This window comes from Delphinapterus leucas, chromosome 10 (genome assembly GCF_059928025.1).
Source record: "Delphinapterus leucas isolate spDelLeu-1000000601 "Yukka" chromosome 10, BTC_Dleu_Yukka2, whole genome shotgun sequence".
NCBI lineage: Eukaryota > Metazoa > Chordata > Mammalia > Artiodactyla > Monodontidae > Delphinapterus > Delphinapterus leucas.
Genome location: NC_143138.1, coordinates 86,964,450 through 87,098,912, shown reverse-complemented (window position 1 = coordinate 87,098,912; position 134,463 = coordinate 86,964,450). Strand labels below are relative to the sequence as shown.

General features: G+C 41.8%; 1 protein-coding gene, 1 non-coding gene and 1 pseudogene across 2 annotated transcripts; all 3 read left to right on the top strand.

The window, feature by feature from the left end:
- Window positions 1-19,700: 19,700 nt before the first annotated feature.
- Window positions 19,701-109,916, top strand: SHQ1 (SHQ1, H/ACA ribonucleoprotein assembly factor). The gene is given in 12 exon segments (XM_022572550.3): window positions 19,701-19,994; window positions 24,848-24,912; window positions 26,597-26,719; window positions 27,717-27,877; window positions 33,847-33,959; window positions 40,394-40,521; window positions 50,652-50,806; window positions 53,061-53,114; window positions 55,514-55,637; window positions 72,709-72,829; window positions 107,680-108,183; window positions 108,185-109,916. Coding segments are annotated over 12 exon segments (1,731 nt in total). The 5' UTR covers window positions 19,701-19,851; the 3' UTR covers window positions 108,225-109,916.
- LOC115803149 (U6 spliceosomal RNA) lies at window positions 106,030-106,136 on the top strand. The gene has a single exon (XR_004023820.1). It is a non-coding gene; the product is annotated as a U6 spliceosomal RNA (small nuclear RNA).
- Window positions 109,917-114,201: 4,285 nt separating the features above from the next.
- On the top strand, window positions 114,202-115,051 carry LOC111174132 (large ribosomal subunit protein uL11 pseudogene; annotated as a pseudogene).
- Window positions 115,052-134,463: the final 19,412 nt, after the last annotated feature.

The window sequence follows — 134,463 nt, the reverse complement described above, 5'->3', positions numbered from 1 at the left end:
CAAATGACATATGTTCTATGCTCCTGCATGGCAAATATGTTTTGATAACAGCCTTGAAGTCCAGGAGGAACTTTTTGATTTCTACATGTATGCCTGGGGGTGATAGAGAGCAAGTACTCAGCCCCAGCATTGAGCTCCCCCTCTCCTCCCTCCACCCTGGCCCATGCGTGGGCACCCCTGTCCATATGTCTAAGCTTTGTCCACGCCCCTGCAAACAGCTGCCCTTTGGCCACGCTCAGGTCCAAGGGCGTGTACACTAGGGGCAGTTTGCCGTCAGAAGGACCACTCAGGAAAGAGGCCTGCACCAACCCTGGAGATGGGCTCAGGAGCATTTAGATAAGGAATCACAGAGTCTTGGCTATCCAGAGTGTGTTCTAGAAGGAGGAGGGTCCAGGGCTCTCGATGGGCACTGCCTGACAAGGGCCAGAGTGGGTGTCAATAAAACATGGGGCCCAGCAGGAGCCACTCTACCTGTGGTTTGAGGACAATAAAGGTCCTTGCGCGGATGAGGCGATTTCTCAGCAGAAAATGGAACGGACTGTACAGCTATGACGTAGGACTTCGGATGTCTCCGTAGATGGTAGTATGGAGAGACGACCGTGACTGAGGATCACACAGGACTGGACATTCCTGCACGTGTCTGTGTAACAGAAATGACTCCAAGCATCAGATGCCCTCTCAGACCCACCGCACTCTACTCAGTTCCATGATTTTTGGAAAACTTCCTAGACATAAAATGACACCTTGGGGTGAATTAGGGAGGAAGAGAAAAACTTAACCCCTTGAGTTTACCTCAGAGAGATTAAAGAAAAGCTCTGAAGTGACTGAGTTTACCATAAATTGACAGGCAAACTGCTGCTAGAGAGAGAAATTAAATTCAGATATGGAAAAATCAAAGTTACATTTTTTGGTACCTGAGTTGAAAGTTCATACCTAACACGGATTGTATTGGTGCTATGTAGGTACACTAGGGTTTTAAGATCCATCTACTTTTGAGAACAACCTGACTCACAGTTCATGGCCATCTCATCACAGGGACAGGAGAAGGAGTGCAGAACTCCCATCTGAATAGAACGTGGTGGTCATGTGGGGGAGTAGAAGATGATAGACAAAGAGGGACAAGAGGGGACTATTGATATATGGATTCCAAATAAGTAACCCCAAGGTCTCTTCAACCAGGAGTTCTCTTGGTGAACTCAGAAAACAATTTTGCTATTAAAATGTGTGAATTTTATCTAAATTTCCAGGATACACATATTAGCTAAAATTAGACTTCTGAGGATTTTTTGTTGGGGAACTGCACAAAAAGAAACCAGACAACATTGAAGGAAGACTAATGCTCCTATGTATTATCATGCTCTAGTCAGCTCTGATTATAGCAGGATGTTACTGGCACTTAAGTCACTTGATGAAATAGAGTAGAAACCTAAGAAATGATTCTGGACAATATCCATCTGTGCTGTGCATTAAAGAATGCTTTTTAAGTCAGTGTGGAAGGATGACTTTGGGGTAAACAAATGCCAAAATACCATCAGGAAGAAATAAAAAGTTGAATATAAACAATAAACCATAAAAGAGCTGAAAGAACGCAGAAGTAAATAGTTTTATGAATTTAGTTTGGAGACAGCTTTAGTGAGCATAGCCAAAGTCATTGTTGTTTATAACGGCCAGCAAATTGGATGTAACTGTATTACCTAATCATTGAGATCAGATAAATTGTGGTACCTCAATTCAATACAACGTAATTCACATAGAAAGGTTATTCATGACAACCATTAAGTTAAAAATAAGCTATCAAGGGACTTCCCTGGCTGTCCAGTGGTTAGGACTTCACCTTCTAATGCAGGTTCTATCCCTGGTTGGGGAGCTAAGATCCCACATGCCTTGAGACCAAAAAACCAAAACATAAAGCAATGTTGTAACAAATTCAATAAAAGATTTTAAAAATGGTCCACATCAAAAAAAAAAAATCTTAAAAAAAAATAAGCTATCAAAAAAGTAAGTACAGTTTAGTCTTATTATAAGAAAAGTCTATATATTTAGCAAAAAAGTGTAGAACATTGTCTGGTTGTCTCTGAATGGTTAATTTGTATTCTTCTTTATGTTTTTCTGTATTTTTTAATTTAAATAAACAATCTCCACGAAACTCCCAAAACTCCTGTGACACTTCTCTATACTAAGCAATCCTTACTACTTGTAAAAATTAGCGGAAGCAGCTTTATTCATGATAGCCAAAAAGTGGAGCAAGCCAAATGTCCACTAACGGGTTAACGGATGAACAAATACGGCACATCCGTACAATGGAATACTGTTCAGCAGCAGAAGGGAATGAACTACTGATTCATGTTACAGTGTGGACGGACCTCAAAACCATTATGCTATATGAAGGAAGCCAGGCACAAAGGACCACCTACTGTATGGTCCAATTTACCTGAAATGTCCAGAAAGGCAAATCTATAGAGAAAAAATGTAAGTTATTTGTGACCTGCAACTCAAGGCAGGAAGAAAGATTAATTGTAAATGCAGAGAGATTTTGTTGGGGGGGTGGGAATATTCTGGAACTAGATTAAGGTGATGATTGCACAGCTCAGTAGAAAAAATCGCTGACCAGTACACTTAAAAGAGAGTGAATTTTATGAAATGTAATTTATGCCTCAATAAAGTTTTTTTAAAAACTTAATGGAGAATTTGGTGAAAATTCAGAGCCTAAAAGGTTTAGAGGTTTTGTTTTGGTTTGGTTTTAACATGGAAAGAGAGGATGAGGAAAGAATGATTAGAGACTTTACAACTACAAAGGAAAGAATCTGGCATTAAACACTACAGGATCTGTCCAGATATTTACCAGATGTTTAGGATGGAGATACCATGGTGTTTTTATTTATTTATTTATTTATTTATTTATTTATTTATGTATGTCTGCGTTGGGTCTTAGTTGCTGTGTGCGGGCTTTCTCTAGTCACGGTGAGCAGGAGCTACTCTTTGTTGTGGTGCACGGGCTCTAGGCGCGTGGGCTTCAGTAGTTGTGGCACACGGGCTTAGTTGCTCCGCGGCATGTGGGATCTTCCCAGTCCAGGGCTCGAACCCATATCCCCTGCACTGGCAGGTGGATTCTTAACCACTGCACCATCATGGAAATCCACTGTGGTATTTTTTGATGCCAGGAGAGAAAGCTTATCTAGATTAGGCACAGAATGATTCTATTTCCTAAGCCAACTGTGGGGTCCTGGAGAAAAGAAACTAAGTCTTAGCCTTGAGTATTAACTTTTGCTACCAACTTGCTATGTGACCTTCCCGCAATCACGTCATTTCTCTGAGTTTCAATTTCTTTATCTTAAAAAAAAAAGTGGATTGTACTAGATGGTTTTTTTTTGTTTTTTTTTTGCGGTACGCGGGCCTCTCACTGTTGTGGTCTCTCCCGTTGCGGAGCACAGGCTCCGGACGCGCAGCCTCAGCGGCCATGGCTCACGGGCCCAGCCGCTCCGCGGCATGTGGGATCTTCCCGGACCAGGGCACGAACCCGTGTCCCCTGCATCAGCAGGCAGACTCTCAACCACTGCGCCACCAGGGAAGCCCTAGATGGTTTTCATAGTCCTGTTCAGCTGCAGACTTACCTTCCTTGGCGTTCACCACCCTTACCAATTTGCCCCAACCTCTTTTACAATCCTAATGCTTGTTGCTTCAGTTTTTGTATCCTCCACATCAGATAAGGTGACCTGGTTCCACCCCATTTATCTGTGATTTTTCTCCCGGGAGCCTTTGTTCAGGCCCCACACTTATCAGAAATGAGAGTTTTCTAATTGTTCCAACCCCCATGCATTTCTCTATCTCTGGATCTCTCTGACTGAATTTCTACACTGTATTGTCTTTCATTGCTATTCCATGTATCCATTGCTGCATTGCAAACCTCCCCCAGACCTACCAATGTGAAACAACAATCATTTTCTTAGGCTGACAATTTTGCGAGTTAGAAAGTAGGGCAAGCACAGCGGGGATGGCTTGTCTCTCTTCTGATGTAACTGGGGCCTCAGCTGGAGTGGCTCAGATCCTAGAGGTGGGTGGGATGGAGTCATAAGCCTAAAGCTGTGTTTCTGGCTGACAGTGAGATTCCTCTGTTCTTCTTCATGTGACATCTGCTGAGGCTTGAATGGCCAAGGTGACTTCTTCACTCTTGGGAATGGTGCCTGGGCTGGGATGGCGGAGGCAGCTAGGGCCCCACACAACCTCTCCACGTGGCAGGTTGGGCTTCCCCACAGCCTGGTGGTCTCAGGAGTAGCTGGATTTCTTGCACTGTGGCTGGCTTCCTTCAGAGCATGCATTTCAATAGTGCAATTGGAAGTGGCAAGGTTTTTTTATGACCTGGCTCTCAGAAGTCATGCAGTGTCACCTCTGCTGCATTCTGTTGGCTCCACAGGGCCAACCCAGATTCACTGTGCAAAGGGACCACACAAGGGTATGATTACCGGGAGGAGTGGCTCATTGTGGGAAGACAGAGTTTTGGAAATTGGCTACCACAACTGCTAATCCTTCTGTGTTTTATTTTCATAGCTAAAGTCTAAATTATTTGAAGTTAGCGATGATTTCTTTCATCTTGTATTATCTCCTCTCTCTCCTCTTCCCAGATCATAAAGAACAGAAACATGAGTTTTATAGATGGTGGACTAGAGGTGGGATAAGCTCAGGGGTCCCAATCCTGGCTGTGCTACTTATAAACCATGAGACCTGGGCAGTCATTCAACCTTGTTAAGTCCAAGTTTCCTCATCTATAAAATGAGGGTGCTGGTGATATAACGGCTGTTTCCTCCTAGAGCTGAAATAATGACATTGTTTGCAAATCACTTGGAAAAATGGCTCCTGTGTAATAAGTGACCAATAAATACCAGCTATTATTGTTGATTAAAGTTATACCATAAATTTATGATAACTTGGGGGCAGTATTGCCCAGAGGAAAAGGAAAGAACCCAAGTATTATTTTCCAGGGTGAAAAAAAATTCCATAAACTATGATAATGAAGGCAGCAGGCTCTGTCCCATTGGCTGGAGACGTCTGATGCCGTGAAGACGTAAGTTTAAATTTTCTTATTTCTTCATGTCTCATATAAAGAAAGAAGACATCTAATTGGCTACAAATTATGACCTAAAAAATCACAATAAAAAGATTGTTAAATGCTGAAATGACCAAGAAAAACAAGTGTAAATAAACAAAACCCATAAGGAAAAAATATTGATTTGAAATGAAGAAAATGTCAAGGTAGGAGAAGAAGTGTAAATAAATTGAGGGATGAATGAACACTTAGAAACTATGCAAAAACCAGAGTGCAGAATGGAGCAAAGCCAAGGGAGAAGATTGGGAGAGGATTCAAGCCTAGGTCTTCATTATGTACTACTGACAATGACATAATTACTATCTGCATTTCAAATACTATGGCCTCTAGTTGAAAGGATTTATTCTTATTTAGGAAAAAAGTGACTAATGTGAACTCTTCTGGGAGAATAACGTAAAATCCTCCAGTTACGATGTTTCACTTTTACAGAGAAGCACTTACAGTGAGTTTACAATACACATAACCAACAGAAATTGTTTCAGATTGCAGGGGGACCTATTTTTCTCCTCCTTAGAGCTCATAGTTTTGCTTAGTATTTTCTCCAAAATACTGGTTTTCTTCTGCGTGGCTGCAATAATCAAAAGGCATTCAGGAAGAAAGAGAGTCCTGGCAACAGTTTTTTTTAAATATAGGCAAAATCATGGCTTCAAGACCCCTTGGTGAAGAAATGCCAGGAAATGACACTGCAGAAAGACCAAGAAGTAGGCTGTTGAGTTAATTTTAGGAATTTCGATATTGAAAGCAAGGTGGGCATTCCACTCTATTTGGAAGAGTAGACCTGTAGCACAGATGGCATCTTAGATTGGAGCTCCTGGAAACAGACTCTGAGGAGGACCATTGAGTGAAGGTGGTTTTAGGAGGGATGCCTTGGGAGATATACCTGTAAAGAGAAAGTGACACTGGACAGAGGCCCACAGTGCCATTGCAACCAAGGCCTCTGCCAATCCTGCAGGGAGCTTTGGAGCCGGGATGGCTTTCAGAGTTGTCCCGTCTGAGGCAGCGAGCCAGACCTTTGAATCCTGCATTAGCCTTTTGGAGGTGGGTAACTTCGGACAAGGCAGGTTTCTGCAGTCAAGGGCAATGCCCTGTGAGGGACACGGCTGTGAGCCATCAGCAGCCTATATTCCCAGCATCCAGGGGTGAGTCAGCTCTTCTTATTGTTTTGTAGTCATGCACAGAATTTCTTTTATTATATATTGATTAATTACATACAGTAAGGTGTCCAACCTTAAATATGTATGTGGCTCTATGAATTTTACATAGTATATATCCACAAAATTCCCACCCAAATCAAGATATAGAGTAAATATTTCGCACCCAGCAGGCTTCCTCATGCCCTCTCCCGGTCAATAACCATCCCCACAAAAGTAATCATTATTCTCACATCTACAACCATAGATTGTTTTGCCTGTTTCTGAACTTCGTGTAAATGGAAACGTCTAGTATGAACTCTTTTGAATCTGGTCTTTTTTTTCCTGACATATAAACGTTCTTTAATAACTCTCTTATCTGAGTGATTTTATTACTTAGAAAGGCAGAGGGTATCTGTTTTTCAGATTTAAAATTTTTTTTACACTATTTTTAAAAAATTGAAGTATTGTTGATTTACAATGTTGTGTTAGTTTCAGGTGTATAGCAAAGTGATTCAAATATATACATATATTTGAACATATAGATATATTTATATATATATGCTTTTTTCAGATTCTTTTCTATTATAGGTTATTGCAAGATACTGAATATACTTCCCTGTGCTATACAGTAGTTCCTTGTTTTTTATCTATTTTATACATAATAGTGTGTATCTGTTAATTCCAAACTCCTAATTTATCCCCCCCCCCACTTTCCTCTTTGGTAACCCTAAGTTTGTTTTCTATATGAGTCTATTTCTGTTTTGTCAATAAGTTCATTTGTATCAGTTTTTTACATTCCATGTATAAGTGATGTCTTGTATGTGTCTTTGTCTGACTTGCTTCACCTAGTATGATAATCTCTAGGTCCATTCATGTTGCTGCAAATGGCATTATTTCATTCTTTTTTATGGCTGAGTCATATTCCATTGTATATATACCACATTGTCTTTTGGATCTGGTCTTTTTGACTTAACTTGCCTATGCGATTCATGCATGTTGTATATAGCTTTAGTCCATTCTTTCTTACTTCCGTTTAGCAATATTGAGTGAATATACCACAATTTGTCTATTCTACTCTTGATGGGCATTTGAATTGTATCCAGTTTGGGCTGTTATGAATAATGCATCTATGAGCATTCCTATACATGTCTCTTAATGGATGATTACCACTCATTTCTGTTATGTATCAAAAAGAGGCATTGTAGGATGCTAGGGCATACATACATTTAGCTTTAGTAGATACTGGCAAATAATTTTATAAGGTGGTTGTACCGATTTACAATCCCACCACAATCTTTTCTTTTTTTTTTTTTTTTTTTTGGTGGTACGCAGGCCTCTCACTGTTGTGGCCTCTCCCGCTGCGGAGCACGGGCTCCGGACGCACAGGCTCAGCGGCCATGGCTCACAGGCCCAGGCACTCCAGCATGTGGGATCTTCCCAGACCGGGGCACAAACCCGTGTCCCCTGCATCGGCAGGCGGACTCTCAACCACTGTGCCACCAGGGAAGGCCCCACCACAATCTTTGGTGCCAAAAGAGCTAGGTAGAAATCATTTGTGCGTGATGGACTAAAATCATGTTCACTATGAATTAAGGAAAAGATTAGTTATGCTGAGGATAACAGGATTATAAGAGCTTTTAAAAAAGTAACATAAAAATTTGTGTCATGTATTCTCCATAGATATTGTAGATACTTTTCTCCAGTAGTTTTGAGGGACTGTAAGGAATGTTAAGGTGTTCCTCAGATGTGCACATAGGTCAGGTACCTTCAACCTATTCCCTAGAAGCAGAACCTGAGACAAAGATTCGGATGCATGGGATTTATTGTGGGGTGTTACCCAGGGGAAACCCGTAAGGGAGGAAGTGAAGGACAGGGAAAGGGGAAGTGCTGAGCAAAGATACTGGCAGGGAAAATCTACCCTTGGCCCGATCCTGTAAGGAACTCTGGAGCGTAAGCCACACCGGACTCATTTGCCCTTTAAGGCAGTCTTCTGTACCCCGTACCAGTCCTCACGGTTGTGGTGGTAATTACTTCCGGGAGCCTTCCATCAATCTAGGGCAGTCATTCTCAATTGTGGACAATTTTGCCTCCTAAGAGACGTTTGGCAAAGTCTGGAGGTATTTGTGGTTCTCACCATAGCAGAGCTGCTATTGGCATTGAGAAGTAAGAGGCCAGGGATGCTGCTGAACATTTCACAATGCACAGGTGGGCCCCCCACAGCAAAGAATTATCTGGCTCCAGATACCTGAGGTGGAGAAACGCTGGACTAGAGAAAGTCTTTGGAGAAGAGGTCATCCCCAATATTTGCAGCCAGTGACAGATGGGCTCCCCAGTTCCATAAAGAACATCTGGGCAGGGCATCAAAATGGTACCTTCTGTAGATGTCTTTTAGATATACAACATTAAACAATGAAGGAAGTTCATGGGACTTCCCGGGAGGTCCAGTGGTTGGGACTCCAGCCTCCCACTTCAGATGGTGCGGGTTCGATCACTGGTGGGGGAAGAAAAATCCCACAACGCTGCACAGGGCGGCCAAAAAAAAAAAACAAAACAATGAAGGAAGTTCAAAATGCAGTTTGGTTAGCATTCCCCTGTGATCTGCATTTCATCTAATGGGATGACTAGCATCTTGAAATATATGTTGCTAAGCCCTTAGCTACACACTGCACAAAAATGTCCGAAACAAAACAAAACAAAAGTACCCTGGGATCAGCTGTAACTGTTTTAGATTTTCTTCAGAACTTTACTGAGTTTGTATGTATACAATTGGAATCAGGCTAAATCCTACCAGAAATACCCATGACTGTGCTATATTATTGCCAACACTGTGCTCTTTTAACAACTGTAATTTGAATGGGCTGACGGATTGGTGCAAGGATCAAAAATAGTTGTGCTTATAAAGGGGTTTAAAAAACTTTGGAGACATCACCAGTGTTAGATACATGGTCTGTATCCTGTTGGGACCATCCCTTAATCCTCTTTTACAATCCAGTATTTATCTGTAAATTATCTATGAATTCATCCAAGCCCTCTTAGAATCAGTTTATAACTCAGAATTGCAAAACTTAGGATATCTAGTCCCATTGTATATAAAAGGATAATTGTTTTTCAAACTTCAAAATGTGTTATCTAGTTTGTATTCCAACTTTTGTATTTTTATTCTAGTTTTGTGATCTATGCTTATGATTTTACTACTGGTTTCATTTTTTTCCTCTCTCAAAATGAATCATCACCTTGTTAACTTCTTAAGAATTAACAATATTAACATTGATAAATAAGAAGGGTATAATTATGCTATAATATTCTTGACAAAAAAGTAGTCAAATTGAAATATTATAATGCTAAGTTAGGTGGAAAAAGTGAAAATAAGAGTATGATACCATTTTTGTTTAAAATTGTTCTGTACTTTTTATGAATAGAAGATACATTTTATGAATTTTATGAATAGACTGAGTCTGAAAAGATGTATTCTAAAATAATAACAGGAGGAGGAAAACAAGATGGCAGAGTAGAAGGACGTGCTCTCGCTCCCTCTTGTGAGAACACCAGAATCACAGCAAGCTGCTGGACAATCATCAACAGGAAGACACTGGGACTCAGCAAAAAGGACACCCCACATCCAAAGACAAAGGAGAAGCCACAATGAGATGGTAGGAGGGGGTGCAATCACAGCAAAATCAAATCCCATAACTGGTGAGTGGGTGACTCACAGACTGGCGAACACTTATATCACAGAAGTCCACCCACTGGAGTGAAGGTTCTGAGCCCCACGTCAGGCTTCCCAACCTGAGGGTCCGGCAACAGGAGGAGGAATTCCTAGAGAATCAGACTTTGAAGCCTAGTGGGAATTGATTGACAGGACTGGGGGAAACAGAGACTCCACTCTTGGAGGGCACACACAAAGTAGCATGCGAATCGGGACCCAGGGGAAGGAGCAGTGACCCCAGGGGAGACTGAACCAGACCTACCTGCTAGTGTTGGAGGGTCTCCTGCAGAGGCGGGGGGTGGCTCTGTTTCACCGTGGGGAAAAGGACACTGGCAGCAGAAGTTCTGGGAAGTACTTCTTGGTGTAAGCCCTCCCAGAGTCTGTCATTAGGCCCACCAAAGAGCCCAGGTAGGCACCAGTGTTGGGTTGCCTCAGGCCAAACAACCAACAGGGAGGGAACCCAGCCCTACCCATCAACAGTCAAGTGGATTAAAGTTTTACTGAGCTCGGCCCACCAGAGCAACAGTCAGCTCTACCCACCACCAGTCCCTCCCATCAAGCCTCTTAGATAGCCTCATCCACCAGAGGGCAGACAGCAGAAGCAAGAAGAAATACAATCGTGCAGCCTGTGGAACAAAAACCACATTCACAGAAAGACAGACAAGATGAAAAGGCAGAGGGCTAGGTACCAGATGAAGGAACAATATAAAACCACAGAAAAACAACTAAGTGAAGTGGAGACAGCCAACCTTCCAGAAAAAGACTGCAGAATAGTGATAGTGAAGATGATCCAGGACTTCGGACAAAGAATGGAGGCAAAGATCAAGAAGATGCAAGAACTGTTTAACAAAGACCTAGAAGAATTAAACAACAACAAACAGAGATGAACAATACAATAACTGAAATGAAAACTACACTAGAAGGAATCAATAACAGAATAACTGAGGCAGAAGAACGGATAAGTGACCTGCAAGTCAGAATGCTGGAATTCACTGCTGCAGAACAGAATAAAGAAAAAAGAATAAAAAGAAATGAAGACAGCCTAAGAGATCTCTGGGACAACATTAAACACAACAACATTCTCATTACAGGGGTCCCAGAAGGAGAAAAGAGACAGAAAGGACCTGACAAAATATTTGAAGAGATTATAGTCGAAAACTTCCCTAACATGGGAAAGGAAAGAGCCACCCAAGTCCAGGAAGCGCAGAGAGTCCCATACATGATAAACCCAAGGAGAAACATGCCGAGACACATAGTAATCAACTTGGCAAAAATTAAAGACAAAGAAAAATTATTGAAAGCAGCAAGGGAAAAACAACAAATAACATACAAGGGAACTCCCATAAGGTTAACAGCAGATTTCTCAGCAGAAACTTTACAAGACAGTAGGGAGTTGCATGATATACTTAAAGTGATGAAAGGAAAGAAGCTACAACCAAGATTACTCTACCCGGCAAGGATCTCACTGAGATCCAATGGAGAAATCAAAAGCTTTACAGACAAGCAAAAGATAAGAGAATTCAGCACCACCAAACCAGCTCTACAACAACTGCTAAAGGAACTTCTCTAAGTGGGAAACACAAGAGAAGAAAAGGAGCTACAGAAACACACCCAAAACAATTAAGAAAATGGTCATAGGAACATACATATCGATAACTACCTTAAACGTGAATGGATGAAATGCTCCAACCAAAAGACACAGACTTGCTGAATGGATACAAAAACAAGACCCATATATATGCTGTCTACAAGAGACCCACTTCAGACCTAGGGACAGACTGAGAGTGAGGGGATGAAAAAAGATATCCCATGCAAATGGAAATCAAAAGAAAGCTGGAGTAGCTATACTCATATCAGATAAAATAGACTTTAAAATAAAGAATGTTACAAGAGACAAGGGATCAATCCAAGAAGAAGATAAAACAATTATAAATATATATGCCCCCAACATAGGAGCACCTCAATACATAAGGCAACTGCTAAGAGCTATAAAAGAGGAAATTGACAGTAACACAGTAATAGTGGGGGACTTTAACACCTCACTTACACCAATGGACAGATCATCCAGACAGAAAATTAATAAGGAAACAGAAGCTTTAAATGACACAATAGACCAGATAGATTTCATTGACATTTAAAGGACATTCCATCCAAAAACAGCAGATTACACTTTCTTCTCAAGTGCACACAGAACATTCTCCAGGAGAGATCACATATTGGTCACAAATCAAGCCTCAGTAAATTTAAGAATACTGAAATCATATCAAGCATCTTTTCTGACCACAACACTATGAGATTAGAAATGAATTACACAGAAAAAAACGTAAAAAACACAAACACATGGAGGCTAAACAATACATCACTAAATAACCAAGAGATCCCTGAAGAAATCAAAGAGGAAATCAAAAAATACCTAGAGATAAATGACAATGAAAACACGATGATCCAAAACCTATGGGATGCAGCAAAAGTAGTGTTAAGAGGACGTTTATAGCTATACAAACCTACCTCAAGAAACAAGAAAAATCTCAAGTAAACCATCTAACCTTACACCTAAAGGAACTAGAGAAAGAAGAACAAACAAAACCCAAAGTTAGCAGAAGGAAAGAAAACATAAAAATCAGAGCAGAAAGAAATGAAAGAGAAACAAAGAAAACAATAGCAAAGATCAATAAAACTAAAATCTGGTTCTTTGAGAAGATAAACAAAATTGATAAACCTTTAGCCAGACTCATCAAGAAAAAGAGGGAGAGGACTCAAATCAATAGAATTAGAAATGAAAAAGGAGAAGTTACAACAGACACCACAGAAGTATAAAGCATCCTAAGAGACTACTACAAGCAACTCTACGCCAATAAAATGGACAACCTGGAAGAAATGGACAAATTCTTAGAAAGGTATAACCTTCCAAGACTGAACCAGGGAGAAACAGAAAATATGAACAGACCAATCACAAGTAATGAAATTGAAACTGGGATTAAAAATCTTCCAACAAACACAGGTCCAGGACCAGATGGCTTCACAGGTGAATTCTATCAAATATTTAGAGAAGACCTAACACCCATCCTTCTCAAACTCTTCCAAAAAATTGCAGAGGAAGGAACACTCCCAAACTCATTCTATGAGGCCACCATCACCCTGATACCAAAACCAGACAAAAATACTACAAAAAAAAGAAAATTACAGACCAATATCACTGATGAATATAGATGCAAAAATCCTCAACAAAATACTAGCAAACAGAATCCAACAACACATTAAAAGGATCATACACCATGATCAAGTGGGATTTATCCCAGGGATGCAAGGATTCTTCAATATACATAAATCGATCAATGTGATACACCATATTAACAAATTGAAGAATAAAAACCATAAGATCATCTCAATAGATGCAGAAAAAGCTTTTGACAAAATTCAACACCCATTTATGATAAAAACTCTCCAGAAAGTGGGCATAGAGGGAACCTACCTCAACATAATAAAGGCCATATACAACAAACGCACAGCAAACATCATTCTCAATGGTGACAAACTGAAAGCATTTCCTCTAAGATCAGGAACGAGACAAGGATGTCCACTCTCACCACTATTATTCAGCATAGTTTTGGAAGTCCTAGCCACGGCAATCAGAGAAGAAAAAGAAATAAAAGGAATACAAATCGGAAAAGAAGAAGTAAAACTGTCACTGTTTGCAGATGACATGATACTATACATAGAATGTATAAAACTAAAAATGCCACCAGAAAACTACTAGAGCTAATCAATGAATTTGGTAAAATTGCAGGATACAAAATTAATACACAGAAATCTCTTGCATTCCTATATACTAATGATTAAAAATCTGAAACAGAAGTTATGGAAACACTCCCATTCACCACTGCAACAACAAGAATAAAATACCTAGGAATAAACCTACCTAGGGAGACAAAAGACCTGTATGCAGAAAAGTATAAGACACTGATGAAAGAAATTAAAGATGATACCAACAGATGGAGAGAAATACCATGTTCTTGGATTGGAAGAATCAATATTGTGAAAATGACTATACTACCCAAAGCAATCTACAGATTAAATGCAATCCCTATCAAATTACCAATGGCATTTTTTACGGAACTAGAACAAATCATGTTAAAATTTGTATGGAGACACAACAGACCCCGAATAGCCAAAGCAGTCGTAAGGGAAAAAAACAAAGCTGGAGGAATCAGACTCCCTGACTTCAGACTATACTACAAAGCTACAGTAATCAAGAGAATATGGTACTGGCACAAAAACAGAAATATAGATCAATGGAACAGGATAGAAAGCCCAGAGATAAACCCATGCACCTATGGTCCACTAATCTATGACAAAGGAGGCAGAGATATACAATGGAGAAAAGACAGTCTCTTCAATGAGTGGTGCTGGGAAAACTGGACAGCTACATGTAAAAGAATGAAATTAGTACACTCCCTAACACCATACACAAAAACTCAAAATGGATTAGACACCTAAATGTAAGACTGGACACTATAAAACTCTTAGAGGAAAACATAGGAAGAACACTCTTTTTTTTTTTTTTTTTTTGGTGGTACGTGGGCCTTTCATTGTTGTGGCCTCTCCCATTGCAGAGCACAGGCTCTGGACGCGCAGGCTCAGCGGCCATGGCTCATGGGACCAGCTGCTCCACGGCATGTGGGATCTTCCTGGACCGGGGCACAAACCTGTGTCCCCTGCATCGGCAGGCGGACTCTCAACCACTGCACCACCAGGGAAGCCCGGAAGAACACTCTTTGACATAAATCACAGCAAGATCTTTTTTGATCCACTTCCTAGAGTAATGGAAATAAAAACAAAAATAAACAAATGGGACCTTATGAAACTTCAAAGCTTTTGCACAGCCAAGGAAACCATAAATAAGACGAAAAGACAGCCCTCAGAATGGGAGAAACTATTTGCAAACGAATCAATGGACAAAGGATTAATCTCCAAAATATATAAACAGCTCATGCAGCTCAATATTAAAGAAACAAACAACCCAATCCAAAAATGGGCAGAAGACCTAAGTAGACATTTCTGCAAAGAAGACATATAGATGGCCAAGAAGCACATGAAAAGCTGCTCAACGTCATTTATTATTAGAGAAATGCAAATCAAAACTACAATGAGGTATCACCTCACACCAGTTAGAATGGGCATCATCAGAAAATCTACAAACAACAAATGCTGGAGAGTGTGTGGAGAAAAGGGAACCCTCTCGCACTGTTGGTGGGAATGTAAATTGATACAGCCACTATGGAGAACAGTATGGAGGTTCCTTAAAAAACTAAAAATAGAATTACCATATGACCCAGCAATCCCACTACTGGGCATATACCCAGAGAAAACCATAATTCAAAAAGACACATGCACCCCAATGTTCATTGCAGCACTATTTACAATAGCCAGGTCATGGAAGCAACCTGAATGCCCATCGACTGACGAATGGATAAAGAAGTGGTGGTACATATATACGATGGAATATTACTCAGCCATGAAAAGGAACGAAATTGAGTCATTTGTTGAGACGTGGATGGATCTAGAGACTGTCATACAGAGTGAAGTAAGTCAGAAAGAGAAAAACAAATGTTGTATATTAACGCATGTATGTGGAACCTAGAAAAATGGTACAGATGAACCGGTTTGCAGGGCAGAATTTGAGATACAGTTGTAGAGAGGAAACGTATGGACACCAAGGGGGGAAAACCATGGTGGTGTGGGGATGGTGGTATGCTGAATTGGGCGATTGGGTTTGACATGTATACACTGATGTGTATAAAATTGATGACTAATAAGAACCTGCAGTATAAAAAAGCATACAAACAAACCAAAAAAACAACTAATACTAAATTTTTTTGGTTATTTGTATGGAAATATGTTAATATAAATTTTTCAGACATTACATGAAATTTCTAAAAATCTTATATGATCTGGTATAATGTTAGAAGTCATAATTCTAGTTATTACTTTAAAATGTATATCTCAGAAATAACTAAATTTCCTTGTCTATTGCATTATTATGAACTTTCATCGAATCTTTAACCGCGGTCATTTTTAAGTCTTTTGTCATTTACAGACAGTTCTGGGTGTACTCTGTTGCCTTTGCAAAGATGTTCCTATAAAAGGGTTTCATCTTCAAGGAATTCATGGAAAAGACTCTGACAAGTACAGGTTTCTGGTAACTGACTATACTGCTGAACTGAATGAATAAGCATTTTCAGAACCCTAATGGAAAACTGATGAATTCATAAAAGTGCTAACAAAAGATCAAGACGAAAAAAAAATTAATTCGATGGGACTGAGTGAACTGATGAGGCTGACTATAATTTTGGTGACTTTCTGTTTGAATAAAAAGAAAAATCTCACAAGGACTCAGAGGCAAAAAATATACAAATCAATTTTCACTGCAAAGTAAAGGAGCTGTTACAGTGGAGGATTCCTGCACTGAATGTCACTATTATGACATCGTATGAGTGTGTTTCGTGTTTGGTAATTGCAATCATTGTTGCTTTTGTTGTGGTCATCCATTTACAATGCTTGCTGTCAGTTTATTTATCTCTTGTGAAAATAAAATACAGTGTGTGTGTGTGAAACAAATAAAAAATAATAAAAATGGGGAAAAAAAGAAGGGAGGAATGATTTAGAAAATATTAGAACATAAGAAGTTTATAGAAATTTTTGTATCTGAAATGTACTGTCACCTTATTATCATAATCATTGATTAAAGGAATAAAGAGGAAAAATGTGAATTAAAGAATAAATAAACAAAATAAAATAATAACAGTGGTTAAGGTATAGTTTGCAGATTCTATGTAAGATCCCACCAGCTCCCCAAAATGGCTCAGAGAATGAACTAGAGTTATAAACAGCTTATTCAGGAAGCTATTTCCAACATAGGTTAAAAGTACGTTCTTTAAGATAACGTTGTCTTACTTGCCTAAATGCCTGCCACCTTCTGGAAGCTAGGAGCACTTCATTAAAAGACTCCTAATAGTAGCACTTTGTAATAGGGTTGAAACTGGAATTGTTTATGGAAAAAAAATTTTTTAATTTGACATTTAATCTTGAGCCTTGTGAATCACAGTTAAGTTTGTTAGACCAGAAGAGGGGCTAATTTAATATAATTGGAGATGGCAGGTTATATGCTTGTCCTCAATAAATTGGCCACAGAAAAAACTATTTTTAAAGTAGTGAAAGGCCATCCAAAAGTAGGTCTTAAGAAAATGGAAAAAACAAACAAAAATAAATAAATACAGCAACTTCAAATGCTCAAAAATGATGAAAATTTTCATTCTTGTTTGCTTTCCCTCTAAAGCAGAGTTAAAATGAAACGTTGAAATGATGTGTTTATTTTCAAGCAACGTCTATATCTAGAAACAGGAACTCAACTGGATCTTTGAATCGATATTGATATGCCTAAAAAAGTACCCAAGAAAAATAATAAAATAATGTTGCAGACTTACATTTATAGTGTGATAATGTACCCATGCACATACACATAAAGTAACAGGGTGCCTAGAAATATGTACATAGAAATATAAAAAGCTCTGCAAGAGTCGCTAGATGGATTACTCTTGGGGAAGCAGAAGAAAAGACCGAAGTTGGACAGCAATCAAGGGAACTTTATCTGTAGTCTGTTTTTTAAAAAAGAGAATGAGCTTCTAACTGGTGTAATTTATCACTAATTAGAAATCCAAGTAAACAAATCCCTGTTATATATATCAGTATTTTATGATATAGCAAATGCAATATATATTTCATCGAAATAAATAACAGCAGCAATGTACCATATACTCTTTCTGTGTTGCAATCTTGTGTGTGTGTGTGTGTGTGTGTGTTGCCAAACAAAGAGTAAAACATCCAGGAAATGCACAGCTCTACTTTGTAAAGTGCTTTCAAACAGACTTTCCTCATGCATAGCTTTTAATAATTTAAAAATATTAATGCTTGTGACCTCCAGGAATGAGGTCCCATGGTAAGTGTAAAGATTCTTTTTAGAGAAGCTAATTTGGAATGATCCAGCCAAAGGTCTATCTCAAGGGACCTTTTGAGAGCTTTACTATTTCCAAGTTTGTATCAATTTATTTTCATTATTGAGTGCCTAATATTTATAAGGCCCAATATGTTCTAAAGCAGCGAGCCTTGTGCTTACAATGGGAAAAAAGTTGGGTATGTGGTAATATTAAAGGGAGTCAGCTCTATAGTATTTTAGAGCTTGGGCTCAGTAATCAGACTCACTTGGGTTTCAATTTCCATTGCACCACCCACTAGCTGTGTAATCCTGTGCAAACCATGGGGATATATAAAGCCTAGTTCACGGAGCTGTCAGAATGGGGAAATGAGATCATTACAGAGGATACTGTGCAGTGCTGGCACACAGTGAGTATTCAGTCAATTCAATTAGTTCCTCTGCCACCCAAGGAATGGATGAATGTGTAAAGAGTGCTCTTTAAAGTGTTTTACACATAACCTCTTTCTCTTTATCAAAACTCCTAGATTTAAGCTGAATGATTTTTATTTTGAATTTTTTATTTTATTTATTTTATTTTATTTATTTATTAATATGCTTTAATGAGTCTTAATTAATTTTCAAGACTCATAAAAAATTGGAGGTTGAAAAGGCTTTTGAGGTTATATGGTCCACTGTCCCCAGAGATGACTTTCACCCATCTTCCACTGATATTTAAACCCAGGAAATAAAAACATTTCCTGGACTATTCTAGTTACTGGTGGAATAACAGGAAATAAAATGAGAGGGAAGGAAGGCCAAGGGAATATGCACGGGAGGAGGGAGACTAGTGAGAGATGCATTGGGAGAGTATGACCAGCATAGAGTAAAAAGGGGAAGTACAAGGAAGAGAAGGAAAAAAGACAGAAAAGAGGACCTCGATTAAGTGTAAGGAGAAAAGTGAGAAAATGAAAGAGGGGAAAGTACAGAGGCATTGCAATTCGTCAATTGCAGGCACTAACAGTGTTTAAGAGTCAGACATTCTGGGGTTTGGTACTTGTGAAATGCATGATCATAAGACATATTGCTTAATCTCTGTGAGTCGTGTTCTTCGGAGTTCGTGGTGTAGATTAAACGAGCTAAGTGGGATGGATGCTCTCTAAACAAGAAAATTCTGTTTAAATAGGAACTAGGAAGAGGAGAGAAAGTGGCAGAAAAAGATACAGAGAGAGGGACGTGTAGGGGGAGAAGGAGGAGATAGAAATCTGTAGAGAGAGACGGAGAGGGAGAGGGAGAAAGGGGAATTGTTGAGAAAGCAGGTGAGAACTAAGGAAAACCACAGTAACGATGCTTCTGTGGCTACTGCGGTGACGGCTCCAACACACCGAACACCGACAACTTGCCAGGTATGTTGTTAGAGCTTTACATGCATAATTCCATGCTGTACTCACATCATCTCTACGAGTCTATGTTCTAGCCTCATTTTATAGAAGAGATATCTGAAGTACAGAGAGGTTTTGTAACTTCCCCAAGGTCTTACAGCTGCGAATTGGAGAGAAGGGATTCAAACGCGGATCTCTATGCCTGCAAAGCCAGTGTTCAAATTATCTCTAAGAACCTCCAAAGAGGCTTGGTAGGTCTAAGGCGGACTCTAGCCCAGGTTCTTCCAAGTTATGGGTTCAATTCCCTGGGTTCAATTTCTGCGCCCAAAGGCTCATTCACCACGTTCCTTCTCCACCTCCCCCCTAACAGCGTCCCGTCTCCACGGAGATCGCCGTGGGGCGGGACTTCCTTTCTCACGCACGACACTTCCGCCTCGAGCCGGAAGTGCCGTGTCTAACAGAAGGGGCACCGGAGCGTGGGGACTTCTTCGAGAGTTTGAGCGGCAGGACTGCGACTGCTGCGAGAGTGACCGACTTGGGCACCAGAGTCCGGCCTGGTGATGCTGACCCCGGCGTTCGACCTTAGCCAGGACCCCGACTTCCTGACTGTCGCCATCCGCGTGCCCTACGCCCGGGTCTCCGAGTTCGACGTCTACTTCGAGGGGGTCGACTTCAGGTTCTACGCCAAGCCGTACTTTCTCAGGCGAGTTCCGGGTGCCTGGCTCCGGGAAAAGCGTGTTTTGGGGATTCATTTATACATTTATTCACTCATTAAATAACTGCTTATCGAGGGAGGATGAAAGAACAAGAGAGCACTTCTCAGCATCACGACTACGTTTTCCCGAGGTCCCTGCAGCACGTGCTGAGGAAGCGAACTCTTCCAGGCGTGCGCTCTGGATGTTGCAGAAGCTCATCCTTTTTTTTTTTTTTTTACATCTTTATTGGAGTATAATTGCTTTACAATGCTGTGTTAGTTTCTGCTTTATAACAAAGTGAATCAGTTATACATATACATATGTTCCCATATCTCTTCTCTCTTGCGTCTCCCTCCCTCCCTCCCACCCTCCCTATCCCACCCCTCTAGGTGGTCACAAAGCACCGAGCAGATCTCCCTGTGCTATGCGGCTGCTTCCCACTAGCTACCTATTTTACATTTGGTAGTGTATATATGTTCATGCCACTCTCTCGCTTTGTCAGAGCTTACCCTTCTCCCTCCCCATATCCTCAGGTCCATTCTCTAGTAGGTCTGTGTCTTTATTCCTGTTTTACCCCTAGGTTCTTCATGCCATTTTTTTCCTTAAATTCCATATATATGTGTTAGCATACGGTATTTGTCTTTCTCTTTCTGACTTACTTCACTCTGTATGACAGACTCTAGGTCTATCCACCTCATTACAAATAGCTCAATTTCGTTTCTTTTTATGGCTGAGTAATATTCCATTGTATATGTGCCACATCTTCTTTATCCATTCATCCGATGATGGACACTTAGGTTGTTTCCATCTCCAGGCTATTGTAAATAGAGCTGCAATGAACATTTTGGTACATGACTCTTGTTGAATTATGGTTTTCTCAGGGTATATGCCCAGTAGTGGGATTGCTGGGACATATGGTAGTTCTATTTGTAGTTTTTTAAGGAACCTCCATACTGTTCTCCATAGTGGCTGTACCAATTCACATTCCCACCAGCAGTGCAAGAGTGTTCCCTTTTCACCACACCCTCTCCAGCATTTATTCTTTCTAGATTTTTTGATGATGGCCATTCTGACCAGTGTGAGATGATATCTCATTGTAGTTTTGATTTGCATTTCTCTAATGATTAATGATATTAAGCATTCTTTCATGTGTTTGTTGGCAGTCTGTATATCTTCTTTGGAGAAATGTCTGTTTAGGTCTTCTGCCCATTTTTGGATTGGGTTGTTTGTTTTTTTGTTATTGAGCTGCATGAGCTGCTTATAAATTTTGGAGATTAATCCTTTGTCAGTTGTTTCATTTGCAAATATTTTCTCCCATTCTGAGGTCATCCTTTCTTAAGCCTTCTTACATCCCCGCCTGGAAGAGATTCCAGAGCCACTGTAAAACGTGGAGTTTGGGACCATATCGCCTTTCCATTTTCTGTCCTGTTGCCCTAGTTCTTGTCCCTTTTTCTGTTTTCGTTCTGCGTTAGTCGTCCTTGCCCTGGGACAGCGTGCGCTGACTTCCCAGCTGACCCGTCCATTTGACTTTTCTCAGTCCACGTTCTGTTCCCCAACCTCTTGGCTGACCGCTCCCTATTCCCTGAAATTTTCGCCTTCTTTGGCCCCGCCGAGGCCAAAGTCCTCTCGTTCTCCTACCTCCTCGTTGTCTGCTTCTCTGTTTGGTTTTTGCCCCCTCATTGTGGTTGTCGCCCCCCAAGCCTCAGGGAGGGACCTTCAGCACTTGTCTGTTTGCATTTTTCTCCTTGAAGAACCGTAACAGCAGTGGTAACAGCTAACCCCTTCTCCTCCCCTTTCGTGTGGCGGGCAAGCAGTGCGTGTAAGTGGCGGGTTAAGTACTTGTGTGCATTGTCTCATTTTATCTGGACAGCGATCCTTAGAGATAGGCGTTATTATTAGCCCCATTTTAGAGAGGACACAGCCAGATTATTCTTACTTAACATTGTCAATACCTTGTTCGCTCCTTTCCGCCAAGGGAAAATCCATTCTCCTCATCTTTCTCATTCCAGCCTACCTTTCCTGCCCAACTAAGTACTTTCCCAGCATAGACATTGCTCTTGAGTTGAGCTGGTTCCTTCACTGGGCCTGAACCAGTTTTGCTCAGGTATCTATTAGGCCTTAACTTAATCCATCTATCTGAATATATTGCATTTCCCTACTTCTTCACTCTTTCGTTCTTTCGCTTGATTTATTGAGCTCATGGTATATTCCAGACTCTGTTTTTGGTATTGGGGATGTGGTGGTGTCTTACGTAGTTTTCATTCTAGTGGGGAGAGAAAAACAATAAACAAGTAAACATATAACTACAAATTGTGGTAATTTCTCTGAAGGAAAGTAAAGTGCACTGATAGAGAATAAAAAGGAGCCTGGGTTTATACAAAGTGGCCAGGGAAAGCCTTTCTGAAGAGGTGACGTTTAAGCCAGAACATGAAGAATGGGTAGAAGACGATGATGGTGTTAAGAAACATTTATTGACTTTTTACTTCAGGTTACTGCTTTATGTAAATTATCTCACTTGATTTTAGGACAGTCCTATAAAGTAGGTTCTGTTATTTACCCATGTTACAGATGAGAGCGCAGAGGCTCAGAGGAAAGATATTAAATGAGATAGGATTGTAAAATAAATACAGTACAATAAAAATTTCAAAATAAAAGCCACTTGCTTAAGTTTGGGAGTTTTGATGAAGACAAAGTAAGAGGACGTGTGAAGCAATTTAAAGAGTTGTTTTAATACAAATTCATCCATTCCTTGGGTAGCAGAGGCTCGGGAGTTGTGGGTCTGAGCACACTTAAAGTTCTGTGACTTTGAGCAAGTTATTTAGTCTCAGTTTCCTAATCTGTAAAATGGAACTAATATTAGTGGTCTTAAAGAGTTGATGTGAGGATTGAGATAATACATGCATGATCCTTATTACTGTGCCTGGTAATTATGTGTTCAATAAATGGTGGGTATTATTATTTATTAAGAGCATCTTACTGTTGCAGTTATCTGCTGCTAAATAACCAGTCAAACCTAATGGTGTAAAACAACAATCATTTAACTCCCTCTCCTGGTTTTTGTGCCTTAGGAATTTGGTAAGGGCTTGGCTGAGCTGTTCTGGCTTGAGGTCTTTAATTTAGTTGTAGTCACATGGTGGCTAGACCTGGGACAGGAAGGGCTGAAGCAACTGGGGACTGATAGGGTGGGTGGAGGAGGGAATCTCTTCTCGAGTGGTCTCAGGACCTCCCTGTGTGTTCTGTTTTCATGGTCTAGTTTGTGATTCCTTCAGGGAGTTGGACCACTTCCATGATACCTGAAGGTTTTAAGGGCAGATATTCCAGGGAGCAAGGCAGAATCCATGTCATCTTTTATAACCTAACCTCAGAAATCACAGTGTCACTTCTATATTATATGGGTTAAAACAGTTCCAGAAGCCCACTCACTTTTAAGGGGAGGGGACATAGATTGCACTGTTGGGAGGAGTGATGTGAGATGGACCATCTTTGGAAATACAGTTTGCTACAGTATACCAGAGATGGATAAAACCTCACCCCTGTCCTTGAGGAATTGAGAGTCTAGTGGGGAAGGCAGATCTGTGAGCAAATATGATTTCACCATCATGCATTATGAATTTAACTCTATAGTTACAAAGGGTTTAGGAAAAGGGAGATGATAATAATAGTTTACATTTTCTGAATGCTTGCCTACTGTACTAGCCACTAAGCTTTTTGCATTATCCTTTCTTCCTCAGAGTAACCCTAGGATAGATTCTGTTATTTTTCCCTTTTTATAAATGATGAATATGAGCCTTGAAGTTAATGAACTTGTACCAAGAAAGTTACAGAGCTAGTAAATGGCACAACTTGGACTTAAGTCCACAAATGGACTTAATTTAGATTCTGAGAGTAAAGTTGGTGTTTGTATGCATGATAACAAACTAATTTATTCGTAACTGAATCTTTAGGCTGAGTTTAGAAGAGATTTTTGTTTGGAAAATGTGTTGTAGCTTCAGGAAACATTGGGATCAAAGGTAGGCAGGTTGGAAAGCCCCGGACCTTTGGGGTCTGCCAAGTTTGATGATGGTGATGGTGATGATGGTGATGATGTTAGAATAGGTAGCATGGAGGAGGGGGGTGTGGGAGGAGGGGGGTGTGGGAGGAAAGGAGGTTCATATTTTAAGTTTGGAGTGGAATGGAGCTGGCCTCATGTAGTACTGGTGAGTTTAAATTATCTAGTCAGTATCAAGGCAGCGATAGAAGCTTTTTTAATAGAAAGGTGACAATCAAATTTCTGTTTTAGAAGAATTCTTTTGGGGCCTCAGTGGAAGACTGACTGACCCAGAGTAAAACTGCAAACAGGGAAATCAGTTCATGTCCTTTAGTAGGAAAGAGGGGGAAATCCCCATATAGTATTAATGAGATATGAGAAAACCCTTTTTGCTTTCTGCCTTTTTTTGTACTACTTAAAAGTAGTAATTTGCCCAATATAAACAGTTGGTTTTGTTGGTTCTTTATTCTTTCTCATTTCTTGATTCTTTTTTTTTTTTGGAAGCTAATTAGTACGCTTTTATTGAGCCCATGCTGTATCAGGCACCAGGTATATAAATAACTCCCACTAGGAAGGGAAAAAACTGTAACAGTAATGATATCTAATATTTATTGTGGCTTTTCTTTTTAAGTGTTTTATCAGTGACAGCGCCTATTCAAACAGAAAGATGAGTCATCTCTGGTTTCTTCTTAGCTAGAGAAGAAATGTAAGTTATTTAGTTTGTAAAATTTAAATGCTAGGATTATCCTTTTAAAATTGTTGATGTTTACTATCACGGATGGTCCCTTATGATGCTTTTTAAGGACTTCATGAGACCTTTTATTAAATCTGCAGATTAACCCTTCCTGGAAGAATTGTAGAAAATGGAAGCGAGCAGGGATCCTATGCTGCAGATAAAGGTATTGCCTTTGGAACTTTTGTTAGTTTTTTTTCTTTGGATTCTTCCTGTTGGAGTAGTTAAATAATAATCTCATGTACTATGGGGACCTTTAGGTGTATGGCAAGTGCAATCTGCCCCTGTCACTCTTTATCGTTTCTTAATGTCCAGTGCCTGTTATTCATGGATTTTTAACAATTACATTTCCTCAGTCCTTTAAAGTACTTCACAATATTCTTTAAAGTAAAGTTCAATTAGTCATATGCTCTGGCTTTGCTTTCTAGAAGTCTTATTTCCTACTTCTCCCTCCATTTAGTGAGTTAGATTGCTGGAGGTGACTGATTAGAAAAGATGTGGATGATTTTTGTAAGTTGTGAGTCGAATGTTTCTTTTTCTTTTTAAAATTTTTAAAAATTTTTTAATTAAAAAATTACAGTTTTCTTTTTAAAAATTTATTTTTTTATTGAAGTATAATTGATTTACAATATTGTGTTAGTTTCAGGTGTACAGCAAAGTGATTCAGTATATATATATATATTCATATTTATATATATATATATGTATTTGTATATATATTCTTTTTTCTTGTGCAATTTTCAGTCTTAAAATTTAATTACATGTAGGTGAGAGAGAAACTGTCCGTAGGGGGCATTTAAAGGCTGATTGAATTTTCTACTCCTAATTGATAAGCCCTTCATTTCAACTCATCTTGAAACCATTTATTTTCCTTCTGTAGAAACCACTGGATTTTCCTTTGTCACTGGATCTGGAGTAAGAGTAAACTTGTGTACTGTTGTGTGATTTATTCAGTGACGATTTATTGACCTCAGTGAACTAGGGTAAGGGAGGAAAGATGGGATGAAAGAGTTAAAGGACAAAGTTCTAACCCATAGCACAATATAACTAATGTGGTAATAAAGTATAATGAAACTGCCTTTCTAGGTAGTAAATCTGCTTTTAATTGCAGTAAGTTGCATACAGGAGTAAAGTTATTAAATCTTGAAAGTATATGGGGGTTTAAGAAGGTTGTATATGTGGAAATATTTGGGTTTAGTTGTAGCTGATACATTAGAATATGGGTTAAGTGCACTGAAAGAGGTAAACTGTTTTAAAATGTAAGAGTAGTGGATAATGTAATCCATTCATAGGCAAGCCTAGATGAAGCTGATAAACCCAGTCAAGGAAAGAAAAGGAGTACACAGATGGAATCTGGGTCTGCGTTAGACAGACTTTAGGGATATATTTCTTGAGATATCAAGAACTTTATCAAGCCGTCATTGCCTTATTTAAGATTTCATGTATATTTGAAACTGCTGCTGTTCTTCATTGGATTAAATATCCTGATTTTCCCCCCCAGTCCAGAAATAAATCTTATGAGTAGCTACGGGTAACCCTAAGCTATTGCCGTCTCAGGCCATTGCATTTTTGACTTGAACCTTTAATATTATAAATAGGTGAAGGTGATATTGGGTAGGATTTAAGCATTCTGTGGCTTTAACAGATTAATTTCTCATAGAGGTGACAGCTGAAACAGTGGTTCTGAAAAATCTTGTTTGAGCCTTTTTCACTAACTATATAATAAGGGCGTAATTTTGGAGCTCTATGTAATAGAATTACAGTTTACCAAGATACCTGTTTCTTAACTGTATTTGTGAAGTCTTTGAATTTTTAAATCTAGCTAAGCATAAAACAAATTTATCTTTAAGGAATTTTTACCATTCGATTGCCCAAAGAAACTCCTGGCCAGCATTTTGAAGGGCTGAACATGTTAACTGCTCTACTGGCACCAAGAAAATCCAGGACTGCAAAACCACTTGTGGAAGAAATAGGTATGTTTATTGCCTTTGGGAGGAAATACAGGTAAACGAATATTTGGAATGCTGTGTGTTTCTAGGGGAAAAGGGATATAGCAAATAGGAAATTGGAGAAAATACTTCAGGTGACAAGATAAGGAAGTCATGTGACACCATGTGAAAATAGTTCATTTGCTGACACATAAGTTAAAGACAGAAACAACTCTGTTGAACCTGTAGGTCAGTCATGTTTTGGGACAAATTGAAATAGCATCTCTGTGTTTGGCAAAATATTGGCCTCTTGAGCTAAAATCAGAAGGTTACAATTCAGTGTAGTAAATATAAAGTGGACACTGCCTAGGTCAAGAAATGGAACGTTTCCCACATCCTGGAATCCTACCCTGGTTATTTCACCCTCCTTACTCTCCAAGGTAACCACTACCCTCAGTGTAGCCTGGTTTTGAATTGTATATATAATTCATACGGTAGGCGTTGTTTGCTATCTGGCTTCTTTCACATAACATTTTTGTGAGATTTATCCACATATAGCTGAGATAGGTTTTGCTTTCATTGCATTTATTATTTATGCATCCTGCTACTGATGGAACTTTGGGTTGGCTCTATTTTTTTTTTTTTTTCGCTAATAAGATTAGTGAGACTAGGGCTGGGCGAAATAGGTAGAGGGGATTAAGATGTACAAACCGCCAGTGACATAATAAGCAAGCCACAGTGATGTAATATACAGTGTAAGGAATATGGTCAATAGTAGTGTAATAACTTTGTAAGGAGACAGATGGTGATCATTTCATAATGTTTGCCAATGTCAAATCATTATGTAGTACACCTGTAATGAGCCTAGTATGGGACATTAACTGTATTTCAATTAAAGAAAAAAAAGAATAGCGGGGCTATTCATATCCTTATACATGTCTTTTGGGGTACATGGGCAGGCATTTTTTTCCTATACTTTTTCTTCCCCAGGTTGTACCTAGGAAATCCAACGCTTTAACAAATTAGTATTTCGCACATTTAGGTGCTTCTGAGGTTTCTGAGGAAGGAGTAGAAGATGACGATGAAGAGTTTGATTGGGAAATTGAACAGTCCCCCTATGAAGAGGTACCAGAAAGTACTTTGAATCCGGAGTGCCGCTATGGGTTTGGAAACTTACGCTCAGGAGTGTTTCAGCGGTTACAGGTATGTTTTTCTAAAAGACTTTGGTATATACCAAGGGTTTTACTATTTGCGTATTTTAATTTCAGTTCTGCTTATACCTGGAGGTTTTTTATGAAGATTGTAGGAGGTGACGTATTTAGAGCACAAACCACAGCTCCTTGTACGTAGTCGTTACACGGACGTTCACTCCCTTCCATTGCACTGGCTGTGCTGCCCAGTCTCACTGCGCTTACACATGGAAGGTGCCCTGGTCTCCTTTTTTTTCCACTTCATTTGCTATTGTAGACATGAAGTTTCCAAAATACAGAACAGAACCCCTCTCTCATCATACTTCCTGAAAAGCTTTATGTTTTATACCTCTAAAAAATGAAAATCGTATACTTGTGGCTTGATGTCTCTTCTGTTTTGTATGTAAATGAGACAGAATATTCCTGGTGAGAATGGGTTTGTGGCTTTTGATGAAATTGTTTAGTTCTTGATATACAGTAGGCACTTTTGTTTATTTACTCTTGATGGGGGTTGAATGTAATCTCTTGTTAAAATCTGATCGTTTGTCAGTTAGGCTAAAAAGGAATGACATTACTCTTCCTGTTCCTCAAACATTGTAGTAAATTCTACTTCATGAATGAAATGGAGTTTCTGGATTATTTTCTATTTGTACTACAGAAAACAACATAATGGGGTCTTAATTTTTTTTAAATGAAAGAAATGGTGGCAAACTGTTTTTTATTTTAACGTCATCCCTCTCTGGGTAGAGGATGTTAAACCTGCTTAGCATGTGGTTTATTATAGTAAGACATATTTGAGTCTGCTAAGGAAAGTTAAAGGACCTATGTTTTAGTCCCACTCGTACCTCTGTTTAGATTTCGGATGCCGGCCAGTTATTTGACCACAAATCAGTTTTGTCTGCTCTTTGTAAAATAGGGATAAATTTGCTCACCTACTTTATAAGGCCATTTAGAAAATTTAAGGAGATGCTACATTGTGAAAACTCTTTGACAAAAAGAATAGGATGCTAGAAAGACCTCTGCCCTTGAGAAATATAAAATGCTCTCAAGACTCCTTAAAGGGAACAGAATTGGGAGTTACTTAAGAGCAAATATTGCTGATGAGATACTTCGTTCAGAACCTTATGTTTTTCTGCTGAGTTATCATTTCTCTGTATTCTCTCTCCCTAATCACATTCCCAGGTCATCTCTGAGGTAGTAAGAGTAGAGTCAGTTTTTTCTACAGCAGGAACTACAGCAAATGGATCTTAATTGTTTGGCTGAGAGTAGTATTAGTCAGTCTATTTTGGGATTACCCGTCTAAAGCTATAAAAGAATGAGAGAGAGAAAAAATATATATATATATATATTCTTTTTCAGATTCTTTTCCCTTATAGGTTATTACAAAATATTGAGTATAGTTCCCTGTGCTATACAGTAGGTCCTTGCTGGTTATCTATTATATATAGTAGTGTATATATGTTAATCCCAAACTCCTAGTTTATTCCCCCACCTAAGACCTTTCTCTGCTAGTAAACCAGCTAGAGGAAACTGAGACCACTATCGCATAAATAAGAGCTTTGAGAACATCTATTTTAAAATGATGTGTTTAAGAAACCACTGTTTTCTCAACTAGTGAGAAAATGTTTTCTCCCAAGTTGATAGTTTCTCTGGTGCTGCCTTTGGATGAGAAAATATCCATAGAGTTTTGCTGACTGCTCATACTTTACTAGTATTTTTAGTCTCTTTCCACCATCAGCCCTTTAAATGAAATATAGCTTCATTTTTCTCTGACGATAAAAGTGATACGTATTCATTTTGAAAGTACAGTATAACAAAGAAAGTAAAACATCATCCATAATTCCAATACCCAGGTATCTTCTCTGAAGTGAATAATTTAACCCTTTATTGGGGGAGAGGGTATAGTCCTTCATATTTTTTTTCCCACCAGCCATTTACACAGGGTTGGCTTGTGAGCATCTGTATTTTATACTGATACTGAGATGGAAATAAAAATATGTGTGCTGAAACAAATTCTCTGTCACCCCCCTCCCCATACAGATGCGTGCGCGTGCGTGCGCTCGCCCTCTCTCTCTCTCTCTCTCTCACTCTCTCTCTCTCTCTCTCTCTCTCTCTCTCTCTCTCTCTGTCTGTCTCCTTTCTGAAGTTGCTGCCAGCCACAGGGCGCCTTTGGAAAGCTGCTCTGGCTGCTCCAAGTCAGGGCTTCACAGCAGGCTCCTGGTGACAGTGGCTGCCAGCAGCAACAATCCTAGAGTCTCTGGTCTTTAAATAGCTCTCCTAGCAGTGACCTTAGCAATGCTTTCAAAACAAAGAGAATCACTTTCACCCTGCTGTAGTGTGTCATTTCTCATCCTCTTTTATTCCTTCCCTTTGGTTGACAGATGCCTTAGGCTGATTTCACTACCCCATGCTAACTTCACTTTTTAGTTCCAGTTTCTCTTGAGGGTCCAGTGAGCACAGGGCCGCTGCGGATGACCGTGCGAAGGACAGGCCTGGGCGGGGCTTGCACTGCTGTGGACGTTCACGTTCTGCGGGACACGAGCTGCGCAGCTGTGTGGACGCCCTGAGTCTGGAGGCTGGGGGAGGAGGGGGAGAATCCTCTTCTGGCTGTTGAATTCTCACTCCCTCGGGAGCAGGGGCCTTGCCTGTATGTTTATTTCCAGGTCTCCAGCACCCAGAGCAGCGTCTAGCCCAGAGCAGACCCTCACACGCTGTTTGCTGAATGAGCAATTTGAAAGTGAACACCAGGCAGGGTGCTGGGGGTACAGTAAGCAAAAAGACAGACCAGATCTCTGCCCTCATGGAAGATTCTAGTGGAGAGACAGATAGTAATCGTCTAAAGGGCAAATCCACAAGATAATTTCAGATACAAGTGAAGGGGAAGGGGGTGATGTGAGAGGCGGGGCGGGGTGGTGCTGTTTTGGCCAGGAGGCCCCGAGAAGGCCTCTTGGAGGAGGTGACATTTGCTGAGTCCTGAATGACAAGAAGGGTGCTGTAAGCGCAGAGACTCAGTGCTCCAGAGATGGCAAGAAGTCTGGTGTGTGGCTCCTGTGTATTTGAGCCAGAAGGGGAAGGTAGGAGATGAGGTTGAAGTACAAGACAGCAGCTAGATTCTGCAGCGCTTTGAGCCATGGTAAGAGTCTGGGTTTATTCTTGGTGCAGTTAAGGTTTTGAAATGCCTGGGGTTACTTCGGTCCAGTTATCCTCTGAAATGTGAGTCTGAAAGATTATACCCCGTTGTTGACCTTGTATCTGGTCCAGATGAAATAATGAAGCAGGACATTATAATCCTCCCTGGCTCCCCAATTTTTTTTTTTTTCTTACTACTTGCAAGTGAGGCAGCTGAAGAGGAGGGAGGGTATGTGCTCTCAATAGGAAGTCAGCGCCTGAGCCACAGGGAACAGCAGTGGAGCCAGGAGTCAGAGAGAAAGAAACTGACGTTCTTGAATGATCACACCCTGTACTTAGGCCTTGCTCATATTAGTTCATTTAACCCTTCTAACAGCCTATGGGAGACAGAATGCTGTCCCTCACCCCGCCCCTGATGTCCACGTACTGACCCCATGTACTAAGTACATGGCGAAAGGGACTGCGCACATGTGAGGAGGCTGAGGATCTTGCGATGGGACGATTATCCTGGCTTATCCAGGTGGGCCCTGTCTAAGCACAGGGTCTTTACGAGAGGGAGGTCAGAGAGTCAAAGTGAAAACAGAGAAGCAAGCGCCTGATGACGGAAGCCGAGGGAGAAGGAGCCTTGTGATGAGGGGCTCCTAGGCCAGGAGTGAGGACAGCCAGCCTCTAAGGTGGAAAGGGCAGAAAAGCACACGGTCCCGCAGACCGTCCGAAAGGGAACCAACCCTGCCTTCGCCTTCGTTTTAGCCCAGTGAGACTGACCTTGGACTTGTGACCTCTAGACCTGTACGTTCGTGTTGTGTTAAGCCACATTTGTGGCATTTCGTTACAGCAGCAAGAGGAAAGTAGCCCCAGCCTTGTGCCGGAGGCGTGTCTAGTTTGTTCACTGTGAGGGTGCTGAGGCTCAGAGAGGTTGCACAGTTAGACTGGACCTGCCTTTTAAATTCAGAGTTTGTCTAACTCCAGAGTCACAGTTCTTCTACCCCATCAGGCTGTTTTCAGAAATGTGTGTGTGTCGTGGTGGGCAGGAGGCAGGGAACTCCTTGGGGCTCGAAGGAGGAAACAAATCCGGGGACTGGAGGCTGCTGGGGAGAGGGACTTGGGGTCCCCGGGCAGGAAGCGGCTCTGAGTATTCATCCAGCGGAGGGGAGTCCTGCGGACACAGCACCGTCCTTGTCTCCCGCAGGGCCCGCTTCACCGCCCCTCCTGGCTCTGTGGTTGAGGAGCTGATGCCAGGCAGGTAAGGAGGCAGAGAAGCGAGGAAGAGTCCAGGCTGTCCTGCTCAGGGGAGAGGTGCTTCTGATGGGTGAAACTAGAGCTCTGAAAGCGTTTTCCCATGGAAGCATTGCTGCACACTTGTGAACTTTGTATTGTGAGTGCTCTATTTACAGTTTATTTTGACTTGAATAAACTTGCGGGCTGCCCCGAGAATCTCTGTTATTTATCATAGTATGTCTATAGGAAAATACATTCTGAGTCTTCCAAAAGTAAATTGTAAAAGAACTTTTGGAATGCAAATTTTCCTAAGCTTGGGGACAGCCAGTGATCTGATTTTTGCCCAGAATGTTTGTACTTAAAAGTATTAAGATGTTCTGGATGTGACTTCCAGAAAGTTCCCTGGGCTCCTTCATGGTACTAGAATGTGCTTATATTAAATGTTGTTGATGTTACTTGAGCTCAGTGGATTGTGATAGGGATGAGAGATTATTTTTTTTTAAGTGCAGAAATTATGATTGTGTGGGGAGTTCTGTATCCTAGTCTTTCCCTGGCCGATTCTGTGTAGCTGGTTTCATTGTAGTGATTTTGCTGTGCTATAGCTGCCGACTTTAAGCCTGGGTATTAGGCACTAACCTACCATTCAATTTACAAGTCTGTTCTAATGGTTTGCGTCCACAACTGTCTACCAACTTATTTCCCTTGACTTCTTTTCAGCTAATAGTCTTCAAGCTGCTTCCGGTTTGCCTACTATCCCTTGCGGTTGGTAGTAGGAAAGGGCAGACTGAAGAAAGAAAAAAAAAGAGCTTTAGGAGTATTTTGCATTGTACAAAGTTTCTTTCCTTCATAATTCTGATCAAAAGAAAAAAGACCATGTGGTATTGTAGGTGGTTTTACTAATACACCTGTTTTCTGTAGGGTTGGGCTTAGGAAACAAGCCATACAGCAGTGTGTATTCATCCAGGTGAAGATGGTTATAGTAAGGTTGAATATTACTTGGGACTGGATTTGTAAATTTTCAAGTGGAAAGTCATATCTATCAAAATTGCCCTTAACAATTCTCGTTAGGGGTGAGAAGGGACAAGGAAATAAGGACAGAGCCCAGAGTTAGCTTGGCCTTGGGGCGGGGGGGGGGGTCGACTGGATAGCCTGCATTTCTGTTCAAGACGAGTATTTACAGGGACACGGAAGTTACCAAGTTTTGGTTTGCTGACGTGGCACCCCTGGCAGCAGCAGCTCTGTCTTGGGTCTAGAAATTTATTTCAACTTGCCTTTCCTAACTTTCAAATCTCCGGGAGTAAATGGGGGAATGAATGCAGAATTAAATGTTCCTGTTTGCTTCCAGAGGATTACTCTGTTTTTCATGTTAAACTTTTATAGCCTTAATCTATGTTAATCAGTTTGTTTGTTTTAAGGATTAGATGACATAATTGATGTGAAAGCTTCTAACAGGGCCTGGCAGGTAGTTAGGTGTCTAACAAACGTTTGCTGGATTTGAATCTAAATGTCACACGTGGTATCACGGCTTACCGATCAATTAGATTCTTCCTGTGTTTGGGCATTTTGTACAAAATGAGATTTTTCATGGCTGAAATAGGAGATAGCAATTATTCTTTCTTTCCTGGGTGTTCTTAGGATGAATTGAGTGATGTTATCGATCTTAAGGATCCAGATTCCACCCCTGCAGCCGAACGAAGGCAGAAACGCCTGGCTGCTGAGCTGGCCAAGTTTGATCCTGATCATTACCTGTGAGTATTGAGGGTTTTTTTTTTTTGAGGATTGAATAATTTACTTGACGTTGAGTATTTAAAAAATTTTTGAATATCTTTTTAACTGTTAGGTATGTGCTTTTTTGGACTCTAGAATTTAGTGATGGCTCACAACCTTAGTTGACATTTGAATTAACCTACAACTGTTATACCTCTGTGATCTTTGTAAGATACTGTTTTTCATTACCCCATTACAGCACCAGAGAAGTCTTTTAACGTACTTTGAGTTTTTTCCTCACCAAACTTAAAAATAGAACATTGCATTCATGAGAATAGTAGGTACCATTCTTTTCAGGAGACTCTTTGTTGTGATTAATGGTATATATAATTGAAAACATGTTTCAATTTCTTTTAAGAATTTGAATCTACATGTCCCACGTTTCTTGGCTGATCCAGGGTTTTCCCAACACTTTCATCCACTGGCACCTGTAATCAAGGATCTGTTTCAAATTAACAAATAACTGTTCATTGGGGTAGAGTATAAACAAAATCTACTTTTAAGTTTTGCTGTATTTCCCCCCTGCATTAATTGTGTCTTGAGCCATCATGTGTCTCTATCAGGCTTATATTTGTCTAAGGAACAGATCTAATTAATGGGTAGGTAAATAATCACTTGCCTCGGAAAGATTGTGATGTCTCTCATTGGACTCGATAGCAGCACTTCTTTCAAAGAAGTGGTTGTCCCTGGGCCTCTGTGGGTACTCAGTGGCTTTCCTAGGATGTGAGTCATGTTTTGATGTAGACCTCAATTATTATTCTTCCCAAGTTCTGGGCCCACGATTTTTAAAACTGTTATATATATGCAGCTATCATCATATTCCCTTATACTTGTGTAGTGCTCTCAGCTTGTCACGTGCTCTCATGTGATTATTTAATTCAGTTTTCACAACAGCTGAGGAAAGGAAGTTAAGGGACTCATCCAAGGTCACACCACTACTAAGTGGCTCGGCCAGGACTTGAAAAGAGTCTTTCCATTTGTCATTTTGTGTTTCCTTTTCATGTACACTCTCAGTTTAACTGCCGTTGCTCTTGTGATTAACACTCTATCTCCTGTGACACAGTGGGAGACTAATTGGAGTGGCAGAAATATATCCTGTGATGTGCAGATGGGCTGAGTGATGTGTAGTGATGAATGGGGGAACTCTTGGACATCCTGAGGGAAGCTGAGTAAGAGCAGGGCGGGTTATATTTTGGAGGACGTCTGGGAGATTCAGCTCCATTTACATTGCCATTTCTAATTACCTTTATCTCTCCAATTGTGATTTTAAAGGTCCACTGAAGAATAATTTGAAGAAACGCATTTAAAATCATGCTGAATATTTAAAGCAGAAAGATTTCATTGTCACCAAATTTCCCGGGCAAGCATGAGAACAGATTGAGCCTTACAAGACAGAAATTTCGCGTGGGAGGGAGCTTAATTAGCAGAACTGCCTATCTCTTCTCTTCTAAAACCCCAAGTAGAGCGATATGGTCTGAGAAAATCAAGAAACTGGAATTTATACTTAGCAGTGCGATATTAGAAGCAGCCCTTATTTTTCTCCATCTTCTGGTTCTTTATCCAGAAAACCACATTTTCTTTAACAGTATGCATGAAATGTTCCTCGCATTTCTCCAGGAAGAGTTTTTTTTACACGAGTGGCTTAAGTTTAGTCACAGGCAAGTTGGAGAGTGGGTGTCAGGAGATAAAGGTTCTTTGTGACTTTTCTGGTAGGAATAAGGCTTCAGCAAATTGTCATTTTTGCATTACTCATTATTTATATTAGCTGACTGACTCACCCAAATATATTATATTAAATGAAGTGCAAGCAAAATTCTTTAAATTTTCAGTAAATTTTTTTAGCTCAGTGCTTTTTTTGTTGTTCTTAATGGTTAGTACAGTGGAAGAAAAAGTCTATTGTAAATTCTTATCTACCGTGCAGACAGTACATTGCATGCATTGTATTAGACGCTTACATCAATATACGCGAATGGGTAATACGTAATACATATATATGCCAGTGTAATACGTAAGATAAAATATGTTACATTAGCATAATATATGACATTTTCAAGTTGTTTGACTTGTCCTCACAAGTCATGATGTCTCTTCATGTTGTCGGAGTTTTTAGGAGCTCAAGGAAAACTAATTTTAATTTCATCCTAAAGCGGAAAGGTAAATTGACTATATACAAAAATGTACACGTTTCAAAGGCATATATAAATGACTTCAGATTATTATTGTTTTTAAAATCCTCTCTTGTAAAGTATGGGTACCAGTGTGTGATTTTTTTTTTTTTTGCCCCCTATGTTTTGCAGCCCAGCAGAATGCTGGGCATATAGATGATCCATAAACAATTATTTTTTTTTTACTATCCATTTCTTGCCATTTATAATTCCTTTTGAGTAGTATTTTTGCAGTAAAGTATGTTGAAGGCATCTTGAAACATTCCTTCATAGTCCTTTCCCTTTTGCTTATTATAGCTAAGTTTTCATATTTCTCTTGCTGAGAGTGGTGTTTTCTTTTCCTTCCCAGGCAAAGTGTTTTTTAATTGTTGGCATATTTTTTACTTCAACCAGTTCATAAAATCTCATTTATTTCCTTCTTTGGGAGAAAGTAAAAGAATTTAGTCAACATTCAAAATATCTATGAGATAAGAAAAGGGACAAAAATGATCGTATAGCATTTGGGGTGCCTTTTTTTTGGAACAAGAGAAGGCCCTCTTTATTGTTTGTTTATTTTTTATTGAGATATATTTGATTTACAATATTATATTTGTTTCAGGTGTACAACATAGTGATTCAAAATTGTTACAGATTATACTCCATTTAAAGTTATTAAAAATATTGGTTATATTCCCTGTGCTGTACAGTATATCTTTGTAACCTGTTTATTTTATACATAGTAGTTTGTACCTCCTAATCCAGGGTGTTAAGTAAAATTGTAATGTACGGTGCTACACATTTGTTAAAGAAGATGACAGGCTGATCAGGGTTCTGGATTTACTGAGGAAATCTCAAAATGACAAGTAGTAATTAGAAGGCTGAGAAGAGGATCATCTGCCTGCAAGGTGGCTCTTCATTCAAAACAGCAACCTTAGGAAAAAGCACTGGGATAAACACGTCACTTATTCATCCTTTCACGTACGCGCTTATTTGTTCAACACATATTTGTTTGAATGACTTCCGTGCCAGGCAGTGTTGTAGACAGCAGGGAGAGTGTGGTGAATACAAGGTAGCTGCCCTCACGCGGCTTACACTCTAGTGGGGAAGTGGATAGTATTTGGACTGTGATAAGTGCTATGAAGAAAAGCCAGGTTAAGGGTTTAGAGAGCGACTGGGCATCTCACTGACTCCTTTGTTTCAACATATTCAAAATCGAACTCATCATGTTACCTGTAAAGTCTTCCTGAATTTTCTGCGTGGTGGAATGCCCTTTTTTCCATCCCAGTCACCCGGGTTAGATACCTGGGGTTCATCTTTGACTTCATTCTTATCCCACCCTTTCAATCAATCCTGAAATTGTACCGTTTATCTCCTTGCTCTGTCCTTCACTCCATCTATTCCTGGCCCTCGTCTGTGGTCTGTGTCTGGCTTGTTGCAGCTGTCCCCTAACACCCAGTTGGCATCTCTCATTCCAGCCTGCACTTCTGCAGATCCATCAACCATAAGACTACTGGCAAGGTGTCTTAGGCACTGAGAGTGAAAATCTGGTTAAACCCTTACTGGGTTCTCCTTTGCCTACAGCATAAGCTTCTAACTCCTTAGCATGTATAGAAAGTTCTCTGTGATCTGGACGCCACCTGCCTCTGTAGCATCTCTTTTGCCACGCCCTGCCCACATTTCATACTATGGCGGTGACGAATGTTTGCATCTCCCCGCCTGTACTACACCACTTCTCACACAGTTTTTACTCCTGGTTTCCCTTTGCTGACTATTTCCCCACCCCATCCCGCTTTCCCTGAAAAACTTTGACTTACCCTTTAAGGCTGGGCTCAGTTGTTACCCCCTGGCACCCTCCCTTCCAAGTTGGCATAGGAGCTGCTTGTGTGTTATAGCTCATCTTGTTTTTACCGCATGGTTTTGTAACATTCTGGGTTTGTGTCTGTGGTTCCCGTTAAACTGTGGTGCCCTGAAGGGCAGGGGCTGAGTCTTACTAATCTTCATCGGCCCGACCCCGCATGTAGAGGGTCCTCAGTGAATGCTCGTTGAATTAATGGCATTTAAAAAGTTGAAAATAATTTATTTGGGAAAGTAGAACATCAGTTGACCTCAGATCTTGGGCATCATAAAGAATAAACCATCCCAATTTAGATGAGGGACTGTATTAGTGAGATTTTACTCAAAACACTTTGAAATTCTTTCGTGGGGTAGGGCATGAAGGTGGCAGAGATACTGTTCTACAGAAGCAATTTTCCCCAGTATTTTTCTCCTGGGGAGAAAACAACGTCTTTTCAGATGGGCTCTTCTTCTACCCTTGACTTAAATGTCCTTGGTACCCCAGCTTTCGACACCCTTTCCTCTCACTGTGCCACTTCTTTCTCCCTGGGCATTCTGTCCTCTTCTTTGGCCTCAGTAACTGTCTGAATGCTCAGGACTCCTAGGTGTCTCTCTTGAGCATCAGATTTGCATGTCTGACTGCCTGTTGGACAGGTCTTTGTTTGTATGTCCTGCAAGGACACCTCAAGCAGCCCATCCCAAAGCAGAAGCCATTCCCTCTCCAGTCGTGTCTGCTAACATCCCAAGTTAGCAAAGGGCACTGTGGTCCACCGAATTGTCGAGGCCAGTGTCCTGGGCAGCAGCCTGATGCTGACAGGAATTGATATTGAGAATTACTATTTCAAGATAATTGCTGTTCAATTTTGTCCAATAGGTGCCTCATGTCCTCAGTCATAAAAATTGGAATGTTTGTATTGGTTAATAGCTTGGGTTTCAGACTGAGACTTCAGTGGATCCAAATTGTGGCCACACTTCTTACTGGTTCTTTGACCTTAACCATGATATACAATTTTTCCAACCCTCAGTTTCCACTCATGTAAAAGGGGAGTATTAATAGCACCCCTTGCCTGTGGGGGTGGTGTGAGGATTCAAGGAAATAATTGATGAAGAGTACTTAGTGCAGTGCTTGGCACATCCAAAGAACTCAGTGAGTTATCTGTGATCTTTTTAATTTTAAAAATATTTCAGGGACTTCCCTAGTGGCACAGGGGTTAAGAATCCACCTGCCAATGCAGGGGACATGGGTTCGAGCCCTGGTCCGGGAAGATCCCACATGCTGCGGAGCAGCTAAGCCCGTGCCCCACAACTGCTGAGCCTGCGCTCTAGAGCTCACGAGCCACAACTGCTGAGCCCGTGTGCCACAACTAGTGAAGCCCGCGTGCCTAAAGCCTGTGCTCCACAGCAAGAGAAACCACTGCAATGAGAAGCCCACGCACTGCAACAGAGTAGCCCCTGCTCGCCACAGCTAGAGAAAGCCTGTGCGCAGCAACGAAGACCCAATGCAGCCAAAAATAAATAAATGAAAAAAATTTTTCAGTATCTCAGTTGAAAGAAAAAATATTTAAGGTCACAAAACTGTGAGCTAGGAAATCCAGTTTACAAAAACAGCCAGTGTCTTGAGGTTCTAATTACCTGAAATATAAATGAATTTTCCACCATGAGTTATATACTTTTTGTCATTCTTTTCCCAAGAATATCAGTTTCCAACTTTGAGTGCAAGACCGTATAGTTTCTGAATAAGTGACCTCCAAGAGTATATTTTGAATGTAGCAGTTATTTTCCTAGTTAAAACTGAGAAAGTAAAGTGCGGGAAAATTAATTTTCTGTTCTCTACAAAGGTTGCTTTTATCTTTTGCAATAGTTTTAAATAAAGGAACTATTAAGATTAGCACAGCTAAATAAAATAGATTGCATCATGGAAGGAAACATGTGTGCACATGCTAAAAAATAAGGTTGTGTGTGTGTGTGTGTGTGTGTGACATCTGTGGATATGTAGTATCCTAAATCTTCTCATGTGTTTATTTATTTTTTGTTGGTGGAGTTAAAAGATGCTTTCCTTTAACTATATAACCTTACAAAAATCTGTGATATTTGCAAACCTCGCACAAGCCCTAGGCTTCAGTCCATTGTGTGTTCAGATTCACTTCATCCCACATGGCTGTGGTACAGGGCATGGGACTTCAGAAGGGCACTGGTCTTCTCTGTACTTTCTGTCTAAAGAGATCACAGATGTCAAATATCCCTTTAGTCCAGTGCTTACTTTTTATTTATGACTATTAGTAACCACAACGAAAGTAATAGCAGTACTCAGTCTTTCCTTGAAATGTACTTTTAGTCTGTATTTCTAGTGCAGATGTGATGAGTTAAGGTAAGATTTTAAAAAGTGAAAACCAGCCTAACTCTGTGTAACAAGCCGCTTCATATTTTTTTTTCCCCAGAGCTGACTTTTTTGAAGATGAGGCAGTTAAACAGGTTTTGGAATATAATCCATGGTGGATTGATGTGTATTCAAAAATGATGGCTTCTTTGGGAAAGAGTCAGGAAGAAGAAAATCTTGCTGCGTTAGGTAAGAAACTCAAAATTAGGTCATTTGTTTACTGCCTTTCCTAAGCACACAATTATAATTGCCTCATATAGTGAAGACGTTATTTTGATTTGTTAATTTTGGAAATGGGTCTTCATCCCAGACTGGGAAATGCCACTCAATAATTACACTTATTTGTCTTGGAAAATTCTTTTGGAATATGTTTTACTTTTGAATCATTGGGGTCTTTTAAATTTTTTTTAAATTTTTTATATTTTTATCAAATTTAGGGACACTAACAGAATATTTGTAGTTGTTGAATAATCTGCTTGAGAGATCTGACTATTCCTCTGTGGCAAGGGCATTTGAGTATTAGAAATGGTGAGAAGAGACCCAGTTTTCAATCCCTTTGTCTGTTGAATGAATTTGTTAAGTTCTTCCTAGTTTTTTCACATGTGGTTTCATGTGGAAGCAGAACTAATTATCTTCCTTTCTGTACCTTACAGAGAGCAGGTGAGCCAGTTTTTACCAGCGAAGGCTGAGCTGGGGGTTTTATGAGCCACAAGAGACTGCTGTGCCATATTTAATATTAAGCTAACTGTTATACAGAGTCATTTCTTAGATGGGCATTGTATTAACACCTCTAAGTGGGAGGTTGGTGTGTTAAGTCTGTAAATTAGAATTAAAACAGTTTCTAGTAGGTCAGTGTTTTCTGTTACACTGATTTAGTTACACTGTTACACTGATTAAAAATACTACACCTAGACTTGTGGTGTGGTAGTATATACAAATGCTGAATTTGTATATACAAATCAGTATTTGTATATACAAATCACTTTGTAGTATATACAAATGCTGAATTTTAACACTGTATACTTGAAAATTACATAATAAAAAGTATATGTATTAAAATTTTAAAAGTCTATTCTATGCAGTATTTGAGAATGAACAACTTTACTACCCCCCCCCAAAATTTAGTGTTTAAATGAAAGGAATGCACACACAAACACACACACACACACACACACACACACACGCAAATACGTTAAATGGAGTATAGAATTTCCCCACTCCAAATTCCTCTTCTTGAAAGTAATCACCACAAACAATTTGGGTTTTTTGGGTTTTTTTTTGCGGTACGCAGGCCTCTCCCGTTGCGGAGCACAGGCTCTGGATGAGCAGGCTCAGCGGCCATGGCTCACGGGCCCAGCCGCTCTGCGGCATGTGGGATCCTCCCGGACCGGGGCACGAACCCGCATCCCCTGCATCGGCAGGCGGATGCTTAACCACTGCGCCACCAGGGAAGCCCAATTTGGGGTATTTTTAATGCATATCCTGACATCTAAATATTTGCTTTAAGAAATGTATACACATAGATTCATATACACTCTCTTCTCACTGCTTTCTCCAGTTTGTAGTGTATGTTGTACCTCTTTCATCAGCACTTACAGTCCTACCTGAGGCTTTTAAAGCCTGCCTAGTGTTCTGTTGTATATTTGTGTCATGATTAGTGGCCACGTGGTCTGTTTACCACTGGTGGGCATTCGGGTTGTTTACAGGGTTCTGCAATGGTCTTTTTTGACCACTCATTCTGAAGTAGCTGTTGCAGCACGATATTTTGATCCTCTGCATAGCAATGCAATATCCTGCTATTTGCTCTCTTTCTAGAGCCTAGAAAGAACCTGTTATGTGATAGGTACTCAATAAATATTTGTAGAATAAATAAATATTGCAGTAAATATTTTTGTAGTTAGGTTTCATTAGAGTTTAGGTGATCTCTACCAGGTTGAAAAATTGCCACTGTAATTTTTTGGAATGGACTCTATATTGCACAACGGAAACTCTTTTATAAATAATGACTCTTGTTTACATTGTTTTCAACAAATCCTTGGTTTTATATTTGATTTGAGTTTAAGAATCTTTCAGAGACCTCCCATATCATGTAGGCGAATTTTCAGGTACGAGATTGCTAACACAATTTAGATAGTTAACTGTATATGCCATGTGGATCTGCTCAGAAAGTTTGCTCAAACTTAAATCATCAGTGCTCTCTAGTGAATCATTTTCCCCAGTTTGGGTTCAGTATTTTACTGACGTGGTCTGGGGAGGAATTGGTGGTTGTGTAGTTAAGTTTTCTGTCCACAAGGGTGCGCTAGTTGCCCTAAAAATCAAGAGACGGCATTACCTTTGATTTGAATTTTAACTTGCTCTGCTTTGATCAATTGCAGCTTGTTCTAGGTCCTGTTTTCTGTGTCAGCCGTGCTTTGAGTTAGTTCTCTATGTGTAATTTTAACAGAAGGTTAAGCCAGTCGGTGCCTTTAACCATTGGCCTTCCTGACCCTTTATCTTTATCTGACCTGTGGCATATATCCAGACTAGTGCTTCAGGCACACTCATATTCTGCTAGCTATTACGGTGGTTCATTCTAAGAATCACCTTTAAAAACAGCAAGGGCATGTGATAAAGGTAGAACAACTTGAATTCTGTGTTGTACAGAAAGTACCTCTTGTAAATGTGCCAAGTATCAGGTTATGCATAGAAGGTAAATGTGGGTTTCTGGGTTTAATGCCTTGCTCCTCCACAGGCTGACTGTGTGACTTTGCAACTTCTCTGGGTTGCTGTGGAAATCCTGTACCTACCTCATAGACTTGTCATGAGGATTGAACTAGACAATGTACTTAAAACCCTTAGCATACTGTAAGTGTTGGAAATTGTCATCACAGAGTAAATCAGTGGCAGGAGAGCCAGGAATTACCTGGCTTCCTTTTGAAATCATAATTTTTATACATTTACACAGCTTTAAGGGGAACTTCTTTAACATGATTCCTCTTTCAGTTTCTTTTTCTTGTTCAAATATTTGAGACACCCAGAATTGGAGGCGTGAATTGAAGTGTGTCGAGCCAGGCTCAAATAGGAGAAAAAAGAAATAAACCAAAAAATAAACCTTAAAGTTCTCAGCTCACTCAAGCAGCGTGATGCTGCTGTAGTTTTTCCCTCCCTCCTCTTCCTCTTTTTTCTTCTTTGCCTCCCAGGCCTTCCTCTCTGTCCCTGCAGTGGCACGTTGCCAGAAATATATAATGGTGCAGGCGAGGGGTGCACCTTTGATTCCTCCTCATAAACTATTGAGCTGGTTTGTCTCGATTTGCAGATAAGCCTTAGGTGGTGAACTTTGCCCCCCGCCTTTGCCTTGCCAAAGACGAGGTTATGACTCTTGTCATTTTCATCGTCGCCCTGAGTTACAACACGGAGACTTTCATTGCCATCTTCAGTTTTGTAATGATCCGGATCTTCCTCCACAAAGGCTTGTAAATGGAAGTGTTAAATGATGTACTCGCACTGAGCTCTGGTTTCACGAGGATGGACTTCCCGCATTTCCCATGTTGTCTCTCAGTGGTTAATCTCAGCCCAGGAACCTTGGCACACGATTGCTTGTTATGACACCACATAACATTTATAGTCAATGAACTTCCTACCAGGGACATCCTGTTTGGCACCAGTGTTTGCAGAGCTGTCAGCATCAGCTCTGAAAGCTGCAGCATTGTGGAGCTGCCCGTGTGGGCCAAGGGTTTGAATGAGCACATTTTCTTCTGATTCCCTTGATCTGTTTCCAGAAAGTGGACAATGTGATGCATTTGCATTCCTCTGAGAGGAGCCAGATCGTGGTTGATTTAATTGTTGACCCATGGAAGACAGGGATGTTTGGGAGGGGAATTAGGCAGAAGAGAAGATTTAAAAGTAACAAAACGAGGTGATGTTCGAAGTGAAGTGACAAGGTCACTTTCCACTTTGATGGGAGCCCCCGGGTAGTCCTCAAATGTTTTGATGGGGTTTTTCATGTTGGGAGTTGGTCCTGGGCCCTTTGCTTCAGTGTTAGGGCGCCAGTTTCTCCCCCAAATGAACTGAGCTTTAAGCTGGCTTTTGTTTGACTGTAGATTATGTATAGAAGTATAATTAACCGAAATGCTGTGAACTGTCAATATATAGCAAAGTTGCTTTGTCGTGTAGCTAAGTCATACGAATGCTTGACAAATGTTACTTGTGGTGGCAATCATCCAAGTATTGCTGGCACCGTGTCTGTACTTATTTCTAGCATTGCTGCTTGGTTAGACCTGATTGTGTGCAAACCTCCCCAAGATCCCCTTTGGGTGATATTATTTACAGCTCTAATAAAAAAGGCCTGGGGGAGCTCAGACTTTTGGTTTCTCTAGTGATTTCCCAGGCTGTTGTTATTGTTATTTATGATCTCTGGTTTCTTTGAATTTCAGAATTTAAATACTTCTGTGTGTTATTAATGAAGTACTTAGGCCAAAATGGAACTCAAAACCACTCAGAAAAAGGTGGTGGTGTTTCATTTTTAAAAATTTAAAATTTTTATTTTATTTTATTTATATATATATTATTTATTTATTTTTTTTGGCTGCGTTGAGTCTTCGTTGCTGCACGCGGGCTTTCTCTAGTTGCGGCGAGCGGGGGCTACTCTTCGTTGTGGTGCGCGGGCTTCTCATTGCGGTGGCTTCTTTTGTTGTGGAGCCCAGGCTCTAGGCATGTGGGCTTAGTTGCTCCACGGCATGTGGGACCCTCCCGGACCAGGGATCGAACCCATGTCCCCTATGTTGGCAGGCGGATTCTTAACCACTGAATCACCAGGGAAGTCCCAGTGGTGGTGTTTTAAAGGAAAGTTAGGGGCGCCCAGCATTCAGGAATTCAGAAGAGTACATTCAAGTTGGCCTTCCTTGTGTGTACGGTTGTGGGAAGTGACCCGTGATATGTGGAAGCACTTACTTGTGGGTCACGTAACATCAGAACACGCAGTTCCCAGGTCACCGTTTACAGATCACTGAACACATACAGGTGTGATGACCAAAGAGTAAGGAGTAAACATGTGGATGAGTTGATGTGTCGTTCAGCGGTTCTGGGCACGCTTACCTTGTGATTCAGACTTCCATGGAAGCAGAAGTCTTTATTAACCAACTAGGATCTAAAGGCTTTCCCTCTAGTGAGATACTGTGGTCACGGACACCTGGCACTTTGCTATTAGCTAAACTAATGAACGTCTCCAAAACTGTACCTAAGGGAAGGAATACTGTCTCAGCCCTTCTAGGGGTCTTCAAATACTTTGTGAGATAATACGTTCTTCATGTAGTGAAGAAATGTTCCTCCTTACAGGTTCCTTACATCAGACCACTTAAAGTGAACCGAGAGCTTCTCTTTAAATTGAGAAATCTTCATACGAGCCCTGTAATGGAACACTCAACACCCAGTTGATCTGTCACATGAATTTCTTTTTTGAATGTCAGTCTTTAAAGAATGCTTCATTTGACACTCACCTGCATTAAGTTTAAAAATATACACATTTCTTTATATTGCTGGCCATCAAATTAAATAAATACATTCGCATAGTTATTTGTTGTTTATGTAAGCAATGCTTGTACAAATACATTTAAAACTTTTTTTTAAACATAGGGTTTTTAACATGGTTGGAAAAAATACATATTTTATGTCAAAACCTTGTTGTTGTTGTTGTTGTTGTTTTTTGGCACTAAATATATTTTAGTGAGTAAAGGAATATTGCTTCTCGTAATATCAAGTAAGTGTATTTAAGATTTTTTCCCCCAGAGGACAGGCTGCTAAAAAGTGCTGGAAGGAAGCCTTACAGCAAAAAGAAACCATGTTAAACTTAAGGCTCCTAAGAGAGTACAGAAGTGAGTTTGGAAAACGATAGGTGAAAAGGGACCATTATGTGGGAGTAATCAGTCATATTCTTTTCCTTCTGGCTTTTGCCCAGTTGTGATGAACAGAAGGGCAGTCTTTTGTTGAGCAGAGACAGAAAGAGACTAGGTATAAAGAGACTAGCAGAGACAGCAGAGACTAGGTATAAAGAGAGTGCTTTGGGAATATTAAAAAAGGCAGTTTAATAATTTTTGGTCTCTGAGAAGGTGTCAGAGACATGTGTCTTTTATTAACCCTTCTAAAAAGAGGCTTCTTGAGTTAGAGCTGGGCTCGTGCCCACTTGGCTAGCGGCCGAGTTTCTTTCCTTCCTTGCCCCTGGGTGTGGTCATGAGACTAAGTCTTCGATGATGGGAAGTGAGTGGCAGTGCTGTGTGCACTTTCTGGATCAAGTCTTTAGAAAGGAGGTGTTTGTCCTCCTCTTCTGCTTTCCCATTGGTTGGAAAATTTTACCACCTGGAACAGCATCTTGGACCATAAATGGAAGTCATGTGGTGGAGCCTCTGATGCCCACCCATCCTGGATCGTTCACTCCGATTAGCAGCATGAGAGAAAAACTTCTGTCTTACTGAAACCACCGTATTTTGGGTCTGTCTGATACAGCAGTTTAGCCTGTCCTGACCTGCGTATAATGGACAGTTCTAAAACCTGGAGAAAAAGGCTTCCGAGTTATTTTAGCATTACTTTGATATGCACTGGCACTAGAAGCTGAATGCCCCCCTTGACTGGGTTGGACAGCTTTTAACGTGGATTTGAAAGTGGTTGTCTGACAGGACATGGAAGGAAACTTAAGGATTACTTGGCAAGGGAAGAGATCGATAACGCTCTGGTTTAGAGGTAGCAGTATATCTAGATGCTTAAGTTTCTTTTAAAATTGTTCTAAGGAACTAGTAGGCTGTGTTTTACTCATACTAACTAGGAGCTCAGCACATCTATGTGATTAGCTGTTACTCTCTCTGTGAATCTTGCTCTAAGACAAGACGTATTTTACGTTCTATGTATAGCAATGAGGAACTGATAATGCTCGTGTTTTCTTAACTTGAGAAGATATATATTTTATGATAGCTTGCCTAAATTGTAGACATTAAAGGCAACTTGGAAGGAACTGCAGTCTTAGACTTGCTTGCCTTCCCAATGTAGACATAAAGGTGTTTTTTTAAATCATTAGCTTTTATTAAATATCTTAGTTTTTTGGTCTGGGTAGCCAACATTTGGTAAGGTGACTGATACATAAAAAGAAATAGCTTCTCATTCTTCTGTCAGTAATTTATTGGGAATGGGGAAAAATATTATATTTGCAGGTGACAAAACCCAAAAGTGCTTGGAAGTAGTTTTTAGCAAGAAAAGCAGCAGATTTATTTGATAAAATTGGTGGTTCAGTACAGTGGAAAAGATGGATTACTGAACAGACTGTGCTGGCACAATTATCTCTTCATCTGGAATTAACGAAAATCTTAAAACTTGAAAAAATAACTTTCAGATGGATTAAAGACTTAAATTTTTTTTATTTTATTGAGGTATTTTTTAATAGATCTTTATTGGAGTATAATTGCTTCACAATACTCTGTTAGTTTCTGCTGTACACCAAAGTGAATCAGCCCTATGCATATTCATGTCCCGATATCCCCTCCCTCTTGAGCCTCCCTCCCACCCTCCCTATCCCACCCCTCTAGGTGGTCACAAAGCACCGAGCTGATCTCCCTGGGCTATGCTGCTGCTTCCCACCAGCTATTTTACATTCGGTAGTGTATATATGTCGATGTATATATGTCGATGCTACTCTCACTTCGCCCAGCTTCGCCCTCCCACCCTTTGTCCTCAAGTCCATTCTGTATGTCTACGTTTTTATTCCGGCCCTGCAACTAGGTTCATCAGTACCATTTTGTTTTGTAGATTCCATATATATGCGTTAGCATACGGTATTTGTTTTTCTCTTTCTGACTTACTTCAGTCTGTATGACAGACTCTAGGTCCATCCACCTCCCTACAAATAACTCAATTTCGTTTTAAAGACTTAAATTTAAAAGAGGAAACAAGTAAATCTTAAAGAAAAGCTGAGAGACTCCATGTACAATTTCAGGGATTGGGGAAACCTTATCAAAGGCTATAAATTCATAGTCTGGTGAAGAAAAAAAGATAGATATACTGGACTACACACAAACATAAATAATCCAATGGCACAAGATCCCCTAAGCAAAGTCAGTAGAGATGCCGTAGATTTGGAGAGATGACTGGGGTTGATGTCCGTAATAGCCGAGTTCTTAAATATTTGACAAGCCATCCAGAAAAAACTGGGCAAGACATATTCTCATGGGTAATTTACAAGAGAGCAAATCCAAATTGCCAACAAACCTATGAAATAATGTTCAAAGTTTAGCAGTTAGAGAAATACTAACTGAAGTAACAATGTTATGTCACTGTATTAGTTTCCTCTTGCTGCATGACACGTTACCACAAAACAGAAACACAGTTCTAATTTGACTCAGTTTCCACGTGTCAGGAGTCAGGCATGGCTTAGCTGGGTCCTCTGCTCAGGGTCTTGGAGGGATATAAACAACTGTGGCCATCTTTTCTTTTTCTTTTTTTTAAAAATAGGTGTTGGCAACCATGATCCTTTCTGGAGTTCAGGGTCCTTTTCCAGGCTCACATGATGGTGGGCAGAATTTGATTCCTGCGGCTGTAGAGCTGAGGCCCTCCGTGTTCTTGCTGGCTTTCAGCCGGGGTCACTCTCAGATCTTAGAGGAACCCACAGCTCCCTGCCACGTGGCCCTCTCACAACATGGCATCTTAGTCCTTTAAAATCAGCAGGCGAGCCTCTGGCTCCAGTCTGCCAATAATGGAACATAATCATAATAATTATAACACCGTTGGCATATTTTTTTAAATAGAAGCAAGTTGCAGGTCCTGCCCACACTCAAATGATGTGACTCGTTGGGGGTCATTTTGGAATTTTTCTTACCACAATCACTTCGCATCCATTAAACTGGAAATGATTTTGATTTTTTAAATTTCTTTTGATTTTTATTTATTTGGCTGTGTCAGGTCTTAGTTGCAGCATGCAGGATCTTCATTGAGGCATGTGGGATCTTTTGTTGCGGCGTGTGGTCTCTTCGTCGCAGCACGTGGGCTTCTCTCTAGCTGTGGCGCGCGGGCTCCAGAGCACATGGGCTCGGTAGTTTGCAGCACGCAGGCTCTCTGGTTGAGGCGCGCGAGCTCAGTAGTTGTGGCCCACGAGCTTAGTTGCCACGCGGCATGTGGGATCTTAGTTCCCCGACCAGGGATCGAACCCGCGTCCCCTGCATTGGAAGGTGGATTCTTAACCACCGGACCACCAGGGAAGCCCCCTGGAAATGATTTTTAAAAAAGCATTTATTGCTGGGAGTGGGCAAGATATATGTGTAGGAAAGGGAACCATGACCATTAGAAAGGAGAGTTGTAGCCCTTAAATAAAGTATCTCTTAAAAACAGATAAACTTTTTGACCCAGTAAATCTAAAGCCTCCAGTATCCAGTGACATATGATATAACATTTATTGCAGCATTATTAGCAGTGACATAAAGCTGGAAGCAGAGTGAATGCCCATCAGTAGGGGGAGTGGTTGGATAGAGCATGCTACACCATGGAGTATTCTACTCCTTTACAAAATTAGCTAAGTACCAAGTGACTTGGGGGGATTTCCTAGAGGTATTGTTGAGTGAGATAGGCTAGATGGAAAAAAAAAAATCGAATTCTCTGGGTGTGGGGGACAGTATCAACTCGCTTGTATACACATTTTTGTGTCTGGTTGTAAAGAAAAATACGAAGTGATATATACTAGATCTTTTTAACATGGGGGAGGTAGTTGATAAGGATGGAAACAGGGTGCCAAGCAAAAGGAGAAAAGGGAACTTCCTCTCCCCACAAGTCTGATATGTGTGGTATGGTCACATTTGCAGATTTATGTAAAACTTTGTTTCTCTGTGTAAATAATATTTAAAAAATACGATGCCCTTAAAATTGACTAATACATGGGAATATTTCCGTTTCTTTGTATAGAACGTTCACAGTAGATAATGAATATTTACAGAGTGTTTCATTTAGCTTTTATATGTTTTCCGTTGTCAAAATGTAATTATCTTAGAGTCAATAACTCTGTCATTTAGCTGCCTTGAGTACAGAACAGTGTAGCGGGAAAAGATCAGGGGCTGGGGGGGGGGGTCTGGAAATAAGGAATAGATATTGTTTAGACATTTTTTTTCTTCTTTTTTTTAGCTCTACTAGGATTTAAGCAAATACATAGCTCTTAATAAAACTGTGACGTCTAGTTAAAAAGTTGTTTCTATGTCCAGAGTTAAATAACTTTTTATTTCAGCTTCTGTAATCCAAGTTATAATTTTGACGGATCTTCTGCAGTGAGGGTTTTACAGCACGTAGTGGAACTAATTTTTAAATGCATTTTATTCTAGTGTCTTTTTCTGAAGAAGAGAAATATCAGCTGCGGAAATTTGTCAATAAATCTTACCTGCTGGACAGGAGAGCCTGTCGTCAAGTGTACTACAGCTTGATTGATATCCTTCTGGCATATTGCTATGAGACTCGTGTCACCGAAGGAGAGAAGAATGTAAGTGCGTGTGTGTGTGCAGGTTGGCATAGACTGTGGTATGGAGTAAACTGTATTAATGTCACGAGTGAGACCAGTCGTGATCAGTTACTTAGTGACGCTCTGGGTGGAGGTGCACAGGTGTGTTGGTGATGGGTACCAATAATGTTTTTATTTGGTCTTTTTTTCTTCTCTCTTGGCTTTAGTCTCTGCCAAATAGCAGAGTATGGAAGTAAAGCTGAGGGTAGAGAAAAAGGATATCCTGAGCTCTCATCTCTTTTAGGAGATGAACTGACCAAATGAGAGGGCTGTTGCTACATGACACTTGACATTGGCAAGGGGTAAACTTTACTATAACCATTTCTGGTCTTTCTCCGACCTGTCCGTTAACAGACGTAAGGTATAGTATTTTATAAAGAAAGGAACGTGACGCGTTTATCTGCAGGTGTTCCTCAATTTTTTTTCTTTTTTGCGGTACGTGGGCCTCTCACAATTGTGGCCTCTCCCGTTGCGGAGCACAGGCTCCGGACACACAGGCTCAGCGGCCATGGCTCACGGGCCCAGCCGCTCCGCGGCATGTGGGATCTTCCCAGACCGGGGCACGAACCCGCGTCCCTTGCATCGGCAGGCGGACTCTCAACTACTGCGCCACCAGGGAAGCCCTCAATTTAAATAGTGTGTGTACTTCTGAAAAATTATATATAGATCAGATTTTAAAAACCTGGATTGTATCTTTTTGGTATTCGGTGAAATCCTATTGTAAAAGTAAATCCTTTTGTAAAGTATGTTGTTTCTTAAATGATCTTTTTTAAAAAGTATAGACTATACTGTATTTCTTCTTAAACCACACTTGATTTTGTAAATGAAGAGTTAACTTCTTTCTCACGTATGTCACTGATTGCATACATTTAAAACAAGGCTGGAAAACAAAACAAAACAAAACAAAAAAACTTTCCAGTTAATGTGTCCCTGCATCTGTATATAGTAGTCTTTGCTCAAGGGATTATTTTTGAGCTGTGCATATGCTTCCCTGTTTTTCATTTATTTATTTTATTAAAAAATTTTTTCAATTGGAGTAAAGTTGATTTACAGTGTTTCAGGTTTACAACATAGTGATTCAGTATTTTTATACATTTTATTCCATTTAAAGTTATAAAATATTGGCCATATTTCCCTGTGCTGTACACTATCTTTCTGTATTTATTTTATACATAGTAGTTTGTACCTGTTAATCTCCTGCCCCATCATGCCCCTCCCCCTCTCTCTTTTTAAATTACACAAATAATTCATATCATTGTAAAGAAAAATACACATAGGAAGAAAATAATTAAGATTTCCTGTCATCTCAGCCATCGGAGGTAGCCACACTTACAAGGTGATGTTTCTCTCCTAGGCTTCTTTTGTTGTGTATGTGTATTTACATTGGGTTATAATGTATTTACTATTATTTAACCTGCTTTTCTCACTCACCATCATAGCATGAGCATAGTGTTAGGATAAGGATTTGATATGGGCCAAACGTTTTGCTGCTGGGATTCTGAAAATTTCAAAGGTGACTTTTGAGATTTGGATTTGTCTCCAAAATGAATATTAATGAGTGTAACAAGGGCATACTATAACTGAAAATGGATTTTGTTTCCGCTCATCTTTGTAGAATACCATAATCAGCGAAAATGTTTTCGTTGACAAAAAAGTGCTTCATACTGCTTGAGAAGATGAGTGAGAGTATTTAGTTACGCTCGATATAACTTCGCATTTTTGATTTGATTCTTGGATTCACATATTTGAAATCATGAAGTCTTGCAACTTCAGAATCTTCTCTAGAATGCACTTATTCTCACAGGCATTCTCTGAAAGGCCAAATTCTTGAGCAGCTATCTAAGTGCCAGAAAGAGCACTTCAACATTATCCTTGAGTCTTTTGGTAGATTATTTATAGCGTATTTGGGAGGCAGGTAACCTAGTTGAGAAGGACAGAAAGTGAGCACGCATTGCTTTGCTTTAGTTTCAAAGTCCTTGCTTATGTGTTCTTGTGTTCTGGTACTCTTATCAGTGCAACAGCTTTACTTTATAAATTTCCAAAGTAGACCGAAACTTGCCTTTGATCTCCCTGACATCAGTAAAGCCATTATTTTCCTGCAGTCACAGATGCTTCTTAGGTTTTTACATATGTCAATACTATTTATATACTAGTTGAATAAGTGGATATATTTGCTTTAGTTTTGAATGACTTTACCTCTAATGTGACACTATTCTTTTCTTCAAAACAAATAAAGGTTGAGTCCGCGTGGAATATCAGAAAACTGAGTCCAACGCTCTGCTGGCTTGAGGTATGATTGTCAGTTGCAGTTGTTTAGATTTTGTTTGTTCAGAGTTATTTTTTTGTTGTTATTAGCTCATTTGGGGTAATTCAAGCAATTCCTTAACTTTTTAAAAGTGATAGCTTTATTGTACAAAGTTTTTTTCCATCTTTTTAATAAAACCGATTTTATTTGTTACTTTTACTTTAATCATGGTACACTAATAAGGCCAGCTGTAGGGTATCTTGGAAGTTCGGAGAAGGAACGGGTATACTGTCCGTTGCAGGAAGATGTTGGGTTGAGTTTGAGGCATGTATGTAAGTCGGCATATATTGGGGCTCAGAGCTCAAAGATGGGCAGAAAACCTAGGTGATACTACTATTAAGTGTCACTTACCACCAGAAGCTGTGCTAATAAAGCTTTTGTGTATATTACTTCACCTATTCCTTTCTATTGAAGTGTGTGAGATAGAATTATTGGTATTTTACAGATGAGGAGACATAGATCATATAGCTTAAATAACTTATCCTAGGTCCTACAGCTAGTATGTTTAGATCTGGTAACTCTTATAATAGAGTAATAATTGCTTTTATATCTATTTTGTAAAAAATAGTTGTGTAGGGCTCACCAAATATAGCAAAGAATGTTATCTTTAAATTTACTAGTTTGGGGACTTCCCTGGTGGTCCAGTGGGTAAGACTCCGCGCTCCCAATGCAGGGGGCCTGGGTTCAATCCCTGGTCGGGGAACTAGATCCTGCATGCATGCCACAACCGAGAGTTCGTATGCCGCAACTACGAAGTCCGCGTGCCACAGCTAAGAGTCTGCATGCTGCAACTAAGACCCGGTGCAGCCAAAATAAATAAATAAATATTTTAAAAAATAAAATAAATAAATTTACTAGTTTTGAACACACTGTTGTCCATCAAAGCAGAAGCTTTAAAACAGTGTTTATTTAAACAGTTGATCATTGCATCATCTATTAAGGCAACTAGTTTTGTTTCTTTTTTTTTTCCAGTTTGAATCCTAGACAGTGTACATTTTAAGTTGGAAAATCAAAGTTGTTTCATGGCATCACTTTATTCAAATAATAGATAACATGTAAACAGGAACTGAAGCACTTAATTTTAGCAAAGAATCTTGCTATTCGTGAATGTCCATGAACCAACAGCTTGACCAGTGTCCTCTTCTGGGAGCTTGATGGAGAGTCAGAATCCCATTCCAGACCCTCTGAGTTAGAATCTTTAGCAAGATCTCCAGAAGTTCATATGCATATTTAAGATGGAGAAGTGCTGTTCTCCAGACTTCCCTTGAGTTCTACATATTTCCATAATCAGCATATAATGGAGAAGCTGGCTTTCGTAATAATTGCATTGATTATTCCAATATTGAAAACAAAGTAGTTGGGGACTAGATAATTTCATAGTTTAGTTATAAAAGTCTGCATGAAGAGATCCACCTATTTATGATTTTATTTTGACATTTTTATTGCTTTTGAGATAACTTAGAATTGCCAGACATGTAACTAGCTCTGTCAAACTTCTATAAATGTTTAGTTTTTTGCCAGAATTTTTTAGAAATTCATCATTCCTTTTTAGATATAAAGTATCCTCTGTTGGGTACTCAGTATTCATAATCAGATCACTCATTTGTTAAGGATGAAAATACATGGAAGTGATATATACTCCCTTACTTTTAATTTTATATTTTAATTTTTATATGTGGGTTACATTTTTAATGCATTTTTAATCAAAACCGAATTAAAAAACAATTTTGTAGAAAATTGCCTTTGTTTAGTGTTTTTGGTAAGTTTTGCATTGTTAATGGTATCATTACCATTAACCATTACCATTCAGGATAAAGCCTTTTTTCCAGAAATGAGTAGTTTTCTCTTTGAAAAGTGAAAGCAAATTACTGAAGTAAATACCATGTATTACTCATGCCTAAAGCAAAAAAACCCCAAAAAAACAAAAAATCAAAAGAGGGGGAAGGGGGAACTGAGAACACACTTCACTAAAGAGTTCTATATTTTTCATCTGCATTATCTCGAATGGTCCTAAAAGACAAAAACATGAAACATATATCATTTAGAAATGTCTTTTATGTGCATCTGTATTTTGTTAGTGCCATGTGTTTTACATTCATATTGGTAATTCTTAAAAGACTTTTTAAAACTTTCCTGCTATGTATGTGATTTCTAAGGAGCATTTGTGATACGTTGATAAAGTATGAGAAATTACAAAGACTGAGATAAAAATTTTATTGTAAGGTTTACAGAAAGAGTCTCACTTCATGGCTTTGTATTTGTCTTCCACTTGGCTTCATGTTGATCCAAACTTAGTTTTTAATTGAGAATAGTTTTACATTTCATTGTGTGCTTTTGTTTTGTGTAATATGGAAACGATTACTCATTTAAATGATACTTCACAGACTTGGACTAATGTTCATGAAATCCTGGTGTCTTTTGGAAGAAGAGTTTTGTGCTATCCACTTTACCGCCATTTCAAGCTGGTGATGCAAGCCTACAGAGACACTATAAAGATGTTGCAACTAGGTAAGATGTTATTATGCTTGCAAATTTGAGAGTGAAAAGTTAAACACTTTTAGTCTGTGAGGATATAATCATGATTTTTGCTTTTTTTTTTTCCCATACAAAAAGAAGTAATGAAAGTCATCCCATCCAACCCCTTTTCCTCCCAGGTATTGTATAAAGTAATAGTCCCTCCATATAGGTGTATAATCACACAGAGAAGTATGGTACTCTTTTCAGAGAGGAGTGGGGAGGGTAAATAGAGACAGTTTTCCAAACCATCTTGTGTTATAGTAGATTGTAACGTGCAGTATTTCTGTGTCATTCAGGTGCCTATAATTTTCTAGGCATTATTCTAGGATTGTGAGTATAATAATAAATAAGTTCCCTGCTCCTATGAAGTTTATGGTTTTGCCAGGGTGACGGATGGTAAGTAAGTAAGCAATTCCAACATTGAGTGAAAAGTTCTCTGCTGGGGGAAGGAGAGTGATCATAGGAGGGGGCATGGAACCTGGACTTGGGAGATCAGGAAAGGCTTCGCAAAGAAAGCACAGCTACTCCGAGGACTTTTGACTATTGCTATATCAAACCTGAAATGACAGATACTTGCTATTTTTAAGGATGTGGCAAATTCTAAGCTCTGAAACAAATTCCGAAGTGCCTCTAACAGCATCATTGGATTAAGTATATAGTTTCCAAGGTAATGACTTTGAAGAGGCAACATCCATTTGCATGTCTTAATTCTGGCACATTTATTCAAAAGTCACTTGCTGTACTTTATGGTCGTTTCTTGTATTTTTCCTCCGAGAGTCTTATTTCTTTGTCCTTAGATAAAAATGCTTCTGGGGGTTTAGTTTTCAGACTTGAGGATAAGAAGGAGAAAGAAAGGAAGAAGTTCTTTCCTTTATATCTAGGTGACTTCATTGGCTTAATGGGAAGAATCACATCTCTAATGTTTTGTCCCTCCTAGAGGTTTATCTCGGTTTTTCTTTGACTTCTGTGTAACCTATAGTCTTCTTGCTCTGGGGGAAAAAGTCATGTTTGAAGTAGATTCTTTCAAAGTAGATAATAATTGTAAAAGTGAATCATGGTTAAATGGAAGATACTTTTTTATTAATCCTGTTGGTTCAGCCTGGCCATATTTTATTTTAAAGGATTGTTGATTATAGGATAGCAGAGCTACTGCCTTTGAGGAATCTGTCTTCTTTAACAGTGGGAAACAAACTGCTTTGATTTTTTTTGTTTTTGTTTTTGCATGTTCTTTCTTCTTGCCTTCTGTCCAGGATATTTTTTGAACTGCAAAAATTACCTTGAAAAATTAATCTACTGTAAATGACTGATTGTTGAACTTGAGTTACATCACAGTTAATTTCTTGTTTAAGTCATGCTAGATTATCTGCGCATCATTCATAGACTTAAACAGTGAGAATGCAGTTGGTGATTATCTTGTTATATCGTGGCTTCGAGATGGAAAACTGGCAAAACCCCCATGTGCATGTGTTTGCACACACACGCGTGCACACACACCCTCTTACTTGTTACTTTTCATTCTGGGAAATAATGTAGTTCTCTGCATTTTTATTTGAAAAGTAAGCAGTGCTGTGATTCATAACCAAAAATAAATTTGATTGCCTTGACTTACACTGTAGTCAATTACTCAGAGTTTTAGTAGGTTGAAATTGAAAATTTAGACTTAACTTCCCATCATTATCTATCTGACAAAAAATAGGCTTATCAGCTGTGTTGTAATAGCAACAGAAAACCTGAGGTAGCACGCTGAAAATGAATACCAACCCTCTATAAATCATGCACAGTATGTTCTGTGGCTAATTTAGGGTGTGGCTCGTTAGTGCTGAAACAGAAAGCTGGATTGTCTAGAGTTCACACCATAAGCTAAGGGGATGGCAAGTTCTGGATGAGGATTGAAACCTTTGTTCATACAGGTGGGTGACACTAGGATGCCTTTAATGCCATGGAAGAGTCTCAGTTGTTTAGACACCTTATAATTTAAGTGCAGGTAGCTCTGGTTTAGCATTTAATGTTTTCCAAGAATGAATTCGTGCCTACTTATAATTCAAAAGAGTGATCACACTTTTATTATAAAGGTCAGTATAGTGCTTCCATAGTTGAAAGTAATAAATAAGTCTTGCCCCAGAAGAAATACCAACCTCAAGTGAAACACGCTTCCAGAACCAATGAAGGAAGGCTGGTGTCAGAATCCACAGAAGATTGACTGAGAGCTAAGTTTTTAAACAGCCATGAATTTGCTTTACGTGACTTCACAGAGGCCTTTACAAAGATTCTTTACTGGGCCTTTGGCTATTTTCAATTTTACATTCTCTCTGCTGTACCTTCCCCACCCCGGAAGACTGCGCGTTCATCTCTCACTGTTACCGTATGTCTCGCTCAAATTCCTGCAAGGCCAGAAAACCTACTTTGTCCCTGTAAGTGTTATTTTAGTGCTTAACATAGGGCCTTGCATGTGGAATTGCTCTCCCTGAATTGATATTCTTGGGACACATGATCATCCCCATTTTTTCTATCTGTTCCTGTCTCTTTAGCAATTTTCACTTCCTCCTCCTTGTTCCATTCTTTGGGGAAGAGTGGGAAGAATCCTTCACGGAAGCATCACTTAGGTGCTGTTACTCACTGAAAAATCAATGAACAAAAGGAATCAAAAGAGAGCAGCTTTTCTAATATGTTTTAAGAAATTTTATTCTCTTTAGAAGCGACATAGTTTAGTATTTGATTATACGTTGTTTATACAACTTACCGTTTGTACTCCTGTCTACGTTTCATTCAGCTTTCTAAAGGGATTCTTTACTCTTCTTTTATACTCTTGTGCCGCTGTTGAACATATAATGTAACTGTTAGATTGAAAGGGCTAAACTTCAAGGGGTAAAAGGGGAAAAACTTAATTTTTTCTCCCCGTTCCCCCCGTTGAGCTCATTCTGTGGAGTCTTTCTTTGATTGTTTCTGGATGGAATATGTACCCTATAAATATCACATCACACACGTATATCCTATAATATATGATATTCTGTAACTTTTTCTATTGCTTTAGATTATAAGAGGAGTCTGATTTCAGTACTCAAAGTGTTTCCTTTGAACTTGATTAAAAAAATAAATCTTGCCTTCCCCAGCTCAGGCCTGCGTCAGGTTGGGAAGCCAGCAGTGGCGAGGGGCCCGTTGCCCTGCTGCAGAGCACTGCTTGCTTCCAGAGCTGCCCTCCACTCGGCCGCGGGCTGTTCCTTCCTGCTTCTCCCTGGGGGCCTGTGATCAGGTTTGGGTCAGACACCAGGCTTTATATCCCCACAGGTTCCGGGCCAGGTAGGTTACGTTCTTCAGGGTTCCCCCACAAAACCCCCTTTCTCTTGGGGGTTTAAGGTGGTAGGAAAGTACCTTCTCCTCTCCCTCCTGAGTGGTGGTAGAAACCCCATAGCGCTCCAGCCACCTTATCCGAAGAGACTTTCTGGACCTCTTTACACTTAAATTCCCAGAGGTGAATATTGTTCTAAGGGGTCATAAATCAGTTTTTGGTTAGTGTCTCTACAAGCTTAGCACAGAGGGTTTTAGCATGTCTTGTTACTATATGGGAACACTCGATATCTCTTTTGTCCTTTGTGAGCCTTATTGGAAGTGAGTCAGAGAGAGTCCTGCCTTAACGTGCTAGCACAGTAGGCATTCTAGCTGCAGCGCCCTGTTGACTCCTTTCTGTGTGCCAGCGCTAGGCTCAGTTCCTCATTTCATCCACACTGTCTTCCTGAGAAGTCGGGATTTCTGTCTCCATTTTGCAGATAGAAGACAAGCTCAAGGAAGTTCACTCTACTTGCCCAGGGTTACCCAGCTAGGAGTTGGCGGAGCCTGGACTGGACGCCTGGTCTGTCTGACTCAAAGTCTGTGCCCTTTGAAGTGTTGAAATAGTTATAGTAAAGGAAATTATATGAAGCCAGGATTCACTTCACAATAATCCACAGTGGGTCGGGGGAAAGTGGGCAGGGTGTGGAGGAAACAAGGCTGGCCACGAGTTGGTACTTGCTGAAGCTGGGTGATGAGTACTTGGGGGTTCACCGTCCTGTGGTCTCTCTTTGTACATGTTGTGATCTTTGTTTATTTATTTAAGTCTGGACTCTTAACCCCTATACATCTGTGTTTTAAATTTATTCACCATTTTGTAGAAAATATTATACTTTTTGTTCAGACAGTTGTATAAATTTTTTTGGCTAATGAAAACACACATTTGAAGGTAGTATTATTATTATTTCTGGTTCTGTTTTGTTTTTAGGGCTAACCAGAAACCTGCCTTTCCATGAACATTTGGGGTCTGATGCCTAGTGGCTGCATGGCAGACCATAACCTAAGAAACAGGCTTCTGGAGATTAGTTATTGTTACCAAGTAAAAATTGGCATTACTTCATACAATTAATAACCCTTACATATTAGTCTCACTGGGCTCAATAATCAATTTTTCAGAAATGACTGCTTTACTAACCTCCTCTGTAGATAGTTGTAATAACACAATCAATGTGAAAGAAAAGAACCACAGCACAGGACTTGGGGGCTGATCTTTTCCTTTAAGGAAAATGATAGTTCAAGAAACTGAGCTATGGCCAGTATGTTGTGTGAGCTCTGAGTCCTCACGCAACCTGGAAGATGAATTTGTTTTTAGTGTTTGAATTCTATTTAGTCAAAAGTCCAAATGCTGCTTTTTAATTGAATTGTAAGGATTACTCTAACTTGAAAACTAGAAGATGAAATCACTAGGAGTTTTCGGTGTTGACATTCATCTGTATTTCATTTTTGTGGCTTCTCTATTAGGGACATTTTAAGGAACCATTAGACCTTTTAGTTTTTCCTCAAGTGCATTATGTAAAATGATTTTGAGGGTTATTCAACAAGTGTTGGTTGAGCACTTGCTATGTGAAGGTGCTGAGCTGGGTCTGAAGATCCAGGAGCGAGCAGGAAGGATGCGACTCGCACTCAGAGAACTTAAAATTCTAATGGGGGCCCTGGAATAACACAGCTACCAGGTTTAAAAAAAAAAAATTACATTCGTAATGAGTAGCTCAAAGCAGAAATACAGTGGGCGAAAACATAAAGCCAGGAAAATTGGCTGAGCTTTAAGTCACGTAAGACATTGAACCTCCTACAGAGGGGAGCTTCTGCCTTATTTGTCTTCAGATTATCGGCTCCTCAATTTCCTGTTGCTCTGAAGTACTTGTACATTGGTTGATGCGTCCATCTGTTTATTCATTCAGTAGGTATTTTGTCAGTACGTACTAAAAAGCTATTTATTACGTACAAAGCACCCTGTACGTACGAAGAGCAGCAGAAAGCTGAATTAGATTCCTGTACTGTGTTTGGGAGCACCTGCGTGAGTAGGGGAGCTAAGATGTCCATCACAAATGTAAAATACAGGGTAGGCAGTGGTGAGCACCTTACACGAAATGCCAGCTAAGTAGTTCAAAACAGGGAGAGGTGACATGTCATTGGGGATCAGAGGAAGCTTCATTTGGGACATGAGATTTGAATTGGCACTTGAAGGGTGGGTAGTATTGGACATAGGAGTAGGAGAAGTGTTCTAAATATTGTGAGTGCGGGGCATGAGGCAGTTCATAGAGGAGCATGATTTCATCAGTGAAACTTGCGAGTTACAGGCTCTCTGACCCTGAGATTTGCTCTGCAGCCTCTAAAACTAGTTGACAGTTCCCTTCCTACCTGAGTCAGCTGGTCTCCAGAATTGATTTCTCTGCTTCCCTCATATGATCACTTAATTCCCTGCTCCCCAGCCAGCAGATGATAATTCTTTCTGTTTTCTTCTTCATTCTAAATTGTGCTCGAACTTTTCATTTCCTAGTCAATTCCCCATCACAAAATGTCTCAAAGAATGGAACAACTGTAGTGCTTTCAGGAAATTTCAGTAGCATGGAATTCAGATCAAATATTGAAGTACTTTTGGTACCTGCTTTTGCTGACTGCTTACTTGCATACCAGCTAACCTAAGAAAGGAGGGGCTTCTGAGCCCTGGTGCGTGGGAGCTGCAGCTGGAACGTGTGTGGGAAAGAGTAGGACTCTGCTGGGAGGTCCCCATGTGCCAGTCTTTGGCCTCACTCTCCTGGGTTTCTTCCACCAGGCAAAGCAGATTTCTTTTACTCACACCTCTTCATCAGAGCCTAAATCTGGTTTCCCAGTCTTAAATTGGCACCTTCTTGGTATCTATCTGTATTATTTACCCTCAGAGCATTTGCGGGTTTATACATACACTTTTGTATGGAAGGATGCTGTGTATGTGCATAAACATTAAAGGGAGCAAAATCAAATTCCGATCAACTCCATAGACACTTGTTTCCTCTAAGGATCCTGTTAATCATTAAATATTGTTAATCTCTGAAATTTTTTTAGATTGCTCACGTCATAATCGCTGGGTTATTACATTTGTATAAAACATTCTTTGTTCCCTTAAAATACTCTCTAGGGGGCAGCATTTCCTGTATGGTTTACAAATGCCTTTTAATTGCCGCAAATGATTAAGGTCTTATGGTTATTCTGCTCCAAAAAAATCACTTAAAGTATCTTACGGGTGGGTGATGGCTCAAAATCCACCGCTGATCTCTTAAATATTTACATATATGTGTGTGTGTGTATATATATAGATAGATAGATGGATAGATATAGATATATACACACATATATATACATATATCCAATTTAAATCTACATTGTATTTCCTGTACTATTTATATAAGATTTTTTGTTAATTTCTGCAGTTTCTGAGCTGAGTCGTGTAAAAGAACCCCCAGGAGGTTAGTTACATGGTTTGATATTATGGCTTTTAAAAAAACTTCTCTGGTTAGTGCCTCTTTTAATAAATCTAAAGTCAGTTTAGAGATTTTTTTTATGGATCTATTTTTTTTAAGGAAGTAACTGTAAGTTTACGTTCTTTAAGTAAGCGGATAAAGGCAGGAAAATGTATATATTTAAGACAAATTTGGGAGAACAAAGAGAAAATATTTTGTTTACCCTAATGAGTGAAAGTCCTGTTGCATGGTGATACTGAGACCTAGATGAAGTAAGTTGAATAATACTTTATATGTTAAATGGAAGTCATGGGAGAATCCTATTTTTGCAAGTTAGGGTTTCTTTCAATAGGAATTAATACTGAAAAGTAACAAGCAGGCAGGTGTTTATGCAACAGACACAAATCAAATCCCTTCTCAGTGCAAAGGCGTTAAAGGAGAATCGTCAGAGTTATGAGACTATATATGCCTTGACCTTGGCTCTTGAGTTTATTGTGTAACAGGAATGATAAGACGAAAGATAGTATACAAAATATAAGGATTTGTAATATACAAAGGAGAAAAATCCCTTAAGAAAATACCTTACCTACCACCCACAGGCCAAATCCGTGCTGTATGACTTGTGAGTTAAAAATGCTTTTTACGTCTTCAAATGTTGAAAAGAAATCAAAAGGAAAATAGTATTTCATGACACATTTAAATTATGTGAACTTCAAATTTTGGTGCCCAGAAATAAAGCTGTATTGGAACACAGCCATCCTCCTCCACTTGGGTATTGTTTATGGCTGCTCTTGTGATACAGTGGCAGACTTGAGTAAACTAGCAACAGATTATGTGGCCTGCAAAGGCAAAATATTTACTCTCTGGCTCTTCAGAGAAAAAATGTGCCTCCCCTTGCTATAGGTATACCTGACGTTGGCCCTCGAACAACGTGGGTTTGATCATGGGCAGGTCCACTCCTAGGTGGATTTTTTTCCGTAGGAAATACTGTAGTGCTACAGTGTCTGTGGTTGGTTGAATCTGTGGATGGGGTGGAACTGCAGATACAGAGGCTGCCTATAAGTTACATGTGGATTAATCCCTTCGTTGTTCAAGGGTCAGCTGTGTACGGGATTGGAGGGGAACCCTCTGCAAGTGAGCCAAAGTCTTTGGCTGCCTTCCGTTCCAGGTAGTAGCCAGTATTGAAGGGGATCCTGTCAGCTGTTTCTGTCCTCCCCACAGGATGAGACAGACCTGAACTAGTTCGTTCCTGTTAGAGTAGGTCCTTCAACATTAGGAGAAACAGAGATGCCTGCTTGGCCAAGCAGGCGAATGAATGAGGGTGGCAGAGTTGAAGAAACATGGGAGCAATGAGGCCTGTGTGAACTGGAGACATACATGCTCCATCGGTAGCCTGTTGTTGCCATGTGGATATGTGGGGTTGCCACCTTTAGGGACTTAAAAAGAAGTGGAAAGTCATGATCTTTAATATAAAATTGCTCAAAAGTTCGAATGTGAACAATGATGTGAAGATTTAATGTGATACTATAAGAGCCATGGCATGTCTGGGCACCCAGGTCAGCCTATGTGGGCCATCAGTTTATGATTTCGACTCTAGAGCAAGCTAAGTGCCAGCCTGATTTCTCACACCCTCTTGGTCCTGCCCGTTTCCAGCTGCAGTGAGGCCTTGTACCGGGTCTCTGCTCCTTCCGTCGCAGCTTGAGACCCGGTCTCCCCCTGGTGTGGGCTCCAAGATGAGGTGGGGAAGGAGGTAGAGGTCCTGCATTCTCTTAAGTGACTATGACCAGGAACCTTAAAAGAGCAGAACAGAACAAAACCCAGATCCCTTACCTCTCTTTCTACTTGCTTTTGTATTGCTACCCTCCTCAGCTTAGCCTGATCCGGGTGGAGGGGATGAGTCCCCGGATTCCAGTACCATGCCTCCTCACTCAGACTCCAAAGGGTGCTTTTGATACGGGGGAGGGGAGGGGCTAGACAGGGCAGAAGCAAACAGCCTGATGCGTGAGGTGCATGGCCCTTATTACTTCAAGAATGTGTAGGATTTAGAAAAGAAGTGGAGGAAGGTATTTCCTGAGAAAGCAGAAAGTAAAGAAAATCAGGGAGAGGAAAAGAAAAGAGTTACACGTTAAGAAATGACACATATTCTGCTTTGTCTGGAGGCCTGGGCTGTGAGGGGAGTTGAAGGAAGAGGCGGGAGTGGTGTGTTGGGGAGCACGGTGGAGAGCCTGCAGTGCTTCCTAAGGAGACTGGCTCTGATTTTTTTTTTTAATAATTTTTAAAGGTTACGTTCCATTTACAGTTATTACAAAATATTGGCCATATTCCCCGTGTTGTACAATATATCCTTGTAGCTTATTTGATACCTAATAGTTTGTACTCCTTGCTCCCCTACCCCTATCTTGCCCCTCCCCCTTCCCTCTCCCCACTGGTAACCACTAGTTTGTTCTCTCTGTCTGTGAGTGTGTGTCTTTTGTTTGTTGTATTGTTTAGATGTCACATATAACTGATACCATACAGGATTTGTCTTCCTCTGAGGAGACTAGGTCTTATTCAGTGAGGGACCACTGCAGAGTCTGGCGTTGGGGTCTGTGACAGGCCCATGGAGTCACATTGATCTGGCAGAAACACCAAGTCATTGCAGGGGGTGAGATTCGAGGTGTGGAGAATAGAGGAGACTGCCATTCTCACCTGAAGCCGAGTAGTTTGGGGACAGGTACTGGGTCTGGACTGGGGTGCCAGCAGTGGTGCGGAGGAGGAAGGAGTACGTGGGCACGTGCTTTGCAGGTAGAAGGGTAGGAGCTAGTCAGGGGAGTCCCGGGACCCTTGATCCCATATGACCTGATGTCCTCCTTCCCTTGTCATCTGTAAAGTGCTTACATGTCCTTGTCTCGCTCAATTCCCACAGCAATTCTGAAGAATTTCCCCTCTCCATCTATAGACCTGGAAACAGATTCAGATTAAGTACCAAACAGCTAAGAAATGACACCAAGGCAAGCAGATTCTGGGCTGTACAGCTGTTCCACAGTGCAAGAGTTACCATTGTTATTTTTACTTTGTAAAGAAATGAGCTAAGAACTGCACAAGATTATTTATGTGTAGCTTTTTAATGATCTTTCCTTAGCCTTTTAGAATTTTGAGACTAGAATTCTAAGACCTTAATTTCATAAAGTTTTTATGTAACTTTTTAATATAAATTAAACTTACATGTAGATAGAGATACGTAATCATCTTTACTAGATTCTGTTTCCAGTACACTGATTAAAATGTAAAGAAGCGTAACTCAGTTCTCCCAGTATGCAAACCATTCAGCCATCACAGACATTCTCAACTGTGATACAGTGAGGGTGTCGAAAGGCTTTGGTTTTTTTCCTTTTACCTTGACCTGGTCAGTATTTCCCATCACCAAAAGGGACTCACTCGTAAGTCTGGTCGGACTGGGTTTGTTTTTCCCCTTTGTGAGCCATTTAAGGAATCCAGTTGTCTTTCTTCCTATATGTTTCTTCTTTCTGACTGCATGTACAGTCTTAGTTTTCCCAACTGGAAACTAAGCTAATTCCAAAAAAAAAAAAGTCAGAACTTTCCATATTAAGTAATAGCTCCTGGGAAAATGAAGTATAATAGTCTTAATTAAAGGAGCAATGCAAAGAATTTATTTTAAATTGAGCTACCAGGCATTGAGATACATGCTGTATTCATAAGGTGGAATAGTTGAAATAAAATTTTATCCACAGAATTAAGAAGTTTTAGGTGCTTATGGATTTTTTTGTTTTTAATTCAGGTCTACATTGCAACTGTTCCAAGAGCTTTTTTCCGTGCATGTTCAACTTCTTAACCTTTCTACTTTTATACTTACTGTATAGATGGGATTTTCTTTTTTAATGTTCTACCTTGAACTTGGATGCCTCACTCTTAACTGTCTGAAGAAAAATTAGTCATGCTGCCATTATGTAATTTTGATGACATCCGGCCATGTATTTCTAAACTGACACAACTACTGCTTTGACAGGTGACTTAAGGAGGAGGATAGAGTGAATGTCCAAGCTGTCCTTTCAAACCAGCAAATCTGGCAGGGACTGTTAGAGCAGAAAAGGCAAAAAGCAGCCTTGGGTTAAATTCATTACTTGAACTTCTGATGGTGTGGTGATAGAAGAAAGTTGGCACAGCTACATCCTTTTCTTGTCAGGGAATAGAAATAAAAAGGGGAGGCAAACCCATTGTATAGCCCACATCTGTCATGACATCATGGCTTAAGTGTACAGATCACAAAGGTGTTACAACTAGTACGTGTTAACTGAGCAATTTGACCAGGTGCTTTTAAACTTAGGTTCTGTGTGAGCCAGGCTACATTAACAGCCAGCCTTTACTGAACAGGATCCTACAGTTTGCCAGACATTGTTCTAGACCCGGGAAGACAGATGAGAAGCCGTGTTCTTTCCTGTCAAGGAGGTTGCCACACAATGTGATAAATAGTGACGCTATATATTACGCAGTGGCTGGGAGGCAGATGTACCTGTTTTCATCCTGACTGTTGCTTCCCAGCTGTGATCTTGGCCAACTCTTTCATTACATTGAGTCTCAGTTTCCTCATGTATGAAATGAGCAAGAGGTCACCAACTTTAGTAGGGTTAAATGATGCAGCGTATGGAGAGTACTTGGTGCAGCAGAAGTGGGTAGCTATTAACTACCGTAAGGGACAGTGTGGCAGGCGTTATGGAACAACTCAAACCGGCTTGGGTCGGGGTAGGGGTTGGGTGAGTGGGAAGTCAGTTCCTAAGGAAGTATATGCTCATTTTGAGACTGGATGGTAAGTTAGGTTTGGGTTGAGGTTTGTGCATTGCAGGCAGAGGGAACACTTACAGAGTGTATGTTTGCTTTGTGTTGATTTTGTTTGTGGCTATACAGACAGTATATGTAATTTTAATAACAAAAAAGAATCTAAAAATTTATTTAGGGCTGTGAGTTTGTGCTCAAAATAACAACTATCATGGCTTCCAGTATTTGTTTCTTATTACAGCCCCAAAATGTAAGAGCTTAAATGGCATCTGAGAAAGTTGAGGATAAAAATACTAAACAGACTGAGAAGCTTTCATAAAGTTAAATTTAACGCATGTTTGTGTTAATTGTTAGGGACTGGACTTTATGCTACTTCCTAACAGGGCCCGATATTGAAGCAAATTACCACACTTCGATTCTCTTAACTTGGATTAATTTGACACAGTTCTTCTCTGTCATCTCTTTTTATGGTCAGATGATCTCTGAAAATTAATGTTAAGAATAATTCATGAATTATCCCTCCTGATAATGTGGTCTCATCAGAAATCCCAGAATTCTAGCCAGATATCTACTAAGTTATGCATTTTAGCATGATAGCCCTGTTGGCTTTCATTTTGAGATGATTTTACAAATGAAGACCAAGCAGTGCTTTCCTCCAGGTGTTTTGAATAACCACTCTTTTTCCTTTACTCTTTTTGGCTTCTTGTCTTGTATGGCTCAGACTTTCAAGGACAGAAATAGCTACCCTGAAAACCACAGCCATATCATTGCTATAATGTACCAAGAGTTGAAAAGAAATTCAGCTCTTGCTATATAGAGTTAGCAGTTTTTATTATTTTTTTTCTATGCTGGCTTTTAGCCAGTGGAAACATCCACTATCCTTTTAATCTCCTAGAGATGGGAGCCATTTCTTAAGAGCCTTCAACCATGAGCTTGGTCTGTCAGTGAGCAATTATGGCCAAACCTCATCGGCTAATAGGAAGATTTCCAATAGCCAGTGGATTCTAATTTAGAACAGCTCAATCTCGTCTCTGGTTTAAGATATATTAACCTGAGATGCCGCATCTGTCCAGAACAGGAAAGCGCATTGTTCTTAGTTTACGTTCCCTTTAAAGAAAAGCTGGAGAATGCGTAGCCAGAGACTGTGTTAAATACTGTTTACTGTCTACCTGCTTGTTACTATCATCCTTTTTTTTTTTTAATGCTGTTACCATGTTTCTCTGTTGTCATTAGACAGTCATTTTCCCTGAGGTAAAACGTTCATGGCACTTGTCATTTATATGCCAGGTCACTAGTTTTAAACTGCCTTCACTGGTTTTAGACTGTCTTGGAGAGATCTTGGTGTCAGAAGTCTTTGCTCCATGGATAGGGTTGGCTTCAGTGAGGACGAGGTTGAGCATAGAGAATCCCTAACTCTTTGGACAGGCCTGTTATTGCATCTCTGTGGTGAAAATAGTTACCATGGTTACTGTGCAAGGTACCTGCTTTTTCCTGCTCTGGACCAGGCAGTGAGCTGGCAAAAAACGGTCACTTTCCCGCAGTGCCTTTGAGCAGAAATGAATCTCTCAGATTTAGGCCTGAGCAGTTTTTCAGGCGCATGGGATGTGTGATGAGCCCATGACTGGATACAGCCCCACAGGAGGCAGGTACACTGAGTCCCCTTCTAACCACTGGCTGTGTGACAGCCTGGAGGAGGGCCAGCTCTTTCCTTTGCTGATAGCTGTTGGGCAAGTAGTTGGCAACCTGAGAGAAGGAGCAGTCAGTGCAAGAGAGATGTTGTAAAAAAAAAAAAAAAAAGCTGCATGCTTCCTGAGCCTCCTGGCTGTAATGTAATAATCTATTGATGCTGTAGTCACCTATGGTGATTTAGTGGGGACACACGAGGTCAAGTATGGCCTTGGGGTGACAGTACACAATGTTGGGGGCAGGATGGTTTTAATGTACTTTTTGTTCTGGAGTGTCAGCTGCCGGGAGCCTACTTTTCTTTTACCTTACTTGTCACACAGCACACTGGAAATAGTTTGAGGATGAAAACACAAGCTTTTGAAGGACGCGTAACTTTCTCTTTCAAAAGTGCCTCGCGTGTGATTTTCTAGAATCACCTGATCTAAATGTTGCTTCTCAGTTGTGCAAAAATACAAGGTAAAGAAAATTGAAATAGGAATTTAAAAATTTTAACATTCTTTGTCAGTATTTCAAGGGTTAGCTATGTAGTCAGGAATGTCTGACTTTTTGTTAAATAGATAAATGTTTATTGTGCAGAATTTTGAAAATAGGGGAAAGTTTAAAGAAGAATAACTGTAATCCCACGTGTGAAACAATGCCTGGCACACACCAGGTCCTCACACATTTGTTCAGTGACTACAGAGACGAATACTATTAATATCATTTGGGGGTGTTTATGTTTAAGAGTTTTTTCCATGTGTATTTGTCTTTTTTTTTTTTTTTTAAGAAAACAGGGATCAAAACATGTAAGTACAATGCAGCTTCACTTTACATTTGATTACTTTGGGTGTTGCTATTATTATTATTGTTGTTATTTTCTGATAACTGGAAGATTTCAACTTACCTGTGGCCCTTAGCAAGGGACAACCTCACTTTAGGCATGTCTGCAAAACGAAACTAGGAATTTTTTCTTTTAATTTGAAGATTTAATTGGCTTTATTCAGTGATTCATGAATCGGGCAGCATCCCATCTAGCAAGTATCAATAGAAGAGAGCTCCTCTAATTTCATTAGGTAACGGTTGCAATGGGTTCTCATTAAATATGTGACCTTAATTCCACACTCCTTTTCAGAAAACTCTCTGGTGTGTAGGGTCTTCTGTCGCCGCCGTGCACACCTGCCTTTAGGTGTTGTCCCCACAGTCCTGCCTGACTGCGTTCATCTCCTGCTCTCTGTCACAGCCTGGCTTCTCCCAGGCTCGCCCGTGTACTCCCTTTGTTCTTCTCCTGGAACCATCTGCTCCACCTAAATGGTCTTTTTCTGTTGTGCCCCAAACCTACCCTGTTTTAAGTCCCACTCTGCTCCTTTTCACACCGCCCTCCAAGCTGGCATACCTACCCCTTTTCTTCACTTACTGAATTATTTGCTGTGAGGCCCAGCTCCAAGTCCTGGATTTTCTATTAACCCACATCTGTTAGTAAGGCATGTCCTCGAGAGGCAGTATTCAGGGGCATCACGCTATAGAGGAGCTTATACAAGCTTCAAGTGAATGGTTTATTTTTTGGGTAAAGACCTATGGCTGACTTTTAAAACTTGAAGTTAGTAGTTGTCATAAACCCCCCTGTCCCCCTCCCCACAAACAAGCGAGAGAGAGAGAGAGGGAGAGAGAGAGAGAGAGAGAGTAAGAAATTGGCATACCCTTGCCCTGACATTTTTTCTCTGTTGCAATTTAAACTGTTCCAAAAATTCTCACAGTTTAGTTAGCTCACCCTTGATTTTTTTCTGTTTGGATAACACGGCTAACTTGGTTTCATCGGTTTTGTGAGTTTTGATTGTATTCTCTCCTCCTGTCATCAGACTCTGCCTTCTAGGCCTGGGGCGTGGGGGGATCCCCACTCTTCCTTACGCGTAGTTGCCCTGGGCCGCTTTGATAAGACGCAGAGACCTTGACTTAACCAAGTGTAGTTTTAGGCCTTCTAAGTATTTCTTTTAACCCGTTGAGCAGTGGAGCGTTTATTGACATTCCTCCCCTCTGCGTATGAGGAAGCCACCTAGTGAAAATTTTTGAAAAAAACATGGCCCCTGTTTTGAACTTACTACCTGCTTAACTCAAATAATAAAAACGTGATGTAGACCGAATGGCCCAAGAACACATGCGTAGCATAGCGGGTAGCTTCGGGAGTCAGTAAATTAAGAATTTGGATCCTGGGCCCTCCACTCAATGGCAGTGTATCTTAACGGTCCTTGAGCCTCAGTTTCTCCTTCTGTGAAGTGAGCAAAGGAGGTTATGAGGAGAATCAGCCGAGTTTCCTTTCCATTTCTCTCCTTTGCAGGGTTTAGTAAGAGCTCTGACGATTAGGGAAGTCAGTCCGGGCTTCCTGCAGGATGAAGGCTTGAGCTGGGCTGTGAAGGCAGGCTAGGATCCCTCCAGGTGGAACAGAGAGGAAAAGGCCTTCCAGGTGTGGGGAAGCAGTTGAGCAATGGGCCACGGACAAGTCCACAGAGTCTTGAAAGCAAGCGCAGGGAGGGCCCTGATGAAAGCAGCGCATCAAAATGCAATGTCAGAGGGCTCAGCGGGAGAGAGTCCGAGGGATGTGGAAGAATTTATAATCTCCGCACGAGTGAGGATGGGTGGTCGGGGAGTGGTGGGGAAAGGGCAGCTACAAGAGGCATTTCCAGAGAAAAGTCGTCAGGGCTTGGTGTGTGAGGCTAGGGGATGGAAGACATTGTGAGGCTTTAAGCAGGTGATTACCGTGTCATTCATTCATCCTTAAAATACTTCAATTGAAAATGTACTGCTACAAGGTTCTGTTCTAGGTATTGGGGATTAATGAATAAATAAAACAAGTCCCTGCTCTTATGAAGCTCACTTTCTAGTGTTAATTGTGTTAAAAATTTAGTGGCAGCGATTTTGGCATCTTGTGAGGTCATTAGGTAGCTCACGGTCCTTTTATCATATCTAAAAGTCAAGTGGGAAATGTCGATGAAAGCACATCCAGTGTCTTCACGAAGTCAATGTACAGCATTTTCACGTTTTAGGACTATAAAGATAAGAATGAAACAGTGAAACTGAAAATGCCGTATTTCACAGATCTAAGGAAGTGGTACTACTGTAGATATAGTAATTTGCCTGATGGTTAATAAATTTCAGGGACCGTCTTGAAGTTTGGAACACCTAGGGAATTGTTGTCGAGTTGTGCGATTCCTTTTGTAGGCTTGGGTTTGGATTAAAATTAGGTTCATTTAACAACCAGGAGAAAGTAATTAGGTTGAACAAGACTTCAGTATTTGATGGCTTTTTTTCCAAGTGATTTTGTCAGCTTGTTTTTGAAGTAGGGCTATGATATTTTGGTTTTCAGTCTGAGTTTTCTTCAGTTCTTCAAGGTGAAAACATTTAAGTTTGTACTAGATAATTCCTTGACAAAAAATGTTGATGTAAGGAATAGAGACATTTGAAAACTAAAATATAATTTTCCATGGTATTTTGAAAGCTTGAAATAGAAGAACATTGTCTAAAGTTATGATGCATTTAAATACTCATTTACTTAGGAAGCTTCTCTCCCTGTCATTTAATGTACCTACTCATGTTTTATGTTATTTTTAAGGTAACCACAATTAATCAGCTATAACAATAGAATATAAAGATTTTTTCATAATTCTTAAGGAAAGAAATAAAGAGGTTTGGACTTAATAGTACTGATACGATTTCTTGCAATAAAAGAATGTGAAAAATATTCAAAAAATGATTAAAACTCTGAGCTGCCATAAATATATTACCCCTCAGTGTGTGAATTTCTCAGTTAAAAAAAAATCAGATGTTTTTCCTTGAGGATGATTTTATATTTTTTCAATTTCCTTCAGGTAAAAGTGCAGTTTTAAAGTGTCTACTGGACATTCACAAAATTTTTCAGGAAAATGACCCAGCTTACATTCTAAACGATCTCTACATCTCAGACTACTGTGTGTGGATTCAGAAAGTCAAGTAAGTTTTCAGTTACGAATTTTACATGCTCCCATTTCCAGAGCACCTACTTACCTGGGAGGAAGAAAATGAAATAACCTGGAGGATACGTTTTAATCAGGGACAAACCCGTACAGGTACCAAACATTTGAGAAGTCCTGTATCAGCACAAGGAACTTGGTGAAGTTGCTTAGGGAGGAGGTGCAGATGACAAAAAGGTTAATTTTCCTAGAAAAAAATTGGTACCGCCTGGAAAATATGTGTTAAAACTGACAGTTGTGACTCTCCACTGTTACGCTATTGACTGTCCTCAGTGAAATCTCAAGACTGGTCTATCTGAACCTGTGTCTGTGGTTTAATTACAGTGGGGTGTGAATGTGAGTGTGTGTGCAGGCATATGTGTAAACCTCACAGGATACAAACCTAATCAAATGTAATCACAACGAGAGCTGTGCCCTCTTTGGTTAATCACTGGCTTACAGAATCCTTTATTCAGAGTAGAAGAACGAAAGTCTTCAGGGCCTAATAAAATGTATCTAAGGGTCTGAACATTTACAAATGGCCTCCTTGAACTTGGTATGTAAAAAAATTTTTAATTGTTTGCCATTGCCTCACTCAAGGAAGCATATCAAGTTTAAAAATGCAGTGAATTTTCATTTTGTAAAGGGTGTTCTATAGACCTGATTCTTATCAGACGTGCCCAAAATATCCATTTTAGTAGCAAGAGACTGTTACTGGAGAACATACAAAGAGAGCCTTTGATTGGAATAATTCTTAGGTGCTAGAGAAAAAGATGGCACAACATCATTTGTGACTTAGAAGAGAAATGATCATGATATTTTTACTATTAGTGTGATTGGTAAATGAATGCTTTAGGATGGCGTTTAATGCCTGTTTTGAGTGAATCATTATATAGAATTTATTTTTGATTTCTGTTCATGGGGAAGCAATTCTATTGCAGAGTGAAATAAGAAAAAAACTTGAGGCTCTACCTGTTGTAAGCAAAATGCTTAGGGACTGCTCAAGATATCGCCGATAACATACAGCAGGTGGCGTCAGCATTCGAGTTGGAAATCTAGATTTCGCCAGATGGAAAATTGCATCTTTAACCCCTGAGGTCATGATGGCCTGTCACCACTTCATTTGATCCTCCTGCTAATTGAGCTTATCGAATACCCTGCTGCCATTTCCTGTTGTTTTCAAAATAAAATTAAATTGAAATAGCCTATTTGTGAGGGTTTAGGCTTTTCTTTTTTTTCTTTCAGGGTGAGGATTTTATAAGCATGTAATGAGCATCGACGTTTGTGCTAGGATCCCATTTCTGTGAATGCCTCCTTCCTCTATTTGTGGCATTCTTTATTGACTAGAGAGAAGATCGTATTTCATTGAACTAGAAGGGTGTGCACCCTCAAGTTGATGTGGGGATTAATAGGACTTTTTTTCACTTAAAAAAATTTTTTTCCCTGGGTTTCAAGTTGCAGGAAATGAAACGACATTCTTAGGTTTCTAGTCATTGTTATGATAATAGTAATTTTTAAAAAGATGTTAATGTATTGCGAGCAAGGTAGAAGAGAGAAACCAGCAGGAACTCTTCAAATTACTTTGGAAAAAAAATTTTCACCTTTACCAGTTTGACTGTAACTTTCCTATCCCTAAATAAGCTGTGTGTTTTCACTTGGTGTGTTACGTTTTAACTCTAGTCTAGCCCAACTGTTTTCCCCTCCCACTTGAAGTAAGAGAACCTAATTTTAATCAAATTTTCTAATTTTATTCTTAATATTTCAAGCACAGCATAATTGAACTTTCCAGTATCATCTTTACTGGGAACTTTCTTGGCTCTGAATTAATAATACTGTGGTGAATGTCCATCATTTCCATAATTAATTTCTTCCTTACTTTTCACCTCCTATTTTATTTCTTTCCCATACAGTTTATTAGTGAAATCTAGCACCTTATTTTTATGTATTAAAATAGTTCTGCATTTTTCTTAGTCTCTATTTGATGTTTTTGATTATAATAATAATGACTGTGTGAAATTTTATTTGAAATACCAGGCAAGTGCTAAATTCTGACTAGCATTCCATTTTTACAGTCAGACATTTACTTTGGCAAAAACTTACTAGAATATGGGTAGCAAAGTCATTCTTATACTGAACTAATGAAGTTAGGGCAACAACTGTGGTAAGTTTTGCTTTAGTGCTTCGTAGTTAGTTTTCCTTGTGATACATGTCTTGTAGAGCACATTTGCAGAGCTTAAAAACTGAAGCTGCTGCATTTTTGAGTTATAGACTCTGCACATAATTTTTCTGAAAAGGAACACTTCCTGCCATCCTTTGCTGTAAGCTTCATTGGAAGTTTCGAGTGTGGTGGCCCCTGCAGCAAACACACCCTGGGTGGCAGCATGCAGAGTGGTTTGCTTGAGGTCATATAGCTTATAAGAGATAGGTCTGTGATAGTCTCAGGTCTTCTGGCTCCAGATTTCATGTTTTTCCAGATATACCACCTAGACAAGCCGTTGTCTTTGCCCATGGTATGGGGGGCGGGGGGAGGTGGTGTGCAGGGAGCCCTCCCTGTAGAGCGCTTTTCCTATAGGAAGAGGGATTAAGGATTTATCTGTCTTCCTCCGGGATATTAGGCACATGTCCTGTCTGCCTCACATTGGGCATACCTCTTTCTCCCCCTAAAATTTTAAAGTCCATGTGAATGAGCACCTATCTGGGCCCATTACAGTCCCTTGTGAGCACAGTAAATTTTAGTTTAGTTGAATGGTATCTAGTAGAGCCAGTTGAAGGAGCATTTCATTTTTTTCTTTTTAAACCAAACTGTAAATTAGCTCTAACTTATTTTTATTGACATTTTTAGCTACATTCAATAAAAGACTTCGCCCTTCCCCTCATTTCTTTTCCAGTGGGCTGCACTCACCAGTAGCACTGGTAGTTCTGACCTACTGAAAGTTTAGCATTTTACACCCTTTGGTTTAAGCTGGGGTGGAAAAGCTTGTCCTGTAAAATATGTTCCAGCCCTGCCTCTCATGGACCATAAGACCGTAGCAAGTCACTCCATCACTTCATCTAATGCACCAGTGTTAGTATTTTAGTATTTTCTCTATTTTCCAGTGCATTTTTAAACCAGTGGAAGTAATACTGCACATATCATTTTGTAATGTGTTTAATACTTATAATAGTACCCTATAAATCATTTTCTTTTATAGCATAATATCCATAGCATAGTATTTTTAAAATAAACTAATTGGTTCCTCATTATACAAGAAGTGCACACCCACTGAAGAAAACTTGATACTTTATGGTTTTAATGCATGGTGTAATTTGAAATGACATGGGATAGAATATGGTGTTATTTTGTTTTTCTGCGTGGAAAATTTTTGATTGTCTATTTTTGTTTAAAAGAAATTAAGATCTAAAATCCCAGCTAACTTTAGTACAAGTCTGAGCTTGTCATGAAGGTTCTGTATCTTTGTGTTCTCTAGTGTAGTTTTTTAAGGTAGGTACTTAAGGGGGAAAAAGAAAATGTATGTCTTTGAAACACTGAACCTTTTTACATTGAACTGATAGATGGTTTACTGTGATTAATACTCTCCATGCATTTGTTTTTTCACTGCTTTTTCGCATTCTTCCCCCCACCCCCCAAAATGAAATCTTACTTTGCAACCCTTTGGACACTAATGTGCAAAGTTTGTAGAGGGAAACAACTCCATCACCTAATAGTGTTGTTTTATTTGATAAATCCTGGACCTCAGCTTCCTCAATTGTGAATAAACCCAAGGCATTTCTGCACTGAAATCTTAAAACTTCAGAAAACTTAGGACCATATCATTGCTTCATACTGCTTTGCTTCCTCTGTGTATGTGATTTGGTAGGGGATAGGGTTATATTCCTGAGAACAGTGTAGCTCTCTTCCTTTTGGCTTTCTCTTGTTCCTGGTTTATCTGCCAAAAGCCGTGGGAGCGGGGGTCACTCATATGCAGAGGTAAAACATCGGCACTGAATGGAGAAACGGAATTATTTATTTTTTTCAACCACTAATTATTGAGCCCTACTCTATGCCAGGTACTGAGGTAGGTGGTGGGGATACTCCGGTGAACAAGGGACACAACACCTTGAAGCTGATCTTCTAGTGGGGAACATAGACAGAAGGAAAATGTTATGCCGTAGCCTGATAGCAGCAGCTACAGTGGGGAAGTATGGGTGCTATAGGAGCACCTAGGAGGCCACATGCTTAGTCTTGGGGTATAGGAAACCACTTCCGGAAGGAAGAGTTGAAGCTGAGAGCCGAAAGGTCAGGAAGGGGTGGTCAGATGCAGATGGGGAAGCAGGGGTGGAGGGCATTTCAGACAACAGGGACGGAGGAATGTGGCCCTTTTAAAGAGCTCAGAACGGTTGGATCTTGGTACAGGAATGAGAGAAAGGAAGTGAGTCTGGAGAGTTCTTGTAGATCATTGGCCCCATGAAGATGTTTGAGGTTTGTCCTGGGAGAGTGTGGAGCAGCTGAAGAGTTTAAGCGATGGAGTGTCTGTGTGAGCGACACGGTAAGATTTAGATTCTGGGAAGATCCATCAGGTTACATTGTGGGGAATGAACTGGGGTGAGGGCAGAGCTCAGACTCAAGGCTGAAAGGCTAGTTAGGAGGTGAGTGATCCAGGCAAAAGGCAGCTGTAGCCTGAGCCAGGGCAGTGAGAGTGGGGAAGGAGACTAGTGGTCAGGTTTAAGGGGTAGATGAGACAGGACTGAATAAGGGTTGGATCTCAGGGGAGAGTGAGAATGGGGCCGGTCAAAGGTGAGGTCTGGATTTTGACTTGGGCCAGTTAACGGGGCCGTCGGAGGTGCCTTTGCTGAAATTAAATCATACCGGAGGGGGTGGGTTGGAAGAGAAGTGAGAGGGTGGAAAGACGAGGAGTTCAGGTTCAGAAATGTTGATTTGAGGTCTCTAAGGAGTATCCATAAAGACAGAGTCGGGAACATTTGGATCACAGCTGGAAAAGATGTATAGAGAAGAGTTGGACAAAGAAGGGATATGAATTAATAGGAAAGCATAAAAAATGGTATCTGGTTGTACAGTACTGTTACACATATGAGTATAATGATAATCAGGAGTGGATGCATTCCAGGCTGGGAAAATAGCATCATGCAGAGGAGTCGACAAGTCAAACGTGTAAGCAACGTGGAGAACAGATTTCCTGGTTGTAGCTCTGGTGGCTTAGAAGGGCAAGAATGGACGTGAGGCGTTTTTGCATTTGGATCACAGTTTTATCTGTCCTTTAGTTTCCCTTTGTTATTAAATAAGAGAGTCTGCAGTTAGCCTGAGGCCATGATGTTTTAGTAACTGGGCCAGATCTGAAACGCTTATTTCTCCCTTCGGTGTGCTGGAGACTGTCGCGGTATTTTTGACTTAGAAATCACTTGGTGGGCTTCCCTGGTGGCACAGTGGTTAAGAGTCCGCCTGCCAATGCAGGGGACGTGGATTCGAGCCCTGGTCCAGGAGGATCCCACATGCTGCGGAGCAACTAAGCCCGTACGCCACAGCTACTGAGCCTGCGCCCTGGAGCCCGTGAGCCACAACTACTGAACCCATGTGCCACAACTACTGAAGCCCGCGCACCTAGAGTCCGTGCTTCGCGGCAAGAGAAGCCACCGCAATGAGAAGCCGGTGCACCGCAACGAAGAGTAGCCCCCTCTCACTGCAACTAGAGAAACAAAGACCCGACGCAGCCAAAAATAAATTTTAAAAAAAAATCACTTGGTTACATATGAGAAAACCAGTCGGACTTTTATAGTAAAAATGGGGACTCTATTAGGAGGCTACAGGTTATCTTCTGGGACCCTGGCGCTGAGTACAGCTGGGCCCCGTGAGCTCAAGGCACGAAGTGTGGGGTTGGCTTACTTTCTGGTGACATGTGGTCCCTCGAGTTGCTTATTTCTGCAGGGCCCTGCTGCTCTTCTCACTTCGGTGCATATGGAGGAGAATGGCTCTTCTACAGCTCTGAGTTTCCATGTGCCTAGTTTCAGTAGAGATGGACTAGAGTCCCTTGTTTATGATTCCAAGGGAGGGAGAATGTGGTTGGCCCAGCATGGGTCCGTGTTTTTTCCTGGTCTAGTTGCCTTGGTCACAGAGGGCGTGGAGTGGGGGTGCCCCCTGAAGTGGTACACACAGGGTCCCAGGGCTTTGTCACCTTTGACACCCTTTGTCACCAGTGAGTGCCCTTTCTCAGAGCAGGGTGCATGTGGGGCATGCGGACCCCTTAAGAGGATGCTGCTGGAATTCCATGACAGCATTCTGAGCCATAGCTAAGGGCGAGCCCTGACACCTACCACTGCCTGTGTCACTGATACTCATAATAATATACAGTGCTGAGGCTGATTTCAGAGGGCTGTTCAGTTCAGGCTGATCCTCAGGTACTCTAGGTGGTTCCACTTCTGCAAGGGAAGTTACTTCTCTGACAATGGTACAACATTAAGGGTTACATTAGCTGCTAATGGTTAGCATGTAGAAATTTCAAGAAACAATTGTGCAGAATTTCAAGCAAGTTAAACCTCCCTTGAATTGAAATCATTCTTGGGAAGGTGCTTATTCAGGCCTGTCAGGTTGCTCCTCAGTTTTACTGTTTATTTTTAATTAAATCCACCAATTCGTCCTGGATGGGAGTGGGTTTTATCTCCATAAGAAAAGATTAGTACATGCCAATATCCATTCACCGTAGCCCTTCAGTGCAGTTTCATATAGAAAGGATTTACTTAATGGTTCTTCACCTTATCACCGGTAGTTCAGCAATGCCCACTGGGGACTGCTGCTCTTCATTAGACTTCTCTAACAAGAAATGTGCCAATAAATCATGAGATTATGAATGTTCCTAAAGATTTCAGGACAAAATAAACCTTTGTAAAGATATGAATGCTCCATGTAACTGTACGCATTGAGAAAACTAGCCAAAGAATTCTATATCTGAATGTTCAGGTTTTGTGGAGCTTTTTGTTGTTGTTTTACTTGTTGTTTCTTTGTTTTTTTTAATGTGTAATATCCTTGGTTTCTTTTTTAAGGTGACCTTTTTTATTTTAGAATAGTTGTAGATTTACAGAAAAATTGTGAAGATGGTACAGAGAGTTCCCAGATACCCCACATTCAGTTTCCCCTATTATTAACTTCTTACATTGGTATGGTAACTTGTTACAATTAGTGAACCATTATTGATACATTATTATTAGCTCAAGTCCATAGATTCATTTAGCTTTTCCTAGTTTTTACCTAATGTCCTTTTCCTATTTTAGGATACCACATTTTGTTTCGTTGTTTACTAAGAGCTGGAACTCAAATCAGTAAAGCTCCGTTTCTTGCACATTTCGTTTTTCCAAGAGCCTAAATGCTATTGAAAGGCAATGAAATATTATTGAGATATATTAAGATGCCTGAGGGGCTTACTACATACAAACATTCTAATCTAGACCTTGAAAAAAATAGGTTTGGCAGATGGGAAAATGTTTAGAAATTTGGAAACATAATTCATTTATCATTTTTACTTCTACCTGTACTGTGGGCATTGTGATTTTGCTATATTAATAAAAATTGAGGTTTGTAAAAATAAAGTGAGCAAGGCTTTATATTTTCATATTAATTTTCTAAAGGTGGTAGACATTAGAGGATAAAGTGTGAATACACGTTCTTATAAAAAAGATACAGACTTGCAGGGGTGAGTGGGCAGCTCCCAGACTGGAAAGTGAGGGCATTTATCTGTACAGGGAGGCTTGTACGTGTCAGGCCATTCGAGGACTACGGCTGGGTGGCTGTGTTTGGTTTTTGTCTCTGTCCTTACTCGTTTTGTTCCCAGATACTTGGCTCCAGACTTCTTAAATCCTTGGTTTTGGCTTGCTGGAGCCCTGGCTTTTCACAGAGTATAATTAGCTACTATGTGAGCAAATCGGTATTTTCCTTCACCTCCCTGTTCTAATGTACTTTTGCACGTCATAGGTCTTGGGAGGATTCTCGGTGGAGGAGACTGGCAGGATCAAGTGAGTTCCGGTGGGAATTGATGTAGTCAGGTTTTGTGAACCCGTATTCTCTGCTTCAGATAGAATTTTCCTTGTGCTCGGATGCTCTTCACGTCTCACTCAGAGAAGAGCCTTACATTGATTAATGTGGCATATGTGTGGTTATCTAACTTAGAAAGTGCTCTGTTTAAGGAGGGCTTTGTCAAGAGCGTCCTTTGAATGGAGTCACAAGAAAGCTTTTTAAAAAAACTGACAACTTCAAGTACAATTTCCTTTTTCTTCTGCCAAATATGACTGAAACCCAATCCTTGTTATAACATAATTATCCCAACTGAAGCCAACTGGGAGTTGCTGCCTTAATGTAAGGGGTGTGAAGTCCCCTAAACAAACAGAAGATTAATTACATTCACAGCATGTTATGAAGGTGATGAGATTGATTGTGATCATTTGACTGGTCCCATTTCCTGCTCTGACTACTTTCCTGAATAAATAGAAGCTGGGAAAATTGTAAATAGAGCTTTAGAGAGTACTGTTGTGCCATGGGTGGGAAAAGGGCATCCCTGAGGTATATTCGTAGATTGTAAGTGATATATGATGTTAATTGTAGATAATTTTATCATTGATTATTTGCTATTCTCAGTTTAAACAGCTTTCCAAGGATAGGTTTTATCTTTCAAAATATAGATATTAACAGAGCATTGGAGGAATTTGACAGAGTGTATTTTAAGTGTACAGATTTCAGCAATTTTTTTAAAATTTTATTTATTTATTTTTGACTGCATTGGGTCTTCGTTGCTGCGTGCGGACTTTCTCTAGTTGCGGCGAGCGGGGGCTACTCTTCGTTGCAATGTGCGGGCTTCTCATTGCGGTGGCTTCTCTTGTTGCGGAGCATAGGCTCTAGGCGCGTGGGCTTCAGTAGTTGTGGCATGCGGGCGCTTAGTAGTTGTGGCTCATGCGCTGTAGAGCACAAGCTCAGTAGTTGTGGTGCACGGGCTTAGTTGCTCCGCGGCATGTGGGATCTTCCCAGACCAGGGCTCGAACCCATGTCCCCTGCATGGGCAGGCGGATTCTTAACCAGTGCCACCAGGGAAGCCCAATTTCAGCAAATTTCTGATCCATTTTTAGATGTTTTTACTTAGTGTGGCCTTTTGGAAGGTTTAAACTAAAGAAAATGTCAACTCTTAGATGCTTATGTTGTTTTTTCCTCATAGAAGCTTCTGCTTTTGTTAAAATGATAAATTAGTATTTTCATGAGGCACTGTTTTCTGTTTTTATTATATGTTTGTCTTACCTCTTTTTCCTGGATAGTTTTCTGATATTGTAAAATTGTGATTTTGATTTAGATGTTTATTCTCCAAATCTTCTATTATAGTGGCCTCTAAAGTGAGCTTCACTTAAGGCCATGGAGTGCGTAAAGCAATCTTTCTAGAGTGCAGGAAAACTATAATAGCTCTGTGTTTGTTGATTAAGAAGAATCTTAAGTTTCACTAATATTTAATGTATGGATCAGTGGCAAAAGTCATGTTTTGTGGGTCCCAAACTTTTTCAGTGATGGACTACTTGATCCAAAGTTTAGAGGAATAACCATCTTTATTTCCAAAGGGAAGCACTTAGTACATTTATTCTCAAAGCCTGAATTATGGCCGGGGAGGGGTTGTCTCGCCTAAGAAACTGGAGTTGGGGTTCAGGGACTCCAGTCAGCCTCTGCTAGTTGCTTGAACGTAGTTGAAGACAAAGAAACTCAACTTCCAGAGCTTGAGATTTGTGCCAGATGTAAAATGGTCCCTTCCTGCTTCAGTTTTATGTTCTGTTTGATGAGTGGAGAGAAAGAAGCCTAACTCGGGAATGCAGAGCCTTTGTCATGATGATAACATGTATTTCTTGTGCCCAGACACCTTGTCTTTTGCTTTCGGGATTCTTATGTATTAACTTAAAACGTGAAAGAACAAAAAGCCGACTATCCTTATGAGAAAAAAAGAATGCAATTTGAAATGGATGCTCATATAGGTTTGGGAGTGGGGTATAATAGAGGTTCAGTCTCAAGATGTTAGGATTCCATGAGGAGTGATTTTGTGATTTCATTGTTAATTACTGATCCAAAGAAATCTGGACTGTGAATGTCCTAAAGGGCAAAGGACCTATTCAACTTGGTACCCTGGCACCTAGCAGAATGCCGGTCACTTATTAGTAAATGCTCGTGGAACTGAAAATTTTCTTTCTAATTCAGTAAAAAGCTTCAATGAAAAGTAGCAGTTTTACCCTCTCTTTACACGATACTAAACCTCTGTCTCTAGGACCTCCAGTGTATGTCCTGTTCTTCTTGTCCTAATCACAAGATAAGGATACATGCACTTACCTACACAGATGTTATGTGTCCAGATGGATGTCAAAGGAAACAGAACTTTTTGCGGGTGCTTATCTACTCAGATCTAAGAATGTCAAAATGGGCTGGAGGTGTAGGAGAGAGAGCAGTGTGTGGAGGTTCGGATGGTTGGATGGGTGGATGTTTAGATCACTTCCATGTCCCCTGCTTACTGTTGAGCAGTATTGACCCAGAGGTTGGTGTGGGGACTGCCCTGCAACCTCCCCGAGGAGTCAGGCGCAAGAATCGACCATCAGGGGACCAGCAGCCACACGCTGTCCGCAAGTCCCGAGACAGAGAACATGAGCCAGTTGAGGAGGAGGAAGGTACTCTGGCCTTCAGTTCCAGGACATTCCCCAGGTCATCTCCAATTTACACACCCGAGCAGGAGACAGACAGGCGATCCACTGTGTAACTGAAGGATGTCGTGGATAGCCATTCAATTTAATTCTCTTTCCAAAAGGGAGATACCTATGTGTAATAGTGTCTTAGATCACACCTTGTTTATCTAAAATATTTATAGTTGTAATTGCTTGTTAATTATTAATAGTGTATTAATTATAATTTAATTATTAAACTCAGTTACTTGTAATTATAAATATTTCTTTTCTTTGTGGTTCATTTGTTTAAATGAATTCAGAGTCTGATTGAGTCCAAAATTTATTGAATATCTACTATGACCAACGTTGTACTCAGTGCTGGAGGTTAGATCAAGGTCAAAATTTCCACAGCAAGGAACCCACTGTCTGGGAAGGTTAAAGATACTACACTATCGTGAAAAATCATAACTGGAAAGTTAAATGGCAAAAGCCACGTGTATAGAGCTGTACATGCTGAGATGGCTCAATCACATTAAGAAATATGTATTGGGCTTCCCTGGTGGCACAGTGGTTAAGAATCCGCCTGCCAATGCAGGCGGCATGGGTTCGAGCCCTGGTCTGGGAAGATCCCACATGCTGCGGAGCAACTCAGCCTGTGCGCCACAACTCCTGAGCCCGTGTGCCACAACTACTGAAGGCCGCGTGCCTAGAGCCCGTGTTCCGCAACAAGAGCAGCCACCGCAATGAGAAGCCTGTGCGCTGCAACGAAGAGTAGCCCTCGCTCGCCACAACTAGAGAAACCAGTGCGCAGCAACGAAGGCCCAACGCAGCCAAAAATAAATGAATAAAATAAATAAATAAATAATTAAAAAAATAAAAGAAAATAAAAGGCTGGCCAACATGGCTGTTCATTCTAAAGTGATGTTACTGTTTAAAAAAAAAAAAAAAAAAGACGTATTCACAGAACAAAAACCCTAGAAGGAAGCACATTAATGTTGATAAAAGTTATCTCTGGCTTGTGGATTTACGGGTGGCTTTTCTACTTTATACTTACTTTTTGGGTGTGTTTACAGTGAACATGTATTTTATTTTTTCCCTGATGGGCATTTTAGGAAATTACAAGGGTGATATCAGTGCTTGTTTTTTTTTTTCCTTACGTGTAAGAGAATATTACAGAACTGAATGAAGTAAAAAGTGTGGTGATCTGCACTTAAGGCCCAACTAAATCAGCAAACGAATGAAAAAAGAAAGCCCTTATGTCCTGAATGAAATGAAGTAGACATAAATAGATAATCTATCAGTACTTGCTTGAGCTTTCTCAAATATGAACTTAGCATTTAAGTCAAGTAGTAATTTGACATTATCTTCAGATGTGGAGTTTCTCTCCTTGCTGGGTGCACCATTTTATTATTTATTCAATATAAAATTATATAGAACAGAAAAAAGACACCAGACCATTAGACATCTCCTGTGTATCTGTTCTCAGATTTACAGTACATCAAGTGGCAGAATATACTCTGATATCATGGCATACTTGTCCTTTGTGTAGGTGAACTGCTCTTAGCTTTGTGATGGATGAAATATCACTTTACATCACAGATTTATAATTATGTGGTGTGCCTTAAATGATGGTGAAATGTGAAAAGTGATGTCTGTTCTGATGATCTTGTTTTCTTCAGGCTCTTTCTTGCCCTGTAACCTCAAGCCGCATACACACCCAAAGTTGTTCTTCGGCGGTCTCATTTTTGATACCTTCCTAGAACTCAAAAGACGCTTTGAGCAAAGAATAAAACACCATCTCACATCTAGTATTAAGTACCCTTGGCCGTTCCAAGTAAGCTTGCCAGCCAGTTTAGATTTTCTATCCGTAGAATATCCTAAAGCTTCAAGAAAATAAGGGTTTTGTTCTTACTGAAAGAAATTCACCTCATTTCTAACTTGATGTTTAAAATTACAGTTGTCAGCACGCGTCCTATATACCTGTTTTAACAGATAAAACAGTTAAAAGGATTTCACTTCAGCTGGGTAAGCTAAAGCCATCTGAATGAATAAAACTATTGGCAAAGGGTCTCCACTTGACTAAATACTAGATTAATAAAATACAAGCTTTCAAAACTCAGGAAGTTGTGAAGCTTTTATTCTGAACACATCTATACTATACATACTTATGCTTCAGAAGCGTTATCGTAACCCATGATTTCAGATGGAAATTTCAAATCTAGAATGTTCAGGAGGTACGTACTAGGTTTATGTTACCTTTTTATCAGAAAGATCCAGTCTTGCTCCAGGTTTATGGGAAAACATTTTTGTTTTTGGTTAACACAAGCTTACACAGATCTTCCATCATGTTTCCATTGATCATACTTTTTCAAAGGTCACCTGCCAGTCAAAGATGGGCTCTCCCCTTGAGGCTTGGGAGTGAGAGGTGAGGCCACACACCTACTCTGTTTCACATCTTTGGGGGTCTTGTTACCAAGTGGCGGTGATGGTGGTTTGTAAGTTGTGACTGCTATAGGCTAGAGTATCTGTTCTCCCAACCATCTGTTCATTCAACAGATATTTATGAGTTCTTACTATGGGCAGCATTCCGTGCTAAGGTTCTGAGCCTCCAGTGGTAAGCAAAAACCAGACATGCTCCCACGCCCCATGGAATTTATGGTCTAATGGAAGAGAGATGTTAATCAAAGAATCGCATACACAAAACGTAAAAGCAAAAGCTTGGAAAGTGCTCCAAGAAAAAAGATTCATGCTCCTGTGAAAGCACATTATATCCAGCCTGGTCTGGTGGGGGGATACGAAGAGGGGGCAGGTAATGACCGGGGAAGCTTTCCTTGGGGAAATACTTGCTTTGAGTACCAAAGTACAAGCAGGAGTTAACTTAAGCGAGGTGATGGATTTCACAGAATGTAGGAGGCCCACTACTTGCAGAGGTCGTGCGGCAGGAGGGAATTTTGTATGTGTTCAAGAAATTGAAAGAACATTAGGGTGTTCAGCCAGGGTGGCTGAAACATAAAAGGTATATGTGTGTGTGGATGGATCAAGATGCGGCTGGTGATTCAGGCAAGGCCCAGACTGTACAGTAGCTTCTGCATAATGTTAAGAATTTTTATCTCGGTCTTGAGAACTGTGGGAAGCTGGAGAAGGATCTTAGGCACACGATGGGAGAAGATCACTGGGGTAGTAGTGTGAATTGCATGTTACACCATCTAGAAAGCTCCTTGTGAAGGATGAGTGTGGCCTGACCAGGGAAGTAGGATTTAGGGACTAAAATGGATTTGGGGAGAGAGGGAGAAGCCATCACGGAGGACAGCGCCTGAGTCTGTGGCTTGCGCAGCTGAACAAGTGATGAGACCTCATTTGGGAAGAATAATTCTCAGGCAGTTGGCTTTTGTTAGAGAAGTTCTTCTGTTCACAGAACTCAGCCTCTTTTGTGGTGATCTGCACTATAGTTCATAATTCTGGGTAATGGCTAGTTTTCTTTCTTTGCCTCTGTGGGTTTTTTTTTTAATTAATTTATTTTTGGCTACATTGGGTCTTTGTTGCTGCACACAGGCTTTTTCTAGTTGCGGCGAGCGGGGGCTACTCTTTGTTGCGGTGTGTGGGCTTCTCATCGTGGTGGCTTCTCTTGTTGCGGAGCACGGGCTCTAGGCATGCAGGCTTCAGTAGTTGTGGCACGCGGCCTCAGTTGTTGTGGCTCGTGGGCTCTAGAGTGCAGGCTCAGTAGTTGTGGCACAAGGGCTTAGTTGCTCCATGGCATGCGGGATCTTCCCAGACCAGGGCTCGAACCCATGTCCCCTACGTTGGCAGGCGGACTCTTAACCACTGCGCCACCAGGGAAGTCCCTTTTTTTTTTTTAAATGGAACTATTGGGTTCAATTATCGTTACCTCTTATTTGCCTTTTTTGTATGTGTATAGAGTTTGGTTATTTTCTTAAAATATTTTCTTATGAAATATAAAATATTAAAATAATATAAAATATGTGTACAGTTTAAAGAATAATAAAAAGGTGAACATGCATGTACTTACCAGCAATCTTAAGAAATAGAGCATTACCAGTTTCCTAGAGGTACCCCATGAGACCAGTCCCAGTCATATTTCCCTCCTCCCTCTGGTAACCACCATCCTGAATTTTGTACTAATCATTACCTTGCTTTTCCTTATGGTTTTGCCATCTGTGTATTTATCCCAAGTTTAGTTTTAGTTTCAGTTTTACTTGCTTCTGAACTGTATGTAAATGGAATCATACTGTATGTGTTCTTCTGTTACTTGCATTTTTCACGTAATGCTTTTTCTTTTTGGGGGGATTTAACCATGGTGACGCACAGAGGTGTAGTTTATTTATTCTCCTGCTGTCTGAGTCGACTGCAGTTTGTTCATGTATTGTAATGTAGATTGGATTGTTGATGAATGGTTCCCATTTTGGGTTATTAGGAAAATCCTGTTCTGAACATCTTTGTTCACGCTTCATGGTACACTTGTGCAACTTTTTGAGTAAGCCCTATACCCAGGAATGGAATTGCTGGGATTTAGGGGATGGTTGGAGGCCAGTTAGACTTTACTGGGTAATGCCAAAGGGTTTTCCAAAGTGGCTGTACCAATTTATTTCAACTTATACTCCCAGCAATGGGAATTTCACTGGCTCAACCTTCACGCCAACACTTGTATTGTTCAGATTTTAAAATTTGGCATTCTCCATGGGTGTGAAAGAGTTTCTTTAGTAATTTTCATTTTCATGTTCTTGGTAACTGATGAAGCTAAGCATCCTTTCATGTATTTGTGAGCCATTCATGTCCCTTCTTCTGTGAATGTCTGTCTGTTGTGTTGCCTACTTTTTATTAGGGCTGTCTTTTTCTTTTTGATTTTTAGGTTTCCCTGGTATTCTAGATACTAGTCCTTTATTGATTAAATATGTTGCAAACATTTCTCCCCAGTTTGTAGTTTATCTTCCAGTCTCCTTGTAGTGTCTATATAAACAGAAGTTTTTAATTTTAATGTTGTAGAATTTATCGATATGTTCCTTTATGGGTATGCTTTTTGTTTCTTGTTTAAGAAAGTTTTTTGATTTGCTTGTCATAAAGATATTCTCATATAGTATCTTCTAAAATTTTTATTCTTTTGGGTTTAGCATCTAAGTCTTTAGTCCACCTGGAACTAATTTCTGTGTATTTTATGAGATAGGGGATCCATTTTCATTTTTTCCCCATATGGATAACCTTATCCCGGCTTCATTTATTAAATAGTCCATCCTTTCCCCATGCATCCTGCAGTGCTCACTCTATCATACATCGTTTACATATACACATGGATCTGTTTCTAGGTCGTCTCTTCAGTTTCACCGATTTACTTGTCTATCATGTGCCAATACCATACTTTCTTAATTACTGCAGCTTTGTATCTTAGAATCAGCTTGTCAAGTTCCATGAATAACGCTTTAATTGGAATTGCTTTGAATCTATTAATCAGCTTTGGGGGAGACTAAAACATTTAGTCTCTTTGCGATAACATGGTGTGACTCTCTAAGTTTTCTTTAATGTCTTTTAATAAAATTTTATAATATGCTCCATAAAAACTTTATACGTCTTTGCTAGATTTATTGCTTTATTTTTTGAGTTGCTATTGTAAATGGTATTTAAACAATTTTTTATTTTCAAACTCCTTGTTTAAAGTATATAGAAGTGTAATTCACTTTTTTATATTGATTTCTGTATACAGCTACCTTGCTAAACTCTATTATTAACTTATGTACGGATTCTCCCCAGTTTTCAATATAGGCAATAATAGCAGTGCAAATAATAACAGTTAGGTTTCTCCTTTTCCAATCTTCATATCTTTCATTTCTTTTTTGTTGTTCTTCTTCATCATATTGTACTGACTAGATCCTCTAGTAAAATACTGAATAGATATGGTGGTAACGTACTTCCCTATCTTACTCTTTGTTTTTTAGAAAATGCTTTCAACAATTCGCCGTTAGATGTGATGTTGCTGCAGGCTTTTGTAGATAGCCTGTATCAAGTTAAGAAAGGTTCACGTTATTCGTAGTTTGCCAAGAGTTTTGATCCCAAATGGTCATCAAATTTTATTGCATATTTTCCTCATCTTTTGAGATGACCTTAAGTGTTTTCTCCTTTAACTTTTTAGCATAATGAATGGCATTTATAAAATTTCTAACTTAAATTAGCCCTTGCACTCATGGGATAAACCTATCTTGATTATGACGCATTATTTAAATAATGATGCTGAATTTGGTTTGCTAACTGTGTGTGTGTGTGTGTGTGTGTGTGTGTGAGTTGCATGTGCAAGAGAGGGAAACAGAAGACCAAGAGAGAAAGACAGGGAGGGAAGGGAGAGGGAAGGGAAGGGAAGGAGTTTGGCCTATGATTTTCCATTCTCGTACTATCTTTATCTACATTTGTTATCAAGGTTATGCCAGCCTGATAAAGTGTATTGGGGGTTGTTGCCTTTTCTCTTCTCTGAAATAGCTTATGTAAGACTGAAACAACCTCATCCGTGAATTTTCAGTAAAGGTCACCCCAAAAGCCATCTTGACTTTTTTCTTTCCGAAATTTTCTAACTATTCATTCAGATTTTCCAATTGCTATACAAGTATTCTAGTTCTCTGTTTCTCCTTGAGTCAGTTTTAATAGATTATATTTTTTTAGAAGTTTGTCCCTTTCATCTAAATTTTCAAAACTTTCTAACATAAAGTTGTTCTTATTTCCTCTTATCTGTTTTCTTCTCTACAGCATCTATAGTTTTCTTACTTTACATTCCTGTGTATTTGTGCTTTCTTGTTTTTGTTTCTTCTTTTTTTGATCAATCTTGCAAGAGAGTGTATTTGATTAGTTTATCAAAGAACCAATATTTTACTCTCTTGATCCTCTCTCTTTGTCTTCTATTTCATTACTCTTTGCTTTTATCCATGTCATTTTATTCGTTCTGTTTTGGGAAATCTGTTATGCTGTTTTTTCTGACTTCTTAGATAGATGCTTAACTGGTTAACTCTGGACCTTTCTTCATTTAAGTCTATAAACTTTCCTCCAAATACCTGCTTTGTATGCATCTTCAAGGTTGTGAAATATACTGAATTTTCATTATTATTCTATTCCAAAATTTTCTGATTTTACTCAGGAAATGTTTAGAAGTGTGTTTCTCCAAGTGTATGGGGTTTTTATGTAATGTCTTTATTACTGATTTCTAACTTCATTGCATTTCTGTCAGAGAATTTAATTTGTTGAGATTAATTTTATGCCTAGCATGATCATTTTCTTAAATTTTGAAGCTTGAAAGTAAGGTTTATGCTCTGATTGTTAGCTGCTAATTCGTATGTCTGTCTATTGTTGAAACTTGTCAGTTGGGCTGTTTACGTTTTTATATCCTTAATGATTTATTTTGTCTAATTTTGTCTAATTTTTGTTTATTTTGTTTAATCTATCAATTTTTGGATTCCAAGGTGTGTGAAAGTCTCTTACTGTATTAGTGAACTTGTCAATTTCTTCCTGTCGACCTGTGGTCAGTTTTTACTTTATGATTTGAGGCATGTTATTTGGTGCTAGTAGTTTACAGTAACTAATATTTTGTCTCCCAGTTATAGCTCCCTGGAGAACTGCAGTGTTTATTATATAGTGGTCTTCTTTTATCACTGATAATGCTTTTTTGCCTTACAATCTATTTTGTCTGATACCAATATGGAGATCCCAGCTTTCTTTTGGTTAATATTTGCCTGGCATATTTTCTTTCTGTCCTCGGAGGAGTTAATTTTTGGGAACATTGTTTCAATAAACTTTCGATGACTGGTTTCAGATTGAAAGATAACTACAAAATCTTATATTTTTTTGTATACTGAACATTTGATATAAAGCTGTGATGGATCAGTAATTTGGGAACCAGTTTAGATGTTTTGGGGGTTTCTGGTCTTACTGTTAGGTATGTTGTCCTGTCTGGGTTCCCTGATTCAAGCGTGTCTGTCTCTGACACGCCACTCCACACTGGATCAATCCAGCAGGTCTTTTTAATCTGTCCTGTATAACTTCTTTCACTTAAATTCCTCTTTTTGGTGTCACTGCCTTTCCTTTAATTCAGGCCTGTATTTTCTCATTTCCTGCCAGAGTGTCCCCTATGTTTTCCTTGCCCCCAGAGTCTCACTCCCTGTCTTGTTTTCTTCCAACAACAATGCCAGTCCTGTCATCCTGAAATGCCATTTTGCTCATGGCTGTCCTGCTCAGCAGTTCTCCACAATTCCCCCTGCCTAGGTTAAGAGCCTAAATGATGCCTGAGCTGGGTTCAAGACCCTTTGGGTCCTCGTCCTCATCTTTCCTACTTCTTCCCTCACTCCTGCTGATTGCGCACCCTCCCTCCCTCCTTCCAGATACACTCAGCATTTCCCAAATTTGCCAAGAGCTTCAGCCCTTCGTTGCCTTTGTACGTTCCATTTTCTCTACCAGAAACGTTACATTTTGCCTGAAGCTTTCTCTAATGACACCAACAAAGTCATCTCTCCATTGTAAGGCTTGAAGCTAATGATGGCATCACTTGTCTTGGTGATGATCATTGTAATCCAGTCAGTCATAGAGTTGAGATGTCTGGCAAAATCTCCTCCTTTGCCAGCCTTTACTTTGTGGGTCAGTTCCCTGTGCACCGTCGACACTATGTGATTTCTAGTCCTTGGCACGAGGCACTTGGCATGTCTGGAGACTGACTGATGGAGGAGGGGATTGGTTCTACTCTGAAGCACCTTAGATTGTTTGAAAGTTCTCCTTTGAATTGGACTGAAATCTACTTTTTTTCTCATTAGTTTTAATTCTGGACCCACATGGAATAATTCCTTTCTCTCTTCAAATACCTGTTTTTATCTGTCTAGGGGATTGCTATCGCATTCCTTCTGAGTCTTCTCGATCAGCCTCTTCTGCCTTTAAATGATTCTTACAGGTCCAGAATTTCTACTTCTTTGCCCTTCCTGGTCTCTCTCTCTCTCTGTTTAATATTTACTTAGCTATTGATTATTTATTTTGGCTTCACTGGGTCTTAGTTGCGGCTTGCGAACTCTTAGTTGTGGCATGCGAGCTCTTAGTTGCGGCATGCATGCGAGATCTAGTTCCCCGACCAGGGACTGAACCCGGCCCCCCTGCATTGGGAGTGCAGAGTCTTACCCACTGGACCACCAGGGACGTCCCCCTTCCTGAAAGGCAAATTGTACTTTGTCAGTGCCTCCTCTCTCCTTTTTGGGGTCAGTACCCTTTTAAAGTATCCTCCAGGTTAAATATAATCCTCCAGGTTTGGCCAGAAAGTAGACAGGAGCTGTCACTCTCATTTTTTATCACCATTTCTGTATTAATGTGGTCTGGGAGCTCATCTACTTATATTTGGAAACCTCAACACACTCCTTATTCCTAGTTTACCATTAACCAAAACCCTTAAGATTTTTGTCTCAGATGTTGTTGAATTAATTATAATTTGTCTTAGATGTTGTTTAATTATTTACAATTATAATTTCTCATGTATCAGCTATTGAGAACTTTGTATCTGTTCCCTGGTTTTTACCCTGTTGAATTTGGTTTTGTCCCATGCACCTGCTTTAACCTTTTTGGAACTAGCATCTATCATCCCAGCTATTTCCTGATCTTTTCCTGATCTTTTTACTTTTGTAACACTCTTTGTAAACTTGACTCCTGAAATCCAATAAGTAATCATTTTTGGAGCTGCTTCTGTATGCGAAGCACAAGATGAGGGACCCGGGAACTGAAGAGGAATTAGTAAGGCTCATGCCCTTAAGGAATTAGAATGAATGTTTTATGTTTTCACCTAAGACAGTGAATACACGTTGAATGAAGAAGTCTGGCGTCAAAACTTTTTACTCTTCCACTAGGTCCCTTCCTTCAGGTTGAAATTAATCTTACCTGTAAGGTCAAATGTGAATCCAGTCAGCTTTATAACCGTACACCCCATGTTCTGTATTTCACCCGTAAGGAAGCCACAGGAGACTGTCATATGCCTTCCTAAAACCCAGGCACAATCTTTGCCCCAGGGCTCACAGGCTGAGGCCAGTCCAAGGGATGGCATCCATTTTTGTGAACCCATGCCAGCTCCTGGGGACACCACTTCATCTCCTAATGCGCACAGTTCATGGGTTTTGAGTTCACGGTCTGCAGTTTCATCACTTTCCTTCTTCACCGTCTGAAAGATAAGCAAGATGCATTTGCCTCTTCCCTGTCTTCTGTGTGGATGTTGGAGGCTAGAAACATTGTTCTTATCCCCTCTCCAGTTTTTTCTGTGATCAGCAAAATGCCTTTTCTGTTAGTATTAATCTGTGTCACAGTTTTTGCCTTCCATAATGATAGTTGTAATTTTATGGTACTTCCTGGCCCTTTTTCTCTTTTCTTCATCATCCTCTTTTTATTGAACAGACAGCCCTTGGCCAAATTGACAGAAAAGCAAACTCCTTCTTCTTGGGACTTCTGAGATATAGTCTGGTCCAAATGAAGCCCTGATCATTCTGTCATCTTAAGCCATGGTCCACAAAGCCAAATCGTGTTTTTGATTTGAAAAGGTTGAGGTCGAAAACTTGTCCCTTGCCATTAGAAATGTAGAGAGGCCATCGAGTATCATGGTTAAACGGTTATGGGAGCCAGTGGGCCACTTGGCTGGCTTCAGATCTGTATGGCCTTGGACAGGTCATTTAAACTTTCTGTGCCTCAGCTATCCACAAAATTGGTAGAATTAGGCAAATCAGATGAGCTGACACACGCAGTATGCTTAGAGCGCATTAGCACAGACTAAGTAGTCAATTAATGGCTTGCAAACAACACAGTTCCTCCATTGATGCATTGCTTGCTTAACAATGCCATTGGCTGAATCCGGCAATTGGTCCATGATAATAATAGTAGCTTACTGCATGCCAGGCATTGTGTTGAGTGCTTTATATTCATCATGTCTCTTACTCTCATAGGTTTTATATGATTTGGGTTATGGCCCCATTTTATTATGGCCCCAGGTTACAGGTACGGAAACAGAGGCTCAAAGAGATGAAGAAACCCAGGCCTGCTTGTCAGAACCTGAGCTCCTAACCACCTTGCTGTGGTCAGTCATTCCCCTGTCATCTCCCAGAACGTTAACCCACCCTCTCTGTTAACACTGCATGCTCTGTCTCTGTTGACGAAGTTCCAGTGTGGTTTCTATCAATGAGCATTTAGTCTTGCTGGGGAGAAAACATATGTAAATGGCAGAATTAGTGGATTACGGAGAGAATCCGCCTCATTGCCAGCGATACAGCGGGTGATACAGCCGTAAGAAAGATACTGATTCAGGGACTTCCCTGGTGGTCCAGTGTTTGAGAATCCGCCTTCCAGCGCAGGGGACGTGGGTTTGATCCCTAGTCAGGGAACTAAGATTCCACATGCCACAGGGCAACTAAGCCTGCACACCACAACTAGAGAGCCCGCGTGCCGCAACTAAGATCCAATGCAGCCAAAAATAAATTAAACAAATAAAATAAAATAAAAGGTATTGATTAAGAGAAGAGGGAACTTGGCGTGGTCTACAGGGCTGAGTGGAGTACGGGGCTTGACCTGGGAACTAAAGATGGGTGGGGTCTCACCCGGCACAGAGAGAAAGGAGGCAGGTGTGCAAGGCAGGGACACAACTCGAGGCAAATCCGCGAAGTTAGAACAGTTGTGCTGGGAGTGAGGGCAGTGGTGAACTGGTCGCGCTGGTGGAGCGGGGATGTGCTGGGGTATATAGAATATGTTAGAGCATTGGGGAGATGCAGTTATGTCTGCAGCATGTACGAGTTGCAAGCTGGTGGCCCTTGGGTCACTGTTGGTTCTCAGTGAGTTTTCTAAAACTTTGAATTGGTTGTCAGCACTTAAAAACCGGAAGATTTTCTGTCGAAGTCTGGATTTACAGCTGCTCTGGAGCTAACGGAGAAGTTCTGGCAGTTGCTGAGCCCACGTCCCCGCTTGGTGACAACTGGCCAGAGCTGAGGCCAGCTGTCTCCCCGGTACGGGACAAGGGTGCCCCATTCTGCACAGACCCCCGCCCCTTCCATGCGACTCCATCTGCCTGACTGGTGAGGGCAGCAGAGTTTGTGACCTTGGCCTCTTGGATACGGGCTCTGAGACTGGCTCAGAGGACCCTGTCCTTTCTTCCTTTCAAACTGCAGGCTCCATGAGAGCAGGATCCAGGCTTTGCTTGGGCACTGCTGCGCTGCTCGGGCTAGAGAAACGCCCTGCAGATCTCGGGCCCTCAATCAATGTGGCACGTTGGTGGCAGCAGTGACCACGTTACAGTGGGCTCAGTTTCCGAAGCTGAACACAGACGGATGAGGTGCACAGCAGTCAACCGGGTGGCTCATTTTAAGCCCTGTTTTTAAAAAGGCAAACTGTGGATGACGCTTAAGCAGCAAATAGGCCACTTATGAAGTCGAGACTGGTCTGCGTGTGTGTCAAGGAGAAAACCGCTGGTTGTGCTTTGCTCTGTTTCCAGCCCCATTCCCGGACCCGGGGAGGTACGCTCTTGTTCTCTTCTTCGGACACACACTAAACAATAGGAGTGGAAAATGCATCAGGAAAACCTAAGGCACATACTTATTGGCTTCATTCAGCAGGAACAGCAGCACGACCGAGAGCACAGCCAGAGGTCCCCGCTCTGTGCGATTTCACAAATCCTGTAAAACCCTAGTTGCTTTTCACTAGGGATGTGATCTTTCCTCCTGGCTGCGGATGGCAGCTCTCTGCCACGGCTCAGTTTAGCCCGGGTTCTTGTTCTGTTTATTTCTTTCTTTCCCTTTCTTCTGCACGTGGTGTTCCTCTGGGCTCCGTCTGCAGTCACCTTGCCATGGGAGCCCCGGAAAAGAATAAAGTCCACCTGCCTCTCCCCCCCTCGACCCCGGGCTTGGCTCCAGAAAATCAAAGCTGAGCAGAGGCAGCTCTTCTCCGCCTGCAGCAGGGTCAGCGATTTGTGTAATGTTTTCCGTGTCAGCTTATCTCTGCCGATTTCTTGTGTTTGTGAGCAAGGGGAGGAAGTGCCGCATCACCATGGCTGCCTTTTTCAACAGGTGGGAGCCGCAGCTGCGATCAAAGCCCAGCCCCCGCGCTCCCCGCCGACAGCCATCCCTGCTTTTTTGTCAAGTGTTCCTGGTGGGGCTGGATTCATCCCTTTGGAGTGAGGTGGCTCCAAGAAAAAGCTTACCCGGATGCCCCTACGAGGAATGAAAGGAGAAAAGCCCTTACGTCTCTCGCCCCACGTGGGAAGCTTTTTGATCACATCGTTTGAATCTAACCATAATTAAGCTTTTGCATCCAGTTCTCGTAGGAACACGAAATGCTGTTCAGCCAGCAGGTTTGGTACTCACAGCCCTCTAACTGGGGGTTTCAGTTGTGCTGTGTATCCCTGTATTTAGTCACACGATATTTTGGAGCCACTTTTTCATTCTTATTTTTAGTAATCAGTAATTTTCGTGGATAGTAATTTGGGTCTGATTGGACATCTTGGCAACTCTTCAGTTCTCATTATAGCAGAGTTTTCGCCTGTATGTCTTGATGCTAAAGTGAACATAGAATTCTTAAGCGATGTCCAGCAAACTAATTTTTGAGAGTCATGGTCACTACCTTAAAATAGAGAATAAATTTTAGTTCCCATCCTGATACAAGTATCCTAGAAGGCTTAATTTGCGTAAATATTTTGCCAAGGGTTGGATCCCCCAACATAGGAAAGGTTCTTCAGGCTTAACTTGCGTAACTGTTTTGCCAAGGGTTGGATCCCCCAACATAGGAAAGGTTCTTCAGGCTTAATTTGCGTAAATGTTTTGCCAAGGGTTGGATCCCCCAACATAGGAAAGGTTCTTCAGTGATTCTTCTGGCTAGTGTGGTCTTCCAGCCTCTTGTTTCACTTAGGTAATAAGCCCTGTGAGTACCCAGATGGTGTCACTGCTTCGGTGGGAGCTAGCACACAGCAGGTTGCGTGTTAGAAGCCCTGGCCATCCCCCGGATTTACCCTCTGGCATCAGGCCCATGTTGTGGCCTGTGAGCACTGGTGAAGTGTAGAGAGTCATTCATACCTGCTTAGCCCATGTGACTGAGGAAAGGATCACACGGGCTCACGCATATGAAAGCAGTTCAGAACCCTCCAGTCTGGTGCCTCTGTGGACTATTAGTGCTCCGGGCTGTGATAGCCCTGTACTCTTAGCTTTGTCTAGTCCTGTCTTTGTCACAGGAAATTAGGGCTTTCGATTCGATCTTGTTAGTCGAATTTTGTATGCATAGCCACGTGAGGCTATTTTAGTGTAGATTAATTTAAATAAAATAAGATTTAGGATTCAGTTCCTCAGTCACGCTGGACGTTTCAAGTGCTCAGTTACCACATGTGTCTCGTGGCTACCACGTTAGATAGCACAGATCTAAAGCATTTCCATCTTCACGCAAAGCTGTGCCAGACAGCCCTGGGCTCAGTTATCTATCAGGTTCCCTCCAGCCTGCGTTTGTGTAGACTTCAACAGAGTGGCTTGCTCAGTCCTTAAAGGAGAATTAATTGTGCCTTTAATGCCCCATCCTCCACCCGCACCAGGGGCGTGGATCTGCTGTAATCTTTGCCCTTGTTTCCCTGGTGGCTGAGCATGAGGCCTTCCTATGGCATCTTTCACAGTTTCTTAGCAGAGAAAAGTTAGCTGTAGAAAGATACATTCTTGAGCCCTTAAGTAATTTTATCTAGCTTATATTTATAGTATGAAATACTATAAAATTCTGGCTTGGCCAGAAGTTTTCTCCTCTTTTACTAAATCTCTGGGTCTTCCTTTTTAGAAATAAGATAGCCCGTTGTCATTTTCCTTGAACGTGGGACAGCACAGATTGGGTATCAGGCTCAGGTGAGTGGAAGGTAGGAGAAGCAGTTTTCTAGGCATGGATACATGATCTGGAGATTAGAGACAGCTACGTGGGAATTGACATCCACATGGCTTTTAGGCTGGGAGCAGGGGTTGGATGTGAGTATTGTACCAAGTTCAGTGGGCTGGAGGTTCAAGACAGGAAGAAATGGACTAAGTAAAAAGCAAGAATAAAGCCAGGTCTCACACTTTAGGCTATTCAATGTATTTGGTCCCTTATGTCACCTTTCAGTGAGGTCTTCTCTAAACACGTAAAAAATTGAATCCCCTCTGTCCTTAGCACTCCTGGGCCACTTTTCAGCTGTGTTTTTTCCATAGCAGTTATGCCATCTAGCACACTGTATTTACTTAGTTTCTGTTCGTTGTCTGTCTTTTCCTAAACAAGAGTATAAGCTCCATGAGCATGAGGGCCCTTATCTGTTTTGCTCAGTGCTTAGGCACATCGTACTTTCGGTAGATATTGAATGAATGAATGAACGAATGAGAAATGCGTCTGCCGCGTTGTTTCAGTGAGACCTGGAGGTAGAGGTTACTTGTGGGAGAGGCCCATACTGGAGGTAAGGAAGCAATCGGAGGAGGGCAGGGCGGGGCTAGGGCAGGCCCCGGTGGGGTCTAACTGGGCTGGAGAGGGAGTGGGGGAGGAGCAGGCTTCTGGAGCCTGGCCTTGGGAGAGGTCTCTGCAGAGGTTGAAGACTTTGTGCAAGAAAGCAGCTGATCCCAGCTTTGTTGAATCGGTGCTGGGAGATGAGATGTTTCTGAGAACGAACCTCAGGATCAAGCGGGCCTAGAAGAAAGGCCACGGAGAGAACTCTTGAGCCAAAGGGCCATTAGAGAAGGGCTCCTCGCACCTTGACCTGGAGCCCAGGTGGCTGAGTGGCTGCAGGCTGAAGCTTCAGAGCTGACCTAGGAGCTGGGGAGAGCCTCGTGCCAGTCCCATCCTGCCAGCTGTTTGGTCAGATTGAGTCAGCGATGCTGAGAGCTGTATAGCGTAAGGTGGTCATAATCATCATTCCGACACGGTCACGGCTGTCTGAAGCAGTGCTTCTCAGACTTCACTGAGCATACAGGTCCCCTGGGAGCTTTTTAAAATTGCAGATTCTGATTCAGGGGTCTGGGATAGGCCCTGGGGTTTTGCAGTTCTCACAAGTTCTGAGATGATACTGCTGCTGCTGTCCAGGGACTCCACTTTAAGTAGCAGGGCTTTATTAAGGAGAGGAACGAAATATGCGTCATTGATATCAGTTACCTTTATTAAGACTATTTGAAAATTCTCCTTGGATAGGCTAGGGACTGTCACTTAAGGATGTTCCGATAGACAAATGCTTTTCACTGTAGTTGAACTCAAGTAGTTTTTGAGAGAACATAAGCGACCATTAAGAAAATTGGCCTTCCCCGATTTTGATTTTCTGTAGATGAACGCTTGTCAGCACTGTTGTCCAGTGTGGCTTTCAAATCCAAGGCTTCCTAAGGCAGTTCTTGAAAGTCCAAGCCTGAACAGACTTTTACGTCCATTGCCTACATTTTACGTCCATTGCGAGAGGTGGTTGTACCCAGCAGGGTGTGGTGTGTGTGCTGAGCTGCTGACCAGCTGGTCTTGACAGGCGCCTGGATCGGGGTTAGAAGTCTGCTCTTGTGTGTAGCAAATGGACTTGAGGACCTGGGGAAGGGGAAGGGGAAGCTGGGACCAAGTGAGAGAGTGGCATGGACATATAGGACATATATACACTACCAAATGTAAAATAGACAGCTAGTGGGAAGCAGCCACATAGCACAGGGAGATCAGCTCGGTGCTTTGTGACCACCTAGAGGGGTGGGATAGGGAGGGTGGGAGGGAGCCTCAAGAGGGAGGGGATATGGGGATATGTGTATATGTATAGTTGATTCACTTTGTTGTACAGCGGCAACAAACACAACAATGTAAAGTAATTATACTCCAAAAAAGATGTTTAAAAAAAAAAACTAATGGAATTTGACCTGTGCGTTGTGAACTTGCTTTGCAATGGTAACTCCTTTATCCTTTCCATTTTCTCCCTTCTGCAATGAGGATGTCTTTTCTACACCTGTCCAACCATTATATTTTGCAACAGATAACTTGTTTTTTAGTTTTACAGGTCTGTGGACAGAGAGGAATTTACCCCAGGATGGAGCATACCCAGAGACTCACCTAAACCGGATTGAGATGAGGTTTAGATGAGATTTTGGACCTAGAATTGATGTTGGAATGGATTGAGACCTTGGGGATGTTGAGACGGGTGAATGTATATTGCATGTGGGACAGCCATGAATTGGGGTGGCTAGAAGACAGGCTGTGCTGGGTTGGATAGTGCCCCCCCAATTCATATCCTTCTCAGAACCCTAGAATGTGACTTCATCTGGAAATAGGGTTGTCGTAGATATAAATTATTGTTAAGATGGGGTCATATTGGTGTAGGATGGACCCTTAATCCAATATGACTGGTATTCTTATGAGGAGAAGAGACACAGAGACACATCCAGAGGGAAGACAGACAGACACACAGAGAGAATGGCAGGTGGTGACAGAAGCAGAGTTTAAGAGTGATGTGTCTATAAGCCATGGATTCCTGGCAACACCTGAAACTAAGAGATAGGCATGGAAGAGATTCTCCCCTCTGAGCCCTCAGAAGGAAGCAGCCCTCCTGATACCTTGATTTTGGACTTCTAGCCTCTAGAGCTGTAAGAGGATGAATTTCTGCTGTTTGAAGCCACCCAGTTTGTGGTAGTTTGTTATGACAGTCACTGGAAACTAATACAGGGAGTTTTTGGAAAATTATTCTAATGGTCTAATGGACTAGGTGTTGTTTTTCATAATCCAGCCCCAAAGAATGGTATTAAGTCAAGTTGAAAATAGGATGAAAAATTATTTCATTGGCCCAAACTCCATATGGCATAAATGACTCTTTTTTCTTTTAACATTTTTATTGGAGTATAATTGCTTTACAATGGTGTGTTAGTTTCTGTTTTATAACAAAGTGAATCAGTTATACATATACATATATCCCCATATCTCCTCCCTCTTGTGTCTTCCTCCCTCCCACCCTCCCTATCCCACCCCTCTAGGTGGTCACAAAGCACCGAGCTGATCTCCCTGTGCTATGCAGCTGCTTCCCACTAGCTAGCTATTTTACATTTGGTGGTGTATATATGTCCCATATGTCCATGCTACTCTCACACTTCGTCCCAGCTTCCCCTTCCCCTTCCCCGTGTCCTCAAGTCCATTCTCTACGTCTGCATCTTTATTCCTGTCCTGCCCGTAGGTTCAGAATCATTTTTTTTTTTTTTTAGATTCCGTATATATGTGTTAGCATACGGTATTTTCTTTCTGACTTACTTCACTCTGTATGACAGACTCTAGGTCCATCCACCTCACTACAGATAACTCAATTTTGTTTCTTTTTATGGCTGAGTAATAGTCCATTGTATACATGTGCCACATCTTCTTTATCCATTCATCTGTCGACGGACACTTAGGTTGCTTCCATGAATGACTCTTATCTTGCAGTATTTTCTGTATGTCAGATGACATACAGAATCGGTAATTTCTTGTTCAGAGAGATCCGTTGTTTGTGTTGATGGCTGAGATGGAAATGTTTTTACTCTTAGAGAGTAAGGACAGGCTGTATTCCTCTGTGCATCAATTGCTGTTTGTCTTTCATGGCACTTTTCAGAGCAGAGTTTCACTAGCAACTTCTACCTAAAGCTAATGCATTACCTTTTATTTAGATCAGGTTGCATAAATGTATTTTGGGCAGAGGAGTTTGAAGTTTGGAACTGGTTCTTTTCAGTAGAGAAGAATTATGGTTAGACGTCATTATCATCATTTCCTTTTAAAAAGAAAGTTGATATACTGTTCGTTCCCAGAAAGAACCCGAGTGTGTGTTTGTGTGTGTGTCTGCGCTTTGAAATTAGAAGGCCAAGCCAGCGTATTCCATCGTCATCCAGTATGAAATGTGTCTGGAGTGGCCTCGCTGGAGTCATGTCCTACGTTATCAGTTGCTGGCTCTAGTGTCAGTATGTCATGCCTGGCAGGTTAGCAGGGTTTGGCAGAGGAAATGAAACCTAGTCAGTTACTACAAGATTTATAGTAGGCCTGCTATTGCAGGAAGTGGTGAAAAGTTGATTGATAGTTTGAGACAAAACTCTACAGCAAGAAACAGGATGTATGCTTTCTATTTATACCTAGTTTTCTTTTTCCTGCATTTCAGGGCTCCTTTTGCACTTTGTTTTGGCTGTTTCATAAGGCTACGGTTCCCTTTATTTTTTTCCCCCTAAATTCAGTTGCCAAATATAAAATAATTGAGGAAATTTTATATCAGCTTAGCCACAGTAAAGGCATATACCCTCAGCTGTTACTGTTACTCTTTCATGGCAGTTGGATTTACTGTAACTTGTCAGAAGGCAGTCTTTAATTAAAAAAAAAAAATTCCTCCAGATAGGATATTATTTCACATCTATAAACAGAATGGCAGGGTTTTGGGTTTTTTTAAAGCTACATGGCAGGATTACATTTCCAAAAATTTTCTAAGAAAAACCTGTGTTGAGTATAATTCTATTAAAATACGACATTAGTACAATCTATCATGTGTCTTTTAAATGCTGAATCTCTTCACTCTGTAATTAATACATCTTAACAGGTAGGAGTTCTTCACTTAGATATAAAATATATACTATAAGTACAACTAGTAAAGTAACTCAGCGTATGTGTTCATTGAGTATATCCACATGTACCTGGTTTTTGTAAGCATTCTAGTTAACTAATAATGTCACTTGACAAGGCTTTTTGACACGACCTAGCCTGGTCTGTTTTGAGTGTGACAGTGAAAAACCACTAACTGTGTTAAATGAGGTGTTTTCTGAAATGGAAAGGCCATTACAGAGTTAGATTCTAGAATTTACAAGGAGTGGCAGAGTTAGAACCAACTCTAATTGTGCCAGTGCTTGAAAGAACAAAGAGGCTACTCTTTCATGGCTTAATTTTTTTCTCCAAAGGAATAATTTCCTTTTCTGTGAACAGTGACTGCTAAGTTATCTGTGTAAAATGATTGAATAGAAACAAACCCAACTTTCATTCCTCAGGCTGTTGGGTCATATTCTACACCAATGATATTTTGAACATTTTAATTAGTTTTTTATCCCAGCATTCTTTGAGAGGTCAAAATGCTTCTTCTGTAAAGTTTCTATAAGAAGTTTAATATCAACTTGGGAAACTAGACAGCTTGAGGTAGTAAAAGTGGGATAATAAGAAATAGAGGGGCTTCCCTGGTGGTGCAGTGGTTAAGAATCCGCCTGCCAATGCAGGGGATACGGATTCGAGCCCTGGTCTGGGAAGATCCCACATGCTGCAGAGCAACTAAGCCCGTGCGCCACAACTACTGAAGCCCGCGTGCCTAGAGCCCATGCTCCGCAACAAGAGAAGCCACCGCAATGAGAAGCCCGCGCACCATAGCAGAGAGTAGACCCCACTCACCGCAACTAGAGAAAGCCCGTGCACAGCAGCAAAGACCCAACGCAGCCAAAAATAAAATAAATAAATAAATTTATTAAAAAAAAAGAGAGAGAGATGAATCAGGGTGGCAAGGAATAAAAAAAAGAAACATATAATCCATTTTTTACACACATTATATAAATGGGTCATCTTAAACATAATACAGTGCTAAAAGTGAGAAACAAACTTTTCTCTGAAGCATAAAAAGTCATCTCAGCTGGTAAGAGGCACGAGTTTCTGTTTGGGTCCTGGGCCTCATCCTTGCCACTTCCCTACCTGTTAGAGTTGACACTTTTTAGTCCCAGCATTGTGAGGGATGCTTTCCGAAAAGAGCCAAGATGACAGGCAGGGAGCTTTGAAATTCCACATTCATGCACTTATAAGTGACAGATGTAATATTATAGTAGACAATAACAAAGATACACGTAGTTTTAACTTGAGTAGATATATCTACTGTATTCATGAATAGCCACAAAAATAATTCACATTTTTTCCCCTGGGATTCTACAACCTCTGTAGGTAAAGCTTAAATGTATACTCCATTTAAGATTGCTGAGCTAAAGGAACCAGTCCTAGTTTCTCTGGAGAATTCTGGGCCTTAGGCAAGTCAGAACTTGCTCCTTTGAGGTGTTGAGTGGTATCACATTGGGAAGGAATCAAGAATGTGGGCTTAAGAAGAGAAGCTTTTCTGAGCCTGAGAATTCCTGGGAGCCCCTGTGGCGGGGAAGAGAGAGTGCGGGAGCTCAGAGGCCTGGGCTTCCCGTCCTAACTGCCCCTCATCAGCGGGGTGAACTTCAGCTGGTCTCTTAACCTCTCCAAGCTTCTGTTTCACCATGTGTCACGTGGGGATAAAAATGAAGCTGATTCATAGGCTTGTCGTTAGGAGCCAGCGCAATGAGACGTTTGTGGAGCGCCGTCCTTCATGTATTGTTGAAAGTGTTTATCGTGGCTCTTAAACATGTGAGGTGTGTGCTTACTGAAGTATGAAGGCTTTTATTTCAGATTTTTATTTTGCATATGATAATTTAATGTGAGGCATTGTCTCCTTGCCCAAGTTCATGGCTCTTTATCTCTTAAAGCTGTGTGTCATTACCCAGAGAGGACCTTTTTCAGTGAGAAAGATGGCAGTGAACTAGTCCTGAGGCTGGCAGGGCCTTGCAGTAAGGAGGGTTTAAACTGGTCCACTGGCTCTCACCAGATCCGTGGCCACTGGTAGCCAAGGTTTCAAAATATACGGTGGGCATCACCTACAGCTGTCTTGGACATGGATGTAGATTATACTGCAATCATCTTATTTCATAACTGTGTTTTTAAAGATGTCTCAAACCCACCAGGGTTCACTCAGAGTTATAGCCCTTTGGGAATCATTCACCAACTCTAGTGGATCTCATCCCAGTTTTCCTCTCTACCCCGGACCATCTTTCCTTTTCTAAGCTCTGGCAATCCCAGCACCGATACATGGGGTTTTCCTCATTTAAGAGAAAGTTGTGCATCCATGACGGCCATTGTCCTTGTCCTACCCTCCCTTGGACACTGACTGCAGTGGAAGCTTCGGGTCCTGGTTACACTTGTGGAGGGCCGGGGGCAGGGCGCGGAAGCTCATTGTTAACGTTAAGTATTTTGAGACAAAGGGGTCTCAGGTACATCCAGGCACTTAGATGAAAGTCCCCAAGTCCCCATCTATCACTTAAGCTCTATTGAAATGAAGCCTCATTTCCCCAGTTTTATGGGATGGACTTCGCTTTGACGAATGAATTTATCCCGTGAACTCACCTCATCCAGTTTGTCTCAAGGCACTCATTTAATCTTTGGAGCTAGGGAAACCCAGAAGACATGTCACTCATTGCCACTTTTTTTCACTTGTCACACCAGATTTTCCTCTATGGAACAGCAAAGATATCGTTTTTGGAGAACTGCAGTATGCTTTACACGTTGCTTCAGAAACAGAACTACTAAAATGAATCCAGGTTAATGAAAAAGTTTATCTGTTCAGTATGATGTAATGTTATAAATGGAGCAAAAATATCCTCTGAAATAGCATGAGATGGTTTTCTGCTAAAAATGAAAAGCACTCCATGTCGCTCTCTGACTGCTTTTTTTTTTTTCATTTTTAGTTAAAAAATTTGAATAGGTATTCCATTCACATAGGTTTAAAAATGAACGATAGTGTTTGGTTCAGCAGCACAGATACTAAAATTGGAACAATACAGAGAAGATTAGCATGGCCCCTGTGCAAGGATGACACGTAAATTTGTGAAGTGTTCCATATTTTTATATTGTGTGATATTGCTTATATGTGGAATCTAAAAAAAGGGTACAAATGAAGTTATTTACAAAACAGAAATAGAGTCACAGATGTAGAAAACAAAGTTATGGTTAACAAGGGGGAAGCAGGGGAAGGGATAAATTGGGAGATTGGGATTGACATATACACACTACCATATATAAAATAGATAACTAATAAGGACCTGCTGTATAGCACAGGGACCTCTACTCAATACTCTCTAACGACCTACATGGGAAAAGAATCTCAAAAAGAGTGGATGTATGTATATGTATAACTGATTCACTTTGCTGTACAGCAGAAGCTAACACAGCATTGTAAATCAACTAGACGCTAATGAAAATTTTAAAAATAAGACCCAGTATGCGGTGACAAGTCTCCCTCTCACCATCATCTTCCATCTTTCCAGCTCCTGCAGTGCCCCCTCCACATAAATATTCGTGTTTTCTGTAGCTCTCCAGAGTTCATGGATAAGTGTACAAGCAAATAAAATACGTTTTTATGTCTTTCCTTTGTTGTGTGTGTTTAACATAGAAGGCAGCATATACATATGGCAGGCCTTTTGTTGTTACACAATATATCTGGGTTAGCCCCTGGAGAGCCTCATCTGTTACATAGCTGTAGACTTTTCCTTCGTGGGGATATGCCATAGCCGTATGCCACGTTGATGGACATTTGGGTGTTTCTTACTTTGGAGTATTAGAAACAATGCCACAGTAAATAGTACCTTGGGTCTGTGTCGTGTGGCTTACGTGTTTAATTTCCAGATGCGGGTTTGCTTGGGTCAAGGGTATGTTACGTTTTCAGTTTTGAAAGGTATTGCCAGGTTCTCCTTCATCGGGACTGGAGCTGTTAACTCTCTCACCAGCAGTGTATGAAAGCGCCTTTCCTCCACAGCCTTGCTGGCAGTGTTACCAAACGTTTGGATTTTTGCCAATCTGATAAATGAAAAATATATCTCAGCACGACTTCAATTTGTATTTCTCTTATTTGACTGAAGTTGTTGAACATCTTTTCATATATTTAAGAGCCATTTGTATTCCTTTGTATGGGAATTGTCTGCTTGTGTCTTTTGCCCATTTTCCTGATGGATTATTATTTGCATTTTTAAGAACTCTGTTAGGGGAACTAGGCCTTGTTTTGTGATATGAATTGCAAATATTTTTCTCAATTTTGCATTAGCCTTTTGACTTTTCTTATAATTTTTTTTTTTCCTTTTGCCCTACAGAACTTGTTGATTTTTATTAGCTGAATTTATCAATCTTTGCCTTTCTTTTGTGGCTTCTGGATTTTGCATCCTAGTTAGAAAGGCCTTCCTCATTCTAGGCTCATGAGGGAAATCTCCTGCGTGTCCTTGTAATACTTGGTTCCTTTTTTCCATTCGTGTCATTGATCTGTTTGGGGATTCATCCTGTGTGCCATGTGAAGTATGGATCCAACTTCATTTTGTTATCTCTTTAAGCTGTGGACCCTGTTATCCCCAGACCAGTTAATGAATAGTCCTAACATTTCTTCTTAAAATGGTCTTCAAGGTCCAGAAAGTTGGCAGCTCTTGCGGAAGCCTTGAAGAAAGCATCCCCGACCAAGGCCCAGCTGGGGTTGGAACTGCAGGAACTGGAAGCAGCGGCACTCTTGGTCCAGGAGGAAGAAGCTGCATCGAAAGCAGGAGCCCGATGCATTTCCGGGCAGCAGACGCCTTCCTCCAGCTCTGAGACAAGCGATTCGGAGGAATCAGAGAGCAGCACATCGTCTGAGACCGAGGACTCAGACTCGGAACACGAGGAGCCCAGAGGTGGTGAACGTGAGGCAGGGCCTTCCTTGCTCGGTCCCTTTGTTGAGGAAAGCAGCACGGCCCTGCTTCCTGACCATGGTGGGATGTGCAGAAGCGTGGTCCTCCCAGGGTCTGATGATGGTCAGGGACAGCCGCTCGCCTCTCCCCGGGCTCCTGGGGCATCTGAGCCTCTAATCCAGGAGCTTGGAGAACAACTGGAGACTTCGGTTCAGATTTCTGAGCCCCAGGGCTCTGCTGCTGGACAGCGTGCTGAAGAGAGACAGCCGGCAGACACCCAAGATTTGACTCCGAGTGGTCTCATTCGTTATTGAGAATTGCGTCAGATTTGGTTTTGCTGACCGAATGAGAATCCTTCATTTTCACTTTGTACTTTTCCTGAGTGTATACAACATTGTTTGTCAGTGAGCTAAGGTTGACACCAGTCGGTTTTCTTGTTGCACCTTTAAAAATAAAGTTCTAAAGTCTTTCTTAAAGCAAAGTGTAATTAATATTTGGAGATGAGAGTAATAGCTCTGCCAGAATCTCTAGAAGGTGGAGCCCTAAAGCACTTTGAGCAGCTTTGCAGAGATACGCAGGACATACGGTAAGCCGCAGGCGTCTTAAGCAGGTAGTGTGATAAGTGGTGACAGATACACACACCGAATAAAACCAGTACTGCAGTTGAGATGCTGTACTTACCCACCGTCTCCAAGGGTCCTCCTGCCCCTTCGTCACCCTTCTCCCACCCGCGCCTCCGCATGCCACCCACCCCCACTCCCCAGGCAAGCCTCCGTCTGCTCCGTCACTGTACGTTAGGTTGCATTTCCTAGAATTTAATATAAATTGAATCGTATAACATGTACTCTTCTTTGTCAGGCTTATTTCATTCAGTATAATTATTTTGAGACAAATTGATGTAGCGTGTATCGAGGTTTGGAGGTGTTTTTTCCCCCATATCTGAGTAGTAGTTCATTAAATGGACATTTGGGTTGTTTCCAGCTTTCAGCTGTTCCAAATAAAGCTGTTATGAACATTTGTGTGCAAGTCTTTGTGTGGACATATGCTCTTATTTCTCTTAGGTAAATATCTAGGAGTGGAATGACAGAGCCGTATGGTAGGTGTATGTTTAACAGTTGAAGAAACCACCAAACTGTTTTCCAAAGTGGCTGTACCATTTAACACGCCCACCAGCAGCCTGTGAGAGCTCCGCTTCTCTCTCATTCTTGTCATCACTTGGTGTGGTCCATTTTTAACATTTTTACCATTTTAATAGGTGTGAAGTGGTATCTCCTTTTATTTTGCGTTTTTAAGACTTCTTATGTTGAGCGTCTTTTCACATGTGTGTTTGTCATCCACATATCTTTGGTGAAGTGTCTGTTTAGATCTCTTGTCAATTTTTTTAAGTTGGGTTGCTTTTCTTATTTTTGAGTTTGGAGGGTTCTTTATAAATTCTAGATACAAATCCCCAGAGGAGTCATCCTTGCATGCCTGATAATCTTTGATTGGATAAACATTGTGAATTCTACCTCGTTGGGTACTGGATATGTGTTCTTATAAATATTCTTCAGCTTTGTTTTGGGATGCAGTTAAGTTACTTGGAAATAGTTTGATCCTTGTGGGTCTTGCTTTTGTAATTTGTTAGGCAGGTCTGGAACAGTGCTCTGTCTAGGACACACTGTTTCCCCATCCTAAGGAACGATTTTCCCATGCCCCAGGGATTATGAGTGTTCCAGTCTGGCTGATGGAAATAGACACCTGTGTGAGTGCTGAGCATTGGTCCCTCTAATCCTTTCATGTGGTTCTTGCCTGGCCTCATTTATAGGCTCTCCTCTGAGTCCTCGACCCTCTCCAGGTATCTGGGGTTCTCTGCAGCTCTCCCCTCTCCCGTACTCAGTCTTGCAGACTCGGGCTGCCTTGGACTCCGCAAGCCCCCAGCTCTGTCTGCTGAACTCCGGAGTCCATTGGGTTCTGCCTGTGTCGCCCCTCCCTGTGCAACCTAGACATTCTTCTAGGGCAGTAGGCGAGGCCCTCGTACTGCTCCTGGGGTTTGTTTTCCATCCCTTGGGATTACTGTCTTTCATTGCCTGATGTCCAGTGTCTTGAAAACCATGGTTTCACATATTATTTCTGTTTTCCTTGTTTGGTTATGTCATGAGGGAAAATTCATCTGGTCCGTATTACTCCATCTTGATTGGAAACGTAAGCCTCCATTAATAATTTAAATGTGAATTTTCCTACTTGAGTGTAAGCTCCTAGGGAGCGATGTCTGTGTCGTGTCTTGTTACCACTGAATCATCAGTGCCCATATTCTCAGAGCTCCATAAATATTTGCTGAATGAATGAACAAATGAAATAAACCAATTTGCTTTAGGGAGGAAATGAAATGAAATCTGATATGTATTAATCTCAGTGGCGTTTTTATTTCAGGAAAGGGTATGATCCCTTTTACTCTGGGTCTGTATAGGTTGCAAGTATTTGTGTTTCCACTATAAATTCCAGTTTGTATTAACAGGATAGTTGGGGTGACTGTGCTATTTGACACACATGTTAACTCCTGAACACCATAACAGCTTTTTTAGAATGTGTTCAGGACTTTTCTCAGGCTCCCCAGAGACCTTCAGAATCCCTGTGACCATTGAAAATGCATCTCTCCTCAGTAGCACATGACCTGAGGCCAGTTTGAAAATGCATTATCTGTTATTCCCCTCATTTACTTCTACTGACGCCAAGTTGAGCAAATCCACTCTTGTCTAAAAGTTTAAAGCCATGGAAATTTCTCCTTCCATCACCTTCTGTCCTTACTTAGGAATCTAAACAGGATCTACTTTGGTGAGAATTGTCTTGGGTAGAAAAATCTGTTGCTCTCTTCCTCAAAGGATGGGCAAACATGATCCTTCCCGGACATCCTCAAAGCAGAGGAACTCGCTGAACGACTCTCATGAGTTTTAAAAACAATGTGAGTGAACGCCTTAATTTTAGATTCCGTATCTGCCGCGTTACTTTTACCCTTTCTTTGTTCTCAGAGGGTTAAAGCTTTGTAATATCGCATTACCCTGTCTTTGTTTAAGATGAGTTAAGAACACTATACCATGTCTGTAACCCAAAGCACATCCAAGGGTGCTGCCTTGAATATTTTTTTTAACTAGATGACCTGCCAGGCAACTCGAGGGATTTCCTAGAACCATATGCATTTCCCAAGAACCCTGGGCGATGGAAGAAAAAATAAAAAGTTAGGGAAAGCACAGAGAGGAGACCTCAGCAGCTGCCTAGCTGCAGCTCAGTGGCAAGAACCAGGGCCTCGGGGCTGAGGAGACAAGGCGTTGAGTCCCAGAGCCATAGTTCGGAGGTACGCCAACCTCTGAGCCTCTCCCTTCCTCTTGGAAATGGGAATACAACGACTTTTTTTGCTTATCTTACAGAATGATGAGACTGCATGTTCAAAACACTTTATCAACTGGAAAGTATTAAACCAGCATAAGAGTTTATAATTATTGTCACACTCCCCAGTGCTGCACAGGGCTCTTTTCAGCTACCTGACAACAGGTTTCTGGGGGAGCCAGCCCTTGGAAAATGAGAGCCCTGTCAATCGCTTCTGAGGCGTGCTCGTGGTAAAAGTCTACACAGTTCAGCAGATTGGACAGAAATATTAATTACATCAGTGAATCACAGCACTGCCTCATCTTCTGGGCGGGCATTATCATTGACCTGTTTTCTGTGTTCTGTCTCTCCTCCCATTATCCTTGAAGAATGACACGGGGCCTCGCCGTGGACATGATCGGTTTTAGGTGCCAGGGACTACACTGATACCATCTTTCACTGGCACGGGATTAATTTACAAATGACACAGGGCTACTCCCTACCACATTCTAAATTGGTTGAACAGCTGGGGGGTGGTTTTCACACCTGCTAGTGAAAAATCCATTTGGGTTGCATGGATCAAATTCTATTACCAAGAATTGGGCATATGAGAGAAAGGATCAAGTTTTCTCAGCCATAAGACTTTATAAAATTCTTCTAAATCAAAGGGAACTCCTGGATATCTATTTTGTTACAAGGAGATTGTTATTTTCTATCTTGTAACTAGAAATTGACCCATATAGTCAATGGTGACAAAAGATACATCTAAAAGAAATGGAAATGAATGAAAGACAATATAGGAAGAAAACTCTAGGCAGCTTTAGAGTTGCCGCTGTATTAAAAATATACCAACTCTTCAGAATATATTAATTATAAAATCTTGGAAGATGTAGACATCCTCTTCCTCTTGTATAAAATGATCTTTCATGTAATGTCATTGCATGTCCAGTAGATTGAAGTTAAAGCTTCATAAACACAAATCTCTGTGACTGTTTGGTCAGGCGTCTCCATGAAAGCAAATCAGAGATTGCAAATCTTTCCTTAACATCATTCCATCTAACTCCCCGGTGGAGTTTTTGTTCGTGATCGGCTGCTCCCTTTCCCGCCCATTTTCTAAGTGCGTTATGTATAGTTTCAATCCATACCAAATGAAGGAAGCATTGATTAGACTTGATTTAAGGCAGCAAGTGATAAACGCAGCTGGAAATTGATTCATGCCTCTCCAGTGACTGGGGCTCAGCCATCCACAGTTGACACGACTCTTGTCTCAAGGCTGGAGAAAACAAACAGGGAAACACATGTCAAACAGATAAATGCCTCGGCTGTTTAGAACTCTCTGCAGAGGCCATTTGTTTCCTAGATAAGGAAGACTGCTCTCCAAAGTCATGAAAAGATAAGCTGGAGGAAAAGGATGAATGTGGGAGCAGATGCCTTAGCACTTGGAAAAAAAAACAAACAGAAAGGATGTACCTCCCAGAAGAATCTTGCTACGTGGATCCGCTTTCCTTTCCCCCCAGAAAATGCTGGAAGCAGCGATTTGGCCACGCGAGCCTCGGTCCTGGCTGGGACCACATGCCGAAGGCTCTGCCTCTGGTATTTTAGGTATTCCAAGTGGTAGGCCATCGTCTCTTAAGCTCTTTCCAGGGGGACATTCCCCACCTCTTGCTGGAGTGAGCATTCAGGGGAAGGAGTAGCTGAGCGACTGGAGAGCCCTGTCTATAGTCCCATGTAGCCTGAGGCTCCAGCAGTTTCACCACCAGCCCAGAGACCCCCCGGAAAACAGGAGCCCTGCTGCAACCCAGGGCCTCCCGTGGAGCCTCACCTACAGCACAGAGTTCCATATTTACTGTCTTTGTTTCCGTACATGCTGTGTTTTCCCACCTCCACCTGTTTGCTCGTGTACTGCTTTCTCTTCTCCCTGTGAGTTTGCCCAGATTGGCCCATGCAAATGCCACCTCCTCCAGGAGGTCACCCTTCATTCTCCCTGGCTGGAAATAATTTCCCTCCTCTGAACTCCCACTGAATCAGGGCCAGGTCCTGCTGGAAGAGCCTGGAATCCAAGGAAAGCCAAAGGGATTGGAGCAGGGAAGAGAGATTCCTACCAGGCTGTCCCCTAGGGCAGTGGGTTCCAGAGTTCTGTATTCAGACTTCTGTAAAATTAAAATTAGAAACAAGAAAACGAGGGTGGGGGGCAGGGAGGAGTACAAGGCTGCCAGTGGTTAATTTTGTTCATGGATGTACACAGGCCATATTCTACTGAAACCATGCTTCCACACAAACGTGTTAGCATCAAAAATGTAAAAGGACCTTTCAGAATAATAGTCCTCTAAATCCAACACACTTACCTACAAGAAAAACCCTCTCACCTGAGAATCACAGTTAACTGCTTGGCATCTGTAGTTCCAGTCTTTTTTCTGTGTATTTGTATACAGATATATATATATATATACCCACATTTAAAAAAAAATTAGAATCATGCACTACATAAATTGTAAATCCATTTTTTTCTCTTAACAAGAGGTCATGACTATTTTCATAAGTCATTGAATAACCTCCCAAAATGAGGCTTTTCCTAGCTGCACTGATGTAGTCTTATTGAAATAGAAGAGATTACTCTCAAATGTAAATTGTATTAATCAGAGTTTTCCTGCTGTGTAGTGTGTTAGCCAAGCATGGGCACCTAGATTCTCTAGGTACTTCCTTGGCAACGTTTCCTCAGTTGCATTACTGCAGCCTGGTGTTTTTTACAGAAAGAATACCCTTGAATTAGAGAAGGGACAGGATTTTCAGAACATCCGTCACTGTGGAGCCACTGCATGGTACCAAGCTCTGTGCTAGGCTTGTCTTGTCCTAAGCATGTCACGCAGGGCCTGTCTCCCCCGTCAATCCTTCTATAGGCATAGACCCGCCGATGGGGGCAGCTCTGGGTATGTTGAGACCAGGTAGCTCTGTTCTTAGCTGACTGGATCAGGCTTGGACTTGACCCAGGGTGGGATCTGCTAGTCCGGAATGCTTTATTAAAACCAGGGATTCTCGATTTTCGCAACACCCTTGGATCATCTGAGAAACTTTAGAGAAATACTGATACCCAGTCTTCTCTGAAGACAATGGAATCAGAGTCTCTGGGGATGTCTAAACAGGCAAAAAGTGGAATAATAAGATTCCTGTGCGATTTCGGCTTTCGGCTCAGAGGAGGTCAAGGTGCGACTTTCTTCGGTCCTCCCAAATCCGGGTTCATCTGACACCAGCCACCTCTACCATGCCACCTAAGTTCCACCCCAACGAGGTCAAAGTCATGTACCTGAGGTGCACTGGTAGGGAAGTCAGTGCGACATCTGCCCTGGCCCCCAAGATCGGCCCCCTGGGTGTGTCTCCAAAAAACACTGGTGATGACATCACCAAGGCAACTGGTGATTGGAAGGCTCTGAGGATTGCAGTGAAACTGACCATTCAGAACAGACAGGCCCAGACTGAGGTGGTACCTTCTGCTTCTGCCCTGATCATCAAAGCCATCAAGGAACCACCAAGAGACAGAAAGAAGCAGAAAAACATTAAGCACAGTGGAAACATCACTTTTGATGAGATTGTCAGCATTGCCCGACAGATGCTGCATCGGTTTTTAGCTAGGGAATTCTCTGGAACCATTAAAAAGATCCTGGGGACTGCCCAGTCTGTGGGCTGCAGTGTTGATGACCGTCACTCTCATGACATCATAGATGAAATCAACAGTTGTGTGGTGGAATGCCCAGCTGGTTAAGAACTGCAAAGAAAAATAATTTAATAAAGTGTTATTTGACAAAAAAAAAAATTCATGCTCTCAGAAATCTGCACTGGGAAGTGCAGAGGGCATCAGGCCCTTGGCAGCAGACGTTGAGGGTGAGAGATGCACTGAACGGGATCTAGAGTTGGTCTTGCAAACTCAGAGAGGAGGGCAAAGAAATATGAATTTAGGAGGATCTATGCAGTGGAGAAAAGATAACAGCAGAGAGGGTTGAAGACACCAGCTGGTCATAGAAAGGAGAGTGGCTGGATGGAGAAGGATGCAGACACCTGAAGCTGTTAAGAGGACCCAAGAGCAGCCCTGGATCCCTACACCACCCTCTCACCAATTCCAGTTCCATTAGGCTTGACTGTATGCCTGTGCTTACTCTTTGAGATCAGAGAGCATCCGTTTCCCTTATTGCTGGTCAAATGAGGTCTTTCTTAAAGTAACAGGAAACCTGAGACAGCTGCTTCAAACTGTAAAGAGGGTTTATTAGTTCATGATGAAAGTCCGGTAATAGCGTAGATTTCAGGAGAGGCCTAACCCAGCTGCTGACTTTGTGACCAAAGCCCTGTTTCTTGTTTGTCTGTTCTACCATCCTCAGTGTTGGCTTCATCCCAGTTTGGACACCTCTCACATCCCAAGGCGGCTGCCAGCAGCCCCTGCAACTACCTACTTTCTTCTTAACATCCATCCAAAAAAGAGAGTATTTGTGTTCCAGCATCCGCAGCACGTGTCTTCAGGTTCACTCTGATTGGATCAGTTTAGCGACTCAGTCATTCACGGTTGGCCAATGAAATGTGCTGGCTGGCTTTTTCTCAGTCAGGTGGCCAGCCCTGGAGCAGGATAGGCAGAGGAGTGTCAGCTCAGCCCGCAGTCCAGGGAAAACCTGCTGGGGAATGTGGCGAGCCGACAGCTACCGGCCGCCACAGCTTCATTTCCTGATCCAGCACGGCCTTCATGTGGGGGCCACATGTTCCCCAGGCTGTTCCCAGGTGCTAGTGCTGGGCCGTTGCTACCCACCGTGGGACTTCCTTCACAGCTCTGAGACTTTGTCAGGCTGAGGACCCTGTGGGGCTCTCCACCGGATCTTCCTTGCCTCCTTTCTTTCACACATGTCAGTCCTCTTTCTGCTTGAGGCCCTCTCCTCCTACTCTTGTCTCCTCTCCTCTTTATCCTTCACAGAGGATGCACCTGTAATTCTCTCTTGGCTTCTGCTTCCCACAGGACCCCCTTGACATACCCTGGTTTTCCAAGTGAACCTCTAATTTCACAAAGGAGCTCAGCTCAAACGTACTGAGTCTCACAGTGCCTGAGGGGCAGAGACGATCCCCAGCACTATACAGACGAGGAGACCAGGGTTCCAGGCTGAGTAGATTGCCTGATGTCACCCAGGCAGCAAGGGGCAAGCCTTGGATTCCAAATCGTATCTTCACCTCTCTGCAGCCCTTTACAACCTTAGATGCTGTCCTCGAGGAGCCTGGTGAGGTGGCCTGAGTCTCTCAAGGTCACCCAGCTCCTCGTGGGAGGAGAGGCTGAGTCCCAGCGTGTGTCCACTGCAGAGGGCTTTTCTTGACTCCTTCACACCTGGGGGACGAGGGCTGTCGGTGGAGATCGTCACTGTCTGTCTACCGCGCAGGCTGCGGGACCCACTGACCCGCGGAGCATGGGGACTTGACAGGTGAGCCGTCAACATGCCTGTCATCCTTTGCGCATAACTCGTCCTGGCACGGTGTTTTAAAAGAAAAAGAAAAGTCAGACGTCGCTGAAGAGGGCCGGGAATTCAAAGCGCGGGAGCAGGCGGGCGGCCCGCCACCCAGGATGCGCTCCCTTGGCCCCTGCTCCCTCCGGGCTGGGCGTGGGGTGTGAGGGCCGCACGTCAATGAGGACGCCTGTCCTCCGTGACGCGAGCCCCACCCCCTCTAATCCGCCGCATTGTCCATTGAAGTGTCTAATTATGTGTCTTACAACCGCAGAACTCCCCCCAGAGCAACGGGGCCCTTCTGGCAGAATGAAGGGGACGATCGCTCCATCTGTTCCTCCGGCGCCATCGGGAGGCGGGCGAGGGGGCGCGGGCGGGGCTGTGCGACTGCGCGTGCGTGAGGGCGGGGGCGGGGCAGGAGGGCGGTGGAGCGCAGGTGCCGGGGAGAAAGGGGATCCCAGCGGCAGGTGCAGATGCCAAGCTCGCCGCGGCTGAGTATATGCTTAATTACAGTCGACGAAGGGGGCTGTTTTAGTTAAGAATTATAGGAGGCAGGTTCAAATGGAGCTCGGAGCCGAGCTCGAGAAGGTAGCAGGCTGGGAGCTGCCGGGGAGGGCAGACATCTGCATCTTTAATTGGGGGTGGGCGCGCTCAGAATTTCCTGATATGTAAAAATAATCACCTGGAACACCGGGAGGCTGTAATGGAGAAGTGAGAGAGCCCGCTCCCACCCCCAAAGCCGACTACATTGTTTGGCCTGAAGCAGGTCCTTAAATTACAAGCGTATTTCATTCCCCTCCCAATAACGTTATTTCTCCGTGTGTGGAGACCTGGCTCCAGGGGCCCATGGAAGTACCACCTGGGGTGGAAGGCACAGAGGGGACGATCGGAAGTAGGCTGTCTTTGGAACCAAACGCCAATATGAGCTTTACAGTTTTCTTCTCCGTTGCCTGGTTTTCAACAGGGGTGGGCCCATTTCAAAGCGAGGAAGCGGAGAGGCGCTCAGGCTTTCCCGGGGGAGGACACCGCGCAGCGGGAGCCGAGGACTCAGTAGGAGTCAAGGAACATTGCGGAAGAAAGGATAAACGGGAGTTGGTTAAGCAGGCAGAGGGTGGGGTGGGAAGAGCGTGTCCCAGGTGGAGGGACGGTGATGGGTGAGGGAACCAGATTGCTCTAATGGCTGGGACAGAGAGGGGGGTGAGTTAGCTACCCCAGCGGACTGGAAAAGCAACCCATAGAAATTACATGCCCCTGTGAGCCCAGACTTGGGGGCGGGGGGCGGGGGGAGGAGGGAGGGAGAGAGAGAGAGAGAGAAAGAAAGAAAGAAAACCCTGTACACACAATAAGTGAAAAGCAATTGAGTATTATAGTCCCTGGTGAATTTCATTGTAAGGCGCAGCAAATATTGTAAATCCGTCCCCCTCCCTCTCTCTGTTTCTTACTCTCTTGTTTTCTATCACTCTTTTATCATAGTCTCTGCCTGCCCCCAAATGAAGAGTCACCTTTCCCCTCCAAACCTCTCTGACTCTCTCTTTAACTCTCTGCCCCCACAGTTACCTTCCCTTCTTCCTCCTTCCCCCTCTGTGGCTGTGATTTTGATCCTAGAGCACCCTCTTCCCTTCACTATAAGTTCTGCTCACTTATGGCTCCTTCCCCCTTGGATGGTTTAGGGCAGGAGTCCACAAAGCAGACCTCGCTCTGGCCAAATGCATCCCATCACCTATTTCTGTACAGCCCATAAACTGAGAATTTAAATATATATATGTGTGTGTGTGTGTGTGTGTGTGTGTTTAAATGATTGAAAAGAGCTTGTAGAAATTTTTTTCTCTTGTCATATGTTACATCTCATTGTGTGTTTCCCTGTGTAATGGCCTTGAATTTGCCTCTTGGCCCGCAAAGCCTAGACTATTTTACGAATTGGCCCTTTTCAGAAAAAGTTTGCTGACCCCTGGTTTAGAATTGGGATATGGGTACTTATGCAGTAGCATTTGGGGTGCCTGGCCTGGGGCTTCTGGGGTTTTCCAGGCCCTCCTAGGGGGAGGGTCTGAGAGAGGCTGGGGTGAGAGGGGTGAGGCTTCTGTGGCCAGTCTGGGAGGGCAATTAAGGGGAAGGGGATGGAGGCTGCTTTCAAAAACAAAACAAAACAAAACAAACCCATTGGTAGTGGTCACAGGGGCCAGCCAGGGTCATACTTGTTTTCCTAGGATGGGAAGTGACTTAGAACTACCTTATCATTCCTGAGATTAGGAATGGTGGAGTCCTGCTTCAGGATCATCTTTCCAAAAGCTGTGGCCCTTTTGTAATCCTTTTTGGAGTCCTTCTCCCATCTTTTCTGAACATTTTTAAAAGCTTGTCATACGAAGCATCTTCCCATAATCACCTGAGCTCCTGGGCGATAGTAGACATGTCTTTTGGTCTGTCTGGCATCCTCCCGGGGAAACCATTCCTGTCCCACTCTGTAATAATGGTGCTCTGTCCCTGACTGTCTGAAGGGCTGACACTACACTCTGGTCCCACCACAGGGGTGGACCCATGGCAGTAAAGCAAATCACAATAAAATGAGGTATATCTGTACTAAGCATGGAGCCCCTGACACTTACTGAATTGTGAGAGGGGCCACCCAGGTAGGCACCGTGCCTGGCCCTGCCCCTTGACAGCCATTCTGGGCAGTGTTCATTGCAGTCATCACAGCCAGCACAGATCTGTCTTTAGGATGGAGTGGTCAGATACACATCTAACAATTTTGAATTTTTCTTAGTTATGTCCTAAAGCTGTGACAGTCAGAGTCAAAAGGTTGCAGTGTATTGAACACCTGCTGTATTCATAATGCACCCCAGCCCATGTTCTTCTATAGGCCTGACAGTGTGCTTTTACTTTTAGTATAAAAGTCTCTCTGACTTAGTTTTTATTAGGGGTGATTTGCTAGGTGTAATTTATAATTCTCTCCCTATATGAGATTGTTCATATCATATACAAAAATACTACTACTAGTATTAGTGACAGCTCACACTTATTGAACACTTACCAAGTGCCAGTCTCTGGACAAAGGGCTTTACTGGCCTGATCTCCTCTAATCCTTACTACAACTCAGGGATATGGGTGCCATTAGTCCGATTTTACAGATGACAAAGCCAAGTCTCTTGCCCAAGCTCACAAAGGTATGAAATATTGGCATTAGCAACTAAACTTGGTTTTATTTTAAAGGAAGACTAATAATGGGCTAGAGAAATGGGGAGCTTTCATGAAGGACACCCATCACCTGCTTTGAAGACAGGTCAGGATTTACCGCCCATTAGCTCTATGACCTGGAGCATCTTACCAAACTTCCTTGGGCCTCGATTTCTTTGTCTCTAGAGGAGGGGTGATAATTTCATCTTGAGGGAGAGAATCAAATGAGAAATATAAAGTTCCTGACACATCGTTAAGGCCACAGTTGGAGCTCAATCCCTTTTACTTTTTTATTTTTATTTTTTTGTTTTGTTTTTGTTTTTGCGGTACGCGGGCCTCTCACTGTTGTGGCCTCTCCTGTTGCGGAGCACAGCCTCCAGACGCGCAGGCTCAGCAGCCATGGCTCACGGGCCCAGCCGCTCCGCGGCACGTGGGATCTTCCCGGACTGGGGCACGAACCCATGTCCCCTGCATTGGCAGGCGGACTCTCAACCACTGCGCCACCAGGGAAGCCCCCTTTTATTTTTTATTCCACCAGAGTAGACTGAATCATACTGGTTTCCAGAGAGTCCATGCAGTGCAATTTAAGCTCCCTGAGAAGCTGGTTTTTGGTCATTTTGTTTATGCCGTATCCCCTGCACCAGAACGGTGCCTGGCACATCACAGGCACTCCATACGTGTTTGTTGAATTGAGTTCTCTCTTTCTGTGAGTCTGCAGTTCTGTCACATGTGATTAACAGTGGCTTCCCAACAGTGGTTGGGACCAGGGGGCGGAGGGGGATCCAGGAGCAAAGCTTTGCATGGAGGAGGGGAAGATCCACGCTCATCTCACTCAACAGCCCTCCAGGAGCCAGATCTAGTGGCCTGCAGTGTTGTTAAGAGCTCAGCCCTGGCTGCCCTGCCTGGGAGAGCACCTTGGGAGTTAGCTGCTGGAGATGCCTGATGCGTGTCCTGAAGCAAGTCAGTGGATGCAGCTCCAGCCGCGCCTCTTTCTTCCTTCTCCCAGGCTTGTCCGGTCCTCCGCCTGCGAGAACCCCCCCCCCGCATCTGCACAGCGGCCAGGCTCAGAAAGAATCCTTCTTCAACGCCAAGTATCAGCAGGGCTCTCAGGGTGTGAATTATTCATCGACAAGCCCAGCACCCATCTGTCTCCAGTCAGCTCTGCTGGCACCTCTCCGCACCCACAGCTGCCCAGGGCAGCCCCGTGGTTTCCTCAGAGTGAAGACGAGCCCCTGAGCCTTTTGCCTTAACTAGAGAGATGATGGGGCGAACAAGAGGCTCTAAAGTGTGTATTTGAAATCAATTTGCTCCTTGAAGCGGCATGAAAACAAAAGGCTGAGAGATGCCCACTGTGAGGGGATCGCCCTGGCGCCACGTCAGCTCAGGCTCCACTAATGACCTGTGGCCAACAGCCCCCTCACACCTTTGCTCTGAAGAGGCTGGCAGAAGCCGGGTGGGGGTTGAGGGCACATGGCTTTCTAGTCTCAGAGGTTTCACAGGGCACAGCCTCTGAGAATCATGGACAGAAGATGGGGGGCCTGATCACTTGCACATTTGCGGTGGCAGCCCTGGGAGGCCTGGTGCACCCCGCTGGCTCCTGAGGTGGAGCAGGGGTGGGGGAAAGGCAGTAAGATTTCAGAGGTTTAAAGAAGAGGTTCAGTTGTCTGTGAATGCAACCAGCTTCTAGAAATCTCTGGAGGTAACGGGTGTGGCAGCAAATCTGTAGGACAAGAGGCAGAGGAAGGCATATATATGGGTTGCTGGTTAATTCTGAGGGGCAAAATGGCCATTTTCCTATGTTGAAATAATAGGCAGGAATTATTCGTGTGCATCTTTCATGACCAGTGACTGAGAGTCTCCAGGGGAAAAAAATAGGGGTTTCCTCAGGAGGGAGTTATACTCTAGTAAAGAGTTCCCCAAGAATAAGTAACGATTGTGACTTTTGCCTCATAGCAGGCCATTTAAAGATGCTATTGGCTCTGCTTTCTCTTTTAGAGCCACACACCCTACATTATACGTTGTATCAAACATTACATCGCAACCACATCATAAGTATATATATATTATATATAATATATATTATACATATATATAATACCTATATTATATATAATATATATTATACATATATATAATACCTATATTATATATAATATATATTATACATATATATTATATATAATACCTATCTTATATATAATATATATACAGTATATACTATATATAATACCTATATTTTATATTATATATACTATATATTATATATAATACCTATATTATATATACCACATACATATTATAATGTACTCCTATCATATGTATATATGTAGATATATTTATTTTTATACATTATCTATATTGTAAAGAAGTTTTAGAAGTTTACTTTTGAACTTACTTGGCTATGAATAGTCACTCATTTAATTTTCTGTTGGCTCTGCTTTCTAAGTAATCATCATGCATAATCAAGAGTTCTTGCAAAGCAAGGTAGCCAGCTCACAGATTGTCTTCGTATGTAATACAATCTTTATGAAAACTAAACTTGACAGTGAACAAAGTGGACCTAATGTTTGTAAACATTGAATTAGACATTTATTCATTCTGATTTTGCATATTTTTCTTTAAATGTTTCAAGCCAGTGCCTTTTATTTTTTCCTCTTCTCTGACATGTTTGTGAGACCTGGAAGGTGGCGTGTGCGTGTGTGCCTCTGTGTGTGTGTGTGTGTGTGTGTGTGTGTGTGTCCACGTGCGTGTGTCTATGCATGTGTCCTAATGGATAAAACAGGCTTGCTTGGCTGGGGGTGGGTCGATGGGGAGCCTGGAGGAGGTGCTGTCAGGGTCTCCAGGCTTCCAGAATCTTATTTCTGCAGGTCCTCCTGGCTCTTTCCCTTGAGTGAAACAATAAGCTTGGCAAGGTTTGTGCTTAGGTAAAGAGGCCCAGCACTCGTGGTCAGTCAGCACCTCCAGGTGAGGAAAACCTTAGATGGTGCCAAACCCAGGAGGACCTGCTAAGAAATCCAGTGACAACCATGGCCCTTACACTCAGAGCACAAAAGTCAAGACACACAGAGAGAAGGCGGGTACCCCCTCCTGGCGTGGGGTCTCCTGAGGGGCGTGTGTTTGTGCGTCACTTCACCCAGCAGAGGAGCAGTGGAGGAGTTGTTTTCATGCCAGCCCGAAGAGGAGGGAGGGGAAGAACAGATGGGACGGGAGCTTTGTCACCATCACCTGATCGGTGGCCTCCTTTCATTAACATTTTATAGCCTGGCACTAACAGCGGGATCATTCAACACTAGCATGGGGTTGACCCGGTTCTGAGTATCAGGGGGCCTCGGAGACGCATGCGCATGCATTCCAGTCTGGCCCTGACCACTCGGCGAGCCCCACTGGCTATTTGGGGAGAGGGGCGCAGGAGGAATGAGGAGGGACCAGTCCTGAAAGGGCACCTTCTGACTGCCAGGCACTGCACCCATGATTTACTTCCTAACTTTATGCCTCAAGCCATATGTGTCCTTTCTCAACTGAGGCAATGGAAGCTACGGAGCATTAAAATGATGAACCCAAAGTGACACAGCTAGGATGTGGCAGCGGCGGCATTCGAATTCAGAGCAGTCACACTCAATCCCCGCACTGGTTCTTTCATAGTCTGCTGCTGCCCGGAATTCCTTGGCTCAAGAGTACGTTGGTGGGATTTCTGCTATGCCTCTAAAAAGATGAGCGTCCCTTCCAGTAAATTGTTCCTTCCCTGAAACTGAGAAGAGAGAAGAGGTAGATGCCACGATGCCTCTGTGTCGGGCAAAGATGCCCAGCAGAGGAATCGGGGCTGAAGTCTAGCCCGCATGTCACCTGCTGGTCGGTACACTGGCGTTGGGCTTCGTCAGGCCAGAGAGGGTTGCCTGTCAAGCCCTATGCCCCTGAGACCACATCTACCCAGACAGGTGCCTCTTAATAAGTTGTACAAAGACACTGTCTTAGTTTGGGTTTCCCTGGGAGCAGACCCGGAGACCAATATTGTAGTGCAAGTCTTTTGTCTGGGAGGGGATCCCAGGAAGAACTAGCAGGGAGGAGGGAAGTAAGACAGGGAAGGGGGAGGCAGAATTATCCAGGTATGTATCAAGGTGGTTATCACTGTGGACAACCAGAGCCCCAGGTCGCCGCGGGGAGCTCTGGGGAACACCAGAGAACATTGCCCTGAAGTCATCCCAGTGCCTCATCGGCCATCACTCAGGGCTGCTTCTGGGGGGCTGTTCCTCTTTCCCCACACGCAGATCGTGCTCTCGGGGTGGCAGACAGCCCTCCTGCCTGATGAGCTGCCCTGGGTGCAGGTGTGTGCTGAGGACATCTGGGCAGGGTGGAGCCAGCGTCTACCCGGGCGCCCTTTACGTGAACCTGACACCGGGTCCAAGACTTCTATTCTGCTGGATCTAATCAACCCAAGTGATTATCTATGCCCCCCCTCTCCAAGCCCATTCATCAACTGCAGGGTGAGCATAGACACCCATCTGTGACATTGTCTGGAGAAAAAGCCCATGGCCGCTAAAGCATCATCATGACATAAAGCCTCCTGACTTTATAATCAAGCCTGGGCTCTGTTCCTGGCTCTGATGTACCCTTTCTTCGTTTTCTGCCTCTTTCCCTTCCCGCCCCCCACCTTCGGAAGCCAATAAGGAAATCCAGGTTTCCTGGCTTCCTGCCTTCCTGTTTTTATCCTCTGGACCTCCGGCAGGGCTGGCAGGAACAGGAGGTGGCTGCCTGGAGTGACTGCACGAAGCTCTGGAGTGGGGCTTGCGCAGTGCTGGGGTGATCTTGAAGCTGTGTGTGCCACTTTCTCTGACATTGTTTGTTTAATGGGGGTGGTGGCCAGTGGAAACTTGGAGGAGGCTCAGTTGACCCTTGGCATCTCCCCCAACAAAGCTGAATCCTTGCCTCGGCTGAACCCCCAAACCTCAGAACCCTCTGCGCCTTCCAGCACTCTCCCCGGACCACCTGGGGCTGCAATTTTGCTTGTTCTCAGGCTAAATGGCCAACTGCAGAAGAGCTGAAGCAGGAGTTTGGCAGAAGTGTAAAGAGTTGCTTCAAATCAGAAACGCCCAAACGCAAAATTGCGACTGCTTTAGTTCCTGTTTCCTCCAGTTCTGTTGCCGTCGTTCCCTGGAGGGTTATGATCCTACTTTCCAGCTCCCCTTGACGATTTTTGCCCAGCACAGACACAGCTCCGGAGGAGGGGATGACCCAACCCTGTTGCTTCATTTGGCACTGCTGATCTAATGAGGTGTAAATCCCACAGATGCCGCTCGGGGCGGCCAACATAGTAATTTATACCAATTGGTGTGATTAGACGAAGCCCTCAATCATCCTGCAGTGTCGTGCTGCAATCTGTCACAGTCCTCACCAGACGTGCTTCACCCTGGCTTTGTGCTGGGATGAGTACGTGCTTTCCTGGGTCCTGCTCAAGAGCCCAAATATAAGAGTGAGAAAGGGGCCCAAGGACTCATGACCGCCTACCAGGAGTGAGGACGCTTCCTCCCCTTCACCCGGGAGGGGACTGGCCGAAAGGTCACAGACGTGGGCTCAAAGCCTGACTCCTTGGGCATGAATCCCCGCTCCGCCCCTAATAGGGTGCTTTCCTTGGGAGAGCGACTCCACCCCTGTTGCCTCAGTCTGTTCATCTGTAACATGGGGTGATAATAATGCTGCAATCCTCATGGAGTTGTTAGGAGGGTTAAATGAGCTAATACTGGTAAAGTGCTTAGAAACATACCTGGCACATAGTATTTGTCAAATAAGTAAATTCTCTTACTTTTTCTCTGTCCACTCCAGAAAGGCTCTGAGGAATCCACCAGTGAAGATACACAAAGACCAGTAAAATGACTGAGGAACTCAAGAACCACATAAGGAAAGGGGTAAGGAGAGAGGGTTGTCGTCTGTTGTATTAAGGAGGGCTCTTTGGGCTCCAAGGAACACTTACTCATCCAATGACTATGTACTGATCACTTAACCGCGTACCAGGCAGCATGCTCGTTGCTGGTCTTAACGGCAGTGACCTCGTGGAGCTTGCATTTGAGTGTTACTTGTACAAAGCCCAAGTAAACAACCAAATAAATGAGATGATTTCAGAGTGACAGAGACATGAAGAAAGTAAACAGGATGGAGTGAAAGGGCGGAGTGGGGTGGAGGGCAAATACATGTTGGGTGATCAGGAAAGGCCTCTCTGACAAGGTGACGTGACAAGAAAGAACCAGCCATGTGAAGCTCTGGGAGGAGAACTTTCCATACAGAGGGAGCAGCACGTGCAAAGGCCCCGAGGTAGGTGGGAGCTTGGAGAGTTGGAGGAACAGCAAGAAAGCTGTTGTGGCTGAAGCAAAATGAAGGAAGGAGAGCAGTGTGTAGAGGTTGGATGGGGCCAGATCGTGCAGGGCCTTATTGGGTAAAGTGTTCGACTTTTATTTTAAGGACTTTGGGTGCTTGAAGCAGACAAATGGCATAGTCTCCGTTACCATTTTAAATCTTTTCTTTTTATTATTTTGCATTCTTCTCTTTTTTTTAAGTCTTTATTGAATTTGTTACAATACCGCTTCTGTTTTATGTTTTTTGGCCGTGAGGCTTGTGGGATCTTAGCTCCCCAAGCAGGGATCAAACCCGCACCCCCTGCATTGGAAGGCGAAGTCTTAACCACTGGACCGCCAGGGAAGTACCCTCCTTTACCATTTTAAAACGTTTAGAAATCCAACTCTAGGTAGCTTTAACAAAAGGGAAGATTTCTTAAAAGACTGTGGGAATGTCTCAGAGAAGCTATGGGCAAAAACAGATCTGGGCTTGAACACTGGAGGATGAGTTCTCCACCCCCATGTTGGGTTTTCTCTGCGCTCTCTACACCCCAATCCACATGGAGCCAACAGCTCCTTTGTTATATGAACTTGACTTCCACAATCCAGCGTCTCAAGAGCAATGCATCTCTCAGTTCCAGCATGCCTCAGCTAAGGACTTAGGGGCTGGCTTGAGCCCGGAGTCCATTCCTGGACCCATCAGCTATGGCCAGAGGGGGGTGGGGTCACGCTTGACATCCTGGTTGCTTCTGAGTAAGGATGGGGGTCTGGGCAGGAGGAATAATTCTCCAAAAGGGAAGTGAGGGTGTACGGCAGAGTAAGCAAAGTGTCCAAGTTGCCAGAAAACCAGAAACTAAAGAATGTAGCTGTAAGCAAGCTCAGAATTTAACCCTGAGTTTCCTGGTAGCCGAAGCTCAGAAAGAAACATGAGTGGGTTTCAGAGTTCTCATCTGCTAATAAAACAAGGCAGAGCAGATCACTAAAAGAGAAAAGCATTTTCTTCCGCTAAAGCTAAGGGGACATTCTTGAGAGGTTCTCTGTGGAAGGGGAACTGAGAAATACGATGGAAGATTCTCAGCAACTTTTTAATTTAAATTTCTCAGATGATTTAGTTTTTTCTGAATGTGTGGAGATTCCCTTCTGGGGAGTTCTGAAAGTAGAGGGAGGGGACATCACAGAATCTCAGCAGTGGGCTGGGCAGGATATATTTGTGGGAGCCAGAGGCATGTGTCTCCTTCTGATGACCTCATTGGTTCGTAGGGACTTCAGCGCAAGGCTTGAAAACTCAAATGCCCGCATACTAGGGAGATGCATGTGACATGGGCTGGGTGCCTACACCATGGTTGACGCAGCTGGTAATCCAGCTCGGTCAGCAGAGAGACCATAGGAAATGGCTGCTCTTCAGCCCCCCGCCAAGTGTGGCCTCTTGGGCCTAATGATTTTCCAAGAGGAACTGGAAATTCTGGACTCTAAACCTTGAGTGTTGACAACTAATTGAAATCTGTCTGAAAACTTTCCAAGAGCCCAGCAAAATGGGGGTGAGGGGTGAAGGCGACTGCAGCCAGGGGGGTGCAGCCTCTGTGTCCCCGTGACCAGTTAGCCGGCCTCACGGGAGCTTCCTGGAACACAAAGGGCTCAGTTGGGATTTTGTCCAGATCTGGGCACAAGAGCCCCGGGTGTGGAGACTCTGGGTCCTAAGGAGAGATGCTGCCCTCCCCCATTCTCCCATTTCAGGCTATGTGCTTGGCCCCAGGTATCCGATGATGAGTGAAACAAACCCACCCCTGCTCTCAGGGGCTTTATAGTCCAGTCAAGGAGCCAGACTTTGGACAACTAACTGCACAATGAGGTCATTGACCAGAGTTGTAAGAAGTGCCAGAGGGAGGCCCACCGAAGGCTGCCTTAGGTGTTCATGGGGGTGTGACCTAGTCCAGGTGGTTAGGAAAGTTCCCTTGAGGACAGACTTCAGCTGAAGACTTGAGCAGAGGAGTAGGAAAGGGGAGGAGTAAGGAGGTTTGTGCTTCCACACAAAGGAAGCAACCGTGGTGGCGCAGGCTGGGGAAGCTGTCTCAGGAGGGCAGCATTACGGAGGGGCTGGGCCGGGGGAGCAGCTGATGTTGTCTGCCACGTTGAAAACTTAGAACTTGTGAGAAAAACGATCCAAAACTTAGAAAGAGAGCACAAAGGAAGACCACAGATTCCTTGATGTCAGACCAGAGCATTATTTACTCAGCCCACCCAAGGATGACTTAATTCTCTATGAGCTCGTACCTTTGTTTGATTTTACTCTTTACTGTTTGGGCCTGATCTCTCTGAAGTTACATGTATATCTGCAGAGAGCTGCCCTTCTGCAGAGAAGTCAGTGCTTTTGGTCTGGTAGAGAAGACCACCCCAAAGGTTCTCGCTTTATTACCCTGAAGGACTTTAGTCAGTTTTGTTTCTAACTTAAAAAAATGGACAAGTAGGGAATTCCCTGGTGGCCCAGTGGTTAGAACTCCACACTTTCACTGCTGTGGGCCCGGGTTCGATCCCTGGTCAGGGAACTAAGATCCCGCAAGTCGCGCAGCGTGGCCAAAAAAAAAAGGAACAAGTAAATAAAAATTGACTTCCATACATCTTTCCTGAGGGACTGTTTAAACCCCTGTCATCAAATGCTTTTTGAACCAGCTCTACTGTGTCACTGGTTCTCTCATTAATGAGTTAAATAAACATCTGACACATTTTTATCCCATATCAGTAAGAGTTGGGTTTTCAGAAAACAGTATCTCAAAGAGATATCTGCACCACCGTGTTCACTGAAGCATTGTTCACAGCAGCCAAGACATGGAAACAACCTAAGTGTCTAATGACAGATGAACGGATAAGGAAAATGTGGTGTACATATAAATGGAATATTATTCAGTCATAAAGGAGAAGGAAATACTGCCATTTGTGAGAGCATGGATGAACCTTGAGGGCGTTATGCTAAGTAAAATGAGTCAGACAGACAAAGACAAACACCATGTGATCTCATTTATATGTGGGACCTAAAAAACCGGAACTCAAAAATATACAGCAAATAGACTGGTGGTTGCCAGAGATGGTGTAGGGAGTGGGCGAAATGGATATAGGGGGTCAAAAGGTACAAGCTTCCAGTTATAAAATAAGTTCTGGGGATGTAATGTACAGCACGGTGACTACAGTTGACAGTACCATTGTATATTTGAAGGTTGCTGAGAGTATGTCTTAAAGATTCTCATCCTAAGAAAAAAAAAGTTGTAGCTATGTGAGGTGACAGATGTTAACTAGATTTACTGTGGTGATCATTTCATAATATATACAAATATCAAATCATTATGTTGTACACCTTAAACTCATACAATGTTGTATGTCAGTTATATCTCAATGAAACTGGGGAAAAAAGAGTTGGGTTTTTATTTTCTGAGTATTATTTTTTGACTGAACTTTCTCCTAAGCATGATGAGAAACCATGGAGGGTTTTAAGCCAACACCTGCCATGATTGGATTTGCCTGTGGATCAGTGTTAATGTTCTGAGTATAAGCAAACCAGGCTTCTATTTTGATTGTCAGATGGGGGGATTTCCCTCTTGGGACAAATAACCGATTTGGTTGAGGACCATTCTGCTGTTGTTATCTTCAAGTGTAGGTTTATTATAGGGTCTTTCTGCAAACATAGGAGACTCTAATCATGGCAGCGTCCATTTTTGTTAAGATTGAAAGCAGTGGCTAATAATTTATTGTAAAGGAATCTAAACTAATGAACTCCACTTACAATTAAAATGTTTGAGAAAGCTCTCTTTTCTCCTGGGTCTCCCCAGGAGGCCCAGCTCCGACAAAGGTGGCACCACTCAGCCATCGGGCAGCTTGCTCATCGACTGTGTCAAGTGTCAGAAATTGGGCGATCTCTTTAAAAAAAAGAAAAAAAAGGGAGGGGAAGATACCAGCATCCATTTCCATAAATTATTGAATGTGAATTTAACATCTTCTCGTTGGAGAAGTGTTGAAATTGCACAAGCTAATTGGTGAGTCAGGGAAGCAGTGTTGGGACTGCAGACAGCAGACGAGTCATTGTTGTTCCGTGGCGGGCAGAGTGAGGGGGCCCTGCTCCCTGGGGCAGCCACGCCCATCCAAGTGGGTCTCAGCCAAGAAGGGCACCTGGAATTATGCCAGAAACTTCCTCCGTTATCTCCTTTAACCCTCACAGCACTTTTGGGGGCCCTTATCACCTTCCCTCAGGTAGGAAACTAAGGCTCCGAGAGGTTGAGTGACCTGCCAGAGGTCATGTGGCTAATAGGTGGCTGTGTTGACTTTTCGGTCTAGGTGTTTCGAATTCATGACGCCATCGTGCCTTCCTGTGACTTGTAAGCATTCTTCACTTTAGTTGTCATTTCCTCAGTGTTTATACTCCAGCAAAATCATCCCAACTGATACGGTAGAAAAAGTGTGATTCCCCCCACCACCACTTGGTAGAATTAATACTCAGCTTTAGACAACTGATAGATTATTGAATTGGGAAATAATGATTCCTCCCTCCCTTCCTTCCTGCCTCTGTTCTTTCCTTTTTCTCACCAGTATGCATCCTTCAAGTTTTTGCTGAAACATCGTCTACTCACTAAAACGTCTTGTGGCTGTCTTACTTCAAATTGCAATCTGTGTGAGCCCTGAATGCTCGTTCTGTCACCTTATTCTATTTTTTCTTTTTTTCCCCCCATAGCGCTGGTCATCTTCTAACATACCTATATAATATTGTATATAACATATATAAGTTATTTGTATTATCTTTACTATTTATTATTTGTCTTCCCCAAACAGAATTTTAAATCTCAAGAAGGAAAGAATCTTTGGTGTGTTTCATTTGCTTTGAACAAGGTCTGGAATGTAGGAGGTGCTTAATAAATACTTGTTGCTTGAATGAATGAATGAATGAATACCCGTTATATGGCCTCTTATAGTTTAATGAAAATCAACAAGGAAAGCAAACCAAGCTTATTGTACACATCCAAATTCTCAGTGTTTGCAATATTCTCTCCTTTAATTTTCATGACATAGCAACTGTTATTATCATCATTTTACAGATGAGGAAACTAAGGCCCAGAAAAGTAGAATAGCTTGCCCAAGGTTACACTTCTAAAGCTACGTTAAAAATGAATTTTGTTGAGGTATAAATTTCATATAATACAGAGCATCCATGTTCAATGTGCAGTTGAGAAGTGGATACACCCATGTGACTATCACCCAAGCGAGATGCAGAACCTCTCTATCACCCCCAACAATTCACTTGTGCTACTTTGCAGTCGATATCCTTCAGCCCCTGGTAACCCCTAATCTGTTTTCTGCCCTTATACTTTTGCCTTTTCTAGAACGTGTTATACAATGGCATCATATAGCGAATGCTCATTTATGCCTGGCTCTTTGGCCCAGCATAATTATTGGAGATTCATCCGTGTTGCTCTGTGTACAACCGTTCATTCCTTTTTCAGCACTGGGGCTGTTCTATTATATGGGTAGACCATAATTTCTTTATCCGTTTCCCTGTTGGTGGACGTTTGGATTGTTTCTGGTTTGGGTCTGTTAGAGATAAAGCCACTGTGAACATTCATGTACAAGCTTTGTGTGGACGTCTGTTATCGTTTCTCCTGGGTAGATGACTAGGAGTGGGCTTGCTGCACTGTATCGTCGCTCTGCATTTAACTTTAGAAGAAATGGCTAAACTCTTTTCCAGAGTGTTTGTAGTGCTTTGCGTTCCCACCAGCAGCATGTGAGAGTTCCAGCGGGCTGACATCCTCCCCAACCTTTAGTGTGGTCAGTCTTTTTAACTTTCAGCATTGAATTGGGTGTCCAGCAGTGCTTCCTTTTGGCTTACATTTTCGTTTCCCAAACGACTAATAACGTTGATCGTTTTTCATGTGCTTATTGGCCAGTAATGTATCCTCTTTGGTGAAGTATTTCTTCAGATCGTTTGCGCATTTTTAATTGGATTGTTTGTCGTATTATTACTGAGGTTAATATTTATATATTAAATATTTTATATTTAATATATAAATTAAATATATATATACTTTATATATACTGTTTTTATGCATTTGTACATTTATACATTGTGAACATATTTACACATTTACATTATATAATATGATTTTTCCTCCAGTATGTGGCCAGTCTTTTCATCTCCTTAATGGTGTCTCAGAAGCCCTTTTTTTTTTTTTTGCGGTACGCGGGCCTCTCACTGCTGTGGCCTCTCCCACTGAGGAGCACAGGCTCCGGACGCGCAGGCTCAGCAGCCATGGCTCACGGGCCCTGCCGCTCCGCGGCATGTGGGATCTTCCCGGACCTGGGCACGAACCCATGTCCCCTGCATTGGCAGGCGGAGTCTCAACCACTGCGCCACCAGGGAAGCCCTCAGAACCACTTTTGAACCACGGTCTGTCTGCCCTTCATTCCTTTCCACTTTCCCAAGTAAGGTCCATCTCGAGGAATTAGACCCTCAAGGGGTAAGAAAATAATCGTGAAAAATAACTAAAATACCCAGAGGAAAAACACAATCCTGGCCTGTGTTTGTTCAGTGGGTTCAGAAGCGAATTTCCCTAATGTGAGGCTGAGGGAGGTGGAGAGAGAGTTAATCACTAGCCCCGGCTCAGTGTTATTTTAATTAAGCATAATAAGAGTAATGAAGTTATGCACCTCTTAGGATTTATGGCTTAGCTATTGGTATGGCACGGAGAGGATTTCAGGAACAAATATAAGTGATGGAACCCCAGGGACTTTTCCTGTCTTGCTGGGTTGTCCTGTAACCCCACAGGGTGGGAGGTGGTGCTGTGATGCGGTGGAAACAGCAGAACAGGGCTGGGGTGGGGCTGTCGGGAGACCTGGATGTGTTAATTGGAGCAGGTGCTCTCCCCTCTGGACCCCAACCTCCTCACGTGAGGAGGATTTGATGCAGCCATGTGTTGGTGAACGTTTAACGCTTAATAAATGCTTCTCCAAAAAAAGAGTACATGTATGTGTATACATGTATATATATGTACTATGTATATATACACATGTATATATGTATTTGCATATATACCATGTGCTTATAAAGTTACTGATATTAGTGACGTATAAGATACAATTTAAAATAATAAAACATGGAATATTATACATTCCACATAGCCAAATAATTTTCACAAAATGCTTTTGTTGATTTTTGCCCAACTCTCCTATCAGTATCCAACCAGCAGTTACAACTGACAAATGAATGTGGTTCTGACATGAATATCGGTTGATATTTTTGTTTATATTAAAGAGGAAGATGAAAGTGAAACAACAAAGACATATGTCAGGACGTTATGCATTCATCAATGGCATGAGTGACTTCTTTGCTGGATTGGATAACAGCGTTTGAATACTGGAAGACTGTTTCCTTGACTTTTGCTCTATTCACAGTGTAACAGCTGTATATACGATGCGCTTAATTGTTGACATTTTCGCCACTATTCTCTTAAGTCTAGACAATCAACAAAACAATAGATTGAGCTCTGATGTGTAGTGTTGGCCAATGTCTATGGTGTAAAGACTCCTACTTTGACCTGTGTTAAGCTACCCATGTGATGTCAGTGAAACTGGGTTTCAGAAGAGCTGTGTGGTTGTATGCCCTTATGTGGTATACCCACTTTACAGATACAGGAGATATAAATAACCTCAGAAGTATACAAAATAGTAAAACATAGTAAAATACTTAGGAAGAGGTGGTTTGAGTATTTATGACCTTTATTTTTAATATAATTTATTTAATAGAAATTTATATAATTTAATTTTTAATTATGGCTGTGTTTTAATAACCAGCTTGGAAAATTCCTAAAAATGTTAGAGTCAGCTCTTGGGAGGGTATGAGCTGGTGGCAGCACGACAGTGGTTTGATGAGATTCAACCCAGTGTCCATAGCCAGGTGAGACTTCCAAGAAGGGCCAGCACTTCAGAACTTCCCGTCCCATGTCACTCTCCCCTCCCAGCCAGGGCCAGGCCGCTTCCTCTCTGAGAGAAGCAGGTGCAGAGAAGTATATTAATCCGCTTGGGCTGTCATAACAAACACCACAGATTGGGTGGCTTAAACAACAGACATTTATTTCTCACAGTTCTGGAGGCCAGAAGTGCATGATCAAGGTGCCAGCAGCATTGTTCTGGCAAGGCCTCTCTTCCTGGCTTGTAGACGGCCACCTTCTAGTTGTGTCCTCACATGACCTTTTCTCTGTG